The 135,427-nt window shown below is 41.5% G+C and overlaps 4 protein-coding genes across 7 annotated transcripts; 3 read left to right on the plus strand and 1 right to left on the minus strand.

Annotated features, from left to right (window-relative positions):
- The first annotated feature begins 14,576 nt into the window (after window positions 1-14,576).
- Window positions 14,577-44,766, plus strand: LOC124128816 (receptor-type tyrosine-protein phosphatase alpha-like). Of its 3 annotated transcripts, none has more exons than XM_048400483.1 (27): window positions 14,578-14,864; window positions 22,529-22,663; window positions 24,787-24,996; window positions 26,275-26,511; window positions 26,929-27,063; window positions 27,512-27,658; window positions 28,179-28,325; window positions 29,513-29,662; window positions 30,053-30,190; window positions 30,708-30,810; window positions 31,563-31,624; window positions 32,109-32,308; window positions 32,595-32,682; window positions 36,096-36,172; window positions 36,301-36,337; window positions 37,056-37,153; window positions 37,393-37,518; window positions 37,746-37,891; window positions 38,416-38,551; window positions 38,698-38,841; window positions 38,941-38,974; window positions 39,132-39,196; window positions 40,057-40,182; window positions 40,829-40,954; window positions 42,135-42,274; window positions 43,116-43,251; window positions 44,000-44,766. In XM_048400483.1, exons 1-27 carry the CDS (start codon window positions 14,807-14,809, stop codon window positions 44,069-44,071), a joined length of 3,273 nt encoding a protein of 1,090 aa, XP_048256440.1. In that variant the 5' UTR covers window positions 14,578-14,806; the 3' UTR covers window positions 44,072-44,766. The 3 variants fall into 3 exon arrangements, with proteins under 3 accessions (XP_048256441.1, XP_048256440.1, XP_048256439.1); XM_048400482.1 differs by having other exon boundaries at window positions 14,579-14,864; window positions 31,560-31,624; XM_048400484.1 differs by lacking the exon at window positions 38,698-38,841 and having other exon boundaries at window positions 14,577-14,864; window positions 31,560-31,624.
- Window positions 44,767-66,655: 21,889 nt separating this feature from the next.
- On the plus strand, window positions 66,656-103,891 carry LOC124115377 (cystine/glutamate transporter-like). Of its 2 annotated transcripts, none has more exons than XM_048400486.1 (12): window positions 66,656-66,777; window positions 87,096-87,304; window positions 89,040-89,264; window positions 90,022-90,147; window positions 90,395-90,494; window positions 92,714-92,758; window positions 93,276-93,399; window positions 94,670-94,773; window positions 95,258-95,354; window positions 96,200-96,349; window positions 101,783-101,960; window positions 103,664-103,891. In XM_048400486.1, the coding sequence occupies exons 2-12, from the start codon at window positions 87,106-87,108 to the stop codon at window positions 103,732-103,734; spliced, it is 1,419 nt and encodes a 472-aa protein (XP_048256443.1). In that variant the 5' UTR covers window positions 66,656-66,777; window positions 87,096-87,105; the 3' UTR covers window positions 103,735-103,891. The 2 variants fall into 2 exon arrangements, with proteins under 2 accessions (XP_048256443.1, XP_048256442.1); XM_048400485.1 differs by lacking the exon at window positions 66,656-66,777 and adding an exon at window positions 71,974-72,145.
- A 1,612-nt stretch (window positions 103,892-105,503) lies between these two features.
- Window positions 105,504-113,825, minus strand: LOC125381997 (axoneme-associated protein mst101(2)-like). The gene is made up of 2 exons (XM_048399413.1): window positions 113,666-113,825; window positions 105,504-107,902 (listed from the first exon to the last, which is right to left on the minus strand). The coding sequence occupies exons 1-2, from the start codon at window positions 113,823-113,825 to the stop codon at window positions 105,504-105,506; spliced, it is 2,559 nt and encodes an 852-aa protein (XP_048255370.1).
- Window positions 113,826-115,237: 1,412 nt separating this feature from the next.
- Window positions 115,238-117,899, plus strand: LOC124115392. The gene is made up of 2 exons (XM_046476340.2): window positions 115,238-115,504; window positions 117,564-117,899. Exons 1-2 carry the CDS (start codon window positions 115,420-115,422, stop codon window positions 117,854-117,856), a joined length of 378 nt encoding a protein of 125 aa, XP_046332296.2. The 5' UTR covers window positions 115,238-115,419; the 3' UTR covers window positions 117,857-117,899.
- Window positions 117,900-135,427: the final 17,528 nt, after the last annotated feature.

Here is a 135,427-nt window from a genome sequence, read left to right on the forward strand (position 1 = left end):
TGACTAAACTTCTTATTTCATTGTTATTATTGTCTAGAAAATGTTATAGTTAATTTGAATCAGTACTGCCATATTGTAACGCTCAATCTACTGTGTACAAGTTCTAAATGACTGCTCATTATATATTATTTACCGTTTAATACTCAGGCACTTTCCAGTGTTGTTTGAAGTGTAATGCGTCGTGGGCTCCTCCAGTTTATGTGTCATTAATATGCGGCACCAATAGTTCTCTCCTATATTTCGACATCGATGATTATATTCCCCCTCTATGTCTAACATCATCTGTTCAACATGCCAGATGCATATACAGTTTATATTTCCGTGTAGTAGCGTAGCGTACATGTAGCTTAGTCACAAAACGGTTCCTAGTTAACATAACTGTTTCAAGCAAGATTTATTTTATGCGTAGGTCAGTTATTCCATATTGTCCGACAGTCCCCCGATGTATAGAGGTTATCACGCGAGTGTACTTGGGGATGGTAAATATCCGGCATTAGGAATAAACATTATATTGTATTTAGCGAGCCTTGTGTATAAACAGTGAAAGTAGTCCCTACTTGACCTTTCATATTTGCATCTCCATCCGCATATGACCCCAGCGGATGTCGTTTTTATCCGTCGGCTTCATCCTGCCGAGAAACCTACCCATTACATGATAAGAAGGTATATGAGCAGCTTTACCTTCCATGTGCGCTTACAGAATAGGCTATAACAACGCAGTCCATGTTTCTTAGGCTTTATCCTCATTAAGTAAGTATTTGAATATATTGTAAAGAGTCCCGTCCCTCATATAGTGGCATACGCTACAACACAGCCTATAGCACAATTTCATTACCGTAGTTTTTTGAATACTGTTATAGTCATCCTTTATACTTCATAACAACGTACATTCAAACGCGCACCGTTTAAGTATACAATTACCGTATTCACCCCATTAGCTGTTATCGTCTAGCTCCGTATATATTTAGGAAATGCGCGTAGTCAATAGCAACACAGCAGCCATGATTTATCACCGTAGACACTAAAATAATCACTACTAAAACTAATAATTACACTAACTAAAATCGAGCTATATTGTCTACCGCGTACATTCGTATCTTTATTTGGATCAAGTATTTTCTTTCCGTATGTACCGAAATTATTATGTTGTGATAATTATTACTGAACCTACAAATATTAATGTTTATCGTCTTTTCATAAGTAAATGTCATGTTCCTCATCTAAACAGTTTGCGCAGTCTACCGTATATGCTCTACGTAATTATTTTCATTTAATATTAATAGCCATAAAAGGTTTACCGTAGTTACCCAAATAGGCGCTACATACCACACATAGAATTGTCAAGTAGGTTTTACCGTACATGCTCTATTAAAATGCTCCTAATCAACTTAGTTGTTAAGAAATGTTATTTGGCATTACCGTTATTACTCTAGTAAATATTGCATCTGTTGTATAATGTTACCGTACATACTCCAATATTAAATACACTGCCTTTATTATTATGCCTTTATTAGATGGACACTGTGTTAGCATAATATTATCATTATTATCATTGTACAGTAATTGATGTAACTTGAATGATATGACACCCTTGCTTGAATAAACCCTAAGGACCTCACAGCTCTCTTCTCTCTGGTTTCAAGGCTAGCTCCCAATAGCTAATTCCCCAAATCGAGGCCTGGCAGTTATTTGAATCACCCCTCAAGGCTGTCTTAATATGGTCATCTGTGGGAATAGGCTCAGTGTTAATACAAACCTTGGTAGTTAAACATGTAAAGACACCAGCACAGTTGATGAAGTTGTTTGCCTTTGATTTCCCGCATGGAGATATGTGAGTTTTCCCTATTGTTGACAGAGGTACATACTCCAGTCTGTTTTAACCTTAATATTGCAACTAATGTCGCAAGATCATAATTTATCTTGTAATGTTCCACAGGTTTCAGATACCAAACCAGTCATGAAAATAATAAGGGCCTTCTTCGCATAAAAAGTAAAGAATAAAAAATACAATGCATTATTATGTTACATCACATCAACTGACGTAATGTAAGCAATACGGAAATTAAAGAGAAGTAATAAAACAATGATTATATAACTGCCCCGTGATTAACACTGTTGACAGTATTATTATCAGTCTTGACGTCGGAATATTATCAGAATCATGGTACCAGAATATTACTTGCATGTGAACAATTTTGAAAAAACGTCATTTAAAAAATCCAAATTCACATGGACGCACCTCTATATTGAGTCGCCCGGGTAAAGTTCACATCTATCCTTATTGGTCGATGAATTAAATTTTGCAACTACTTAGAAATAATATCACATACACAGTCTGAATTTCGAAATGGTTTCTCAACAACACTCAACACTTTTATCATAATAAATATACTATTGTTGATATAGTTGGCTGATTCCCAAATTGAAACGCGAAGGTTAAACCAGAACTAGATTGCGAAATCAGTAAATAGCAAATCAAGCTCAATGAACTATCAACAAATTCATTGAAATACATAACATAAGATTTACATTCATAAAAAGCCATACAGCGAGTGAAAATATGTGAATCAGATACAATGGGTGAAAAATATGTTGCAGCAGCAAAATAAATATATCAGGCCCTGTGCATGTATGTCTACGGTTTAAGTGTTTCGTCATGTTTGCCATTTTGAGGTGCATCTGCCCGAGTAGAATATGGCTACCTGGCTGTAAAACGAACAATTATGACACGTGTTTGTTATAAACGTTTTCGAATGAATTCCTTACAAATACTATACATATTTCAAAGTTTGGGTATGTAAGAATTCATTGCAACAGGCCACTGCATTATTTTCTTTTTGGTTAAATTAACGAACAGATGAACTTACTAGTTTCATGTTTTCAGCTTGTGATGTTGGAAGTTATGGAACAAACTGCCAGGGCAACAATTCTCTCTGTGACCACGTGTCAGGGCAACAATTTTCTCTGTGACCACGTGCCAGGGCAACAATTCTCTCTGTGACCACGTGTCAGGGCAGTTCATTGAGGACTGTTCGGCTGGGTGGGACGGAACGGACTGTACACATGGTAAAAGAATAGTTCACCCAATTACTACCAACTTTATACGACACGTAATTATGTCTGACCAACATTCTGTTATCATCACGTCCTTATCCCAACTCGTAATGTAAATGGGGGGATTGCGAAAGTTTTGATTTTTCACTTGAGTGAAATAACTATACACATGTATATCTTGTATACACAATACCGTAACACCTGGTTATTTATTATCATAACTTGACAATATTTAAACGCACATGTAACTTTAATCATTATACAATTAGTTTTGCTGTTGTACACATTATGCATGTACATTGTGTTGCCACACTGCAACATTTGTCACACTGAACTGATCATTCTTAACATAATATGGATATGCACCGGTAATTAAATAGTCCAGCAATATATCGACAGGATGCGTATACATGTACATTGAAAGGCAAAAGAAACGTCATGTGGGTGTATCATATAAATATCTTTATTTTTAAATGCTTATATATGTAAGTAAAGACATCGGGGAAAGTCAGTGTCTGACCCACATGAAATTAACAGTCTGGGGAATGTTCTTGCGAATTGTGAATTTGGGGAGGCACCAGAAGACATCACAGCTGGGGGTGGGGGTGGGGGTGGGGGTGGGGGTGGGTGGGGTTGGGGGGGGGGGGGGGGGGGGGTTCAAAATCAGTACCTGATATAGCCACCACGGGCGTTGACTACAGCCACACATCTCCTGTACATGGAGTGGACTAGCCCGTTTATGAAGGCCATTGGGATATGGGCCCATATCCCCAGGAACGCTTCACGCAGTTCTGCTGCAGTTGTCGGCCTTGGGCGTACGTCGTTGAGTCGGCGTTGGATCTCATCCCACAAGTGTTCAGTGGGATTCAAATCCGGACTGAGGGCAGGCCAAGGCATGATTTGGATGTTGTGCTGCTGGAGGAAGTTCCTGGTGACTCTGGCAGTGTGGGGACGAGCGTTGTCTTGCTGAAAGGTGTGGTTTTGATGACGGGCAAAAAAAGGCACGATATGGTGTCTGAGGACTTGGTCAATGTAGTCGAGGAGCTGTGATGCCATTACCCCTGCCTGGACCAATATTCTGAAAGACCACAGGTCCCACTCCCTGGTTCAGTCCGATTCCATCCCAAACCATGATGCTTGGGCCGCCCCACGGGTCTCGTTCCATAACACAAGCATCAGCATAATGTTCGCCCCTCCTTCGCCAGACCCTGACTCTGCCATCACCGTTAAAACACAGTAGCGACTTTCATCAGTGAAGATGATTCTTCTCCATTGCTGTTTATGCCAATTTTGATGCTGCCTGGCCCATTGCAGTCGGGCCTGTCGGTGACGATTTCTCAGGATGGGTACACGAGCAGGACGGTGGCACGAGATGTTGTTGGCCGTTAGCCGACGTCAAGAACTGCAACTGGATATCTTTCATTATATGTTTAAGATACCCTGACGTTACGAAACAATACGAAACAATTCAGTAATTTCAACCCAAGTACATTTATAACACATTTTAAGGCCAGGATTTTAACTGAACAGGAAATCTGCCAAAAACACATGCATCAGTACTTTCACATTTTGGCTTGACTCTACAACCTGAAGACTTGTCCATTCTTCTTTTGTGCTGGATTCCAAAGCTCCATACAAAATCCGTACAAGGAGAGATAGATTGATGGGTCGAGCAAATGTACCACCAAATACCTGTCCCAAAGATTAACCACAATCATAACTGCTATTAAGTTAGGACTTTCTTTGTATTCACAGTAAGCATATGAGACAAGTGAAATTAATACAACAAAATCATCGAGCCATTTGCAAGACATTTTGCAATCAAGCATTTTAATGTATTTATGAAAATTGTGATTTTAGGAAATGTTCACATTATATCAAATTGTGGAATTTGTTTGGTTTTCCGACAATATACGTTTTCAGCTTTTTGTTTTTTAATTCTGTTTCCAATATGTGTTTCTTTATTTGGATTGAGGAGATGTAATTATTTTATTACAATGTTTTCTCAGGCGTGCGAATGCAGATATTGGCCAACAAACCTACTTGTGTCCTTCACTTCAAAATATTTTTGATAATGGCATTTCCTTTCATGTGTGCTCAAAGCAAACTTAAATGGTTTACTCTTTAAGTACCGTATTAATACTTCTATTGCTGAGATTACACTGAACTGTATTGGATATACGTATAGGTTAATTAAGTCATGTGTGTGCCTGATGTATATAGTATGGAAGCAGTCACGTCCCACAATTAGATAAAGTGTCTCCATCAAAGCAAATAACCAATTACATAGTTACAAGTTATTGAAACTTATCAACAAGACAATGCATAACTGGGATAATTTCGCTTCTACAACTGCTAGAATTGTAGGTCATGTTTCAATGAAGAAATGCAGAGTGGCAGCAAATTGCTAGGTATTTTTATTCTAAAGAAGACAAAGTTGACTTCAAAGAAGGTGAGTACACGTTCTGTATGTTATTATTGGCTCGAGATATGTTCCATTGGCTTTGTTTCAGATTGTGAAAGTTGTTGTGTCCTCCATAAGTTCCATGCCAACGAATTGAAACGTAAGAAATAATAATTATAACTGTTCTGTCGAGATTAGAGAGTTCCTGTGCATAATGTAAAACAATATGTTATAGACATAATGGTATGGTAATTTATGGTACGGCGCAATTGCCTAAATAGGCCATTCTTGCCTGGGACAAAGTGAGTAATTGTCCGGGTTGTAATTGACCGGTGGGACTTGTCTGGTTGGCAATCGTCCGGGTGGCATTTGTCCTTGACCCCAGAGAACTATGTTTTTGTTTATTGTTTGACGCCGTATTCAGGGTATTGGTGCTAATGGATAGCGACTTATACATAATTGAGTCTGAATAAGACAATCAAGTGGTTGATTTGGGAAGAACGATCTACGCATTTTTGAGTACGACACACTGTCAGCCAAATCTACAAGTATGGTTTTGTTTGTTTGTTGTTTAACGCCGCACTCAGCAATATTCCAGCTATATGACGGCGGTCTGTAAATAATCAAGTCTGGACCAGACCATCCAGTGATTAATATCATGCTCATCATTCCACGCAATTGGGATCAATGACATGAATCAACCAAGTCAGCGAGCCTGACCACGCGATCCCTTTAGTCGCCTCTTACGACTAGCATAGTCGCCTTTTACGGAAAGCATGGGTGCATATGAAGACCTATTCTACCCCGGATCTTCAAGGGTCCTGAGAACCCGATCAATTTGGTCGCCTGTTATGACCAGCACAGGCTGCTGTGGACCTATTCTTATCCAGAATCACCACTAAAAAACAACGACCACTCAAGATGGGAGCAGCAGTAAGAAACATGCCCTCGCATTAATGTAAGAGGACTGTCTCCGTCCTTGAATCCAGAATAGTGTTGGAAGCTGGCAGGATTTCGGTGTGTCTTAACAGGCATCCAAACAGCACTGGTCAAGTAGATTAGAAACAAGTCAGGTCCAAAAGGCCCTGAAAACATTTTTAGTGAGTGAGTTGGGTGTAACGCCGCTTTTAACAGTATTCCAGTTATATCGCGGCGTGTCAGCTTAATGTGGGAGGAAAGCCATACAGGAATATGCCATACCGCTGACAAAATAGTAACACACAAAAAATATTCGGAGTCAGTGAGTTGGGTCCAAAGCCGCTTTGAACAGTATTCCAGTTACATCATGGCGTGTCAGTTTGCCTGAAGTGATGCAGGTCTCAGACGTTTACCACTTCGGTGAAACCCACGAGCACGGGCATGGTGCTGACAAACCTAGAAACATAATCGGGGCGAACCGGGATTCGAACCCACAATCATAGATGACTGGCTTGCCCAGGGGACGCAACTCTGCATAGCGAATCGCGGCGCCTTAGACGACTGGGCCACCCGTGCCCCCGAAAACATTTTTAAGAATGTGCACAAAAATATGAAGAAACAATAGAAACGGTTTCACTGAGCTAATGTACATATGTTTGACTAGTTATCTTCTTTCTCTTCTGTCATTTAATGTATTAATTGTAAACAGGCTAACTTGTAACTATTTGGGAGACGGCGTTCTTAGTTGTGGGAACGTGCCCCAAACCCAATTTTTGTGAGATTAAATAGGCCTCGTATCCCAACTTGTCGCACTTATGTAAGGCCCTTGAGGTTGACATGCACTGGCATGAGCAGAGAGAAATGTATTAAAGTAATCCATCCACAAGCTGTTTTTTGGGGGTACTAGGCTCGTCATGAAGTAATTCAATACTCCTAGAACAGATTGAGAATACAAGATGATCGATTTAGCTAGTCAGAGCAAGGAACGGACAGTTTGTTCACCCACCAGTTACACGACAGGTGAGACATGTCGCCACGAATACAAGCTACTCGTAACACCTCATCTTCCAACACGCCGCTATGGCTGTCAGTACTTGCACTTGTTGACGTAGGCATTTGTGAAAGCAAATAGGCAAATACTATCTAAAACTCTTGGAAAACTTGATGGTTATCCACCACACGTAGCTGATTATGTTAACATGAGTAACGTCACACAACAATGTGTCCATGGAGGTTCACATATGTCATTGTCAGCAAATATGGTTAGATTTCAGATTCTACTTTCGAACGCTGTCGAGACTAATCCAGCACCTGTTACAATGAAGGATTTGAACACTGTAAAGACTGAACATGAAACTGGCATTCTCACCGAACTGGGAGACTTTAGTCAGTCTTTGTTCATCGACATGAATGCAATCAAAACCCACCTAACTGACCTTAGCAGTAAGTGTACTACTGAAAGTTCTCTCGAAAACATAATATTAGACATGCGAAGTGATCTAGATGGAGTTAGCCATGAGCAGGGTGCCATATACAGTGACATTTACGCATCTAACGATAAAGTTGAAACTAATTTGTCGAGACATGGCTCTGAGATCGACAGGTTAGAAGCCTTTAGTAGACGAGATAATATTTATATTTTATGGTGTACCAGAAGTGCAACATCAATCGTTTGATAGCTGTAAAGACAAAATCATCTCTATCCTTAACGATCACGTTACGACAAAGCTTTGACAAAGCCCTGATATTATACGTGTGCATCGGATCGGTAGCAAACTAAACTGTATTGCTGTGCAATCATATTCACGCTTATTTCATATAAACCTGTACTTTTTACCACATGTGAGACTTTAACACATGCCTGTCAGTAAGTGTGACTACTGTTGTTTGTCACGGGAATTGTTGTAAAGGTACGGTAAACCCAGGGAAAGTCGTGGTGATTTATCCACCCCTTGTAAAACCGTACACATGATACACCCAATTTCCTTTGTCTGTCGCCACGTCCTTCGCTGCTGGATATCGCTCATTTTCCTGCAAAGATCTTAACATAGCCTGGCACTTTGAGGAGAGGAATAGTTGGAGGATACGTCCTCCACAAGAGGAAGCGATACAGGATCCATGAAGTGTAACTTACTCGACATTAAACTAACAATGCCATACACAGCGAGTGCGCAGGACAGGATCCTTGGTATAAAGCGCCTTCCACCAAAGTGAAGAAGCATATAGTTGAAAGATAACCGATTTCGCTGCAGCTTGTGAGGGAGGCCTCTTCTTGTACTGCTGAGCCCAAACTGCTTCTCCGGGGAGGTGACCTGGGACACTGTGTAGGACTTGACTGCCTCTAGCACCAGGGATGTCGCACTGAACACAGCAGTTAACCATAGGACGTTGTTGAAACACCGACCTCTTCCTGATTCAGCTATGGCGTCGACACTCGCTCTGTTCTCCCCCATCTTGAATATATTCTTCCTGTTAGACGGGTTAAATGAGATATATGTGTGTTATTTAATAATTGCAAAATACTTTTTATTCTGAACAGAATGAAAAAAATGTCAACGTTTAGCTTCATTGGATGTGATTAGTAACGTTCTTTGTGTATTCATATGATATCAATTAGCTAGTACTTAATTTTCCCTTCTTCAGATATGTTAAATCGATCAGGTAAATGTAACTGTTGAGGTACATTGATTTCTCCATTAGCTGTAGCATGAGTGTTCCTGATCATGATACTGATCTTCAGTAACACAATAGTTGTCCGCATTAAGTGGGGTTGTTCAAGTATGCTGCTCTTTTAGTGACACATTATTCATCTGTATGAAGTGGGATTGTTCAAATATACTGATCTATCAGTTACATATCATTGATCTTCACCAAGTGGGATTGTTCAAGTGTGTTGCTCTTTTAGTGACACATTATTCATCTGTATGAAGTGGTATTGTTCAAATATACTGATCTATCAGTTACATATCATTGATCTTCACCAAGTGACATTGTTCAAGTGTGCTGATCTTTCAGTAAGACATTATATGTCTATGACCCGTCACAAACACTTGCAAACTCAAGTCAATTGTCAACCTGAAAAACAATTCACTGTGGTGCTGTAATGTAGAAACAAAATGACTAACCCTACAACATTTACCTACATATTCCTATCTTACCTTTCACCTGCTCATTGATCACACACGACTTCCACTGTTGACGTTCTTGTGACATCTTTGCTGTACCTACACAGCCAATACCTGACTGTGTGTTTAAATATTACGTTTCCTTTAAGTGACATTCATGGCTGCTTTCATAATATGTTATTATTTATGAGGACTCAGGCGACAAAAGAGTAAACAAACAGTTGCCGTCCAGCGAGGTCTTAACCTAGAACTGTTATGTGGCCGAGAAAGACGCACAATACATTATGAACCATGCTATTGAATATTATAGCTAAAATGGATAGAATTATCATAAAAACGCCCGCATGTTATCAGAAATGAGCGGGCGACTGTAACTTGATAATGCCCTCATATTACTTGACGACGGGCCATTATCACGCCCGTTGTTAGGTGACGTCATAGGATAGGGATAGGTGACGTAACGTTCAATAGTGACGTCATCTGGTTTGTTCTATGACGTTTCCATATTTGTAAAAGTGGGTCAGTGACATTCGTGTTGATTGCAGTAAATGTTTCAAAATCGACATTGTTTCTATTTATTTGATAACAAATTCCATCCATTTTAGCTATAATAACGGTAACGCTATTTTTCAGGGCATTATCATTTGCTGAAGACCTCGGGCTTCTGCAAATGATAATGCCCTGAAAAATAGCGTTACCCTTATAGTGGCGTATTATTATACCACACGGATCCCACCCATCACAAACAAACTGGAGATACGTTGTAGACCCACCAGACCCGTCACCATAGACTAGGAATGTATGCCAAAGACTTGCGATGTGCTCGTACAAACACAATACAGACTCCACCCTCAACATGGATATTGATGTATACTCGGACCCCATGCATGGTACCGCGGCATTCATCGTATCGCGGCATTTGTGATTTCCGATAGTTCACGCGGGACACGCCTCTCAGCGGCTGTCTATTAATGCTAGTCAGTAACCAGGAAGTGCTCACTTCGTAAACAATTTCAATTTCCTCGGAATGTTCCGTCTGCTGTAAGTAAAGAGTTATTAATGCGTTGATACATATTTCTGGCATCTGTTGTAATATTGCCTTACCCCCATCTATCAATGGCCAACGATATAACCCGCAGTTCCCGAAGTAAACTTTCTCTATCGACCTGAACTAGATCATCTGCATATTCATGGCGACTAATGAGGTAACGGAAGTTACGTAGTCCGCACATTTTTTCCCGCTCTGTGCCCAGAATCTATTGGAAGATCATAAGGGCCATAATTCCAAACTTAGAAATACGTTCTTCACTAGTAACCAAAAGATAAATACATACTTAGGGCATACTAGGAGTGCTTTTTATATATTTATTGTTGACTTTTAACGTTTTTCCATTTTGTGACAAATTTTAATGACATCCAAATTTTTTTAAACAATCTTAAAATATCATTTCTGATATTTTGCATATGCTTTGAATACCTATTGCTGATAACACATTTCGAATTTTACTTGTGCTGTCTTTGCACATGTCTGGACAAATCACTGATATCTGGCATGATCATACTAAGTGGTTGGTAGAATTATGTCCTCTTTTTGTCCAATTCGGACCTCCATACACAACTTTTCTCTGTCCCGCGATACGATGGAGTTCTCTCCCTTGTCAAACCGAGCACGAGGCCCGGCTTTTACTCGGAGCTACTAATGTAAATAATGAACTTTTATCAGTAAAATATGCATTGTTTGATAAAATGAATGATATCTGATGTAGAGAACACGAATAATCATAACGGTTAGTGAGTGCATTTTGTTCCGCTCAGCGTACATGACAAGTACCGCGATACCCCGAGGTTGCAGGCTACTACTATAAAGTATAGACATCACCACCACCACACACATAATCACCATGGACTAGGGATGTACACCATGGACTAGGAATGTACGCCATAGCCTTGGGTTGTACATCATGGACTAGGGATGTACACCATGGACTAGGGATGTACACCATGGACTAGGGATGTACACCATGGACTAGGGATGTTCACCATGGACTAGGGATGTACACCATGGACTAGGGATGTCCATAATGGACTAGTGATGTACACCATGGACTAGTGATATACACCATGGACTAGGGATGTACACCATGGACTAGTGATATACGCCATGGACTAGGGATGTACACCATGGACTAGTGATATACGCCATGGACTAGGGATGTACACCATGGACTAGTGATGTACACCATGGACTAGGGATGTACACCATGGACTAGTGATATACGCCATGGACTAGGGTTGTACACCATGGACTAGTGATATACGCCATGGACTAGGGATGTACACCATGGACTAGTGATATACACCATGGACTAGAGATGTACACCATGGACTAGTGATGTACGCCATGGACTAGTGATATACACCCTTGACTAGTGATGTACGCCATGGACTAGTGATATACACCATGGACTATGGATGTACACTATGGACTAGTGATGTACACCATGGACTAGTGATATACACCATGGACTAGGGACGTACACCATGGACTAGTGATATACACCATGGACTAGGGATGTACACCATGGATTTGTGATATACACCATGGACTAGGGGTGTACACCATGGACTAGTGATATACACCATGGACTAGGGATGTACACCATGGACTAGTGATATACACCATGGACTAGAGATGTACACCATGGACTAGTGATATACACCATGGACTAGCGACGTACACCATGGACTAGTGATATACACCATGGACTAGGGATGTACACCATGGACTTGTGATATACACCATGGACTAGGGGTGTACACCATGGACTAGTGATATACACCATGGAATAGGGATGTACACCATGGACTAGTGATATACACCATGGACTAGGGATGTACACCATGGACTAGTGATGTACGCCATGGACTAGTGATATACACCATTGACTAGTGATATACACCATGGACTAGGGATGTACACCATGGACGAGTGATGTACACCATAGACTAGTGATAAAACACCATGGACTAGGGATGTACACCATGGACTAGTGATAAAACACCATGGACTAGGGATGTACGCCATGGACTAGGGATGTACACCATGGACTAGTGATATACACCATGGACTAGGGACGTACACCATGGACTTTAGATTCATAAACACATTATTTTGATGTAGTCGAAATCGTTCAGTGGAATCTGTTTTTGGCAGAGATGATTATGTGGTTGGTTGGTTGGTTGATTAGTTGGTTGGTTGGTTGGATAACGCCACACTCAGCAATATTTCAGCTATATGACGGTGGTCTGTAAATAATCGAGTCTGGACCAGACCATCCAGTGATCCTGAGCATCGATCCAAGCAATTGGGATCGATGACATTCATCAACCAAGTCAGCGAGCCTGACCGTTAGTCGCCTCTTAAGACAAGCAGAGTCGCCTTTTACGGCAAGTATATGGGTTGGCGAAGACCTATTCTACCCCGGATCTTCACGGGTCTACTAATATGGAAAGAGCTTTGTCGATGCATTTGTTTGTAACCGTCTGACATGTTTTGGGTCACCGCTTCAAGGAAGGAAGAGACAAACAGTTTTATCAGGACAGCCAGCTTGGCCAGCGAACAATATATTTCGGGGATTAACCCTGGCGTAACGGACTGACAATTTGATATTCTGGGGGGTGCCTGGGACTTTGCATCGATTTTGTATTTTTTTCTCACCCGCAAAACTATATATTTGTTATTTTACAACTATGACATTGATTTTATATTTTAAGAAAAACGTCTTGAAACGAGGTAATTTTTGTGGCAGGCAATATATTTTTTTCCTTTTCAACAATATGAGGCATAAATATTTTTTTCAAGTAAATTCTGCGACAATTCATTTTTTAGTGAATATCCCAGGCTGCCCGATATCTACCGTCACATATGTCTGCGACTGTGACCATGACAAAACATATATATAGATACATACATACATGTGAAAATGGCCCGTTAACAAAGATGTAACATGCTATGTTTAGATTACCAGATAACAGCTTTCATAAAATGCAATAAAAACATTTTTCATGACCACTTCTCATTTTCATTTATGTTTGCGGGTTGTATACCAGCATGTTGCCATATGCTACACGATCCTTCAGTTTGAATACAATATTTATCGGCAAAACATCAAGCGATGTATTTTAGAATTAGTCATGACCTGTCCACATTAGTGCACCTTAAGCACGGCACGCTCTCTTGATGAAGAATGGGCTGCACACTATATAGAGGATATGTCATGTGTCTCGTGAAATATCATGTTTTTCTCATCGAGTGACAGGGGCAAAGGGGATATTTCTCGTGTGTGTAGTTGTCTACCGGAAATTTAAATCATTTCATTTCAATTGTTAACCTTGAAATGTAAATTCCCCCTCCCCCTTCCTAGCACAGGGAAGGTTCACCACCCCTTTTCTTGCGACTTATAAAGTAGTTTTGTGTTTGCAAAATCTTAAAAAACATAAACAAAAGTATCATAAAATATTTAGGGTCACGAAAATTGTTTATCATACATTTAGAAAATACAAAAATTTACAAAAAATCAAGAATATTCTTGAAAACTACGAGATCGCTGTTGGAAGCGAAAAAATACACGCGGGTCAAGTAACAAACGTGACGCTTTGCGAAACGAACAGTCTCGATTGAGGAGTTAAGTGAGAATACTACAGTTTATAAGGAAACATTTTCGAGAGAATAACAAGCGATATTAACTCCCTGAATCACAATATGCCATTACTTTGCCTTGTCAATAAACTAGGAACTAACGTAAATAGGACGTCAACAGTTTGTATGCGGGCTTGACACTTTCGATTGCAGGAGACAGTTTGAGGGGAAGTAACTCTTGCATGACAATCGTTCCGTCAAAGTGTAATGTTCACTGCAGTGAAATATCAAGTATTACGTTCACTGCAATGAAAATATCACTTTTCTCAACTACAGAAAACTGAGTCTTCCACACTGAAGTAAATAATAAATTCGGAAATGCTGGCAGTTAGGCAAGTGACAGCTTGAAGTGTGATATACAACCTAAGGTCAAGCGGTTTATGGTGCTATCTTAAGATCACTCGTAGGTCCACAATGTCTTTCCGTACATGTATCCTTGTCTGAATATGTATCCTTGTCTGAAAGGTGCGCAAGGGTCAACGCAGCTGTGATTCCGGAACTTTGTCGTGGTGGTGTAATTATTCATTCAGAGACGTTCAGCTGTTTACATGTGATATCTAGTCAGGCGAAGACCGAAACAGCTTCCTGGTGTACAGACTCGCCGCTATGGAGGCGGTCAGACTCGCCGTCCTACTCTGTGTCTGTCTCCTAAACCTGACATCAGGTAGGTGACCATATTATAACTAAATAAGAGGAAATATTTTGTATATATTGTGTAATAACGACGGAGTGATCATGTGATCAGTAAGGCGGTTTTATCATTGCGTCTTCTCCTGTAGAAAATCTAACGGATGTCCCTTGGTGTATGCGAATTCACTCAAACAAGGGAATCGGGGTATATTTGAAATAGTTGGAATTGGAAGTTATATTTCTTTTCGTAAATACCACGAAACTATATATTTTGAAAAAAAACATCCAATGCTACGTCGCCAAATCAGGACAAACAATAGCTTATGTTGAACCTGGTTGATGTTATGGATATTTATCGTTTAATGTAGTGTAAATATGCTATGGTAGCCTAAAGTGTGTATACATGCAGTGATAACAGGGCCCCGGTAGCTCAGTCGTCTAAGACGGTAAATCAAAGTTGTAAACGTATGGACACCCACATCACCTCGGGCTTTTCCCCCACATTAAGCTGACACGCCGTAATATATCTGGAATACTGTTAAAAGTGGCGTTAAACCAAACTCACTCAAGCTCACAAATGATAACACAGTGTCTATTTGTTGTGACAGACAACAGTGTCTATTTGTTGTGACAGACCACAGTGTCTATTTGTTGTGACAGACCACAGTGTCTATATGTTGTGACAGACCACAGTGTCTATATGTTGTGACAGTCCACAGTGTCTATATGTTGTTACAGACCACAGTGTCTATTTGTTATGACAGTCCACAGTGTCTATGTTGTGACAGACAACAGTGTCTATTTGTTGTGACAGTGCACAGTGTCTATATGTTGTCACAGACCACAATGTCTATTTGTTGTTACAGACCACAATGTCTATTTGTTGTTACAGACCACAGTGTCTTTTTGTTGTGACAGTCCACAGTGTCTATGTTGTGACAGACAACAGTGTCTATTTGTTGTGACAGTCCACAGTGTCCGTTTGTTGTGACAGACCACAGTGTCTATTGGTTGTGACAGACAACAGATTCTATTTGTTGTGACAGACAACAGTGTCTATTTGTTGTGACAGACCACAGTGTCTATTTGTTGTGACAGACAACAGGGTCTATTTGTTGTAACAGTACACAGTGTCTATTTGTTGTGACAGACAGCAGATTCTATTTGTTGTGACAGACCACAGTGTCTATTTGTTGTGACAGACCACAGTGTCTATTTGTTGTGACAGACCACAGTGTGACATACTGTTTGATGTATTTAAATTCTAATTGTAACGATAACACATCTTTTGTAATCAGTGCAATATCTAGAATATGCTGTGTGTTATTCATCAATGGCGACTTTGCCACCATGCATGTGTGCCTGATGTGATTAGAGAAAGTGCGTGAGTTGGATAACCCCCTTTATTACGGAATTACATATTTTCCTCCTCTTTAACCCCACTTTGAAGGTGCATACATACAACACAAATCACCTACGGAATCACACGTCGCAAATGAATGATTCTGCAAGCCCATGTATTCATACAGTTTGACCCTCACTCTGTAGGGTTTCATACTCAAATGAATTCACACAAAGTGAAAATCAATTCTCAAAATTATGCGTTGTGCCGCCATTGTCCACATTGCGAATGTAATACATATAAACTACGTCCTTGGTGTCTATTGAGCGGGAATGTGACGACAATGATAATCGGTTGTGAGATAGAGGAAGCGATAAGGATGAAAGAGCAGTTCCGGTTCAAGGGTCATTAGTACACTGTATACTAACCAGACAGGAGGCGGATAACACTCAACCTCATGTAAACTACCGCGGCAAAGGAAAGTGTACATAAAAATTGGATTTAAACATTAAAATTGAAAAAAAAACGTTATCAAAACGTTACTAGGCTGTAAACAGATGCCGAAACACTGCAAACTTAAGGTCACAAAACACAACTATGATAACCCCATCAAATACATTACCATTTAATAACCATTTCTGGGTATTTCATTTTTAGCCACTTTCAAACATGGCTGTGTATATATTTTCTTTTGCACGGCAGTTTTTATTTACTTAGCACAACTATTGAAGTGCTTCGTTATTGTATATAATGTAATGTAAATGGGATATTGCTTTCCAAGTATAGCTGGTGATCATTACCTGACATGATGATCACAGTCTGTGTTAGTTACGATGTTATTGCTATACTCCTGCTCCACTTGCTCGCTGATACAGTACTTCCGTTACAGGCACCTGTTCACAGTCACTGTCTTTCTCTGATGTAATACTTTTGTTACAGGCAGCTGCCCGGATGGTACATACAGCTACCAGTGTCACTGTCTATCTCTGATATACTACTTCTGTTACAGACATCTGTCCTAACGGTACATACGGCTACCAGGGTCACTGTCTATCTCTGTTATAATACTTCTGTTACAGGCAGCTTCCTTGGTGATACATACGTCTACCAGTGTCACTGTCTATCTCTGATATAATACTTCTGTTACAGACAGCTGTCCTAACGGTACATACGGCTACCAGTGTCACTGTCTGTCTCTGATATAATACTTCTGTTACAGGCAGCTTCCTTCGTGATACATACGTCTACCAGTGTCACTGTCTATCTCTTATATAATATTTCTGTTACAGGTAACTGTCCTGATGGTACATACGGCTACCAGTGTCACTGTCTATCTCTGATGTAATACTTCTGTTACAGGCAGCTTCCTTGGTGATACATACGTCTACCAGTGTCACTGTCTATCTTTGATACAATACTTCTGTTACAGACAGCTGTCCTAACGGTACATACGGCTACCAGTGTCACTATCTATCTCTGATATAATACGTTTGTTAAAGCAGCTGTCTTGATGGTACATACAGCTACCAGGGTCACTGTCTATCTCTGATACAATACTTATGTTACAGGCAGCTGTCCCAACGGTACATACGGCTACCAGTGTCAATGTCTATCTCTGATATAATACTTCTGTTACAGACAGCTGTCCTAACGGTACATACGGCTACCAGTATTCACTGTCTATCTCTGATATAATACTTCTGTTACAGGCAGCTGTCCTAACGGTACATACGGCTACCAGTGTCAATGTCTATCTCTGATATAATACTTCTGTTACAGGCAGCTTCCTTGGTGATACATACGTCTACCAGTGTCACTGTCTATCTCTTATATAATATTTCTGTTACAGGTAACTGTCCTGATGGTACATACGGCTACCAGTTTTCACTGTCTATCTCTGATGTAATACTTCTGTTACAGACAGCTGTCCTAACGGTACGTACGGCTACCAGTGTCACTGTCTATCTCTGATACAATACTTCTGTTACAGACAGCTGTCCTAACGGTACATACGGCTACCAGTGTTCACTGTCTATCTGTGATATAATACTTCTGTTACAGGCAGCTGTCCTAACGGTACATACGGCTACCAGTGTCAATGTCTATCTCTGATATAATACTTCTGTTACAGGCAGCTTCCTTGGTGATACATACGTCTACCAGTGTCACTGTCTATCTCTCATACAATACTTCTGTTACAGACAGCTGTCCTAACGGTACATACAGCTACCAGGGTCACTGTCTATCTCTGATATAATACTTCTGTTACAGGCAGCTGTCCTAACGGTACATACGGCTACCAGTGTCCCTGTCTATCTCTGTTATGATACTTCTGCTACAGGCAGCTTCCTTGGTGATACATACGTCTACCAGTGTCACTGTCTATCTCTGATATAATACGTTTGTTAAAGCAGCTGTCTTGATGGTACATACAGCTACCAGGGTCACTGTCTATCTCTGATACAATACTTATGTTACAGGCAGCTGTCCCAACGGTACATACGGCTACCAGGGTCACTGTCTATCTCTGATATAATACTTCTGTTACAGGCAGCTTCCTTGGTGATACATACGTCTACCAGTGTCACTGTCTATCTCTCATACAATACTTCTGTTACAGACAGCTGTCCTAACGGTACATACGGCTACCAGGGTCAATGTCTATCTCTGATATAATACTTCTGTTACAGGCAGCTTCCTTGGTGATACATACGTCTACCAGTGTCACTGTCTATCTCTGATACAATACTTCTGTTACAGACAGCTGTCCTAACGGTACATACGGCTACCAGGGTCAATGTCTATCTCTGATATAATACTTCTGTTACAGGCAGCTTCCTTGGTGATACATACGTCTACCAGTGTCACTGTCTATCTCTCATACAATACTTCTGTTACAGACAGCTGTCCTAACGGTACATACGGCTACCAGGGTCACTGTCTATCTCTGATACAATACTTCTGTTACAGACAGCTGTCCTAACGGTACATACGGCTACCAGGGTCACTGTCTATCTCTGATATAATACTTCTGTTACAGGCAGCTTCCTTGGTGATACAAACGTCTACCAGTGTCCCTGTCTATCTCTGATATGATACTTCTGCTACAGGCAGCTTACTTCGTGATACATACGTCTACCAGTGTCACTGTCTATCTCTGATACAATACTTCTGTTACAGACAGCTGTCCTAACGGTACATGCGGCTACCAGTGTCACTGTCTATCTCTGATATAATACTTCTGTTACAGGCAGCTTCCTTGGTGATACATACGGCTACCAGGGTCACTGTCTATCTCTGATACAATACTTCTGTTACAGGCAGCTGTCCTAACGGTACACACGGCTACCAGTGTCCCTGTCTATCTCTGATATGATACTTCTGCTACAGGCAGCTTCCTTGGTGATACATACGTCTACCAGTGTCACTGTCTATCTCTTATATAATACGTTTGTTAAAGCAGCTGTCTTGATGGTACATACAGCTACCAGGGTCACTGTCTATCTCTGATACAATACTTATGTTACAGGCAGCTGTCCTAACGGTACATACGGCTACCATTGTTCACTGTCTATCTCTGATATAATACTTCTGTTACAGGCAGCTGTCCTAACGGTACATACGGCTACCAGTGTTCACTGTCTATGTCTAATATAATACTTCTGTTACAGGCAGCTGTCCTAACGGTACATACGGCTACCAGGTTCACTGTCTATCTCTGATATAATACTTCTGTTACAGGCAGCTTCCTTGGTGATACATACGTCTACCAGTGTCACTGTCTATCTCTCATACAATACTTCTGTTACAGACAGCTGTCCTAACGGTACATACGGCTACCAGTGTCAATGTCTATCTCTGATACAATACTTCTGTTACAGGCAGCTGTCCTAACGGTACACACGGCTACCAGTGTCAATGTCTATCTCTGATATGATACTTCTGCTACAGGCAGCTTCCTTGGTGATACATACGTCTACCAGTGTCACTGTCTATCTCTGATATAATACTTCTGTTACAGGCAGCTGTCCTAACGGTACATACGGCTACCAGTGTTCACTGTCTATCTCTGATATAATACTTCTGTTACAGGCAGCTGTCCTTATGGTACATACCGCTACCAGTGTTCACTGTCTATCTCTGATATGATACTTCTGTTACAGACAGCTGTCCTAACGGTACATACGGCTACCAGTGTCACTGTCTATCTCTGATATAATACTTCTGTTACAGGCAGCTTCCTTGGTGATACATACGTCTACCAGTGTCACTGTTTAGCTCTGATATAATACGTTTGTTAAAGCAGCTGTCTTGATGGTACATACAGCTACCAGGGTCACTGTCTATCTCTGATACAATACTTATGTTACAGGCAGCTGTCCTAACGGTACATACGGCTACCATTGTTCACTGTCTATCTCTGATATAATACTTCTGTTACAGGCAGCTGTCCTAACGGTACATACGGCTACCAGTGTTCACTGTCTATCTCTGATATAATACTTCTGTTACAGGCAGCTGTCCTTATGGTACATACGGCTACCAGTGTTCACTGTCTATCTCTGATATGATACTTCTGTTACAGGCAGCTTCCTTGGTGATACATACGTCTACCAGTGTCACTGTCTATCTCTGATATAATACGTTTGTTAAAGCAGCTGTCTTGATGGTACATACAGCTACCAGTGTCACTGTCTATCTCTGATACAATACTTATGTTACAGGCAGCTGTCCTAACGGTACATACGGCTACCAGTGTTCACTGTCTATCTCTGATATAATACTTCTGTTACAGGCAGCTGTCCTAACGGTACATACGGCTACCAGTGTTCACTGTCTATCTCTGATATAATACGTTTGTTACAGGCAGCTGTGCTAAGGGTACATACGGCTACCAGTGTTCACTGTCTATCTCTAGGCATAATACTTCTGTTACAAACAGATGACCTGATGGAACATACGGCTACCAGGGTCACTGTCTATCTCTGATATCATACTTCTGTAACAGGCAACTTCCTTGGTGATACACGTCTACCAGTGTCACTGTCTATCTCTGATATAATACGTTTGTTAAAGGCAGCTGTCCTGATGGTACATACGGCACCAGTGTCACTGTCTATCTCTGATGTAATACTTCTGTTACAGGCAGCTTCCTTGGTGATACATACGTCTACCAGTGTTCACTGTCTATCTCTGATATAATACTTCTGTTACAGGCAGCTGTCCTTACGGTACATACGGCTACCAGTGTTCACTGTCTATCTCTGATATAATACTTCTGTTACAGGCAGCTGTCCTAACGGTACATACGGCTACCAGTGTTCACTGTCTATCTCTAGGCATAATACTTCCGTTACAAACAGATGACCTGATGGAACATACGGCTACCAGGGTCACTGTCTATCTCTGATATCATACTTCTGTTACAGGCAACTTCCTTGGTGATACACGTCTACCAGTGTAACTGTCTATCTCTGATATAATACGTTTGTTAAAGGCAGCTGTCCTGATGGTACATACGGCACCAGTGTCACTGTCTATCTCTAGGCATAATACTTCCGTTACAAACAGATGACCTGATGGAACATACGGCTACCAGGGTCACTGTCTATCTCTGATGTAATACTTCTGTTACAGGCAGCTTCCTTGGTGATACATACGGCTACCTGTGTCACTGTCTATCTCTGATATAATACTTCTGTTACAGGCAGCTGTCCTAACGGTACATACGGCTACCAGTGTTCACTGTCTATCTCTGATATAATACGTTTGTTAAAGGCAGCTGTCCTGATGGTACATACGGCACCAGTGTCAATGTCTATCTCTGATGTAATACTTCTGTTACAGACAGCTTCCTTGGTGATACATACGTCTACCAGTGTCACTGTCTATCTCTGATATAATACTTATGTTACAGGCAGCTGTTCTGATGGTACATACAGCTACTAGTGTCACTGTCTATCTCTGATATAAAACGTTTGTTTAAGCAGCTGTCTTGATGGTACATACAGCTACCAGGGTCACTGTCTATCTCTGATACAATACTTCTGTTACAGACAGCTGTCCTAACGGTACATACGGCTACCAGTGTCAATGTCTATCTCTTATATAATATTTCTGTTACAGGCAGCTGCCTTGATGACACATACGGCTACTTGTGTCACTACCTTGTACAAGACGTTTTTCTTACATGTAGCTTCCAATTGCTATGTCTGTGTTTGAGACAAAACGTATGTTACAGGAAGATATCTTGATGGTAAATACGACCACCTGTGTTACTGAGATATTACGTCTGCAACAGGCAGTTCATTGTGTTACGAGTGTCATAGATCTCATATAGCATACTCCTGTTACAGCCGGCTGCCCGCCAGGGACATACGGCAACTTGTGTGCTTACACCTGTAACTGCCTGCAGACAGCGTGTAATCCTACAGATGGATGCAGAGCAACGACCTGCAACAGAGGGTGGTCAGGACCGACATGTCAGAAACGTAATGACTAACTATATTTTGTTCATCAAATATTTCCTAATGTACATGTTTTAGTGACTTTCATGTATATCAACAAAAGGAAGACCTGTCATAAACTTTAGTTCAACAGACCATGTACTTTGGCAATTAGCTTTTCTGTACACGGAATATCGACCTGCTTTACAACTTTGTGTGAAAGTCTCATCACGCAGTAAACATTCGAATGAGTGCATGCTCTGTAATAGGCATGCTTCGACTATGACAGCCACATTATTTTACATTGTGAAGCGCTTATATCAGAAAGAAATGCGTTTTTCTCTTCTCCCATTGACTTACTTGATCTGGTTCAACACACCTGGGAATCTATTATACCACAATTCGCCTCGTATCTGTACAAACAAAAGCATCTTTTGATATATATCTTTTAGTGAATATCTGTCTTCGTTTAGGTATCTGAATTTGATAAACTGTGCGTAATTGTAAATATGTTATGCCTTTTTTTATTGTGTTAACCGCGTGTAATTGAATATATTTTCATTGTAATCTTCGGAATGACATCTGGAGGAAATAAGGAATATCTCTCTCTCTCTCTCTCTCTCTCTCTCTCTCTCTCTCTCTCTCTCTCTCTCCTCCCTCTCTCTCTCTCTCTCTTTCTCTCTTTATCTCTCTCTTTCTCTCTCTCTCTAAATACAATTAGCGTAATTGGATGGGATGGCTGTCTATGGTATATCTAATTCAGGTTATATTATTGATTTGATGCATTCCTCGTTATCTGGCTATTTATGGGAATGACAGTTAAGAGTTAAGTTATACAAAAACCATTACGAGCGTGAAGTATACAATATAAAAGCACATTAAAATATTGAATACAGAATTTAATGAAGCTTTCAAGAAGTTTTATGGTAGACACGTGGATTTCCAAAGTTGACGCATCAGGATCAGTGACAAAACGATGGCCGATGCTACTCCCTATTTTGACGTGTACCAAATGTTCCCGTGTTTTTCTACGTGAAGAATTGACTTGCATGTGCATGTGTTTGTAACGGGTGCCGCCGATGGGGCAGGATACGCCCACCTTTCCGAGAACACCTGGTATCATCATTATTTCGAGTGATTCGAAAAAATTTGCAAATGATATAGTCGGAATCGTACAAAGGACTCTGCCCATGGCAAATATTTCTTGTGAATAAGGAAAGGGTATTGTCGCTTTTATTTAAAGTAAAAACAATACAATAAGTGTAAGTGGATAAGTTGGCTGTTCATTTATTCATTCATTTAAGAATAAAAGAGAAATCATTATTTGTCAAGTGATGTTATTGTTGGTATAAAAATGTTCGTTTAGCAACCATAAAGTAGTGGCAACTTGTTCATTTAGCAACTTTTAATATAAGTAGTGTTTACATAGTTGACCTACATTAATGAATACTTTTAGTATACCTCCCACTCGACATTTTACCTTCGATATAAAATTGGACAGGTAATGTGCATCACAACTTGATTGATTGTAGATGAATTTGAGGCCCGGAAATCTTTTTCTTGATAAGTGCCAACGCAAATTCGAAAAACGTGTTATCGGTATGGCGAAACATATATCACACAATGATTATTGCATTTGGTTATTAAAATATTTATAGCTGATTTTTATCTGCATTCTGCTAGCTATGCGGATTCAGTTTATCTTAGGCAGGTGACGTCATCCAAGGCACAGTGACGTCACAGCATATATAATGACGACACGTATGTCTCACAGCTGTATTAGCACACTACAAAGAGTACTGCTGAAAATTACTAGCAATTTATGCATAGACGTAACCGAGTTGTGTTGTCCCTTTTCGGTTGTTGTATTCGGCGCGATTACACCGTCAGTTTCAATGGAATATCCAGGACGAAAATACCCAATTTCACTATAAATATCACGAGACGGGTCATGTTGATTTCTTAATCAGGTAATCAATGACTTTCAGTGTAATGGTTTATTTTCTAATGAGTCTTGATGGTAGATCTCAATTTTGGACCTCAGGAGATACGAACCCAATATTCCAAAGAGTAGATCCTAATATTAGAAAGATGACGATAAAAAACAGTTTAGTACACATTCTAAAACGATGTTATCCGTGAACTAATTCGGGTGTATGTTTTGACAGATAATATAGCACTCGACAAACAAACATCAGCCAGTAGCAGCTATTACCCACCTGGCAATGCTGTAAATGGGATAAAAACTGGTGTTAGCGGCAGTCTAACATGCATGCATACAGACTACACTGATGCTGGGATAAAAGCTGCATGGTGGAGATTGGATCTGGGACAGACAACGCTGATACATGACGTCATCATTTACTTCAGGAAACAGTGTGAGTAGAACACACTACTTCCTGTTTATGTTTGTAACGGGAGTAAAGTCTAGTTACAGCCATTGAAGTTTATTACAATGTTAAATAAAGCTGTGAATAATGGCAGAAAAATAATTATAGTGTTGACCAATCATAGTTCATTTCACGAAATGAACTGTCGCAGTACAATATTTACCCAGTTTATAATACATTTGTCTGTCTTTAAATATTGGACTTGAAATAATAAAACCCACAAATGGATTCAGATCATTACTTCTGATATTGCAGTTAAAATCGATGCTGGCTTCTGAACAACGAAACATACATGTATGTTATTAGCAACTAAGTCTAGATAGATATGTTTCTAATTATTGTGATGATATGAATGAACATGTGCGTGAGCACCTTTTTCTTCCGGCTCCCTCTACATCACTCTGACACACACGCGACGAGGTTGATTATGTTGAGTGAGTGAGTGAGTGTGTGAGTTGAGTTTAACGCCGCTGTTAACAATATTCCAGTTATATCACGGCGTGTCAGCTTAATGTGGGAGGAAAGCCCGAAGTAATGCAGGTCTCAGACATTTACCACTTCGGTGAAACCCACGAGCACGGGTTTGGTGCTGACAAACCTAGAAACATAATCGGAGTGAACCGGGATTCGAAACTATAATCATAGGTTTCTGGCGTGCACAGGGGACGCAACTCTGCATAGCGAATCGCGGAGCCTTTGACGACTGGGCCACCCGTGCCCCCTTGATATGTTCAGACGTTTTATGTTTTTATACGTCACTTATTAAGGTACCATTTAGAATGATTTGTGACCACACTTACAACATTTCATGAGACGTGTTCAGAGGGTCTGCTTCACTTATTTCGTGAACACAGACGGATACAACTTCTGTAGCCATTTGACAATAGTTGATAGAGTGTGGCGGAACTATTCGCAGAAGTGAGTATTGTTGCGGGAATTAATGGTGGATCAGTGAACGGACATCGAGGGTAGATACCATACAATCCTTAGTCTTAATAAATGGGTCTTACATTGACACAGATATTTGTTGGTCATCCCACTAATTGGATTTCATTTCTATCAAAATTGATGTGTAATTGGTTGATGAATTAATAGCAACAAAGCTCCACGCAGGCAGGGGAGAGGGATCATGTCAGACAGCGTTAGGTTTTAATTCAGGCCGATTGACCTTAATTAATATAATTCCGATATATTACAATTCGATATATAAATTTTGACATTTCTATGGCATGCAAATACGAAACATGCTTATTGATTTGCAAACAGATATAGTTCGTCGGAATGGTATCCAGATTTACATAGCTGAAACTACCACCACCCAACCTGCCGGAGTCAGCTGCTACAACGTAACAGGGAACAGAAACGGAACAGACATACCTGATGTTTTGAACGCCACGTGTTCTGGTGAAGGACGCTATCTTGTCCTGTACACCACCACTGTAAACAACGAAATCAACAACGTCAGCGTACCTGTCATGGATTTCTGTGAAGTGGAGGTTGATGGTGGGAGTAATGTGTTACAATACATTTTAAAATTCACTGATTTATAATACATAAATTGTAGCTAAACAAAACATATTAACCAAAATTACCAAAAGTTTCACTGAAACATATCATTGTCAAATAATTAACATCAAATCCCTCATTGTACGTTTTAGGGGCAGTCGGGTAACCTAGTTGTTAAAGCTTTCGCTCGTCACGCCGAAGACCCGGGTTCGAATCCCGACATGGGTACAATGTGTGAAGCCAATTTCTGGTGCCCCCGCCGTGATATTGCTGTAATATTTCTAAAAGCGGCGTAAAACCATACTCACTCACTCACTTATTGTACCTTTTAAGCACCAGTACCAAATGTGCGTGAATGCTTTTACAATAGGACCTTTGAATTCAAATATGCAATTCATGTACTGCCTTCAACAGTATGTGGTAATGGTACTTTCGGTGCTGACTGTGACAACTACTGCCACTGTGACGGTGCGGTGTGCGACTACGTGAGCGGCGTCTGCCCGAGTGGAGTCTGTCTACCAGGCTGGCAACCAAACAAGTGTGACACAGGTTTGTAGTTGAGTCCGTTACCATTTCTTACATCTTTCAAAGTAAATATACGTTCAACGTCGTTAAAGTGTCTGTGTTTTGAATACAACCTGCTTCACAGCAATCCAAGAAAGGAGGTTGTCAGAAATGAATATATAACTCTTTCAGTTAAGGGGGCACGGGTGACCCAGTCGTCTAAGGCGCCACGATTCGCTGTGCATAGTTGCGTCCCTTGGGCACGCCAGAAACCTGTGATTTTGGGTTCGAATCCCGGTTCGCAACGATTATGTTTCTTGGTTTGTCAGCACCATACCAGTGAACGTGGGTTTCACCGAACTGGTAAACCTCTGAGACCTGCATCATTTCGGGCTTTCCTCCCTCGCTGACACGCCGCGATCTAACTGGAATAATGTTAAACCCAACTCACTCACTCACTTTCAGTTGACTTGAAAAAACTTCATGTTTTCAGCGTGTACCTTGGGAAATTATGGAAGAAACTGTTATCAGACGTGCTCTGATAGAAACTGCAAGGGCGACAACTCTAGCTGTGACAGTGCCACGGGGCAGTGCGTTGGTGGCTGCAGGACAGGATGGAACGGAACAGACTGTACACAGAGTAAGATCCGATCTCAATTAGCCTCTCTACAAATAACTAACCCTGGTCAATCATGTTGGAATTACCGCCAGGTATCTCAACCAAGTCGATCCACATAACCACAGAGGAGACCGCCTCCGTGGTCAAGTGGTAGAGCGTCCGCCTGGGGTTCGATCCCCAGCCGCGTCATACCAAAAGACGTTAAAAGATGGTACTTTTTGTAACCCTGTCTGGCGCTCGGCATTAATGGGCTAAAACAAGGACTGGTCGGCTCGGTGTCAGTATACTGTGTCTGAGTGGGGTATTCATGTTAAACTGCGACATGGTATCTCAGTGAGCTAGCACTATAAATCGGCATCAGTCCGGTCTAGTACAAGCAGTAACACAAAACACACACACACATACATGCACGTCGCTATATAAGTGCAATAATCTTGGACGCGACGTTAAACCCCATTTCACCTCACCACCGCAGAGATAGTTCATCTGATCAATGTCCCTAAGTTTCTCTTGTGCTAGTGCATTTATCAAATCGTTTCAGAATGCATGTCTACCTACGGAGACGACTGTGCCAACATGTGCTCTGCCAGAAACTGCAGCGGAGCCTCGTCATCCGTGTGTGATCATGTAACCGGGATGTGTGACAAGGGCTGCAGCCCGGGGTGGAAGGACACTGACTGCACGAAAGGTCAGATATACGATCTTTGGTTTTTAAATACCCCTTTCTAGTGAACCCTTGCCATACTGTTTACGTCAATGGGAGCATGAGAGTAATTTCCGGTTGGTGAATAAGAATATAAATGGCCGAGAACTTGTGACGAGGTGATTACAAAATGGACACACAAAGGTTATCTGAGAACCAGCCCCATCCCGAAACCTCAACAACAGGGGCAGACAACTCCAAATTCGTCTCAAGTCTCAAATGCCACCATTGACCCAAAATACTTTTATGGAAAACATTTGAAATCTACTCCAGAACTCTCTGCCCCTAGTATACGGTTCTTGTGTGTACTATGTAAGCCCCACTTGCGTGATGCACGTGTAATCTGCTGCTGATACATGTATGTTCAGCTCTGTTGCGAGTTTCTCTTTACAATACATGGTGTGGGTGAGGGGAAATGTGGATTAACGTCGCGTCAGAGATTATTGCACTTATATAGCGACGTGCAGGCACGTGTGTGTGTGCGCGCGCTTGTGTGTGTGTCTGCTTGTTCTAGCCCCTTTATGCCCAGCGCCAGACATTGTAATAAGAAGTACCATCTTTGAACGCCTTCCGCTCTCCGGGCGGACGCTCTACCACCAGAGTGAGTCAGTTGCGTTGAACGCCGCTTTCAACAGTATTCCAGTTATATCACGGCGTGTCAGCTTAATGTGGACGGAAAGCCCGAAGTGATGCAGGTCTCAGACGTTTACCACTTCGGTGAAACCCACGAGCACCGGTACGGTGCTGACAAACCAAGAAACATTTCTGGCGTGCCATAGGGACGCAACTCTGCACAGCTAATCGCGGCGCCTTAGACGACTGGGCCACCCGTGCCCCTGCTCTACCACCAGACCACGGAGGCGGTCTCAATGATATAAGGTTCTTTACAATTCCATCATTCACATGAGTGTCAAAACCAAAGATACATCGGTGACTTCCAAATGTACAGTAAATGCAATATGAAGGCATGAAATGGTAACGACTAGCTTTCCATTCGTGTACTAGGTATAAAGGATCGTTTCACCAATAGTGACGTCACAAGGTGTTTTAAGTAGTCTAAAACATAGACGACATAGTGTTTATGCAATTGTTAATAGAGGGTCGCGAAGACGCAAGCCAAGTTAATCCCATATACTGTCAAGGATGGCTAAAGGTAATTTCTTTGCAAGCAGAATGCGTCCAGGGTTTAGAGTACGGATCTGGCTGTGTGGGTAACTGCAGTGCACGGAAGTGCACGGGGGGCTCGGGAACCTGTCCCAAAGATGCAGGACGATGTGATTCTGGCTGTCAGTTGGGGTGGCAGGGAGAAGACTGTGCACGTGGTAAGTGACAAGAACTGATTTTGTCAAACCTCCTGTGAATGAAACGTTGTGAATGAAAACATCTGGCCTGTCACTTAAGGAATCAAGCACGTGCATTACATCTATACAAAGAGACATGTGGATGCTATAGTATAATTGTTTAGCGAGCCTGACCATCCGATCCCGTTAGTCGCCTCTTACAACAAGCATTGGCTGCTGAAGACCATTCTACCCCGGATCTTGACGGGTCCGACCCGTAAATTTTGATAGCTGTATGATGTACATTGTTATCTATAATTAATTGCAAGTGATGCTCATTACATATGTCTAACGACACCTACATCCTTAGTAGTGTCATTGGGAATTCGAAGTTACATGTCATATGAAGATCTCAATTTACTAATATTTCAGTATGTAGTCTTGGTACATTCGGTGTCAACTGTACTGGAAAATGTGGCCAGTGTCTTGACATCAGCAAATGTCACCATGAAAACGGAAGCTGCCTTACAGGATGCAGTGAAGGGTGGACTAACCACACATGTACACAAAGTAGGTTCTTCAACGTTATTGTGCAGTCGTCTTTGTAACATTTTATCACCTGGACAATTATTCCATCATGTAAGGTATTTTGGGGTGTTCTTTGTTTGCATTCAGCAATATTCCAGCTATATGACGGCGGTCTGTAAATAATCGAGTCTGGACCAGACAATCCAGGGATTGACATCATGAGCATATGTTTATCATATTCATGACACATTTGATCAGATTGATAATCATAAAATGTGTCTTAACATTCAGTTGTCTTTGAAGTACAAATATGCATTCTCGAATAGACATTGCAACCAAGAGGATGTTACTTAAAAAGATCGACATCTAGTTATTAATCATGTTTATATGTGTATGTTACATCACCTGAAATAATAAGCTCCTGTGTATTTTTCAAGTGACACACTTTTAGACAATTTTCATGATACAGTAAACAATAACCATTCACATGACAGCTGTAATCACGCGATGGATAATGCTGAAGATGTTATTATATCACCAGTTGACCCTTCTGTTCCAGAGCAGGTTGACGCATCAACGTCAGATGTAGGAGTCATAGCAGGCTCTGTAGCTGCCGTCATCATTGTAGCATCCATTGCTGTTGTCGTCATTGTCTTACTCAGGTACGAAGAAAATCTTGATACACCTAGTGAACTGTACGAAACAGTACCATGGTTTTACTTAACCATCAATACCAGTGAGGCAGTGTGGATAGTACCTAGTGATTGGACATATGACAGTCTTGAGTCTTCTGCAAAAGTTTACACACAGCAAAGGGAAAGGTGCTCTTGTTTCCATTGACACAACCTTCATAATCACATAATAAGTTCATTCGAATGACAAGTGTTTAGAGGCTCTTAAACAAGTACATTGATATATCAATATTATGCATAATTATATCAGTAAATGAGTGAGTGCTTATTGCTTAACGCCATTTCTTACAGAAATTCGTGGCGAATATCAATCACTGTATCTCATATCAAACATCACACCAAAATCACACTGTGGTGGATAGGAGGACCTGTATGTATTCTGATGCTTGTTTGTTTGTTTGTTTAACGCCGCGCTAAGCAATACTCCAGCTGTATGACGGCGGTCTGTAAATAATCGAGTCTAGACCAGACAATCCAGTGATTGATATCATGACCATCGACCCACGCAATTGGGATCAATGACATGCATCAACCAAGTCAGCGAGCCTGACCACCCGATCCCGTTAGTCCCCCCTACAGCCAGTATGGGTTGCTGAGGTATGTATTCTGATTCGACAGTTAGACCAATACCTTGATTTGAACTCTTTTCATTGAGCAATAACTGTTCTGGACCTTCATGCACAATACATTGTACTAACGCAAACCACTCTTATTTGAAGAAGACGGAGAAGTCAAAATTCAAAGGAAACAGATAAGCACGCAGATGTGTTCCAAGAGCAGGCAGGTTTGTATAAGGAAATACAGCACACAATAATCACCTGCCTTGGTGCAGAGTAAAGTGACCTGTATCCACCCTATGCAATGTAATGATTGTGTTAATGATTCAACTTCCCTTAAGCCAAGTAATAGATAATATATTTGCATAACTGAGTCCTCTGACTTCCGTTCAATGCGTCCATCACTTAGCTTCTTCTCATTTCAGCAAATTGGGGCACGGGTAACCCAGTCGTCTAAGGCGCCGCGATTCGCTGTGCAGAGTCGCGTCCCTTGGGCACGCCAGAAACCTATGATTGTGGGTTCGAATCCCGGTTCGCCCCGATTATGTTTCTAGGTTTGTCACCATACCCGTGCTCGTGGGTTTCACCGAAGTGGTAAACGTCTGAGACCTGCATCACTTCGGCTTTCCTCCCACATTAAGCTGACACGCCGTGATATAACTGGAATACTGTTAAAAGCGGCGTTAAACCCAACTCACTCACTCATTTCAGCAACTGAGGACATGGAGATGGTCAACCCTTTGTATGCCAGTGCTTTTGAGGCGGACGAGGACGACGTAGAGGAGGACCACAATGACACGTACTATAACATAGCCAGTGCTCCTGCAATAACCTTGGTGTCTGTCGAGCAGCTTGGAGAGCGGATCAAACAGCTGCAGGTGCCGGTCGGGGGATTCCAGGCAGAATATCAGGTATGAACGTTAATAGAAGAGAAATTCCTCAGATGAAACCATGCATTGTGTTATCCTTACAGGTTGTTTAGAAATAAATGTTTCAGTGAGTTTGAAGTATGTAGCTTATATTGGAGCTACGATAATGTATTAACTAGTGGTCTGAGCTCCCATACAACACCTTGGTAGTTTCATTCAAACTTTATATAATTTCATTTTACGGTACTTACCAACTTTATACACCATGATAATTAATATTTTCTTTATGAATAAATCCTGTTCCCCGATATGCATTGATGTATTTCAGAAACTATCTACTACCTTCACCCGTTCTTACAAAGACTCTCAGCTGGAGGAAAACAATGGGAAAAACAGATTTCTTAATTATTACCCATGTAAGTCTTACTCTGTATTCTCAGACAGTGACATAATAGCCAATAGCCTAATAGTGTTACAGATATTAATATGTCTAAATACTCGTAATGACAATAGATATGGTATATAACATTGTTTTAATGGCATTTCAGCCTATAACGGTAGACATTATGACAAGTCCATATGTTGTCGAGTCAAGCAGAGATATCGATGAGTCCATGTGTTGTCGAGTCAAGCAGAGATATCGATGAGTCCATATGTTGTCGAGTCAAGCAGAGATATCGATGAGTCCATATGTTGTCGAGTCAAGCAGAGATATCAATAAGTCCATATTTTGTCGAGTCAAGCAGAGATATCGATGAGTCCATATTTTGTCGAGTCAAGCAGAGATATCGATGAGTCAATATGTTGTCGAGTCAAGCAGAGATATTGATGAGTCCATGTGTTGTCGAGTCAAGCAGAGATATTGATGAGTCCATATGTTGTCGAGTCAAGCAGAGATATTGATGAGTCCATATGTTGTCGAGTCAAGCAGAGATATCAATAAGTCCATATTTTGTCGAGTCAAGCAGAGATATCGATGAGTCCATATGTTGTCGTGTCAAGCAGAGATATCGATGAGTCCATATGTTGTCGAGTCAAGCAGAGATATCGATGAGTCCATATGTTGTCGAGTCAAGCAGAGATATCGATGAGTCCATATGTTGTCGAGTCAAGCAGAGATATTGATGAGTCCAAATGTTGTCGAGTCAAGCAGAGATATCGATGAGTCCATATGTTGTCGAGTCAAGCAGAGATATCGATGAGTCCATATGTTGTCGAGTCAAGCAGAGATATTGATGAGTCCATATGTTGTCGAGTCAAGCAGAGATATCGATGAGTCCATATGTTGTCGAGTCAAGCAGAGATATCGATGAGTCCATATGTTGTCGAGTCAAGCAGAGATATCAATAAGTCCATATGTTGTCGAGTCAAGCAGAGATATTGATGAGTCCATATGTTGTCGAGTCAAGCAGAGATATCGATGAGTCCATATGTTGTCGAGTCAAGCAGAGATATCGATGAGTCCATATGTTGTCGAGTCAAGCAGAGATATCGATGAGTCCATATGTTGTCGAGTCAAGCAGAGATATTGATGAGTCCATATGTTGGACTCGGGGAAACATTTAGTGAGTGGGCGAGCTGGTTTGTACTACGCGTTTTGCAGTATACCATACATATCGAGGCGGGACACCAGGAAGGTGCTTCACACTTAGTATGCAAGATGAAGGGAACACTCAAGCAATACCTGCATGCTACGTCAGAGCCGATTTTAAGAGGGGTGTACTTGCGGTTATGTATACATCAATGGCCCGCCTTGTATCATACACGTCTGAAACACAACATATAAACACTCGTTCATCTGTGAAGATCCGGGTTAAAACAGAGGCAAGGAGGTAAGAACTATGTTGGGCCGACCTTGTCTTACTGAGTAAATCCCGAGTTTTATGGCTGTCTAGTTAGACCTGAGATTTTCTATCCTGTTTATGAATATACTCGTCCGAGCAAAGGGGAAAACTCCGTAGGACAATGGCATGATGTCAATTGTTTTTATACAAGGTCATCGGAACCAATCAGCTGAACTTATTTTGCGTACATTTCTTATGCATCGCTTCCCTTTCTGCCAGGACACGTGGCGGTATCAAAAGTGTTGAGCCAAGCATACATAGTGCTGTAATATTGTCGTGAGCGTTAACTATTTTTTCGCCCGAGTGCCCTTGCAGTTCAATACACTGTCATATGTTTTCTCCCGACCAGTTATCCCAATTCGTGTTCTTTATTTAATCCTGAGCACTTTTGATAATCACTAGGGGCCAGATATTTAAAATACGGTGTTTGGAGTAGAGCACCCATTGAACATGACACTGAACCTTTTAGTGTTGTTCCCCGTAATAAATAATCCAGTGGTGTTATGTATTTGCTGTCCCAAATACATGACCATAACTTTCTTAGTGGATCTGCTTGCTTTACACGTCTTGATTTTGAAACACAAAACCTGTCCAATCCATGGATTCTTGTTTGCTTCTAATAATCTGTCACAGGCCTAAAATGAAAATGTGGGTAAACGGGGTAAAGGGCATTAGAGGTGGTGACCACGTAGCTGTTTTTCATCAGATAGCAATCTAGGAGCCCTTCGTGCAGACACATTTGACATATGTAGATGTTCATGAAGGAATACTTACGCTTTCCCCGAACACCTGGTGCCATCACAGCTTTTCACCATTATTTTGCCTTTTGCGCCCACAGGGCTCAGTCTCGGCGGAGAATGGAGGTCACACTCTAGCCTTGACCAGGCTATATTTATTGTAACAAATTAGAAGCATGTGGCTCCTCAAACTCAGGTAATGAGGCTTTTGTTCAGCACCAGGTTGTTGACGGCGTTTTCCTGTTTGGGTTGCTGGCGGTGGATCGAGCAAATCTTGGGACGTCTTCCACCCCCCCACGTGCACCCCCACCCCCCCCCCCCCCCCACCCCCCCCCCCCCCACCCCCCACCCCCCCCCCCACCCCCACGCTAGCCCACTCCCCCAAGCTGAAAAGTTGGGTTTTATGATGGGGCAGCATATACAACCTGCATCAATTCGTCAATGCTCTTTTTTTTACCCTCCAGTTTGTTAACTGCTCTGTTGCATTTCAAAGTCGCTTATTTGAGAAAGCATAATAAAACACCCTAGAGATATCATAACGTTTTTAGCCTGGTATCACCTCCATTATAGAAACACTAAAGAACATTTCGAAAACACGCACGACACGATTCTTGAGATACACTCTTCAATTTATTTTCTCATGAGCCCAAAGGCCGAATCAGATCTTCCATCAAAGTGCGTTAATAAAATAAACACCTGAGCCTGAACACATACTATTATTGAAGATGTAACTTTCAGTACAGACAAACGCGCTGCTGACTTAAGTAGTTACACTGAGTGTTTAGTTGCATTTATCTTCTGTTCAATATTGATCCTGCCATATCGTGTTCAACTTTGTGAATACATAATAAGGGCTTGCAAAAGTTATGATAAGAACATGCAAATCAACATGTTAAATACATTCCGCTCAACCGATGTTAGATTCTCGCCCCCTGAAGATCCGGGGTAGAATAGGTCTTCAAAATGGGGACTATGCTTGTCGTAAGAGGCGACTAACGGGATCGGGTGGTCTGGCTCGTTGGCTGACTTGTTTGATGCATGTCATCGTATTCCGATTGCGTGGATCGATGTGCATGTCATCAATCGCTGAATTGTCTGGTCCAGACTCGAGTATTTACAGACCGCCGTCATATAGCTGGATTAAACATATAGTGCGGGGTTAAACAACAAACAAACATTCTCGCTGTTCTGCTCTCTCCTTCAGAACAGAAGAAGTCTCTGTTCATGGCCATGCCTCCTGTATTGCAGATGATGACACCCGGGTCGTGTTGCAGGAGCTACCGGACGAGCCTGGGTCTGATTACATAAATGCCAGCTACATCAATGTTTGTATAACTAGGATTTACTTTCGAACTATTATTATCTTTCACTTTTAATGCTATTGGTCGTCGGTAAGTGCTATACAACGTAGTGTTGGTATTTTATGTGTGAAACTTTTATAACATTGTTTCAGGGCTACTCTCAACTTAAAGCCTACATAGCATCGCAAGGTATGTTCCCCTGTTTATTTCGGATGGACAGTTGTCTTGTTTGTGGATTTGTTTGTTCGTGGTGCCACAAGTGGGACAGTACACGATCACCGTATCGCGAACCCCTGGTGTCATCAGTATTTGATAGCACATACTCATGACATTCGAAATCGTTCAATCAATTCTGCTTTTAGCAGAGATTCATTGTGGCTATGGAAAGGCTTTGTCGCCTTTATTCTTATCTAATCACTTGACTGTTTCCATATATCATACAATGGCATCTATGGTAGCCGACCTCAGATAACGTCAGCTGCTATTAAATTAGCTACGTACCTAATACCATTTCCATCTAAACGGTATCGCAGTATCAACTCCTCATCGTTGTATTCAACAAGACTTTGTCTTCTTTGATGAAACGAACGACGACCTAGCGGTACGGCAGCCATTTTGTTTACTGACTTAAGTCAAACAATTGTAGTTAAGCCTACCCCTACCCAGTCTTAGGATTTAAGTCAGAAATTGGTAAAACTTAAGAATAAGTCGCTACATGAATATGACTTAAGTCAAATCTTAAAACTTAAGTCAGAATAGGTAAAAAACTTAGTTTTTTTCAAGACTTAAGGTTTTTTTCAGACTTAAGTTCTTCTATGAATACCGCCCCTGATATATTTAGTTGCCCTTAAGCTATACTGGTAATATCTAAGAGTCAAATAAATCGTCTTCTATATTCACCCTTTAGCTCCAAACAAGAAGACCCTCACTGATTTCTGGAGGCTGATCTGGGAACAGAACTGTACAAGGATCGTCATGTTGACTAATCTCAAGGAGTTGGGGAAGGTCAGTATAACACAATTTCCTTGACGAGCTCAGAGTAAACAGATCCTTCGTGCCAATAGTAAGTTTAGGTTTGATCATAACTACAGTAAACAGTGTTCAATAATTATGATGGTTAACGGATGCAAGGGTGAACTAATTTCATAAATTAATTTTGAGTGTTCGGACATAATTTAGGTTCATCTGAATTTGTGCAACGAGCAATTATTAAGAACACCACAACATTTCAAAATTAATGTCAGGTGAAGTGTGAAGCATACTGGTCGGACACAAAGGATCTGACGGTTGGGGACTTCAACATTGTTGTCACCAGCTCAAGGGAGCGAGCACATTGGGTCGTGAGAGAATTACAAGTTACAGAGAAAAAGGTAAATATATACCCACCTTTCTTCATGTATATGATTGCTGAATAATAGGAATATGGTTATGTCGCTACAGGCTACACGACCGAAATAGTGTATTCAGGATTATGTACAGCACTAGCAGTGAGCATTAATGGCTAGTATTACATCCCAGTTTTGTTGAAAATGTGTTATGTGTCTGTCTCTATCTACATAACATGATCTTGAAATGAAACTATTTTATATGCTCTAAGACAAGCACTTGTCGATGCTTCCATCAATTCCACTTTACAACATGGCCGGATCATGGAACACCCGAGGAGACGTCCTTGACTGAGTTTCTGTGGCTGATCAGGACAACACCTAACACTCAGGATGACCCTCTGCTAGTGCACTGCAGGTAGGCAACTTGAAAACAGGTTCACTGGTTTGACTCCGAGTCACAATTTCAGGGCGGTACCATCTTAGCCAACCCACATGCTAGATGTAACGGCATATACACAAATATTATCTCCTTATTCTTTTTATTGGTAATATTTACCATATTTGTTATTGTAATCAAACGTAGTTTTCATGAACAGTGAGGGGCGCGGGTGGCCCAGTCGTCTAAGGCGCCGCGATTCGCTGTGCAGAGTTGCGTCCCTTGGCACGCCAGAAACCTATGATTGTGGGTTCGAATCCCGGTTCGCCCAGATTATGTTCCTAGGTTTGTCAGCACCATACCCGTGGTTAAACGTCTGAGACCTGCATCACTTCGGGCTTCCCTCCCACATTAAGCTGACACGCCGTGATATAACTGGAATACTGTTAAAAGCGGCGTTAAAACTCAACTCACTCACTTACTCACTCACTCATGAACAGTGTATAATTAAAATGGTGCAGACACATGGATTGCATTAACAATTAGTGAAATTATTACATCAGTGCTGGGATCGGCCGGACAGGAACCTACATTGCTGTGGACTACCTGCTGGACCAGGCTCTTGCTGATCAGAAGGTGGATGTGTTTGGTTGTGTCTCAGTAATGAGAGACCAAAGGAAGGGCATGATACAGACCAAGGTGAGACGTTTCATCTCAAAGAGCTTGGTTTTCTTTGGCACTGATGTTCTATAAAACAAACCGGCCTTGTAGAAAAACATGTTATTTCTAAGCCTCCCCATTCTTCAAACTCATGAATGTCAACGGTTGTTTCATGAATACCTCAGGATCAATACACGTGTGTTTACACGACTTTGCACGAGGCTCTGGAGTTTGGAAACACAGCCATGGATGTGCACGAGTTCAATCAGAATCGAAATTGGAAAAGGTCGTTCAAGATGGGACGCATGGAACTCACACAGTTAATACAGGTAGAAAAAAAACACTAAATGTTGGTAACACCCTGCAGTACTATATTTATATGTGTCCATGTACTGGTAAGGACTCATGCCTTTCTCAACATGTTTTAGATCCTGAATATTAACAGAGAGATTTCAAGAAAAGGTAAGTAAATTCAGCATTGCAGATACATACTACATTGTTTACAACAGTCAGCTCTTATATTAGATACCATCGATGCATTAACTCTTGACACACTGATATGTTGCTAACTAAAACTTACTCCAGTTTCTCTTCGTCCATTGATCAACTGTTGTTGCAGAAGCCAAGGTGAAGGGTCGGGTGAACGTAAATGGACGTTCAGACATCCAAGCTGTACTCTCACAGGTAAGCGTTTCAGCTGTGTATGGCCCTGAAGTAGGACATTTGACATGTTCGGTATGTAATTCATCGACATCTTTGTAAATTTGTTTCTTCCATTTATGTCCGCCACGATACAAGCACACTGTTTCTGTGCCAGTTCATTCTGAATGAGATATATCTGACACACACAGGGATGCTTTGCAGTTATACCAAGTATGTGGTGGTATCTTTACAATCTCTTACAAAGACAACCATGGCCCCTGACTGCAGTGCAGTTAATTTAACAAAATAGATGTAAATCGTGATTCATACTAGGTAGGATAATTGCCAGTGGCATTGCTATGTGATGTAGACTTCACAAGACTTTAGAACTTTGTGAGCTGTCGCGAACACCTGGTATCATCGGTACTACAGAGCGATTCCTAAACACATATTAATAATATAATTGGAATCGTATAACAGACTTGTGAATGTGGAAAGCGCCTGGTCACTTATATTTTAATGCATGGTGACCTTTGTATAGAGCAATAGATCAAACAATACTATAATCCCTCTTTTACCAGGCGAATTGCATATAATTGTCTGTTTGTTGTTTCAAGCCGCACGCGGCAACATTTCAGCTGTATAAGAGCGGTCTGTAATTATTCGTGTCAGGGCCAGGCAATCCCGTGATTTACAGATTCAGTATTGATCCACGCAATTTGGATACAAAAACGTGTCCAAGTCTGATCACCCTATCCCTTTAGTCGCCTACGAAAATATTAGGTTGCTCGGACCAATATTCTAACAAATAATCGCCACGGGAAGATTTGTGCATGATCATCTGGAGAGGAATCTTCAAAATGTTATATTACAATAGTCTATTGAAAGTGTTCCTCCTTCAGTCCCGACTGTCAATGAAAGGCTATCTGTTGACCGTTGCTCCCTCCGTCACCCCGGCGTCTCTTTTCTGGAAACTTACAGACCAGCAGGAGTCTTCCATTGTCATTGTCCTGCCGGGCTCGCACCAGGTGAGTGGTTGTCTCTCACCTGGAACTATGTATTGGAGAAAACACGCTCATGAGGTTTTGGTAGACAGAGCATGCCCTGGGGAGAGGGAAAACCCGAGGGAAAGTGTTTTTCCATGCTTATAAACCGAAGAAAGAAACTTAAAACAACATTTATCAACATTTTAATGTTTCGAACATACTTTCCATGAACCTTAGAAAACGCGTGTAAAATATCTGTTGCTGGCGTACGGATCTTGAAAAGGACATTCTAAAAACCAGTTAGGCTTATCAACAACTCTGTAGCCTCGTGGTACACTCACTGGGATACAGAAGGTTGCGAGTTCGATCCTCGGGAATATAAAGAAAACATTTGTCATTTGATTTTACATTTCATTACATGTTACAATCTGAACGGAAGTTATATTAATAAAATACCCAGGACATTATATAAAATCCCTGGGATATTATATAAAATCCCAGGGACATTACAACGTCCCTGTTTATGAGATTTAACCCGACTGGAAAGTAAAACCTCACAATAGGTTTTAATGCCTACAGAAAGAAGTCTCTTACTTAATAGCGATCCCAATGAATAGGTTTATAAGTTTCTTGAACTAATTGACAATATTGAGCAAGGTTTCAAATCAACCAATGACGTTTCTTTCAGAGTTTGACAAGTTTTGTGCCATCCCCAGGAGACAGCCTGGACCTGAGTCCAGGTAGCGTGAGATGTTCAACAGATAACACCATCAACCCTGACATAGTCCTGAGGAACATCCACAGGCAGATTGACGTAGGCCTTTATTATAATTATGTCTTTTCCGTACCCTGTCCCCAACGGAAGGGGAGACATATTGGTTTGGCTCGGTTCCAGCTGGCGTTGGTGTCGGCTTCCCCATGCTATTCCGAGCCATAACCTGAAAACCGTCCAATGTTTTTCAACGAAACTGGGCATATTTATTGCTCATCAGTTTAACTGGTGCTTTCTGCTAATTTTAATTTTTTTCTTCTAAATTTATTTTCTAATGTTTTATGGGCACAATTCCAACTTAGTCTCAAGCAACTCCAAAAGCCTTGCCTTTCAAACTGATGAATATTTTTGCTTCAAACTATACATGTGCCATGACCACATGCTCAACTTTGGCCTTTTCATACTTTTCAGTGTTAATGTTTCTGGTAATTTCTCGTGTTACCATAAAAACGATTTGGACTTAGTCTCAAACAACTAGAGTTTGTTTCCCGCCAAAACCATACAGCTATTGAATATTTCTGCATAAAAAAAACATTATCTTTTCAGGCTATAATTTGCTACTATTGTTTTTCGGATTTGATTTTTTGTTTGTTTGTTGTTTAACGCCGCACTCAGCAATATTCCAGCTATATGACGGCGGTCTGTAAATAATCGAGTCTGGACCAGACAATCCAGAGATTGATATCATGAGCATCGATCCACGCAATTGGGATCGATGAAATGCATCAACCAAGGCAGCGAGCCTGACCACCCGATCCCGTTAGTCGCCTTTTGCGACAAGCAGAGTCACCTTTAACGGCAAGCATGGGTTGCTGAAGACCTATTGTATCCCGGAATCTTCACGGGTCTTTTCGGATTTGATTTTGAACTAAAGTATCAAAAAAGGAGGGCGGAGACATCTGTTTTTATGAGTCAGGAAAAACACATTCTAGTTCATTAAAGGCTTTAATGGGGTAGCCTAGTGGTTAAAGCGTTCGCTCGTCACGACGAAGGCCCGGGTTCGATTCCACACATGGGTACAATTTCTGGTGTCACCCGCCGTGGTATTTCTCGAATATTGCTGAAAGCGGCGTAAGACCATACTCCCGCATTCTAGTTTATAGCTGTAATGTGTAGATGTTCTATTAATATCGTGGCTTGTTTGATAATTATGTAACATTACCGGTATTGTATACGAGATGAATATAACGATACGTCATTCTCATAATTAACTGTTGACCAGAACCTTCCCCCAGCTTTAGTACGTGTGTACATCGTGAACCAGTGTCCAGTAGACTCCCACTCCACACTGCTAGAACTCCTGGAACAAGTGGATCTTCACACGAGTGGGGGTGGCTCCCAACCGGTTACTATCATCTACAGGTACACGTACGATCTGTTTGTACTGTTGCAATTTCAGCTACTTTCGTTTATGCTTTAAACTCCTATTTAACATTTTTTTGTCACCGTATGATGATTCGCCACAGTGAGTTTCCTTAGTTTCCTTACATTTGGTGTTCCATAGGATGAAAGTGATCCCTCGTAATTGTTCCATGTTATCATTTGACGGTAAGGGTAGCTAGGGGGTGGTGAGATCCCGTCATACAAAGTTGTACAGAGGGGCTTTCCTTGTAAGGTGGTGAAGTGAAATGGGGTTTAACGTCGCGTCTAAGATTATTGCACTTATATAGCACTTATATAGCGACGTGAATGTACTTGTGTGTTTTTTATTGTGGCTGCTTGTACTAGTCCGGACTGATGCCGATTTATAGTGCTAGCTCACTGAGATACCATGACGCAGTTTAACATGAATACCCCACTCAGACACAGTATACTGACTCCGAGCCGACCAGTCCTTGTTTTAGCCCCTTAATGCCGAGCGCCAGACAGGGTAACAACAAGCACCATCTTTTAACGTCTTTTGGTATGACGCGGCTGGGGATCGAACCCCGGACCTTCCGCTCTCCGGGCGGACGCTCTACCACTAAGGACCACGGAGGCGGTCGCCATAGGATGAAAGTGATCCCTCGCAATTGTTACATATCATTTGGCGGTAAGGGTAGCTAGGGGGTGGTGAGATCCCGTACAAAGTTGTACACAGGGGCTTTCCTCACAAGGAAGACTTGTGAAAAGCCTGGGATGTAATGAAGCCGACTTATTCTGAAACTGCTTATTCTTTGTATATATTTGCAACAGTTAATTTACACATAATGTTCTGTTAAAGTGATTCTGGTACAAAGAGAGGTGTCATGCACTGCATCCTGAGCAATATTGTTCAAGGCCTGAAGCATGACAGAAGAGTTGAGATCTACAACAACATGAGAGCTATGGCCCACTTCCTTGATTCGGATATCACACAGGTATATTCACTGGGCTATGTCAGTGTCAGTATTTGAAATAACGTCCTAAGAAGTTAACTCAATTCAAAAAATTACACTCGTGAACTCTGAAGAACTTGCGTCAGAAGTGCAGGGTTGTATTCATATTCAAAATCAAGAAAAAACAACTGTGTGTCCAATACAGGGATATCAAAAGTCGACTCGAAACCTGACTGCATAGTAAAATTGCGTATGACATTGGCAATGAGCGTCAAATGTGTGCAAGATGACTGGGGTGAATGTGTCTGTCATGTGTGGAACAATTCTAGTGTTTAGCACACAATTGACGTTTTGGTCACAAGTAGGGATTTGGACACTTACAATTGGCGCTCAAATGCGCAGTCGGAAATTTGTTATTGCATACCCTATATGTTTGTCTTCACATAGGTCAATCGGGGTACGGCATATACGCCAGTTCTGATTATACGCCGACTGGGTTCTAATACGCCAATAAGTGGTTATTCTCGAACTGTTTATAGTGGACCTGTGCGTTTGAACTCCCATGATCCTTTTAATTGCTACATATGCCATGTGATCAATGCTTATTCCCAATCTGAAGTTGTATCAGTTTACAGGGTATAACTGTAAAGTTAGCAAAACAATAATTGTAAACAACCATGAGTCAGAATTATTTGTTTTTAAATTAAAAAATTATTTAAAATTATAAATTATAAAAAATATCATTACTCAATTGAAATACGTATGTATCGAAAAACCTTCTTTTCTATAGGAGGACGTGGCTCTTTGTTATGACGTAGCTTCGGCGTACGTGGAGTCCCAGAGCGTTTATGCAAACGTCTAACAAGCGCATTTGCGGTTGTCTCAACCGACAAACTCCAGACTCCACCTTACAGATCTGAAATGAAAGCAACAATAATTGCATTTTTGTTATAAATATATGAATAACTTGTTATCGTTATATGTATTGTTTCCCTTATTTACCATTTAAATTACTTGTGATTATAACTGTAAAACTATATATATTTCCATTACTTGTAAGTTAACGTTTTATGAAATCATTAATCCCCGATTCCTGATCGATAATAGAGAAGAGTGTTAAATGTATGTGTAGATTCTGTTCGGTACTTGTATTATTTACGAGTAGATGCGTTTTGTTTTTTCGTTCATAAGAGTGTTATACTGATTACATAGATACTGAAGGTCCAGCGTTTATTATACCTGGAGACATAACCTCGTAAAACGCATTGTATTATGTGGACGATAAATCCAGGAAGCACCCTTAAAATATGTACGAATTGTCAAATGTGTGTTTTTTGTCAATGCAAAATGTTAAATCCGATAAAAACCAAAGTGTCAAAATAATATAGAAGTTTTGGGTGTTCATACAGTATTTTTCTTGTCAATGTAGCTCTCACTGTTACTACTTAATTTCTTTCAGTTGTTCAATAATCATATTTGACATATATTTGTTTTTATTGATTTATGTATTCTGTTTGTTTTTATATTTGCCATAAAAATAAAAAGATATGTTTTCATTGATCATAGTTGCCTGTTGTTATCAACCCACAACGACATATACCGTGTTTGACACGTTGAATTTAAAAAAAATAAAAATAGTTTCTAACATCCATTACAGATTTATTGAACTGTTCAAGTTTGATGGTGCATACATTTCCAGTAGTACTGACAAATTTGAATTATTTTTTCAGAAAATACATTCTTTTTGGTTATTGCTAAAACCATCACTGATTTCGTAAAAAATAATAGCAAGTGAGTCCGTGGCATTTCGCGAGTAATATAGGCAATGCCTCGAGCTCCTAACCAAGAATACTTTCCTGATTGGCTGACAATAGAGGGGGTCGGTGAGTGTGCACACTTTGCATAAACCCGCTATATTTCCATAAACTCAAAAACTATGACTATGCGTGTCGTTAAAGACGACTAACGGGATCGGGTGGTCAGGCTCGATGCTCATGATATCAATCACTGGATTGTCTGGTCCAGACTCGATTATTTACAGACCGCTGCATATAGCTGGAATATGGCTGTGTGCGGCGTTAAACAACAAACGAACCAACTTTTCAAAACTGACGGTCAGCAAAATAGACCGTCTCGGACAGTCGGGTATTTTAAACCTGTTTATGCCTGATTTATCGTTGGATTGGGTTCACATCTTCCATCAATCCTGTGATTGTGGCACCTATCCTCAGGATAAAACACAGGTATAACCATCGCGTTTCGTCAACATAGGTATTAGAAAATGGACCTCTTCAAGGCTACTAATAATTGACTTAATTAAACAGGAAGGTTTTTTTTAATTCTATCAAACTGGCATTAGAGGTGCAGGGTGATAATCATTCAAAGAGAAGTTAAACAAGTGTGTGTCAAATTCAGCGGCATCTACCATTGACTCAAAACCTAAAAGGTCCAGTTCATTTGAATGGCAGATTTCAGTTATAAGTGTACAGCGGAAGTTGTGAATGACCTGAAGCTGTTTCAAAGAGATTAAAATAAAAAGTGAGTGAGTGAGTGAGTATGGTTTTACGCCGCTTTTAGCAATATTCCAGCAATATCACGCCGGGGGACGCCAGAAATAGACTTTACACATTGTACCCATGTCGGGAATCGAACCCGGGTCTTTGGCGTGACGAGCGAACGCTTTAACCACTAGGCTACCCGACCGCCCCTCTTATTTTATGACAGTTCACTAGCTTTTTACAAAATGTTATTTGTAACATGCATAAATTTATTTGAACCACAAAATGACGACTAAGAATATTAAAATAGTCATTTTGCTGGTTTTATGCCAAGTGCATCCCCCCTTTTCTAGTAATAGTTCTCTCACTATAATGAGGAAATCCTTGTTTTGGGTGAAATGTGGCATGTAATCTAACATCCTCAAATGTAGTTATTGCTACAACGAGAACTACCCTGAAAACTAATTTTCCGCTAAAGGTTGAGATATATACTTGCTTTATGAAAGGTGACAGTCACTTCTTTGTGTAATGTATCGTCACTTAGTCATCCCATTGTGGCTCACTAAGGCACCAGTGTGGTATCCTGCCGTTGACAGTAGGAGTACATAGTTGTTATTAAAATTGTTGATGCTGTTCACATCTCACTTAAAAACCTGGGATCGTTCTTTGTCGCATGTACCTACCTAATCAACGCTTATTTCCGTTATCTTAGAAGTGGAGTCAGCTCTCCAGTGATTAATGTATTGAAGAAAAACATTACGAAACTTCATCGCAAACCTTCTTGGCGCAAACCTGATTTATTCAAATTAACAAATGCTAAATTAAAATTGAATTTACTATTTATCTACAATTATTTTCATGAGATTGACGTTGCCTTTTTGCTACGATGTAGCTTCGGCGTATGCAGAGCTCCAATGCCTTACCTTCCAAACACCCCAAGCCTTCCCGTTGCAGTCTGTCCTGATACAACCAATAACTGCATTGTAATAACTATATTTGTTATCTGCAAGTACTCAATGATCAATAATGTTTCTTGTTTGTAATTGTAAACTATTTTGTATCTTAAAATACAGTCATTTGTTTCATGAAATCCTTAATCAGTTTTTGATATGGGGTGAAATTGTAATAAGACAGTTTTAATCATATGTGTGTAACTTCAGTGGATTATATACACCTAGAGCTACGATGTATATTGTAACGTGGAGGTGACATCCAGGAGAACAGTATGGTTGTGACAATAATAATATTGTAATAACAGACTTCCAACAAACACTTAGTTCATATATCAAAACATCCATAGGAGAGGCACCCCAAAAATATCTGAAAAATGTCATGCTGCTAATGAGAATTTTGATTACAATGGGCCTAATGCCATGTCACCAATGTCTTCTCATTGCAACCAAGCATCTGTTGGTCAATACTGAACAACAAAAGTTCCTGTGACATTGAATAAGATTTAATGCAAAGTTATGCTTTTTACCAAATCTGAAACAATTTTGGTTTTCAACAGATAACAGACTCCTGTAAGTGTTCAAATGGTTTAATTTGCAATACTGACTTCAGAAAATGCGTGATTTCATAAAATAGCATGATTATGCCAAAATGTCAATTTACAAATCAATAGCGTGTGTGTCCACCTCTGGTTGCGATGCAAGCTACACATCTTCGTCACATGGAATGGACCAGGCATCGCACAAAGTCCTGTGGGATATCTGTCCATATCTGCTGGAGCATGTTTCGAAGTTCCTGGAGTATCTGTGGAACACGTGGTTGACGTCGAAGGCGCCGATCCATCTCATCCCACATGTGCTCGATTGGTGAGAGATCAGGGGAGCGAGCCGGCCAGGTGATGACATTCACGTTGTCTTGTTGAAGAGAATCCTGAACAAGTCGAGCAATATGAGGCCGGGCGCTGTCATGTTGAAAGGTAATGCCTGGGCCATGACGACGAAAAAACAGGGCCGATGATCTCATCGCGTTAGCGCTGTCCATTGAGATTTCCCTCTACCACTATCAAACGGGTCCTCTGTCTTGCTGCAATCCAACCCCAAACCATAACGCTGCCGCCCCCGTACCGATCTTCTTCCATGACACAATGATTGGCGTAACGTTCACCTCGTCGTCGGTACACTCGAATCCGTCCATCGCTGTGGCTGAGGTGAAAACGAGACTCGTCAGTGAATAGAACTTGTCCCCACTGCATGGCCGTCCAGCGAAAACGCTGTCTGCACCACTGTAGACGTGCTTGACGGTGGTTTCCTGTCGAAATGGGACGTCTGGAAGGTTTTCTGGCGACAATCCCTGCACATCTGAGGCGGCGACCTACGGTTTGTGAAGATATTCGTCGAAGGCCAGGGATGTTTCTTGCAGTCACTATTGCTGGCTGGAATTGATTTCGTCGGTGTGTTGTTCGAATCCAGTTGTCTTGTCGATTATTGGTTGCGCGTGGCCTGCCACTCCGAGGATGGTCTCTGACCGCATTCGCCTGTTGCCAACGTTGCCATAAACACCAACTGGTGATTCTGTGAACGTTAAATTGTCTTGCAACATCACGTTGACTCGATCCTGCTTCAAGTATACCAATGGCTCGCAGGCGCTCATTTTCGGACAGGCATGGCATTTCGTAATGTTGAATAATTGCGTAATTCTGTTGTTTTTCTGAGTGGTTGTTGTCAGCACGATGCTAAACAATGCATATGGAATCCCGTTAACGCACAGTGAAATGCATAGGGCTTGCATAAAAGTCAACTTTTGCATGGAATGCATGCTTTTCTGTAGCAGTTGCGTTTTTGTGACTTGATTCCATACATGTACTAAAATATTGAAAACCAAACTTTACTTGTTTGAAAATAAACTAAAATATTGGTGTCACAGGAACATTTGTTGTTGAGTATATTTACATCTCTGACCCATGAAGATTCGGGTTAAAAAATGTCTCAAGCAAACCATTCTTGTCGTAAGAGGCGACTAACAGGATCGGATGGTCAGGCTTGCTGACAAAATTTTGCGATGTACAAAATACTAATTTAAGCATTGGTAAAATACATTAGCCAGCAACGCTATTTATTTGATGACCAATATATGCGAATTCGTCTTCAGTTAATACAACTTATAATTAGAGCATTAATCTGGCAATTTGTCCCTTTACGCAGAAACTGTTTTTGCTTTCGACCTTCTGGGAATATAAAATTATCAGTTATAACAATATCTTAATAAATGTCATCCTTCAGCAAATGATCTGTTAAGTAAAAGTCTATATAACATTGCTGTGCACCAACTCGACCATTGAAATAATTCAAATGTACAACAGTTGCGACAGGATGGTCCTCCGTTAAACCATTAAGTCTACTTCTTAGGACACTTAGTTCTTAGGACACACCCGTGAAGATTCCGGGGTAGAATAGGTCTTCAGCAACCCATGCTTGCCGTAAAAGGTGACTATGCTTGTCGTAAAAGGCGACTAACGGGATCGGGTGGTCAGGCTCGCTGACTTGGTCGATGCGTGTCATCGATTCCCAATAGCGTGGATCGATGCTCATGATATTAATCACTGGATTGTCTGGTCCAGACTCGATTATTTACAGACCGCCGTCAAATAGCTCGAATATTGCTGAGTGCGGCGTTAAACAACAAACCAACCAAATCCAGTAGTAGGTCCAAGATTTGCGGATGTGTGTCAGTCACATAAACAAGCCCGAATGTCGTTTTCCTTTGTTGCTTAACGCCGCACTCAGCAATAGTCGCACTCAGCTGTTGACGGTGGTTTGTGATAAATCGAATCGGGACCAGACTATCCAGGGATTGATATGAGCATCGATCCAAGCAATTGAGATTCATGACATGCATCAACCAAGTCAGCGAGCCTGACCGCCCCATCCCGTAAGCCGCCATGTTCGACAAGCATAGGTTGCTGAAGATCTATTCTAACCCGGATCTTCACGGGTGCAATTGTCGTGGGTTTCTGGATATGGTGCAAGGTAATATTCCTTATGAACATGATACAACCCGACCAATCCTTGTTGATACGGTTGAAACCTGCAGATGTATCTGCTTACATAATGTGTACGCTTTCTTACACATTGGAAGCAGCCACAGACTGAGAACAGTGTGATGAAGGCAGCTGTATTTCTTGCCCATGTCTCTATGAAAGCAATAACATTAAATGAATTGCACACCTCTGTAATAGTATGACTTTGACCTATCTTAGGATAAATACCATTTACATTCCGTGGTAAGAATGAAGATGTATTATTACCATCAAATCATGTTGTTGCTTTTTCGCTATTAACACGGTTATTCGTCTTGCTTTCATTTAAACTGAAACTGCTTTGACAACTTAGTTTGGTTTCTTTTTCCTGCATCCCTGAGCATCGTCTCTGGATTCCCTTTGTTTGCTATTTTCACAGTCACGTGGCTCCGGCAAATATGTGAATGAATTGTGCCTTTGATGATGCAAGCACGAGCTATTGCAGATGGTCAGAACATGCTGTAAAGAATTTAGGGTTATTGCTGATGTTTCCAACACGTATGGCAACAATACCGGCCTTTTTCCACTATAGCCGCCAGTGGTTGTTATTGCATCTCAAGTCCTCGACGACCTAGAATATTGATTCATGTGGTTGTTCATACATTTACAATGATGAGAAATGCGGTGGTACTATTCCCAACAGGCTAGTAACCACATAAATCATATATCTAGCATTCAAGTAAATAAACTGTAGTAAAACCATTCGGGAAACGATGGCAACAAGCCAGTCCGTCAGATTTGTCCTATGGCAACAATTTTCTAAAATGTCCGCCAGCGGTTCTTATTATACCAGTAGCTCAGGTTCTAGACCACTTAGGATATTTATTCCGGGGCCTAATCCTACATTTGCAAGGAATCGAAACGCCTTCAACTACATAACAACACATATCTAGCATTTTAGTAACTAAATATTGGTAAAACCATCAAATATTAGTTTAATTGTACACATTTTCCTGAATTAGGGCCCATGAATGGTGCGCATACCTCCGATATTTATCAGTGTGCATATATTCAGTTGAACATACACCACACTGAACATCAGAATGATATCAAAATGATAATCTATGTTAGTAGTACAGCTTATATGACAAAAACAACACATGATCTGCATGTTGATGCGCAGCTAACCTGGACTGGCCTGATGCAGTTGGCTGTGCTCTCCCATAACACCGCGTTAGGGTCAGATAAAGCAGGGCATCACTTGGACACAATGATACAATGCTTTTGAAGCATTGTCAACTTCCACAGGTTTATCTGGTAAATACGTGGACAGGTTTGAGTTACATAGTTTGAGGTACAATCCGCATGTTTCAGTCAGATAACGGCCTACATTGTTTGTATATTCCATACAGCAAACATACTGAAATTCCTTGTTCATTTTGGAATGCATTTTTAATCAATCTTCCGAGCGATGACTTGGTAAGTTTTAGCATTTGTCACTGCCAACTGGTTTTAAGACGGTAACTTATTTATAAACAGTATGTTATGAAATTAACATATTGTTGTTGACATTATGAAGTATTTATAGTTAACTTGTTCTTCAAAGTAATAATTTTGGCTCTGTACGCTCGATTGCTACCTGTTTAAAGTCTGTGTCATGGCGTTGAAACAGACTAAACGGAGATGTAGAAAATTATTTGATATTCTCACAAATAATGAAATACACTTTATTCTTATGACTCTTGCTCAGAAGTTGTTTGATCAAGGTACAACATTCAAGGCCCCAGTAAAGCTTTCAAACAGTTTTATTGTAGACATGTGGAGGACATTTCCAAATTTGACGCATCAGTGACAAACATGATGTCCGATGGAATATCCTATTTTAGCTTGTTACGTATGCTTCCGTGTTTTTCGTGTGAAAAATTGACTTGACTTTGGATGTGTTTGTGATCGGTGTAACTGATATCATTACTATTTGCTAGTGATTCATAAACAGATACTCATGAAAAAGTCGGAATCGTACAATCGACTCAGCTTTATGCAGAGATTTCTATTGGATATGGAAAGGGTTTTGTCGCTTTATTTCCAGGTAGTATCGTAGGCTTTCTCGAGATCAAAGAATATTGATACTACGTGTTGTTTAATTACTATAGTATTTGTGACAAAGGATTCTAATCGTACTAATTAATAGTACTTCTATTTTTGCTGAAACCACATTGATTATTTTTTAAAAGATTGATTGTTTTCAAATACCAAATGAGACTAATCTATTATTTACCATTCGTCCCATGGTTTTACCGACAAATCGGGTTAAAGATAAAGAACGGTAGTTAGAGGGATCTGTATGATGACTTTTAAGAAATTTCCTTTTTGTCTTCTCCTGTTGTTTCTGTCTGTTTTATCAGGTATAACTGATCACCGTCCTTAGGTTGGTGAACAGAATATTTTGAACCTACGCCTTTTTTCGAATAATGTTCCACCCCTTGGACGTAGGTGACGGGAATATATTTTGGAGACAAAGTTCTTCCAGGATTTACGCTAATTCTGATTAAAGGCACGTCTTGCCTTAGCATGTGTAAATTTATCTTTATCTAAAATATACACTGTAGGAGGTCTGCGAAACTATTTTTCTGCTTCTTCCTACACTTTCTGGCCTGTTTGCATTCCTTGTTAAACCATGGTTTACGAATATGAGGAATACCATTCACTAAGTCCGAAAATAACTGTATCGGATCAGGAATATTCTTGAAAAGGTAATGTTTTAGTATTCAACATTTAGCCTTGTTAAACGTAGGGGTAATATTTAAAGCATAGTGGGAAAGTGATCACTCCCACAGAGGTCATCATTGACCAACCATTCAAGTTCATCATACAAGTTTGAATCTGTGACAGAGCGAGGGCTCTGTTCAGTGGTTCAGTGGCTGAGATCCAGAGCTAGACTGGCTGATTGAGGTGATAGGCTGGCTGATAGAATCAGTAGCCACAGGTTGTTCGGACTTGTCCCATGTCAGATCAGTCTGACACATAATATAGGGGGGTGGGAAAAGAACGAGAGACTGCAGCGCAGCAGGTGATAGTTCATGGAGTGAGAGTCTGACTTAATAACAGTTTTTTGGCATCAAAGTATGATATGATTTTTTTTCAAATTTTGATTTCATTATCTGGATTCTCTTTGCCACACAGGCCTCGACTTAGATGAAGCAGCAGGCTTCACAGTTAGCACGGTGTTGAAATAGACTGCTACAATGGACTGTGGAGAGATGCACTCCTTCACTCCTGGTCCCCGCCCACACCGACTGTCAACAAGGACAGTGTGATACAGGGATGGTATACTCCAGCTATATTTGTTTACCACATTTAATGCCAGACTGGTTCGGCCAAAGGCTGTAGACAAATTAGTACATACGTAAATGGTGACTGAGAACAAGTTATTCATGCTCAAGTGGCTATTGATTTGTATAAATGCATTATTTCATCACAGTGGAAAAGAAAAGGGACACAGCGTAATATGAACATATGCATACACGAGTTTTTTTAATCATCATCAGAATATAGGTAGACATGTATAATTTAGTTTTAAAAGTGATTACTGTTTTAAACAAATGGGAGAAGCAATTTTTCTCACAAAAAATCTTGATACGACAGCTGCCTTGAAGTTTACTTTGTTGTGAGAGGAACTACATCATACACATCACCAACACAGGTCGGTAGGATTTCTCAATTTATTTCTGCATGTTGATTAAATTGTGCATGAATGTTGTAACACCTGTGATGACTGATAACCTAACCTAAAAGACAAATCATCAAACCACTGTGACATCTTTGCTTATGTACCTCATCGTCCGATTTCAGCGGCTATGATGAGTGAGACATGTTCAGACACATTATATTAATGTAATGATAAGACGAGATAACTAGTGACACGTTTCTATGACATAACACGACTGATGGTGTCGAGGAAATCTGAAATTTGCTTTCCCGTACATGTTCAATGTCAAATGAAACAATATGACACCTAAATGTTTACATTTCATATGACAAGATCAAAGTCCAAATCGAAGGAGGTATTATGAATGCTCTTGGTGTACTTCTACAGTAAAAGTAAAATGACTTTCTTGACAAATAAATGTAGGTTGACATTATACTCAACCACAAAAGTTCACACCAATATTTTAGTGTATTTTTCAAACAAGTAAAGTTTGGTTTTCAATATTGTAGTACATGTATGGAATCAAGTCACAAAAACGCAACTGCTACAGAAAAGCATGTATTCCATGCAAAAGTTGACTTTTATGCCAGCCCTATGCATTTCACTACCCAAGAATGGGAATAAAACATGTGCGTTAACGGGATTCCATATGCATTGTTTAGCATCGTGCTGACAACAACCACTCAGAAAAACAACAGAATTACGCAATTATTCAACATTACGAAATGCCATGCCTGTCCGAAAATGAGCGCCTGCGAGCCATTGGTATACTTGAAGCAGGATCGAGTCAACGTGATGTTGCAAGACAATTTAACGTTCACAGAAACACCATTTGGTGTTTATGGCAACGTTGGCAACAGGCGAATGCAGTCAGAGACCATCTTCGGAGTGGCAGGCCACGCGCAACCAATAATCGACAAGACAACTGGATTCGAACAACACACCGACGAAATCGATTCCAGCCAGCAACAGTGACTGCAAGAAACATACCTGGCCTTCGACGGATATCTTCACAAACCGTAGGTCGTCGCCTCAGATGTGCAGGGATTGTCGCCAGAAAACCCTCCAGACGTCCCATTTCGACAGGAAACCACCGTCAAGCACGTCTACAGTGAGTGAGTGAGTGAGTTTGGTTTTACGCCGCTTTTAGCAATATTCCAGCAATATCACGGTGGGTGACACCAGAAATGGGTTTCACACATTGTACCCATGTCGGGAATCGAACCCGGGTCTTCGGCGTGACGAGCTAACGCTTTAACCACTAGGCTACCCGACCGCCCCTCCATTCCATGAGACGAAAATGTGTAGCTTGCATCGCAACCAGAGGTGGACATACATAAATTGACATTTTGGCATGTTCATGCTTTTTTTATGAAATAACGCATTTTCTGAAGTCAGTATGGCAAATTAAACCATTTGAATTGAACACTTACAGGAGTCTGTTATTTGTTGCAAACCGAAATTGTTTATTAAACCTGAGACACATTTTACGTCAACAAAGTTAGTACAGCTACGCCATAAACATTCGACTAGCAAGATTTTCTAGCTCTCCTGATATTGAAAATGCAGCCTGTCTATTTTGTAAAGACCCTAAAGAAGATGTATATCTGTTTTTTATTGATATATATGTACTAGTCTAAGAATACATTGCCCAATTCACTGTCAATGGACCTTCTCGTGAAACGTTTAATGTTCTTCTTCAAACATGTTGTGGATATGCTCTTCAAGCTCTTTGTGGTGTTAGTAGATATGCAACTGTGATGGAACACTTTAATGTAAACTTGTTCTCAAATTGTCAATGTTCAATGTTAAGATTCACTACTATTGTTTACATGATGTAATATTGGCCTTTTGGCCACAAATACCAATACACTGTTCATATGTTCGTTTGTTATTCACCTATTAAGAGAACAACTTGCAAGATAAAGAGACGCCCATCTACATTGAAAGAACACATATTTTCCTCGGTTACGTGCTATGGTTTGCACAGACTGGTATGTTTGGCTGGATGTGTTTGTAGCTCTGCCATGCGTTATACAATATCTTGCCTCACTTAACGTGAATTTGTCACGCATTTAAAATTAAAATTAATATACAAATATACAAATATACAAATACACTCTCTTATATGTTTGTTATTCACCTATTAAGAGAACAACTGGCAAGAAAAAGAGACGTCCATCTACATTGAAACATCCTCGGGTACATGTGAGCCATACTTAACCACATTTACACTTCAAACATATGCATGTTTAGTGTTATGGTTTGCGCAGACTGGTATGGTTGGCTGGATGTGTTTGTAGCTCTGCCATGCGTTATACGTTATCTTGCCTCATTTAACGTGCCTTTGTGATATAATTTTTAAATTCAAATACGATCCGCTATTGACTTCAGCTGTCACAGACACACGCATGAGCACACGGTCACACGCATGAGCAGTTACAACGGGGAGGCAATCGCAAACGCTTCTTGTTAATGTATCTGTATCGTTCCTCAATACTATATACTTACTAAAGGTGAACGATGTGATGTGAATACTAGTACTAATAAATCGACAAAATTTAAACCCTGTCCATAATGATAAATAAAATCTCTGCTAAGAAGCAAAGCCTATTTACGATTTTTACTACATGTTTATCATGAGCATGATTTATGAATCACTATGAGAAAGTGATGATACCAGGTGTTCGCGAAAAGGTGAGCGTATCCTGTCCCACCGACAGGAACCGTCACAAACACAGGCAGAAGCAAGTCAACTGTTCACCCGGAACATATGATACAAGTAAAAATAGTAAATTGCATCGGACATCATTTTTGTCATTGAGGGGTCAAATTGTGAAATGCCCTCCATATGACTATTTGAAAGCTTTACGGTGGTATTGTATATTGTAAACTTAATCAGACAAGTTCTGTGCAGTATGAGTATGCCGCTCTTTGAAATCGTAGAAAGAGCATGATCAATCGCATCAATAGCAAGTAGAGATGGTACCACGTGTTCGCGGAAAGGTGATCAATCCTGCCCTCCGATGGCACCCGTCAGAAACACATGCAAAGGCAAGTCAATTATTCACATGAAACACACGGAAACAGGGCACAAGTCAAAATAGGGAACATCATGTTTGTCACTGGTGCGTGATATCAGGCACAGTGAGTGAGAGAGTGAGTTGGTTTTAACGCCGCTTTTCACATTATTCCAGTCATATCACGGCGTGTCAGGCACAGAGGTGATCGGACTGAATACCCTGACTAAATCGATGATGTGCACAAATCAATTTTACATCAGCAGTGATAACAGCTGTGCCAAAAACAAATGTTGAAAGCGAAGCTGTACACTCTAATAGCAGATTTGATATTGTTGAACTGACAGGAGAGAAATTTGGTTCCGAGACATCCTGAACTATCCGTTCAAAGTGACGGTAAGTCCGTAATATTAATATGAGGGTGAAGCCAGTGATATAAACAAACGGATTATGACTGATTGGGGCCTTTGATGAGTTGATGGTGCGCCGGGGGTATGTAGTAGCCTTGGTCACGGTTGATTGATGGTTGAAGTCTTTTGATGTTGATGGCTTCTAGTAGTTTTCGGAATTTGAAGTCTTTGAGGTTGGTGGTCAGGGCTTTGACTTTGTCCCCTTGGATACTGTGGCTTGGGTTGTTACGGATATGGTCTGATAGAGCTGATTTAGAGTCATCTGTGGGGGCTGAGCTTTGATGTTCTTTAATTCGGGTTTTGAGGGGCCTGGATGTTTCGCCAATATAAGCTTGTCCACAATTGCACGGATTGTGGTACACTGCTCCTGATGGTTCTAGCTTGTGGCTGGATGGTGGTTTCCCTGTGGCTTTTATTGTGTTCTGAATGGTATGACTTCTCTTGAAAACTACATCAGTGTTGGCCTGTGCCTTTAAGAGTCTCTGGATTTTGTGGCTAACTGTTCCAAAGTAGGGGAGGCTGATCATAAAGGGTGCAGATTGTTGACGGGGAGATTTCTGAGATTTTTTAGTGATGTTCTGTATTGTCTGTTGTACTAGCTGCTCAGGGTAATAGTTGTATTGTGTAAGAACTCGTTTGAGGTGGCTTATTTCAGTGGTAAGATGTTGCTTTGTAGAACAGATGTTGTGAGCTCGTATCTCTAGGTTTGAAATACTTAAATCACTTGGAGCCAATATTGAAAACTATATACAATTAACTCACCATTACTCGTGCAATGTATTGACTGCATGTCGAGCATTTTGTAAAAAGACATTAATTAATTTCAGAAACATTGGAAAAGTATTAACAGAACCTCTTTGGTTACTTTAAAGGGAATAAATACAATTAAAGATATCTGTAATGAAAATGGAATGAATTAAAATTCTGGATGACGATCTATGCTCATTCCGTGAAACTAATTCTAAATCCTTATGTCGTGTGTAGTCGGTGAGTGAATTGGGTTTAGCGCCGCTTAGAACAGTATGCCAGTTGTATCACGGCGCCTCAGCTTGATGTGTGAGGCAAGCTTGAAGTGATGCCGGTCTCAGACCTTTACCACTTAAGTGAAACCAACGCACACGGGTATGGTGCTGATAAAACCAAGAAACATAATCGGGGCTAACCGGGATTCGAACCCAAGGCCACACCCTCCCCCGACGTATACATTGGGACAAGCATGATGAAGGGTATGGGGCGAAAGTAGAATCTTTCCTGAATGCAAAAATTACAAAATGTTCGATTCTACTTGAGTTCAACTCTAACGTCCTTTTAAATCACATTATATCGGTATGCAAAAATTATATACAATTTTGAAAACTTCGGATAGAGCAATCAGAACTTGGAAGAGTGTGGTTGGGGATGGTAAATATCCTGTTTTGGTAATAACATTGTACTTAGCGAGCCTTGTCGATAATCTCTTTATCATAGAATGTCATTCTTAATGTCCATCGTCGAAATAGGTATTCTCATCTCAAAAACAATACCTAAACATTGCAAGTTTTACTAGAATGTGCGCATTGACATATTACGTCCCAATGTCACTGATTAGACAGTCAGACAACAGTCAATATATACCGAACCAAATTAAAAACTTCACAATCCTAAAATTTTAACATTTTGACCAGTTATCATTGTGGGTCCTTATTGTGTATTTAAACAGTAATGGCCACGTATTGTCTTCAGTAAACACCGGTTTTTGTGCAGCTGAATCGATCAAAATCATGTGCACAGCACTATAGTGGCAAAAGTGGTTTTTCACGTGCAACTGGTCACGTGGCCATAATGCCGCACCTGTTTTCAGCCATACTTGTTAGCAGTCATTAACAAAATAAGAAAAACACAAGAAAACAAAAGTCTTTACGGCCATTTGTCATGCCACGCCTTTCAAATGTGCAACGTGAACGTCGCAAGGACGATGGGTTGTAGTCGACGGACTGTTTATGATTTACAGACGCGTCTACAGCAAACGGGTACCACCACTGATCGCCCTCGGCCAGGTAGACCACGTGTCACATGCAGAGGATCGTCTGATTGTCTTACGTCACCTCCGTAACCGATTTTTGACGGCTACATCAACCAGAAATGAACTGTTTAGGGGTAGACTGAGTGCGCAAACTGTTCGAAACCGTTTTAGAACTGCTCACCTTCAAGCACGACGGCCATACTGCTGGCAGATTCTGACTCAATTACACAGACGTCAACGTCAATTGTGGGCACAGCGACACTTACGATGGACTCAGAGGAATTGGAATCAAGTCGTCTTCAGTGGTGAATCCCGATTTAAACTTCGATTTGCTGATGGTAGGGCGAGGGTGTGGAGGCGCCGTCATGAACGTTTCGCCCGGTGTTGTGTACAGGATGTTGACAGATTTCGAGGCGGAAGTGTCATGGTGTGGGGTGCTTTCTGAGGATTTGCACGTTCCAGGCTTCTTGTCATCCGTGGCAACCTCAACGCTGCTGCTTACCGCGACCAGGTACTGGCACCAGAACTTCTGCCTTTTATGGCAGCACATGGACCCGGTTTGATCTTCTAACACGACAATGCCAGACCCCACACAGCAATTTTGACAAGGAATTTCCTTCAGAATGCGGGAGTCAACGTCATGGACTGGCCGTCAAGGTCTCCCGACCTCAATCCCATCGAACACGTCTGGGATGCTCTTGGCAGAAGTCTGCGCACTCTCCAGAACCAACCACAGAATTTGCAAGATCTTGGCACCATTTTGCAGCAACAATGGCGTCGTCTTCCCCAGCATGTGTTCACAAGCATCACAAGGTCCATGCGGAGGCGTTGTGTGGCAGTTGTCAACGCACATGGTGGCCATACACGCTACTGAACTTGTGTGCCATCAGATTCTCGTGCTTGGGACTTATGATTTAAACTGTTGATGTTATTACCGAATACCGTAGGTGCTTGGAACAAATTATGGTAATCACCGTTAATTAAAATCCTTCTTTGGACAATAATGATTAAAAATTACCTTCTCTGATACATTTGCCCGTTGTATATCATATATGGGATTACTTTTAAAAATGTGAAGTTTTTAATTTGACTCAGTACAGTTCACACTGAAACTTCCCGCTGGCATCTTCACTAACATTGCGTCCCGATGGCATCCTCGCTAAAATGGCTTCCCGTTGGCATCTTCACTAACATTGCTTCCCGATGGCATCTTCCCTAACATTGCTTCTCCCTGGCATCTTCACTAACGTTGCTTCCTGCTGGCATCCTCGCTAACATTGGTTCCTGCGGGCATCTTCACTAACATTGCTTCCCGCTGGCATCTTCACTAACATTGCTTCTCGCTGGTGTCTTCGCTAACATTGCTTCGCGCTGGCATCCTAACTAACCTTGCTTGCTGATGGCATCTCCACTAACATTGCTTCTCCCTGTCATCTTCGCTAACATTGCTTCCCGCTGGCATCTTCACTAACATTGCTTCCCGCTGGCATCTTCACTATCATTGCTTCCCGCTGGCATCTTCACTAACATTGCTTGCTGATGGCATCTTCACTAACATTGCTTCTCGCTGGCTCCTTCACTAACATTGCTTCTCGCTGGCATCCTCCCTAACATTGCCTCCTGCTGGCATCTTCACTAACATTGCTTCTCCCTGACATCTTCACTAACATTGCTTCTCGCTGGCATCCTAACTAACATTGCTTCCTGCTGGCATCCTCCCTAACATTGCCTCCTGCTGGCTTCTTCACTAACATTGTTTCTAGCTGGCTTCTTCACTAACATTGCTTCTCGCTGGCATCCTCCCTAACATTGCCTCCTGCTGGCATCCTCCCTAACATTGCCTCCTGCTGGCATCTTCACTAACATTGCATCCTGCTGGCATCCTCACTAACATTGCCTCCTGCTGGCATCTTCACTAACATTGCTTCCTGCTGGCTTCTTCAGTAACATTGCCTCCTGCTGGCATCTTTACTAACATTGCTTCCTGCTGGCTTCTTCAGTAACATTGCTTCTCGCTGGCATCTTCACTAACATTCCATCCTGCTGGCATCCTCCCTAACATTGCCTTCTGCTGGCTTCTTCACTGACATTGCTTCCTGCTGGCTTCTTCAGTAACATTGCCTCCTGCTGGCATCTTCACTAACATTGCTTCCTTCTGGCATCTTCAGTAACATTGCCTCCTGCTGGCATCTTCACTAACATTGCTTCCTGCTGGCTTCTTCACTAACATTGCCTCCTGCTGGCATCTTTACTAGCATTGCTTCCTGCTGGCTTCTTCAGTAACATTGCTTCCTGCTGGCATCTTCACTAACATTGCATCCTGCTGGCATCCTCCCTAACATTGCCTCCTGCTGGCTTCTTCACTAACGTTGCCTCCTGCTGGCATCCTAACTAACATTGCTTCTCGCTGGCTTCTTCTCTAACATTGCTTCTCGCTGGCATCCTCCCTAACATTGCCTCCCGCTGGCATCTTCACTAACATTGCTTCCTGCTGGCTTCTTCAGTAACATTGCCTCCTGCTGGCATCTTCACTAACATTGCTTCCTGCTGGCTTCTTCAGTAACATTGCCTCCTGCTGGCATCTTCACTAAAATTGCCTCCTGCTGGCTTCTTCACTAACATTGCATCCTGCTGGCATCCTCCCTAACATTGCATCCTGCTGGCATCCTCCCTAACATTGCCTCCTGCTGGCTTCTTCACTAACATTGTTTCTAGCTGGCTTCTTCACTAACATTGCTTCTCGCTGGCATCCTCCCTAACATTGCCTCCTGCTGGCTTCTTCACTAACATTGCCTCCTGCTGGCTTCTTCACTTACATTGCCTCCTGCTGGCATCCTCCCTCACATTGCCTCCTGCTGGCTTCTTCACTAACATTGCCTCCTGCTGGCATCCTCCCTAACATTGCCTCCTGCTGGCTTCTTCACTAACATTGCCTCCTGCTGGCTTCTTCACTAACATTGCCTCCTGCTGGCTTCTTCACTAACATTCTTTCTAGCTGGCTTCTTCACTAACATTGCCTCCTGCTGGCATCCTCCCTAACATTGCCTCCTGCTGGCTTCTTCACTAACATTGCCTCCTGCTGGCATCCTCCCTAACATTGCCTCCTGCTGGCTTCTTCACTAACATTGCCTCCTGCTCGCTTCTTCACTAACATTGCCTCCTGCTGGCTTCTTCACTAACATTCTTTCTAGCTGGCTTCTTCACTAACATTGCCTCCTGCTGGCTTCTTCACTTACATTGTTTCTAGCTGGCTTCTTCACTAACATTTCTTCTCGCTGGCTTCTTCACTAACATTGCCTCCTGCTGGCATCCTCCCTAACATTGCCTCCTGCTGGCTTCTTCACTAACATTGCCTCCTGCTGGCTTCTTCACTAACATTGCCTCCTGCTGGCTTCTTCACTAACATTCTTTCTAGCTGGCTTCTTCACTAACATTGCCTCCTGCTGGCATCCTCCCTAACATTGCCTCCTGCTGGCTTCTTCACTAACATTGCCTCCTGCTGGCATCCTCCCTAACATTGCCTCCTGCTGGCTTCTTCACTAATATTGCCTCCTGCTCGCTTCTTCACTAACATTGCCTCCTGCTGGCTTCTTCACTAACATTCTTTCTAGCTGGCTTCTTCACTAACATTGCCTCCTGCTGGCTTCTTCACTTACATTGTTTCTAGCTGGCTTCTTCACTAACATTTCTTCTCGCTGGCTTCTTCACTAACATTGCCTCCTGCTGGCATCCTCCCTAACATTGCCTCCTGCTGGCATCCTCCCTAACATTGCCTCCTGCTGGCTTCTTCACTAACATTGCCTCCTGCTGGCTTCTTCACTTACATTGCCTCCTGCTGGCATCCTCCCTAACATTGCCTCCTGCTGGCTTCTTCACTAACATTGCCTCCTGCTGGCTTCTTCACTAACATTGCTTCTCGCTGGCATCCTCCCTAACATTGCCTCTCGCTGGCTTCTTCACTAACATTGCCTCCTGCTGGCTTCTTCACTAACATTGCCTCCTGCTGGCATCCTCCCTAACATTGCCTCCTGCTGGCTTCTTCACTAACATTGCCTCCTGCTGGCTTCTCCACTAACATTGCATCCTGCTCGCATTCTCCCTAACATTGCCTCCTGCTGGCTTCTTCACTAACATTGTTTCTAGCTGGCTTCTTCACTAACATTGCTTCTCGCTGGCATCCTCCCTAACATTGCCTCCTGCTGGCTTCTTCACTAACATTGCCTCCTGCTGGCATCCTCCCTAACATTGCCTCCTGCTGGCATCCTCCCTAACATTGCCTCCTGCTGGCTTCTTCACTAACATTGCCTCCTGCTGGCATCCTCCCTAACATTGGCTCCTGCTGGCTTCCTCAGTAACATTGCCTCCTGCTGGCTTCTTCACTAACATTGCCTCCTGCTGGCTTCTTCACTAACATTCTTTCTAGCTGGCTTCTTCACTAACATTGCCTCCTGCTGGCTTCTTCACTTTCATTGCTTCTCGCTGGCATCTTCACTAACATTGCTTCTCGCTGGCTTCTTCACTAACATTGCCTCCTGCTGGCTTCTTCACTAACATTGCCTCCTGCTGGCTTCTTCACTTACATTGTTTCTAGCTGGCTTCTTCACTAACATTTCTTCTCGCTGGCTTCTTCACTAACATTGCCTCCTGCTGGCATCCTCCCTAACATTGCCTCCTGCTGGCATCCTCCCTAACATTGCCTCCTGCTGGCTTCTTCACTAACATTGCCTCCTGCTGGCTTCTTCACTTACATTGCCTCCTGCTGGCATCCTCCCTAACATTGCCTCCTGCTGGCTTCTTCACTAACATTGCCTCCTGCTGGCTTCTTCACTAACATTGCTTCTCGCTGGCATCCTCCCTAACATTGCCTCCTGCTGGCTTCTTCACTAACATTGCCTCCTGCTGGCTTCTTCACTAACATTGCCTCCTGCTGGCATCCTCCCTAACATTGCCTCCTGCTGGCTTCTTCACTAACATTGCCTCCTGCTGGCTTCTTCACTAACATTGCCTCCTGCTGGCTTCTTCACTAACATTGCCTCCTGCTGGCATCCTCCCTAACATTGCCTCCTGCTGGCTTCTTCACTAACATTGCCTCCTGCTGGCTTCTTCACTAACATTGCCTCCTGCTGGCTTCTTCACTAACATTGTTTCTAGCTGGCTTCTTCACTAACATTGCCTCCTGCTGGCTTCTTCACTTTCATTGCTTCTCGCTGGCATCTTCACTAACATTGCTTCCTGCTGGCTTCTTCACTAACATTGCTTCCTGCTGGCTTCTTCACTAACATTGCCTCCTGCTGGCTTCTATACTTACATTGTTTCAAGCTGGCTTCTTCACTAACATTGCTTCTCGCTGGCTTCTTCACTAACATTGCCTCCTGTTGGCATCCTCCCTAACATTGCCTCCTGCTGGCATCCTCCCTAACATTGCCTCCTGCTGGCCTCTTCACTAACATTGCCTCCTGCTGGCTTCTTCACTAACATTGCCTCCTGCTGGCATCCTCCCTAACATTGCCTCCTGCTGGCTTCTTCACTAACATTGCCTCCTGCTGGCTTCTTCACTAACATTGCATCCTGCTGGCTTCTTCACTAACATTGCCTCCTGCTGGCATCCTCCCTAACATTGCCTCCTGCTGGCATCCTCCCTAACATTGCCTCCTGCTGGCTTCTTCACTAACATTGCCTCCTGCTGGCTTCTTCACTCACATTGTTTCTAGCTGGCTTCTTCAGTAACATTGCCTCCTGCTGGCTTCTTAACTAACATTGCCTCCTGCTGGCATCTTCACTAACATTGCTTCTCGCTGGCTTCTTCACTTTCATTGCTTCTCGCTGGATTCTTCCCTAACATTGCTTCTCGCTGGCTTCTTCACTAACATTGCCTCCTGCTGGCTTCTTCACAAACCTTGCCTCCTGCTGGCATCTTCACTAACATTGCTTCTCGCTGGCTTCTTCACTAACATTGCTTCCTGCTGGCATCCTCCCTAACATTGCCTCCTGCTGGCTTCTTCACTAACATTGCCTCCTGCTGGCTTCTTCACTAACTTTGCTTCTCGCTGGCTTCTTCACTAATATTGCTTCTCGCTGGCTTCTTCACTAACATTGCTTCCTGCTGGCATCTTCACTAACATTGCTTCCCGCTGGCATCCTCCCTAACATTGCCTCCTGCTGGCATCTTCACTAATATTGCTTCTCGCTGGCCTCTTCACTAACATTGCTTCCTGCTGGCATCTTCACTAACATTGCTTCCTGCTGGCATCCTCGCTAACATCGGTTCTCGCTGGCATCCTCGCTAACATTGCTTCTTGCTGGCATCCTCGCTAACATTGCTTGCCGTTTGCATCTTCGCTAACATTGCTTCTCGCTGGCATCCTCCCTAACATTGCTTCTCGCTGGCTTCTTCACTAACATTGCTTGCTGATGGCATCCTCCCTAACATTGCTTCCCGCTGGCATCCTCGCTGACTTTGCTTTGCAATTTATGTCTCCAAAGTGTCCTACACTTTGCCTCAATTACGCCCTTGTTAGACACTGCTTTTCGATATCTTTGACTATTATTTTCACAAGATTATTTTTCTAACTCGTCGCATGATACATATTTGTTATCAACCACGCAGGTACATGTAGCAGTCTAAGTGTGTTTATTAAATATGTTGTCATCAAATCGACTCAAGTGTTTTTACAGTTTGGTGCCGAGATATGCCTGACTATAAATCTTAATTTGGTGTGTTTGTGTCTGTGTCTGTGTCTGTGTGTCTGTGTGTCTGTGTGTGTGGGTGTGTTAACGCTGTTTCAGGTCTTATTTTCTAGACACCTAGCTTACACATCTTACGAGTGGCACGTACTTTATACTTTCGAATATGTTTGTTTCTATGTATGTCGCATTGGTTACTAGATGTTTATCGTAAGGGGCGACTAACGGGATCGGGTAGTCAGGCTCGCTGACAAGGTTGATGCATGTCATCGTATCCCAATCACGAGTCTGATCCAGCTTCTTGACAGACCGCCGTCACACAGCTGGAATATTGCTGAGTGCGGCGTTAAACAACAAACAAACAAACATGCTGCTTTTAACCATTAAGAGCTGATTTGGTTTCCTAGATGAACATTTGACTCTGCCACACATAGGCAATTACATTTAGGCTGTCATATTGACACACACGCTTCAATGTTCCGGTTGCGGCTGTTCACGCTTGGTCAGCACTCGTGATGGCTCCAGGTATCATTGGGAGGCAGAGGCTGCAGTTTCAAGCAACAGCTTGCATACTTAAATCATCGCCCCCTTGAGTGTAGTTACAGATCATAAAAAAACCCATTCCATCCATACTTTTTGCACCACACCAATTCTACTTTCCTTGATATGAAAACAACAGAAGAGGAAATGTTCTTTTGAAGGATAGGTAGTGGTAATCACAACCCTGAATGCTGTTCTCTTTTCCCCTGCCAATTTGTTTGCCCGGCGGAACTGAAGAAATATTGCATGTCCTGTTCTCATTTGGTTGCTACTTCTACGTCAATCCGCGCTCTTGACAAGTAGCTTCATTATGAAGAATGAGTTTATCACTGACATACTATATCTACATTTGACATAATCAGCTCGTCGAAGTATGACGTGATTTCCTTGAGGAAGCGGACTCGCCAAGACTACCATCGGGCTACAGAGTGTTTATTTTCACAGCACCTCCCCCTCTGGCTATGAATAGTCGCTGACACATCGCATCAGTAACTTAACCTCATCACTCTCTGCGAGCTCAGACCCCAGGGTCTCCATCATCGTGGTGCAACTTTATCTTCACGGTCATGATCCGTGGGTGATGCGCTTCAGCTACTGTTAACTCGAAACATATGTACGGGTTCAAAGCGTTTTCAGTTAGTGTCGTGAACGTTTTTTTGTCTCGCTCAAGCACATGAACAGTGTAAGCGATCGGAATAACTGGATTGACGCATGATTGTTCCTATATGCCTGCACCAGGTAAGCATAGCATAGGGACATTGCTAGTGCCTTTACCAAGCAAGTGATCAAACACTTGGTAGGACATGATCAAATAGTGCCATCCCGTGTCATCAATTATTACTCTTTTTGTTGTTTTGTGTATATCTTATTATATTAGTTATAAAACCATGTCCACCCTGTCGTTGATCGCTAGCGTCATTACGGCACCAGCACCTGCATCGGAAAACACGTTTACTTGAGCTCATTGTCATCCGGATGGAAACATTTCAACTTTGATACTCTATTCGTATATACGCACTCTTTTATACGTTAATCCTGTCTTGAAGTTTACTGAATATGGAATATAGGCTTTGAAAATAAATAATTTACAAGGTAGTGAATACTATTATAGCATGCTTAGATGATATCACTTTACATACCAACATGGTTAAACTTGTCTTCACAACGCCGTTATGATTAAACTTGCATACACCCTGCGTGACATGACAACACCGTTATGATTAAACTCGCACACACCCTGCGTGACATGATGTTATGATTAAACTTGCATACACCCTGCGTGACATGACAATGCCGTTATGATTAAACTTGCATACACCCTGCGTGGCATGACAATACCGTTATGATTAAACTCGTATACACCCTGTATGACATGACAATACCGTTATGATAAAACTCGCATACATCCTGCGTGACATGACAATACTGTTATGACTAAACACGCATACACCCTGCGTGACATGACAATACCATTATGATTAAACTCGCATACACCCTGCGTGACATGACAATATCGTTATTGTCGGTTTCAAAGTCAATAAACATCAGATTCTGCATTTTCTCATACTGCTTTATTCTGTGATGTATCCAAACACTCAATGTTCAACGTATACCTTACGAAGCAGGTTCAGGCTGAAACCATACAAAACAACAAACTTACATGCATGTCCTCATGTCCGAAACACAGCCAGCTTCTTACAATACAAACTCACTCCGTAATAATTCAGAAACACGGTAAATACTGTAATAACATGCTCATATCACAACACGGTGGTAACTCTCAAATAATTCTGGCTTTTAACGAACAATATATTATATTACAGCCCTTTCATAAATAAATATATCATGCATGCATATGCAATGTATTACTTACAAATTTCGTGGCAGAATCATAGCGTTGACAACAGCCAGGTTATCACTCACTGCGATGCACACTTTCAAATTTCACGCCACCCTGCATGCTTTGTCTCTCTTACCATCCACCCGCAGTTACCACCCCTGTCCAAGCCAAACCATTCAACCGCATACCGCTAAATAAAGAAAAGTGACTTTCTCTCATATACAGTTATGATTAAACTTGCAAACACCCTGTATGACATGACAATACCGTTATAATTAAACTTGCACACACCCTGCATGACATGACAATACCGTTATGATTAAACTTGCACACACCCTGTATGACATGACAATACCGTTATGATTAAACTTGTATACATGCTGCATGACATGACAATACCGTTATAATTAAACTCGCATACACCTTGTGTGACATGACAATACCGTTATGATTAAACTTGTATACATGCTGCATGACATGACAATACCGTTATGATAAAACTCGTATACACCCTGTATGACATGACAATACCGTTATGATAAAACTCGCATACATCCTGCGTGACATGACAATACTGTTATGACTAAACACGCATACACCCTGCGTGACATGACAATACCATTATGATTAAACTCGCATACACCCTGCGTGACATGACAATATCGTTATTGTCGGTTTCAAAGTCAATAAACATCAGATTCTGCATTTTCTCATACTGCTTTATTCTGTGATGTATCCAAACACTCAATGTTCAACGTATACCTTACGAAGCAGGTTCAGGCTGAAACCATACAAAACAACAAACTTACATGCATGTCCTCATGTCCGAAACACAGCCAGCTTCTTACAATACAAACTCACTCCGTAATAATTCAGAAACACGGTAAATACTGTAATAACATGCTCATATCACAACACGGTGGTAACTCTCAAATAATTCTGGCTTTTAACGAACAATATATTATATTACAGCCCTTTCATAAATAAATATATCATGCATGCATATGCAATGTATTACTTACAAATTTCGTGGCAGAATCATAGCGTTGACAACAGCCAGGTTATCACTCACTGCGATGCACACTTTCAAATTTCACGCCACCCTGCATGCTTTGTCTCTCTTACCATCCACCCGCAGTTACCACCCCTGTCCAAGCCAAACCATTCAACCGCATACCGCTAAATAAAGAAAAGTGACTTTCTCTCATATACAGTTATGATTAAACTTGCAAACACCCTGTATGACATGACAATACCGTTATAATTAAACTTGCACACACCCTGCATGACATGACAATACCGTTATGATTAAACTTGCACACACCCTGTATGACATGACAATACCGTTATGATTAAACTTGTATACATGCTGCATGACATGACAATACCGTTATAATTAAACTCGCATACACCTTGTGTGACATGACAATACCGTTATGATTAAACTTGTATACATGCTGCATGACATGACAATACCGTTATGATAAAACTCGCATACACCCTGTATGACATGACAATACCGTTATAATTAAACTTGCACACACCCTGCATGACATGACAATACCGTTATGATTAAACTTGTATACATGCTGCATGACATGACAATACCGTTATGATAAAACTCGCATACACCCTGTGTGACATGACAATACCGTTATGATAAAACTCGCATACACCCTGTGTGACATGACAATACCGTTATGATTAAACTCGAACACACCCTGTATGACATGACAATACCGTTGTGATTAAACTCGCATACACCCTGCGTGACATGACAATACCGTTATGATTAAACTAGCACACACCCTGTATGACATCACAATACCGCTATGATAAAACTCGCATACATGCTGCATGCTGCATGAAATGAAAATACCGTTATTATTTAACTCGCATACACCCTGTATGACATGACAATACTGTTATTATTAAACTCGCATAAATGCACATCCTGCATGACATGACAATACCGTTATGATTAAACTCGGATACACCCTGTATCACATGAAAATACCTATATGGTTAAACTTGCCTAGATGCTGCATGACATGACAATACCGTTATGATTAAACTCGCATACACCCTATGTGACATGACAATACCGTTATGATTAAACTTGCATACACCCTGTATGACATGACAATACTGTTATGATTTAACTCGTATACACCCTGTATGACATGACAATACCGTTATGATTAAACTCGCATACACTCTGTGTGACATGACAATACCGTTATGATTAAACTTGCATACACCCTGTGTGACATGACAATACCGTTATGATAAAACTCGCATACACCCTGTGTGACATGACAATACCGTTATGATTAAACTCGCATACACTCTGTGTGACATGACAATACCGTTATGATTAAACTTGTATACACCCTGTGTGACATGACAATACCGTTATGATAAAACTCGCATACACCCTGTGTGACATGACAATACCGTTATGATTAAACTTGTATACACCCTGTGTGACATGACAATACCGTTATGATAAAACTCGCATACACCCTGCATGACATGACAATACCGTTATGATTAAACTTGTATACACCCTGTGTGACATGACAATACCGTTATGATAAAACTCGCATACACTCTGTGTGACATGACAATACCGTTATGATTAAACTTGCATACACCCTGCATGACATGAAAATACCGTTATGATTAAACTTGTATACATGCTGCATGACATGACAATACCGTTATGATTAAACTCGCATACACCCTGTGTGACACGACAATATCGTTATGATTAAACTCGCATACATCCTGTATGACATGACAATACCGATATGATTAAACTCGCATACACCCTGTATGACATGACAATAACGTTATGATTAAACTCGCATACACCTTGTGTGACATGACAATACCGTTATGATAAAACTCGCATACACTCTGTGTGACATGACAATAACGTTATGATTAGACTCGCATACACTCTGTGTGACATGACAATACCGTTATGATTAAACTCGCATACATGTACATGCTGCATGATATGATAATACCGTTAAGATTTAACTCGCATACACCCTGTATGACATGACAATAACGTTATGATTAAACTCGCATAAACTCTGTGTGACATGACAATACCGTTATGATTAAACTCACATACATGTACATGCTGCATGACATGACAATACCGTTATGATTAAACTCGCATACACCCTGTGTGACATGACAATATCGTTATGATTAAACTCGCATACATCCTGTATGACATGACAATACCGATATGATTAAACTCGCATACATGTGCATTCTGCATGACAATACCGATATGATTAAACTCGCATACATGTGCATTCTGCATGACAATACCGATATGATTAATCTCGCATACATGTGCATTCTGCATGACATGAAATACAGTTCTGGTTAAACTTGATACACGTGGTATCGATATATAACAATACATAAATGGTTAAACTATTCTTAACGCAGCACGCTTAATAACAATACCTATATGGTTAAACATGTCTAGATGCTGCATGCCATGACACTACTTTGTGGTCAAACCTGCTACTAAACAACAGATATCCCTGACAGGGCCTCACTTGGGAACACCTGCTGTCATCACTGTTTTCAGCAATATCATTTTCGCAGCTGTTTTGTCTTTTACGACCAATGGAATCTGTTTCGGCGGATAATTGAGATAATTGGTTATTCACTGGTGTTTATCTTCTCTGTTTAAACATGAAACAACATGGCTATTAAATCCGTACTGAGTGCCGCCAGTATTTTCTCACGCCAGACCTGTGTAACAACAAATACATGGTGTGGTATGCAATTCCACACGAGACATCATACGTTTGTGTCAAAATAGTGAAATGAAAATCGCAGAATGTTTAGCAAATGGCTTTTGAAATAACCGCTAACATTACCGAGGCCTGCCCGTCAAGATGCTTACATTTTGTAAATAATTCCCAGACAATGTTTATTTCATTTTTGTTTACCAAGTTGCACAATTCTTTTTTCATGCCTGCTCCAGCATGAAGAGAAAATATCTTGTAACAAATGTTATGTTTGGGATAACACTTTCTTAGTGCCAAATTTCACTTGTCAGAGGGGTACGTACACAAGGTACGTGATCTAGACTACCAGTTGCCGGACTTTCACTTTTGTGAAAGCCCCGGTGGTCAATGGGTTAGATCGCTGACTTTGATGCTGGCGATGAGGTGCCTCACTATGGCAAGTGTGGGTTCGAAAACCGGACGGGACTCAACACCCAAAAAAGTAAGAGAATCTGTACTTTACTAAGAAAGTGTTATCCCAAATATAACATTTGGTTTTTTTACCACTTTCTAAATGGCATTGTGAATGAAAATGTCATGTTTTATATCATTGAGTGCGCACCGCTCAACGCGACAAAAGTCGGTAAAATTAAACCCACTTGAGGTCATCACCTTTCAAACAAACATGGTGTCTTTATCCAGAAAAGCAAACAAACTGGATTTCAGGGAGATTAGGGGGATTAGGGGTGGGGAAGTGTAGTCTGTTATAAGTGTTTCATCTTGAGCCTCTGTTCAATTTGGAGTATATTTTGTCAGTCGTGTGACGAGGGGTACACGAGCCGGAGGCGAGGGATTTATGAGGAATTCATTCTCGGCTGAGAAATATATTTCCTGCCACAGCGGGATACATAGTATTTTATCAAGATCACGTGAACCAAACAGATCTCATCGTTCTGACATGTAGTTATGGTTAAATGATTTAATGACTGCTGTGTTCACTTTCATCTAACTATACACTGGTATGGACACAAACTTGACCATGAACTCGAGACATACCAGGCAGAAGTGTTTGTAGGGGATAGAGGGCTCATTTCTTGTCTTGTGTAGACACAGAATGGAGAAGCAGTATCTCATGTGGAGTAATTTATGTGATACAATATGCGAGAGATATGTGATAAGTAATGTAATTTGTTTCAGTATCTGCGATTATGGAAATATATTTCATATATATGAAGTGCCGATCGTTTTGTTTTAAAAAATATAAATAAGTGAATAGTAGACCGGTTTTGTGGTTATCTTTCAAAAACATATAGTTGTACTTGGCTATATGTTAGCAGCCACAATCTATTGTATGGGCTACAGATTAAAAGGCATTGGAAATGCTAATTAACACCGTTGTTACACACGACGACGTTGCGGCTCAGTGCAATTTTGAGACTGGATGAGAATTTACCCAAACATGCAAACCAAAAAGCCAGTTAATCGAGAATTCGGGAGTTTAGTAATCCTTTAAGATAATTATACTTTACTACTGTGATGGTCTACTGGTCGAGCGTCGCCACAGGTGATTGTTCACATTGAAATAAACAGGCCTCAACCCGAGTATTTATTCTTTGTCCAAAGGCGTATAACATACACCAAACTGGAGTTATATCCCTTCCCAAACGAATATTATGTAGCAGGGTACCTTTATCGTATTCTTCCTAGTTATATCATTATTCATACATCATCATCATAATCATCTATATGTTCAATGTTTGTCTTGTCTACATTTGAATATCAGTATATAACTCTTTAAACAACTCAACACCCTTATTTTTCAGTCTCTGGGAATCTCTCACCAGATCTTCCCCTTCAACCTTCTGTCTATCTTTAGACATTTTTCACACCTGTAGGGTTTCCCTCAGTCTATTTATATCTTGCATTAAGCACTTCCTTTAATGCTTAATGCAATGTGTCTTCTAATTGGCCACCCTGGTCCTCTACAGGTAGCTTCCTCTCATACCTGACTTCCTCCTCACTTCATGTGCTGCTGTTGAGGAGGAAGGACATTTTTTTTTTCTTCAGGTATGGAATGGCCACATTTCAATCTGTTTTCATCTGCTTCTGTCAGAAATAAATATCTATATTAGGGTGCTGAATTAAATTGAATAATATATATAATAGCATTTAAAGTAATATTAAATTAATAAATGGAATATTGATATTATAAAACTTGCTTGTAAAATAATTAACCACCTGGTCCAGTTTGGCCCATGTGCTTTTCAAGTGTCCTATAGTGAACTTATAACAGTAATTTAACATTAAATAGTTTTATCATAGTTATAAAATGGCTTTTGTACTTATATTTATATATATTTAGGATAAATAATACCTGTGAACTTGCAAATATATGACTTCATGTGCTGCTGTTGAGGAGGAAGGACATTTTCTTTTCTTCAGATAGTTCTTCAACAGCAGCCACCCCCTTGTAATAAACCCATTATCACCATCTGCCTGTGTCTGTGTTTCCCAACGGCCCGAGCCGGATCATTACCACTACCCCGGCTACAAATATGGCGCCCAACGTGGGGCCGTTGGCTGTCACTCTGGACACAGGCTTCATCAACTTCATCGTGTTCTTGGGGTAATCCTTCATCATTGTTGAAGGATTCATCGTTGAAGGACTCAGGATGTTTCTTCCATGCAACTTGTGGAAGCTATGTGTGTAGCGTTGAGCTATAATTGTGACTATAATTAAATCTTGATCTGCAATCGTCAGTGACACACACTTTGTTACGACGTTGAACTTTTCGTCTGCATCAATGTTTATATTGAGGTGCTTCCTCCAATTCCTAGAAGTGTGCCTTTATTTTAACTGATATACATGTATTTGTCGTTTTGTTCACAAATGAACTTTTGATCAGTGAACCGTGACCATGAACTTTCTGAACCGTCTACATTCTGAACCAAATTTCATCAGAATGCTATTAGTTGACTGATGTTTCATTGTATATACATGTATGCTTGATATGTTCATCACCATTACTTGAACATTTTGAAACTTCACATCTTGTCACACTTGTGATCATCATATTTTCCACTTAGGAAGCATTTTTGACAACTGTAAAGTTGTACAGCTGTGTGACCCACTTGTTGCCATTCTGAGTTACGATTGCGGAATTCTCATTTAATTAAATTCTTATTTAAAATCAACCTATATCTCTACAGAATTTTGATAAATTCTATTTATACTCAGCTTTAACTGTGATCAGCTAATTGTGATATATTATCATTTTCATCCTCAATTAATGAATTTTATTAAATAAATTTGCAGTTTACTGGTATAAGATAAGCCATTTAATTTGTAAAGTCACTTGGATACCTTTTGGCAAAGTAAGTACCCTAAAATAGTTATTTCCAATTTCTTACTTTAAATTTCTCACTCTTCTTTCCTGTCCGAGATATTTTTTTAACTGCTGGGAAATTCCTTATCTGCTCCACTAACATTTGCCATATCATGTCTTGTCCTTGTGCCGTTCTATTCATTCATACCATTTCATCATCTTAGTTCATCATTCAATCAAAACAAATTCATTACACCTGTGATGTTGATTACTTTTAGTTCGCAGCTTAGTACATTGCTTCATACTTAGTTCTTCCTATATATATTCCTGCTCGCAACATTTTGGTAAGATTGTTGTGATCGTTGCCGTAATTGACTTAGTTTGCGGTAGCTTAGTCACGTAATATTTCTTATTACAACAAGTGGTCAGTTGTGCTTACACCTATATTGCCACTTACCTTTTTCGTATTACTTACCTTAGCAAACTAGAGTTGTATTTTTCCCTTTTTGATCTGGAAACTTTGTCAGATACTTAGTATTTTGGTATTCGGTTTCTGCTTTTCCAGTTTAGCTTAGTGAGGACTTTTCCTTACTTCTATTTTGGCTAGCTGCAGTTCATTGTTCTTGTACCTTGTGGTGCGCTAGAGGCTGAACTTCAGATGCATCCATTTTGTATCCTTTGGTGAGGATGTTTGTTGGATCTTAACTTGTGAGATTCTTGTCGCCTTTTAGGTGGTACTTCGGTTTTGATAGTTATCATATAGTTCATATTCCTCTCATTTCAAACATACTTGCACTTTAGTTTGTATTACCATGGCTTAATCTAATGTAAGTGAGGACCCGGAGGTAGATGTGGTACTTAGCTGCCTTCAGCATCTGCATCCTTCGGTCCGCACTGGTGTGCTAAATAGACTAGCAGATGATATTGCAAATCAGCTGCAGCATCCCAATACGACATATCGTGTTACTGGCACTGGTGCACCAGGTCTTTGGTTGTCCAATACTTATACTATTCCACCTACAATATATACCAGTCCTAGGGTGGCATTACCTGCTCACTCCCCTAGGCCGGTACCTCATCTGCTTAGTCATACGCCACCATCAAGGTCACCTATGCCAACAGGTTCTGAGAATCTGTTTCAGATTTCTCCGACGACAGTGAACCTTAGTCCTATGATGGACCTACCAGCTTCACTGCCTAGGCCTCATGGTTCAATTTACAACTTTGCTCAGCCTAGGGCAACTTCTACACCTTACCTGAATAGTTACCTATCACAACCTTCACACACACCGCATGAGTCTTGGCCTAGTCGCACTATTCCAACACCATATCCAGGCTATAATCCATCTACCTTTTATAGCCATAGTGTAGGTGCTCCTCCTAGACTTGTCACACCCTTTCAGTCTACTTATATGCCCATCATCAATTCTCCCAGTCCACGGTTGTCATCAGTTTCTGGGGATGGGACCAAGGGTGAGGTCAAGTATAAGCAATGGCATTAGGAGATTGTTGGGTGTCGTAGGGAGAATGCATTCTCGGACACTTCAATTCTAAATGCCATGCGGGGGTCCGCCAAGGGTTCAGCTGCTGACCTACCTAGTGGGCTTTCAGAAACTGTTACCCTTGACACTGCTATTGAGCAGTTGGACTCAGTGTTTGGCAATGTGATGCCTGGCGAGACGCTTATGGAGCGTTTTTACACTGCCCGCCAGGAAAAGTATGAGTCTGTCGCTGCGTGGAGTTGCCGCCTCCAGGATTTGATCTCCAAGATAGAGGCATCTGGCACTTTACCACACAATGCTGCGCCTAGCTTACTTCAAAGCCGGTTTTGGATGGGTCTCACGCGTGATGACCTGAAGCAAGCGATGCGCCATCACTTTGATTCAGGTATGGACTATAAAAAACTGCTGCTTGCTATCCGTAGGGTTGAGGAGGAGTTAGCCACCCCTGGGGATGCACAATCATGCAAACTGAGGTACACTGTTTTGTGGGAAGATAGGGGTTAGGCGGCGTCTCCCACAGTGCCCCGCTTTAAACTCCTAGGAGTCAATGTTATGGGGCGAACATTGGACTCCGACATTAGCTCCAATTCTGGGTTGCCATCAAATTTGATTGGTCCCGCAAATGTCACATCTGTTAGTGTAGAAGGCCACTTGTATAATGTTCCTGAGAAGATTGAGGAACCTTGCCAGTTCCACAGAATGTGGATGACGTTCGTCGTTTCCTTGGCTTCTCTGGATATTATCGTCGCTTTGTGCCAAATTATGCCAAAGTCGCAAAGCCCTTGACAAATTTACTTGTTGGTCATTCCGGCAAGAAAAGGAAGAACAGCAAACCCGACTCGAACTGGATATGGGGGGAGGAGCAGCAGTCGGCTTTCAGTGAGCTTGTTGGTAAACTTATCAGCGCTCCCATTTTGGCTTTCGCAGACTTCACTCAACCATTCGAACTGCACATTGATGCAAGTGGTGATGGCTTGTGTGCGGTACCAAACCCAAAATAGCCAGAAACGAGTGATAGCATATGCGAGCCGAGGGCTTTCCAAATCAGAGCGCAACTACCCAGCTCACAAATTAGAGTTTCTAGCTCTGAAATGGGTTGTCACCAGGAAGTTCCATGACTACCTGTATGGCAACCCATTCACCGTTAAGACCGACAACAACCCCCTCACTAACGTTTTAACATCAGCGAAATTGGATGCAACTGGACATCGTTGGCTCGCTGACCTTGCTGCTTACGACTTTTCTATAGAGTACGTACCAGGGGCAAGGAACAAGGATGCTGATGCATTGTCCAGGTTGCCACGTGAGGTTATGGATATCCAGTCTGTGTCTGCAGTTTGCAACATTCACCAGTCGTCTAGTGTTGTAGAGATGCTCTCACTTTGTCATGAGGTATTGAACTGTGTTTTAGCGGTTGATGATTTCGAGTCTACCAATGTTGGGACTGATCAGCAGATGCTTTCTTGCCAGCAGGCGGACCCCTCAATCTGCACGATTGTGGACCTGCTCCGTAAAGATCAGCGCCCTTCAAAGGAGTCTCTTAGGTCATTTGATCATGACACAGCTTCAATCATCAGGCAGTGGGATGCTCTCTCCATCACTAACAATCTCCTTTATAGGAAACAGAAGACTACAGAAGGTGATTATCCCTACTTTCAACTCATTGTCCCACAGCAGCAACGAGAATCCGTCATTACTAATCTTCATGACGGGATGGGGCATCTGGGTAGGGACAGGACTGTGGCTGTCCTACGGACAAGGTTTTATTGGCCAGGAATGATGGGGGATGTCGAGAACCACATTCGTAGCTGCCAGAGGTGCATTCTTCAGAAAGCTCCTAATCAGAATGAGCGTGCACCATTGGTTAACATTCAGACCACTCAACCCATGGAAATGGTGTGTGTTGACTATCTCAGTCTTGAACCTTCATCTGGTGGTTACGAAAATGTTCTGGTCATTACTGACCACTTCACCAAGTATGCTGTTGCGATTCCAACTCGTAACCAAACAGCGCGAACAACAGCGAATGCCTTGTTTAAGCACTTTATCGTACACTGTGGTCTCCCTGAAAGGTTACATTCAGATCAGGGACGGAATTTTGAAAGTGACGTTATCAAACAAATGTGCAGCATACTTGGGATACAGAAAACAAGGACAACTCCCCATCACCCCATGGGGAACGGGTTATGTGAACAGTTTAACCGGACACTTCTTGGGATGCTGGGGACTCTGCAGGATCAGGAAAAGGCATGTTGGAAGGACCATATTGCTCATGTGGTCCATGCCTATAAGTGTACCTTGCATGAGTCTTCTGGGTTCACGCCCTATTTTCTCATGTTCGGCAGACATCCTAGACTGCCTGATGATCTTGCCTTTGGCACGTCTCTCGCCAACACTTCATCGCCATCTTATACGCAGTTTGCTGCTGATTTGAAGCGCAAGTTGACAACTGCGTATGAGCTCGCTTCTCAAAACATGGACAAGGCCTGGGCCAAACAGAGGAAGACCCGTGGTGCTACTGTTAAGGTAGGTGACGTCGTGTTGGTCCGCAATGTCAACATTCGTGGGAAACAGAAGCTTGCCGACCGATGGGAGGAAGATTTCTATGTGGTGGAATCACAGCCGAATTCTAATGTTCCCGTGTTTAAAATCCAGGGAGCATCGTTTACTTCACTGCAATTTACTCCTTCCCATTGGTTTGGATGGCCGTCCCATTCCTAAACCTCGGAGCCCTCCGCCTTCTCTAGAAGAATCCGCTGTACCTGGTGATACCTCTAACACCACTTTGGAGATTTCTACAACCGACCTGGATGTGGAAATTCCTTTATCCCAGTGCCTGGGGGTTCTCCATTGGGTCAGCCGGTTGAAACTCCTTCGTTTCCAAAGTCACCACCAGCTCAATTACCTCGTGTTCCCTCGACAACGCCATCTCTGATGTTGCCGTCATTTGAGTTGCCTGGAGGAATTTCGACTTCCCCAGTGCCTTCCAGCCCTTCCACTTCTGTTGGTCCAGATTTATTTTCGGTCACCCCACAAGTGGTTACAAGACCTGGCAGGTCACGCCAGAAACCAAAGTGGATGACTGACGGTCAATGGGTGATGAAACAGAACATGGTTTGGGTATAGTTCTCTATTTAGTCCATTGTATATATGTTTGAGCACATTTTATTGCTTTCTCAGGTTCAATTTTCTGCAACCTTTCATTATCCTGCTCCTTGGCTGGTCGTCTGTTTTCAGCTGTGTATGGTGAGGGCACCATTTCCCAAAAGGGGGTGTGCATGCTAGCAGGGTACCTTTATCATATTCTTCCTAGTTATATCATTATTCATACATCATCATCATAATCATCTATATGTTCAATGTTTGTCTTGTCTACAGTTGAATATCAGTATATAACTCTTTAAACAACTCAACACCCTTATTTTTCAGTCTCTGGGAATCTCTCACCAGATCTTGACCTTTAACCTTCTGTCTATCTTTTCACACCTGTAGGGTTTCCCTCAGACTATTTATATCTTGCATTAAGCATCATAGGAAGTGAGTCGGGTCAGTCGTATATATTCTGTTAAAATGATCATGCCGCAAATCGGAGTGGAAGGGGCAATCTACAAGAAAATGAACCTCATCCTCGACTGCGCGATTGTTACATAATTTGCAAATACGGTTCGCAAGGGGCGTAACAGGACACGAGTACCGTCCGGTCTCTACTTCTAAAGGTAAGGTTCCACATCGTAATTTACTTAACACAGAACGCTGTGATCTATTCAAAATTTTAGTAACGTATGTTTCCGTGCTGAGTAGATGTTTGAATAGGCGGTACGTCCTCAGTTTGTTGCCGTTTATGTTATTTCTATCGTCCCACAATCCAGCTAACCAATCACGATGATCTAAGGCAATGAGCCAATCTTTTACGCACAAAAAGTCAAAATCACTAATATTACTTACATCGGTAAAATGAAAATGAAATCCTGTGAGCATACCGAGAATTCTATTACTTAAAGATTTGCGGAAGTTACGTGACCATCTGCGAATGGCAGTAACTAATCTGTTGTCGACTATAGATTGAAGCTTACGCCAAAACCTAATAGTTTCGATTTTATGTTTGGTGGATGGTGAAGTCCAACCCATTTCACCCCAGGAGGCTGGATTTGGTGTTTTCCGGCCGACGGCGAGAAAGAAACTACAAGCTGTATTTTGCACTGCGTTAACACAAGAAAACTCACTACTTCCCCATATTGCTGCACCGTAAGTGAGGATTGGTTGAACTAAGTTGTTGTAAAGGGTGTTAAAAACGTCATATGCCATTCCACCGGCGGCCTTAAATTTGCAGATTAAAATACTGAGCGCTCTATTAGCGGACTTGGCTATTTCTCTCGCTGTAAAGTTAAGATCAAGATTTTCATGCAGCCATATCCCAAGATACTTGTAAGCATTACAATAGTCGATAACGTCACCATTAATGGCGAAGGCGAAATCTGATCTAATGGCTGATACTGGACGGTTATGGACAATTTTAGTTTTTTTCGTATTCACGAGGAGTCGCCACCTTGAGCACCAGTTTGTGACACAGACTAACATTCGTTGTAGGGCGTTAGTATCAGAGGCAATACGTGCAATGTCATCCGCGTAGAGGAGCATACTCAACATCTGCCCATCAATATGAATACCTGCGTTTAGACTATTGATTTTGCTCGCAAAGCCATTGATATAAACGGAAAAAAGTGTCGGTGATAAACCACAGCCCTGCCTCACGCCAGCCGAAACAGGAAACGGGTCCGTTAGGTAGCCATTGATACGAACACGTGACCAAGTCCCATCATACATTGCCTTGACTACCTCAAGGAACTTTCCCTGGATCCCCAATTGCAAAGTTTACACCAGAGACAATCCCGATTGACTTTGTCAAATGCCTTTTTCATGTCAATGAAACACACATATGTCGAGTGTTTGGAAAGCTTCCTGTTATTGATAATCAAGTAAAGACTAAATATGTGCTCCTGAGTTCTGCGTTTTGTACGAAAACCGTTTTGCTCATCAGCTAATACATCATTCTATCAGCTAATCACGTAATGTTCGAGATTCCATGAGATTGCAATGCGCATGCTCGAGTCAGTGCAAACCGCGCTTTTAGCGAGTGCAGACGCTTTTTAGAGTTGGGACAATTTTCAACTCATTTGCTATCAAATAGTGTATAATTACACTGTGTGGTCATAGTATCTGACAGAGTAAAGTTATTATTAACTTGCTACTAGATCTAAGTAGATCTAAGCGTTAAATTACGCTCGAAACTTTCAACAAGTCAAAACAATGGCTGAGGCCGTGTTGAAAAGTCCCCGTCCTGTCGACGCGGGTGTGTCTGAATCCTCTAAAGGGAAACAAAAAGCCACTAAATCCCCTTAACCGTAAACATCGACGGCTTCTGCCACTTCTCAAGCAGATCATATTTCCCCTCATCCTCATGTGCCCAATGTTTCTGGGACTTTGCTTGACGAATTTCGCAAGATGAACGAACGCATGGAAAAGAGAATGTCTGATTTTGAAGGCAGAATTGACACCCTCACACAAGATTACGCTTACGATGATGAGCAGAATTTTATTTATGAGGATGATGATGATGATTATATTCCGCCAAGTCAGGCACATACTGTGAAAATCTACGAAACGCAGTCTGTTGACATACATGTACCAACAGAACTACTTAGTAGTGAGGACGTCGTGCATGCGCATAACGAAATCAGTGCCGATCCTTCCGGTTTAGAAGTTGTAAACCTCATCAGAGAAACTCTGCCCATAACAACGACTGATGGGGACCCAATTGACACCAAACTGGCTGAATTGGTTCATCAGGTATTCACTACCAAGTTTGATGATGCGGTCTGAAAAAGCCAGCTAACTGTTCAGATTTGAACACGCCCGAAATTAACAAGCTAATATGGGATTCCCTGCAATCTGACACACTTTCGATGGACGTAAAAATGCAGCGTGTCCAGAGTGGTATGATAAAGTCGACCATAGCGGTGACAAATACACTGAACAGTTTAATTGCTCACAAGCAAGAGGTGCCAGCCACTTTGTTAAGAGATATTGTTTCCAAGTTGAGTGACTCACTTACGATGTCGGCGTATGTCCATAGAGAATTAAACCTCAGAAGGAAGGAACTGATAAAACCACAGTTGAATGATCATTATCGTGCACTGTGTACCCCATGTGCTCCGACAAGTTCAGATTACCTATTCGGGGAGGATGTGGCCAAACACTTGAAAGACATTGCTATGTCAACTCAACTTGGTCACAAGGCTACTAGCTATGAACATGGAAGAGGCCGTGGTTGGCATAGATATCAACCCTATCCATATGGTGGTAACAGATGGGCGAGAGTCCGTGGCAGAGGCAGATATTTCCATGGTACGCCTTTTTTAGGGAACGGCAGAGGCATTGACTCAGAGAAAATGACACTGGCTTTACCAGATGACAAAGCTCAGGCTATCCAAACTAAATGTAATTTAGTTTTGACTCAGCAACAATGTTCTGTAAGGACAGTGGCTCAGTTGCTAGGTCTAATTGTAAGCACATTCCATGCTGTCATTTTCGGACCACTGCACTACAAACAACTAGATAGGGAAAAAACAGAGGCACTTCAAGATAATTATGGTGACTTTGATGCAATGATGGTATTATCAGAGGATGCTAAGCAGGAAATAAAATGGTGGAAGGACAATGCCATGGGTGCTGAGAAACACATTACAACTTCCTCCGAGCCAGATATAAAAATTAGTACTGATGCTAATCTATTGGGATGGGGGGCTTGTAATAACAAGAAGTCTATAGGAGGGCGTTGGTCACTCCAGGAGAAGCAGCTCCATATCAATGCCTTAGAAATGAAAGCTGTCTATCTAGCCATTCAAGCTTTCTCCCTGACTGAGTCATTTCAAGGAAAACATGTCCACATTTTATGTGATAATACTACAGCAGTGGCTTACTTAAAAGCTATGGGAGGTTCAAAATCTAAAGTTTGTAATGATCTTGCAAGGGAAATTTGGTTCTGGTGTATAGAACATAGTGTGTGGTTGACAGTGGCTCATGTGCCGGTACTGACAAATGTTGAAGCTGACAGAGCGTCAAGAAATTTTTCTGAGCGAACTGAGTGGTCTTTGGACAAAACTGTGTTTCAGAAAATCCTTGAACACTTTGATGTGAATCCAGCCATAGATATGTTTGCTTCACGTTTAAACACGAAGCTTCCACGTTTTGTCAGTTGGCGGCCGGAGCTTGAAGCCGAAGCTGTAGATGCTTTCAGTTTGTCATGGTCAAAAGAGCTAATTTATTGCTTCCCACCTTTTTGTCTCTTGTCTAAGTGCTTGCAGAAAATAAAGTCAGATAAAGCAGATGCTCTTGTTATTGCTCCACTATGGTCAACCCAGTCATGGTCAACCCACTATGGTCAACCCAGTTGCCCAAAGGGAAGACTGTGGTTACGTCACTGGACGGGATATAGGATGATATTTTGTTTACATTTCATATTGACAAATTAGTCAAGCAGTGTAGACCAGGTAGATTACCTAAACCAGTTGAAGTCAGGGCCTATTCTCATGACGAGTCACTTTGCCCACTGAACACTTTGAAGTGTTACCTCAGCAGAACTGAGAGCATCAGAGGATCGGTTACACAACTATTTATAACTTACATTAGGCCTCACAATGCAGTGTCAAGAGACACACTGGCAAGATGGACAAAACTCGGACTCTATAAGTCTGGTGTGGACATTCAGGTATTTAAAGCCCATAGTATTCGTGCTGCCTCCACCTCTGCAGCGAGGTGTGCATCTGTACCCATTTCAAACATTTTAGAAAAGGCTGATTGGTCATCAGAGAGAACATTTGCCACATTCTATCACAAGCCTATTGTAAGGGACATAGGTCTGTTTGAATCAGCAGTGTTGGGCAGTGTGATTGAGTAAATATTGCTGGGTTGGAAAAGCTGGCAGGAATTGTCAGTCAATTCAATGTACTTTTAAGTCAGTGTACACAATGCTTATGTGCGACTTATGATGGTTATATTGTCAAGGGTAGCTACCTTCACTACCATTGTATTTGAGAACAATACATTTAACAATTAAACTCTTTTGAACATTGCCATTCTTATTTCATATTTGGAATAAAGGTTTCCACTTATGGTGTATTCCCAGCTCATACCAGTGTATATCAGTGTTTAAAATCTCATGGAATCTCGAACATTACGTGATTAGCTGATAGAATCTAAAAGTTAAACGAGACTTACCTGTAAGTTGAAGGTTGACTGTGGTTCTATCAGCTAATCTTAAGTAATGGAGGGATTACATGCCCTCCCGTGGATTCCCACCCTTTTTTCTGGGTATAAGTAATATTTCTGATACACACTCGTACTTTAAAGTCTGACTCGCGCATGCGCATTGTAATCTAATGTAATCCCTCCATTACTTAAGATTAGCTGATAGAACCACAGTCAACCTTCAACTTACAGGTAAGTCTCGTTTCATTTTTAGATTTTCTTCTAACCAATGACTAAGTCGACAGTTCAGAATATCGGCGTATATCTTACACGGTACTGATAGCAATGAGATTCCCCTATATCCAAGTGGGTCATATTTGGTTTCTTAATCGGATTTATAACGCTTGACCGCCAAATAGTTGGACAGACGTTGTTATTAAAACAATAAGAAATCAATTTAAAAAGAATGTAAATACAGTGTTTATTCTTAAGAAGTTCAGTGGGTATCGAGTCGGGACCGACCGACTTGCCACGTTTAGCACATGCGACTGCGGCTTCAATCTCTTGACACGTTATCGGTGAATCTAGGTCAGTAGTGTCATACACGGGATTGTCTCTCGCGTTACGGTTGTTTACATCGTCGATGACATTTTCAAAGTGGTGCTGGTCAAATTGTGGCAAGTCCTCCTCTAAAAAAAAACTGTAATCGGATTGCCATTTGTCAAGAACAACATTTTTGTCAGTACACAACTGAAGAGCTTAGAGCTAAAAGGGGCCAAAAAGCACTTTGGACCTTTTTGCATATTATTGCATAAATAACATCTATGAGTTCTTGTCTACCTGTAGAAAAAATATTGTATGTTTTCATTGATGCGTTTTTGAAATATAGCTACTTAAAATTCTATAAAAGGGCAAAAGTCAAGTTTCAAAAGGGACAAAGTCACTTTGTCAGATTTTGTCCCTTTTAGCTCTCATTTCCGTGTGTGGTTGAGACTGGTTGTCTGAGAGAGATTTTGAAAGTTTGGAACTTTTTTTATCATATTTCAACTATTTCAACAAAGTTGGCATTAGTTTAAATCATTTAAAAGTACTTCAATAGCATGTGTTTGTACTTTTAGTAGTAGTTTATCAATCTCACATGGTAAATCTCATGCAAATGCCCGAGGGTCAAAAAGGGCCAAAATACAGACACTGGCCCTTTCCACCCTCACACAAATTAAAAACATAAGTTTATTTCCTTTTTTGAATGATTTTTTATACCAACATTTATATCTCTGCTGTCAGAATGCATTCATGTCTAGGAATTTATCGGTGAAAAAAAAGTTCATTAACATGCATAATATTATGTGTTTTCATCACTTTTCTCAAAACAGACTCCACATAACATTGGCCCTTATGGCTCTAAGCTCTTCAACTTGTCATCTTTTAACACCTCACAGGGGACGCTGGAATGCCTATCGTTACTCTTACCTATAGCCTTCCAAAATGATGGAGAATCCTCGCCTTTAAATCTATCGAGCAGCCGCTGCTGTTCAAGAAGTTGGTGGATGCGTTTATGTTTTCTCAAAAGTCTATTAAAGAATTTCCGTTTCGTCACGTAAATCTCTTTAAGTTTCCTACCGTTAACCGTGGACATATCCCGCAGCCAAATACGCTCTGCCGTGCACAGATCGTCCCATTTCTCCTGAAGCTCATCACACCAGTAAGGTTTGTATTTAGATTTAGCATTGGGCGTTCTCCCTACTGACTGTCGTGTTAAACACACGCTATCTAACTCATGATGCCTAAAACTAACAAACTCGTCATACGCAGCGTCAACGTTATTTGAAACAGTCAATTCTCTCACAATTTTATGAATGACGGCTGTTACTTTACCAATTAGGAAAAGCAACGAAGCAGTTGATCTCATCCATGCCGATATAGCAGGTGAGTAAACTGTAAGGATATCAACCAGAGAAACCAGCATGCTGCCTTTAAACGGCATCTTCGAGTTATATGTCCAACGCATTGGGTTGGAATCAAGTATTACGCGGGGCAAAAATGTGTAAATAAAAGCGACATAACCCTTTCCATATTCCTAAATAAAAGCAGAGTTGATTGTACGATTCCGACAATATCATGAGCATGTGTTTATGTATCACTATCAAATAGTGATGACACCAGGCGAAGGAGAGCGTATACTACCCCACTGGTGGACCCCGTCAAAAACACACGCAAAGGCAATGCTACTATTCACCTGAAATAAAACCCGAATATATGGTGCAAGTCAAATATTACTGGAAACCTTTGTCCCAGTAGGCCTTTGTCCGCCCCGACTTAAGTACTAATACAAATCACGTCAAACTCACCCACTCTCACTGATCGTTTACTTTTGCAGCATCAGCAACATGACAGTAGGACTCAAGCGGCAGCTCGGCATCATCAGCGCCATTAGCTACGTCACCGGCGGCATCATTGGAGGCGGCATCTTCGTCAGCCCAAGTTCGGTGCTGTCTGGTGCTGGGGCGTCTGTTGGGCTCTCCCTCTGTGTGTGGGTGTTCTGTGGCTTCATCAGCTACTGTGGAGCGTTGTCCTACGCCGAATTAGGTAGGTGGTAGTTTAGTGCCGAATTAGGTAGGCGGTAGTTTAGTGCCGAATTAGGTAGGTGGTAGTCTAGTGCCGAATTAGGTAGGTGGTAGTTTAGTGCCGAATTAGGTAGATCGGAGTTTAGTGCCGAATTAGGTAGATGGTAGTTTAGTGCCGAATTAGGTAGATCGGAGTTTAGTGCCGAATTAGGTAAGTGGTAGTCTAGTGCCGAATTAGGTAGGTGGAAGTTTAGTGCCGAATTAGGTAGGTGGTAGTCTAGTGCCGAATTAGGTAGATCGGAGTTTAGTGCCGAATTAGGGAGGTGGTAGTTTAGTGCCGAATTAGGTAGGTGGTAGTTTAGTGCCGAATTAGGTAGGTGGGAGTTTAGTGTCTAGCGAGGTAAGGAAAATAGTTTGGTGACGAACTGTGATAGTTAAGTGACGAAATAGATAGGTGGTAGTTTAGTGCCGAATTAGGTAGGTGGGAGTTTAGTGTCTAGCGAGGTAAGGAAAATAGTTTGGTGACGAACTGTGATAGTTAAGTGACGAAATAGATAGGCGATAGTTAACGAAAGAGCTGGATAGGCGATAGTTCAATGCCGAACTCTTCATGAGATAGGTAAGTGCCCTAAAAGATCACATCCCATGACATCGTGATTATGGCGTCCCATCTGTAGGACATAGTGAGTGAGTGAGTGAGTGAGTATGGTTTTACGCAATATTCCAGCAATATAACAGAAATGGGCTTCACACATTGTTCTCATGTGGGGAATCGAACCCGGGTCTTCGACGTGACGAGCGAACACTTGAACCACTAAGCTACTGCGCCGCCCCTATAGAACATATCTGCCTACATGAATTTTTTTTGTCTCATTGAAGTGGTTCAATTATCATGGTGAAAATTAGCATTTGGGTACATAAAGGGGACATAAATGCAGATTAAAACGGATCTTCACAGATTCCTGCATTCAAGCTTTCATCCTACAGAAAATAAGGATCAACAAATGCCACATCACTAATCACGTTAACTATAACAACAGAGTTTGTTTTGCCATTGTTTTATGGCTGAATGGAATAACCTAGTATGCTTTCAGTATAGAAATTTCGAACTTCGATTCAATACCTATTTTTCAAAATCAAAACCTTAGATTACGAAATTTACAAGTGTCGAATCTAAGTTTGAAACCTCTTTATTGAAAACAGACTTGATCTATCTCCAGAGTGAGTTGGGTTTAACGCTGCTTTCAACAGTATTCTAGTAATATCACGTCGTGTCAGTTTGATTTTGGAGGAATGCCCGAAGAGCTCGGGTGTGGTGCTGAAGGTCCTAGAAACATAATCGGGGCGTATCGGGATTCGAACCCATAATCAGATAGGCTTCTGGCTTGTCAAATGGACGCAACTCTGCACAGCAAATTGCAGCGCCTCACACGACTGGGCCACCCGTGACCCTACCTCGAAGTACTGAACACGGCAGGTGGTGGGGGATAGGGCATTTGTCGCTGAATCCAGGACATGTCGTCCATGGACGTCTTTTGTTGCATGGAACACAACATTGACTTATTGTAATTTCATGCTCTCCAGTTTGGAAAGGTAGTTATTGTGGGGATTTTTTTAGTGGCTCTAGTAATGTATATTACTCAAAAGAAGTTAAAGAACACCCGACTGTTTCGTATGACTATAGTTAGTCTGTCTGGGGTGGTGAATATTGCAACACACATCCTTCCAATTGTGTGTTTTTGTGTCTGCTGTTTCAGGTACCCGTATTAAGAAATCTGGCGGAAGTTACACTTACGTAAGAGCAGCTTTTGGAGATATGGCCGGATTTACGGTGTTGTGGGCACAGCTGTTTGTCGTGCGCCCCCTAGCGGCCGTATTGGGAAGCCTGGTCACTGCCGAATACATCATGAGGCCTTTCTACCTGGAGTGTCCCGACTTGGCTCCAAAATCAGCCAAAGTTCTGCTGGCCACGGCTATACTAGGTCAGTGTTACATGTCAGACTAACATGCAACTTTAAAGACTAAGAGTGCTTAATTTGTTTCCCTAAATTTGACCACCGCCACCAATTTTCGTTATAAATTTTGATAACACCCTTACGCCATACCAGTTCAGAAAATGAGGTGTGGAATGTAGAAGTCTGTTAAAATAAAATTGTATGTCTTCTTAAAACTTTAAATGTTTTTAATGCTCAAGGAAATCTAGACCATTTCGTCAAAGACGTCATGTTACAGCACTCTAGTTCACCCACAAATAAGCACGAACTACCCATTTGATAAATATGTATTAAACGTCATATGAATCGTTTCAACTATTGATAGCTGTAAAATTCTTGATGGTGCAGTCTCAGAGGGTGAATCATCACAAACAATAAATCAAGAGAGTTGTATCCCTTTGTTGTGCCAGAATCCGATGACCGAAGATTGGAATCCGAGATCGAAGCAAAGGGTTTCATATGTTCTTGGTATAAGATGGCTGACGATGGCAACTCGAGTATTATGTAAATATGTCCGCGGTATATTGTCGAGAACTAATGGGGCAGCTCGAGGAATAAGGTAAAATATTTCCTTGGTATTGTCTGGCGAAAAATACATCAGACAGCACGAGGAATAGGTAAATTTAAAAAAACATATCGGGCATTACATCGGGCAGATCGCGGCATACGTAAAGTATAATGTTAAATAAGATGTCTGTTGAGTTATACCTATGTCATAAACTTTCTACTCCATTTGGTTTCACAGCGTTCATCGTTGCCTGTAACTGTTATAGCGTCCGCGTTGGTGCCGGAATACAGACAGTGTCTGCTGTCTGTAAGGTCAGCGCCCTTGTCGTCATTATTGCAGCTGGTGTGTATCACCTGATACAAGGTAGGTCCACTGTTTGCAAGGTCACCTCCCTTGTCGTCATTATAGCAGGTGGCCTAGCATCCTCAAATCTGACAATGATAAGTGGGCGGTGCAACTTAATAATTTGAGGGGGAAATATGAAAGAGCAACATTATAAATCTCCTTAACATTTCAATGGCTGTAAATTTGTCATTAAGTGATATCAAATTCTTTTAAACTTCTCTTATTTCATATTTTTGAAAATTTACATTTAAAATCAATTTTATAGGTCACAATGAAAACTTTAGAGACCCGTTCGTCATCAGCAACCTCAACCCTGGTTACTTTACCATGGCCTTGTATGCAGGGTTGTATGCCTATGTAGGATGGTAAGTTTGATTCCGCCTTGTATGCCGATATGTCTGTCATCATGCAGGGATCACATTGTGTGGTCTCACTGTTTGTGCGTCATTCTGCAGGAGTATTGTATATGCTAACTGTGTGTCATTCTGCAGGAGTAATGTATATGCTAACTGTGTGTCATTCTGCAGGTATAATGTATATGCTAACTGTGTGTTATTCTGCAGGTGTAATGTGTATGCTAACTGTGTGTAATTCTGCAGGTGTAATGTATATGCTAACTGTGTGTCATTCTGCAGGTGTAATGTATATGCTAACTGTGTGTTATTCTGCAGGTGTAATGTATATGCTGTGTGTCATTCTGCAGGTGTAATGTATATGTTGTGTGTCATTCTGCAGGAGTATTGTATATGCTAACTGTGTGTAATTCTGCAGGTGTAATGTATATGCTAACTGTGTGTTATTCTGCAGGTGTAATGTATATGCTGTGTGTCATTCTGCAGGTGTAATGTATAGGGTAACTGTGTGTCATTCTGCAGGTGTAATGTATGTTCTAACTGTCTGTGTCATTCTGCAGGTGTAATGTGTATGCTAACTGTCTGTGGTGTAATGTATGTGCTAACTGTGTGTTTTTCTGCGGGTGTAATGTATATGCTGTGTGTCATTCTGCAGGTGTAATGTATATGCTAACTGTGTGTCATTCTGCAGGTGTAATGTTTATGCTAACTGTGTGTCATTCTGCAGGTGTAATGTATATGCTAACTGTGTGTCATTCTGCAGGTGTAATGTATGTGCTGTGTGTCATTCTGCAGGTGTAATGTATATGGTAACTGTGTGTCATTCTGCAGGTGTAATGTATGTTCTAACTGTCTGTGTCATTCTGCAGGTGTAATGTGTATGCTAACTGTCTGTGGTGTAATGTATGTGCTAACTGTGTGTTATTCTGCGGGTGTAATGTATATGCTGTGTGTCATTCTGCAGGTGTAATGTATATGCTAACTGTGTGTCATTCTGCAGGTGTAATGTATATGCTAACTGTGTGTCATTCTGCAGGTGTAATGTATATGCTAACTGTGTGTCATTCTGCAGGTGTAATGTATGTGCTGTGTGTCATTCTGCAGGTGTAATGTATATGCTAACTGTGTGTCATTCTGCAGGTGTAATGTATATGCTAACTGTGTGTCATTCTGCAGGTGTAATGTATATGCTAACTGTGTGTCATTCTGTAGGTGTAATGTATATGCTGATTGTGTGTCATTCTGCAGGTGTAATGTATGTGCTAACTGTCTGTGTCATCCTGCAGGGGTAATGTATATGCTAACTGCCTGTGTCATCCGGCAGGGATCACATTGAATGTTCTCACTGTCTGTGTGTCATCCTGCAAGGGTTACATTGTATCGGCTAACTGTCTGTTTTTATCGTCATGCATAGGTTATGTATGTGCTAACTGTGTGTATGGCATCCTGCAGGGGTCATGCATGCGCTACCTGTCTGTGTGTCGCCATGCAGGCGTCATGTATGTGCTTCATGTGTGTTTGTCATCCTGCAAGGGCCATTTATGTGCCAACTATCTGTGTGCCATCATGCAGGAGTTATGTATGGGCTGTGTTATTCTGCAGAGGTCAAGTTTGTGCTAACTTTGACATCCTGCATTGACCATGTATGTGCTAACTGTCTATGTGTCGTCATGCAGGAGTTATGTATGCGCTGTGTCATTTTGCAGGGGTCAAGTTTGTGCTAACTGTGACATCCTGCACTGGTCATGTCAATTGGTAATCGGATCGCATTGTATGTTCTCATTATATGTGTGTCAGTCTGCAGGTCTCACTTTGTATGTTCTCATTATATGTGTGTCAGTCTGCAGGTCTCACTTTGTATGTTCTCATTATATGTGTGTCAGTCTGCAGGTCTCACTTTGTATGTCTCATTATATGTGTGTCAGTCTGCAGGTCTCACTTTGTATGTTCTCATTATATGTGTGTCAGTCTGCAGGTCTCACTTTGTATGTTCTCATTATATGTGTGTCAGTCTGCAGGTCTCACTTTGTATGTTCTCATTATATGTGTGTCAGTCTGCAGGTCTCACTTTGTATGTTCTCATTATATGTGTGTCACACTGCGGGTCTCACTTTGTATGTTCTCATTATATGTGTGTCAGTCGGCAGGTCTCACTTTGTATGTTCTCATTATATGTGTGTCAGTCTGCAGGACTCACTTTGTATGCTCCAACTGTCTGTTTCATGCTGCAGGGATCACATCAACAACGCAGTGGAGGAAATCATCCAACCACAAAGGTACGTACAGAGACTTCAACTGATCTCAAACATTATCTGAGGTCCCATCACTTCAACTGGGCGCGGGGACAAGATTGGTCAAGGGATCTGGAAAGCCCTCTAGTCATGTCCGGATCCGTTGGTCGTGCGTTTGAAACCGAAAGTTCCCATGATTTTGATCCATAATAATGTTTATGGGATTCTCCAAAATGTATTAAACGTCTATGAGCTGTGTCACTAAAGGCTTTACTTCTACACAAAGCAAGCCTGCAATTATATACTGAACTATATGAAATGAATGAATTACTACTAAGAGCTGCTTGGACCGCCTTATGTTGCCTTAACGTTCATGTAGGTTTTATTCCTTTTGATGAAACAAGCAGTATGGAGTTCTTCACCTCATGAAGTCAATGTGCGGGGAAATAATTGAAAAACTTATCTTGAAAGTTTCAAGTATTTTGAAAACAAAAATAGAACAAAATCTAACAAAAATGTTTAAATTTAGCCTCAAACAGGGTTGACTTTCTGTGTGTTTAAGGACGATGCCAATAGCTATTCTTGGAGGCCTCGCCATCCCCACCGTCTGCTACATCATGGCCAACATCGCCTACCACGCAGTCATGACTAATCAGGAGATTCTCTCAGGAGTTGCAGTTGCAGTTGTAAAATGTCTTTCTTCATGTTGTTTACATACAAGGTGGATAGGGAAACGCATTTACATCAGTCACATTGCTAGAGATTGTCATAGGAGATAAACCTCATGTATAGTGGACTTCTTAATGTTTTAAAGATGAACAGATTCAAAAGATGTTTTTTTTATCTAAAATAGTGATTTATTATTGGGCGAGGTAAAATGGGGTTTGACGTTGCGTACAAGATTTCTGCACGTATGAAGCGACGTGCATGCACGTGTGAGTGTGTGTAGCTGTTTTTACTAGTCCGGACCTACGCCAGTGTGTTAATGCTAGTCTTCTGAGATACCATGCCGCTGTTGGATACCCCATTCAGACGCATTATATTGACTCTGGACCGATCAGTAACACTTTGTTTGAAAAAGGTTGGTAAAGACGTTCTGCCCACTAGATGCGGTCTGATATATAAAACTATTGTCGATCGGGTGTGCAAAAGTATATATTAATGGAAAGGAAATGTGGTGAACGGGTTGCCTGCATTTCCATTTTAACAACTAATCATGAATTGAGGAAATAGACTTGGGGGCAAAAAGAAAAGAATGTTCAAAATTTTAATTGTAACCCACACTTGTAAAGTTTCGGATTCTCGGATCTGTCAACACAATCATCAAAAACGCGTTTGATGTTGCATACCTATATTCTTCAGAATTTACGTTGATGAGAGATTTTACGTCGGAAGAAATTACAATTTTACATTTTGTAAAATGTTCTTCAACTTTTGTGAAATAGGTTACCTAACTATCAGGTCTTGGCATTTTGAAATCATACACATAATGAAGAGATCCGTCATCAGGTGAATAAATGCTACGAAGCACAGACCATATACATATACCTGTAAGAACAACAAAAGTAATAAGATAACAAAGGTAACATCTGAACAAGGGAAGCCAACGGTTAACTGGAGCTGATAGGTGATTAGCAATGGACAACAACGTTTCGGTGAATATACTTCATAGCTAATCGCCTATAAGCGTCAATTAACTGTTGACATCCTTTGTTATCATATTACTCTAAATAAAGTAACTTCCTGACGACTGCTTACATTAAATGATTTTTTCCTATGAGATGATAAAACAACAAACACCGACCGCTGCAATTCCTAAAGATTCATCATTGAGATTGATAATGCTTCCTTAACCAAACTCGCGTCGTCAGACGTCTTATATAACTTCTAGAAAAAGCAATTGCCTCATTGTGAGGACATTTTACAATCGTAACCAACGTCAATTAATGCAATTAGGTGTTTGGTGAGCGAATGCTGGGCCCTCTCAAGTGGGCGATGGTGCCCTGCATCGGGATGTCTGCTGCTGGCATCGCCAACGTCATCATTTTCACCTCCAGCAGGTGCGTGATAGTCGTCGACCACATCAGCAATGCCTCCTATGCATATGTTTACATATTAATTACCAGCTTTATTTGACAATATCCATTCCGTTTCACATACGACTGTCAACTCTGGTAATATCAACGAATATACCTTCAGGAATGTTTCTTTAAATCAACACTCTTCTTTCATCATATGATTATTAACGCTGGCTTGTTAACAGGTTTACAAAGGTTTACAATGATAATATTGTCATTCAAGATAGTATATCAACGTTTGCACTTCATCTTACTCCATGGGTAAACATTATTATTAAAACGACCATGTTAGTGGTTTCCTGCACCAAATACATAGTTGCCTTAAGTTGGCACAGTGGAAGGTAATGTGGTGATTGTTTAGCAGAATGTGTCGAACCAGGTGATAGATAGCAGAACAAAACTGTTTACACTTTTGGGTGCGGCTGCATTTGCGCGTTTGAAAAGATTTAACGTTCTTTGTTATAAGGTTAAACTTCGTAGGCGGCAGAGACAATGTCTTCCCTCGATTTCTGGGAATGGTGAATGCTGAAAGCAGGACGCCGATGCCAACAGTGCTACTCGTGGTAAGGAAGCAACTAACCCCAACTCACCTCACCCAACCCAACCCCAACCCAACTCACCCCAACACACCTCACCCAACCCAACCCCAACTCACCTCACTCCAACCCACCTCACCCCAAAACCAAATAAAGTTCTAAATATGTGTCAAGCCCCTGAGTCTAGTTCTTGGTTCTTTCCATTGTAAGACCAAACAAACTCATACAGTAACTGTTGCATGATGGGTTCATCGTGTTACAGGCGATGTTGTCATCGTTGTTGTTACAGGCGAAGGTGTCACAGTTGCTGTTACAGACGATAGTGTCACCGTTTCTGTTACAGGCGATGTTGTCACTGTTTCTGTTACAGGCGATGTTGTTACCGTTGCTGTTACAGACGATAGTGTCACCGTTTCTGTTTCAGGCGATGATGTCACAGTTTCTGTTACAGGCAGTGACAGCACTGTAGACTGCTTTATGATCCATATTCAATCTCGCAGATCTGTGTGATCTTGAGTAACGTTTTTAGACAAAGTTTCCAAATGTTTTAGGGGTCACGGGTGGCCCAGTCGTCTAAGTCGCCGCGATTCGCTGTGCAGAGTTGCGTCCCTTGGGCACGCCAGAAACCTATGATTGTGGGTCCGAATCCCGGTTCGCCCCGATTATGTTTCTAGGTTTGTCAGCACCATACAAGTGCTCGTTGGTTTCACCGAAGTGGTAAACGTCTGAGACCTGCATCACTTCGGGCTTTCCTCCCACATTAAGCTGACACGCCGCGATATAACTGGAATACTGTTAAAAGCGGCGTTAAACCCAACTCACTCACTCACTCCAAATGTTTTAACGTTCACCTTACTTTTTATCCTTTTAAGTTCGCCTTTTCGCTGGTCGTTGTATCTCTGGGGGATGTGAAGAGCATCATCGGGACCTACTCCTTCGTGCGGGCTCTGCCGGAAGCTGTGGCTATAATTGGCATATTGCGTCTGAGGAGAAAGTTCCCAGACACTCATGAAGTGTACAAGGTTTGTTATTTGTATGTGGGAAACGGTAATGCAAATTAAATATTCAATTATTCTTGTAACCGTTTTCAACAAATTAAGAGTTAATTTTAGAATGGTGATGACGTCCATGTAGGTAATGTGATAGATGAGTGATGGCGCACAGGTTTATATGTTGTTAGAGACGTGATGTTGTACAGGTTAATAAGGCTTTAGAGAAATGATTGCTCAGAGGTGTTTGAAGTGTTAGAGGAGTGATAACGCACAGGTATATGAAGTGATGGAGAAGTGATGACGCACAGGTATATGAAGTGTGAAAGGAGTAATGGCGCACAGGTGTGTAAAGTGATAGAGGAGTGATGACGCACAGGTGTATAAAGTGATAGAGGAGTTATGACGCACAGGTGTGTAAAGTGATAGAGGAGTGATGACGCACAGGTGTATAAAGTGATAGAGAAGTGATGACGCACAGGTGTATAAAGTGATAGAGGAGTGATGACGTACAGGTGTATGAAGTGTTAGAGAAGTGATGACGTACAGGTGTATAAAGTGATAGAGGAGTGATGACGCACAGGTGTATAAAGTGATAGAGAAGTGATGACGTACAGGTGTATGAAGTGATAGAGGAGTGATGACGCACAGGTGTATAAAGTGATAGAGGAGTGATGACGTACAGGTGTATGAAGTGTTAGAGAAGTGATGACGTACAGGTGTATAAAGTGATAGAGGAGTGATGACGCACAGGTGTATAAAGTGATAGAGAAGTGATGACGTACAGGTGTATGAAGTGATAGAGGAGTGATGACGTACAGGTGTATAAAGTGATAGAGAAGTGATGACGCACAGGTGTATAAAGTGATAGAGGAGTGATGACGTACAGGTGTATGAAGTGTTAGAGAAGTGAGGAAACACAGGTGTATGAAGTGCTAGAGGAGTGATGACGCACAGGTGTATGAAGTGACAGAGGAGTGATGACGCACAGGTGTATAAAGTGATAGCAGAGTAAAGGCGCACAGGTGTATGAAGTGTTAGAGAAGTTAGGACACACAGGTGTATAAAGTGATAGAGAAGTGATAACGCACAGGTGTATAAAGTGATGGAGAAGTGATGACGCACAGGTGTATAAAGTGATAGAGAAGTGATGACGCACAGGTGTATAAAGTGATGGAGAAGTGATGACGCACAGGTGTATAAAGTGATAGAGGAGTGATGACGTACAGGTGTATGAAGTGTTAGAGAAGTGAGGAAACACAGGTGTATGAAGTGCTAGAGGAGTGATGACGCACAGGTGTATGAAGTGACAGAGGAGTGATGACGCACAGGTGTATAAAGTGATAGCAGAGTAAAGGCGCACAGGTGTATGAAGTGTTAGAGAAGTTAGGACACACATGTGTATAAAGTGATAGAGAAGTGATAACGCACAGGTGTATAAAGTGATGGAGAAGTGATGACGCACAGGTGTATAAAGTGATAGAGAAGTGATGACGCACAGGTGTATAAAGTGATGGAGAAGTGATGACGCACAGGTGTATAAAGTGATGGAGAAGTGATGACGCACAGGTGTATAAAGTGATAGAGAAGTGATGACGCAAAGGTGTATAAAGTGATGGAGAAGTGATGACGCACAGGTGTATAAAGTGATAGAGAAGTGATGACGCACAGGTGTTTAAAGTGATAGAGAAGTGTAACGCATAGGTGTATAAAGTGATGGAGAAGTGATGACGCACAGGTGTATAAAGTGATGGAGAAGTGATGACGCACAGGTGTATAAAGTGATGGAGAAGTGATGACGCACAGGTGTTTAAAGTGATAGAGAAGTGTAACGCATAGGTGTATAAAGTGATGGAGAAGTGATGACGCACAGGTGTATAAAGTGATGGAGAAGTGATGACGCACAGGTGTATAAAGTGATGGAGAAGTGATGACGCACAGGTGTATAAAGTGATGGAGAAGTGATGACGCACAGGTGTATAAAGTGATGGAGAAGTGATGACGCACAGGTGTATAAAGTGATAGAGAAGTGATGACGCACAGGTGTATAAAGTGATGGAGAAGTGATGACGCACAGGTGTATAAAGTGATGGAGAAGTGATGACGCACAGGTGTATAAAGTGATAGAGAAGTGATGACGCACAGGTGTATAAAGTGATGGAGAAGTTATGACGCACAGGTGTATAAAGTGATAGAGAAGTGATGACGCACAGGTGTATAAAGTGATAGAGAAGTGATGACGTACAGGTGTATAAAGTGATGGAGAAGTGATGACGCACAGGTGTATAAAGTGATAGACAAATGATGACGCAAAGGTGTATAAAGTGATAGAGACGTTATGACGCACAGGTGTATAAAGTGATAGACAAATGATGACGCACAGGTGTATGAAGTGATAGAGGAGTGATGACGTACAGGTGTATAAAGTGATAGACAAATGATAACGCAAAGGTGTATGAAGGGATAGAGACGTTATGACGCACAGGTGTATAAAGTGATAGCAGAGTAAAGACGCACAGGTGTATGAAGTGTTAGAGAAGTTAGGACACACAGGTGTATAAAGTGATAGAGAACTTATGACGCACAGGTGTATAAAGTGATAGAGGAGTGATGACGTACAGGTGTATAAAGTGATAGAGTGATGACGCACAGGTGTATAAAGTGATGGAGAAGTGATGACGCACAGGTGTATAAAGTGATAGAGGAGTGATGACGCACAGGTGTATAAAGTGATGGAGAAGTGATGACGCACAGGTGTATAAAGTGTCAGAGGAGTGATAACGCACAGGTGTATGAAGTGTAAGAGAAATTATGAGGCACATATTTATGCAGTGGTGGAGGAACGATAGGGTCCATGTAACTCTAATCGGACATATACCTTCCAATGAATCTCGATACCAGTCAACCCACATATCATCTTAACATTTGAAGGTAAAGGGGGGTCAATAGTGCCAGTCAGATTGTTGTCGGTTGTTGCATATAACACACAAATCATATGCTTCTGTCTAAACCACACACCCGGAATCCGCTGAAACTTCTCTGTAAACTTGCCTCGTCCACTGCATCCACTGAATCCACCGCACCCACTGAATCCACTGCACCCACTGCATCCACTGCATCCACCGCACCCACTGCACCCACTGCATCCACTGCATCCACTGAATTCACTGCATCCACTGCACCCACTGAATCCACTGCATCCACCGCACCCACTGCATCCACTGCACCCACTGCATCCACTGCATCCACTGAATTCACTGCATCCACTGCATCCACTGCATCCACTGAATCCACTGCATCCACTGAATTCACTGAATCCACTGAATCCACTGCATCCACTGAATTCACTGAATCCACTGCATCCACTGAATCCACCGCACCCACTGCATCCACTGCACCCACTGCATCCACTGAATCCACTCCACCCACTGCATCCACTGAATCCACTGAATCCACTCCACCCACTGCACCCACTGCATCCACTGCATCCACTGCACCCACTGCATCCACTGCATCCACTCCACCCACTGCATCCACTGCACCCACTGCATCCACTCCACCCACTGCATCCACTGAATCCACTGCATCCACTCCACCCACTGCATCCACTGCATCAACTGCACCCACTGCATCCACTGCACCCACTGCATCCACTCCACCCACTGCATCCACTGCATCCACTCCACCCACTGCATCCACTGCATCCACTCCACCCACTGCATCCACTCCACCCACTGCATCCACTGCACCCACTGAATCCACTGCACCCACTGCATCCACTCCACCCACTGCATCCACTGCACCCACTGAATCCACTGCATCCACTCCACCCACTGCACCCACTGCATCCACTGCACCCACTGCATCCACTGCACCCACTGAATCCTCTGCATCCACTGCACCCACTGAATCCACTCCACCCGCTGCACCCACTGCATCCACTGCACCCACTGCATCCACTGAATCCACTGCATCCACTCCACCCACTGCATCCACTGAATCCACTGCATCCACTCCACCCACTGCATCCACTGCATCAACTGCACCCACTGCATCCACTGCACCCACTGCATCCACTCCACCCACTGCATCCACTCCACCCACTGCATCCACTGCATCCACTCCACCCACTGCATCCACTCCACCCACTGCATCCACTGCACCCACTGAATCCACTGCACCCACTGCATCCACTCCACCCACTGCATCCACTGCACCCACTGAATCCACTGCATCCACTCCACCCACTGCACCCACTGCATCCACTGCACCCACTGCATCCACTGCACCCACTGAATCCTCTGCATCCACTGCACCCACTGAATCCACTCCACCCGCTGCACCCACTGCATCCACTGCACCCACTGCATCCACTCCACCCACTGAATCCACTGCATCCACTGCACCCACTGCATCCACTGCACCCACTGAATCCACTGCATCCACTGCACCCACTGCATCCACTGCACCCACTGAATCCACTGCATCCACTCCACCCACTGCACCCACTGCATCCACTGCACCCACTGCATCCACTGCACCCACTGCATCCACTGCACCCACTGCATCCACTGAATCCACGGCATCCACTGCACCCACTGCATCCACTGCACCCACTGAATCCACTGCATCCACTCCACCCACTGCACTCACTGAATCCACTGCATCCACTGCACCCACTGCATCCACTGAATCCACTGCACCCACTGCATCCACTGAATCCACTGCACCCACTGCATGCACTGCACCCACTGCATCCACTGCACCCACTGCACCCACTGCATCCACTGCATCCACTGCACTAATCCTGCACCATGACCGTGGAATATATTTATTTTATGAAAAAAAACATAATCTAGAAATGCATACAAAAGCAAGTCTAGCCAATTCAAGCTAGCTCTATTCCACATCAGCTTAGGGAATTTTATTTTTATTTTTAGAGTCAAGAAGGATATTGTGTAATATAAGATTTCAGAGGCTAAATGTTAGTCTACCACTGCACCCACTGCATCCACTCCACCCACTGCATCCACTGCATCCACTGCATCCACTCCACCCACTGATTCCACTCCACCCACTGCATCCACTCCACCCACTGCATCCACTGCACCCACTGCATCCCCTCCACCCACTGCATCCACTGCATCCACTCCACCCACTGCATCCACTCCACCCACTGCATCCACTCCACCCACTGCATCCACTGATTCCACTGCATCCACTCCACCCACTGCATCCACTGCATCCACTCCACCCACTGAATCCACTGCACCCACTGCATCCACTCCACCCACTGCACCCACTGATTCCACTGCACCCACTGCATCCACTCCACCCACTGCATCCACTCCACCCACTGCATCCACTGCACCCACTGATTCCACTGCATCCACCCACTGCATCCACTGCATCCACTGCACCCACTGCATCCACTGATTCCACTGCATCACACATGGACTGTTTCAGGTTCCCCTGGTGTTCCCAATCATCTTCGTCGTGTTCTTCATGGCGTTGTCAGTGACCGCCATAGCCTACCAGCCGGTCAAGTTCCTCGTGCCCCTGGCTGTGGTGTTCCTGGCGGTCCCTGCGTATCTCATCTCTGTCGCAGACTGGTGGCGGAAAGGCCCCTCCATCTCATTCAACGGTGAGCTCATCATGGTCACATAGCCAAAGATACGTATACATCAGCTTCACATCACAGCTAATGATATGTGGCTTCTGATACAGCTGGCTACAGATACAGGCTACACATTTTCATAATTTATTAACAAATAAGTTTCTCATTATCATATAATCTGTGAAATATAAAAATATACGCCAATATCCCAATTGATATACTCTAATATACAAGATTCCTCTTTAATAACAATTATTTGTGGAACTTCCTTCGTGGTTATATGCAAATATTCAATATACTACCATGAATATGAAACTTACTCGATTCTGATTGGTCAATCAGAGATATCAAATCACAATAAAACCTCGGACTGACCAATCCAATTTGATCATTTTTAAATAATATTACCGTATTCGGTGTAATAAGGGCCCCGCTCTTATAAACGCCCACGGCTATATTTGCTAATATATTGGCTAGTGAACAATCCCAATTAGCACGCCTTCCGATTGATCAATGTACACAAGAGTTATCTATTCGTGTTTAATACGTACTCGTGTGTAATATGCACCAGCAATTATGGGCAATTACATTCTGGAAAATGGGGCGGTCGGGTAGCCTAGTGGTTAAAGCGTTAGCTCGTCACGCCGAAGACCCGGGTTCGATTCCCGACATGGGTACAATGTGTGAAGCCCATTTCTGGTGTCCCCCGCCGTGATATTGTTGGAATATTGCTAAAAGCGGCGTAAAACCATACTCACTCACTCACTAAATTCTGGAAAAATATATCTGTCGCATATAAACATTTTAGGCTGTCAGCATAAACCACGAAATTAACGATCTTTCAACTCTGTTGTTTTTTTACCACAATAATATTCTAATAAGAGCCCCCTATTTCTAATTTTGAGAGCGCCCTGGGCGCTTATTACGTTTAATACGGTGATAGGTCATTATATGCAGGGTTGCGGTTACCACAATATTCAAAGTATGCAAATATTTGAGCATTAAACATGATAGAAAACTACTTTGACAGTAAAAATCCGAGCTTTGGGAACAATGGAAAGCTTGAAATTTTGTGTTTTTCTATATTAGCTCTGACGTCATATTTTATGCATCCCAATGAGCGGCGTGACGTTATAATAGTGACGTGCGATGTAGAACGAAGCCTTGCTATGTGAGCTTCCTTATCTTTAGGGGGCGCACTTCACGTTGACTTGCAAAGTAGCTGATTTTGTGCTGTATTATTTCAATAGTTTTTTAATATGCTTAGCGTTCAATTCCAAACTCAGTTTAGCACGGGTAATTTATCTCTACAAGAAAACACAGTCCGCTTATCTCCTAATTAACATGGAGATTACGTCAGTGCTACTGGCCCATAAGAAGGTAAATATTTTACAGATTAAATATTAAAGTTTGATTGTTGTGTATATTTTGCTTTGAATATTTCATGTGTTTACATAGGAAAAATATATAGATTTTAAAATTGGTCCCAAAAGTCCCCTTGGCACGACATAGAGATAGGAAATGGATGGATAATTGGTAGCTAGAGTTTATAGTGTGTTTGTTTTGATCAGTGGTTCAAATACTTCAGATGTAATTTGAACATCAAGTTTGGCGCTATGTTAAACTTCAAATGGACAAAATAATGATGGCATACGTTTCGTCAGGGTAATTCTCTACATTCACTTGTGTGTTTAATATTGTTCAATCAATAATCGGTAATTTATTTTCAGCAAAGATGGTTACCATCTGTCGCCGTCTACTTCTGTGTCAGCTGGCGGAAGCCCCACAAAACTTGATGTAGATGCTGCCACGATATCGTCCCCAATCACCTGATCTTATGATGTAGTTACTGCTTCGACATCGGCCCTACTCACCTGATCTTAGGATGTAGATATTGTCACGACATCGGCCCTACTCACCTGATCTTAGGATGTAGATACTGTCACGACATTGGCTCCTCTCACCTGATCTTATGATGTAGATACTTCTTCGACATCGGCTCCTCTCACCTGATCTTAGGATGTAGTTACTGCTTCGACATTGGCTCCTCTCACCTGATCTTAGGATGTAGTTACTGCTTCGACATCGGCTCCTCTCACCTGATCTTAGGACATAGATACTGCTTCGACATCGGCTCCTCTCACCTGATCTTAGGATGTAGTTACTGCTTCGACATCGGCTCCTCTCACCTGATCTTAGGATGTAGATACTGCTTCGACATCGGCTCCTCTCACCTGATCTTAGGATGTAGTTACTGCTTCGACATCGGCTCCTCTCACCTGATCTTAGGACGTAGTTACTGCTTCAACATCGGCTCCTCTCACCTGATCTTAGGACGTAGTTACTGCTTCAACATCGGCTCCTCTCACCTGATCTTAGGACGTAGATACTGTCACGACATTGGCTCCTCTCACCTGATCTTATGATGTAGATACTGTCACGACATCGGCTCCTCTCACCTGATCTTAGGATGTAGTTACTGCTTCGACATCGGCTCCTCTCACCTGATCTTAGGACGTAGATACTGCTTCGACATCGGCTCCTCTCACCTGATCTTAGGACGTAGTTACTGCTTCAACATCGGCTCCTCTCACCTGATCTTAGGACGTAGATACTGTCACGACATCGGCTCCTCTCACCTGATCTTAGGATGTAGATACTGCTTCGACATCGGCTCCTCTCACCTGATCTTAGGATGTAGTTACTGCTTCGACATCGGCTCCTCTCACCTGATCTTAGGACGTAGTTACTGCTTCAACATCGGCTCCTCTCACCTGATCTTAGGACGTAGTTACTGCTTCAACATCGGCTCCTCTCACCTGATCTTAGGACGTAGATACTGTCACGACATTGGCTCCTCTCACCTGATCTTATGATGTAGATACTGTCACGACATCGGCTCCTCTCACCTGATTTTAGGATGTAGTTACTGCTTCGACATCGGCTCCTCTCACCTGATCTTAGGACGTAGATACTGCTTCGACATCGGCTCCTCTCACCTGATCTTAGGACGTAGTTACTGCTTCAACATCGGCTCCTCTCACCTGATCTTAGGACGTAGATACTGTCACGACATCTGCTCCTCTCACCTGATCTTAGGATGTAGATACTGTCACGACATCGGCTCCTCTCACCTGATCTTAGGATGTAGATACTGCTTCGACATCGGCTCCTCTCACCTGATCTTAGGATGTAGTTACTGCTTCGACATCGGCTCCTCTCACCTGATCTTAGGACGTAGTTACTGCTTCAACATCGGCTCCACTCACCTGATCTTAGGACGTAGTTACTGCTTCAACATCGGCTCCTCTCACCTGATCTTAGGACGTAGATACTGTCACGACATTGGCTCCTCTCACCTGATCTTATGATGTAGATACTGTCACGACATCGGCTCCTCTCACCTGATCTTAGGATGTAGTTACTGCTTCGACATCGGCTCCTCTCACCTGATCTTAGGACGTAGATACTGCTTCGACATCGGCTCCTCTCACCTGATCTTAGGACGTAGTTACTGCTTCAACATCGGCTCCTCTCACCTGATCTTAGGACGTAGATACTGTCACGACATCAGCTCCTCTCACCTGATCTTAGGATGTAGATACTGCTTCGACATCGGCTCCTCTCACCTGATCTTAGGACGTAGATACTGCTTCGACATCGGCTCCTCTCACCTGATCTTAGGACGTAGATACTGCTTCGACATCGGCTCCTCTCACCTGATCTTAGGACGTAGATACTGTCACGACATCGGCTCCTCTCACCTGATCTTATGATGTAGATACTGCTTCGACATCGGCTCCTCTCACCTGATCTTAGGATGTAGTTACTGCTTCGACATCGGCTCCTCTCACCTGATCTTATGATGTAGATACTGTCACGACATCGGCTCCTCTCACCTGATCTTAGGACGTAGATACTGTCACGACATCGGCTCCTCTCACCTGATCTTATGATGTAGATACTGTCACGACATCGGCTCCTCTCACCTGATCTTATGATGTAGATACTGTCACGACATCGGCTCCTCTCACCTGATCTTAGGATGTAGATACTGTCACGACATCGGCTCCTCTCACCTGATCTTATGATGTAGATACTGTCACGACATCGGCTCCTCTCACCTGATCTTAGGATGTAGTTACTGCTTCGACATCGGCTCCTCTCACCTGATCTTATGATGTAGATACTGCTTCGACATCGGCTCCTCTCACCTGATCTTAGGATGTAGTTACTGCTTCGACATCGGCTCCTCTCACCTGATCTTAGGACGTAGTTACTGCTTCGACATCGGCTCCTCTCACCTGATCTTAGGATGTAGATATTGTCACGACATCGGCTCCTCTCACCTGATCTTATGATGTAGATACTGTCACGACATCGGCTCCTCTCACCTGATCTTAGGATGTAGTTACTGCTTCGACATCGGCTCCTCTCACCTGATCTTATGATGTAGATACTGCTTCGACATCGGCTCCTCTCACCTGATCTTAGGATGTAGTTACTGCTTCGACATCGGCTCCTCTCACCTGATCTTAGGACGTAGTTACTGCTTCGACATCGGCTCCTCTCACCTGATCTTAGGATGTAGATATTGTCACGACATCGGCTCCTCTCACCTGATCTTAGGATGTAGTTACTGCTTCGACATCGGCTCCTCTCACCTGATCTTAGGATGTAGATACTGCTTCGACATCGGCTCCTCTCACCTGATCTTAGGATGTAGTTACTGCTTCGACATCGGCTCCTCTCACCTGATCTTAGGACATAGATACTGCTTCGACATCGCCTCCTCTCACCTGATCTTAGGACGTAGATACTGCTTCGACATCGGCTCCTCTCACCTGATCTTAGGACGTAGATACTGTCACGACATTGGCTCCTCTCACCTGATCTTAGGATGTAGTTACTGCTTCGACATCGGCTCCTCTCACCTGATCTTAGGACGTAGATACTGCTTCGACATCGCCTCCTCTCACCTGATCTTAGGATGTAGTTACTGCTTCGACATCGGCTCCTCTCACCTGATCTTAGGATGTAGATACTGCTTCGACATCGGCTCCTCTCACCTGATCTTAGGATGTAGTTACTGCTTCGACATCGGCTCCTCTCACCTGATCTTATGATGTAGATACTGCTTCGACATCGGCTCCTCTCACCTGATCTTAGGATGTAGTTACTGCTTCGACATCGGCTCCTCTCACCTGATCTTAGGACGTAGTTACTGCTTCGACATCGGCTCCTCTCACCTGATCTTAGGATGTAGATATTGTCACGACATCGGCTCCTCTCACCTGATCTTAGGATGTAGTTACTGCTTCGACATCGGCTCCTCTCACCTGATCTTAGGATGTAGATACTGCTTCGACATCGGCTCCTCTCACCTGATCTTAGGATGTAGTTACTGCTTCGACATCGGCTCCTCTCACCTGATCTTAGGACATAGATACTGCTTCGACATCGCCTCCTCTCACCTGATCTTAGGACGTAGATACTGCTTCGACATCGGCTCCTCTCACCTGATCTTAGGACGTAGATACTGTCACGACATTGGCTCCTCTCACCTGATCTTAGGATGTAGTTACTGCTTCGATATCGGCTCCTCTCACCTGATCTTAGGACGTAGATACTGCTTCGACATCGCCTCCTCTCACCTGATCTTAGGACGTAGATACTGCTTCGACATCGCCTCCTCTCACCTGATCTTAGGACGTAGATACTGCTTTGACATCGCCTCCTCTCACCTGATCTTAGGACGTAGATACTGCTTCGACATCGGCTCCTCTCACCTGATCTTAGGATGTAGATACTGTCACGACATCGGCTCCTCTCACCTGATCTTAGGACGTAGATACTGCTTCGACATCGGCTCCTCTCACCTGATCTTAGGATGTAGATACTGTCACGACATCTGCTCCTCTCACCTGATCTTAGGACGTAGATACTGCTTCGACATCGGCTCCTCTCACCTGATCATAGGACGTAGATACTGCTTCGACATCGGCTCCTCTCACCTGATCTTAGGACGTAGATACTGCTTCGAGATTGGCTCCTCTCACCTGGTCTTATGATGTAGTTACTGCTTCCACATCGGCTCCTCTCACCTGATCTTATGATGTAGTTACTGCCACGACATCGGCCCTACTCACCTGGTCTTAGGATGTAGATACTGTCACGACATCGGCTCCTCTCACCTGATCTTAGGATGTAGATACTGCCACGACATCGGCTCCTCTCACCTGATCTTAGGATGTAGATACTGCCACGACATCGGCCCTACTCACCTGGTCTTAGGATGTAGATACTGTCACGACATCGGCTCCTCTCACCTGATCTTAGGATGTAGATACTGCCACAACATCGGCCCTACTCACCTGGTCTTAGGATGTAGATACTGTCACGACATCGGCCCTACTCACCTGATCTTAGGACGTAGATACTGCCACGACATCGGCCCTACTCACCTGATCTTAGGATGTAGATATGTCACGACATCGGCTATGCAAGACTGCTCAAGTGACCTCATGACGTCCTCCTCGGATGGCCTGATGTCATGTTGTAAGCTATGCAAGACTGCTCAAGTGACCTGAACTCCACGTTGCGGTATATGTTCATCTCTATTAAATGAACCTATCTTTCTTACATTTTAGGAGACGCAGCACCATATATAGCACAAAATTATATGCATCATTCTTGAATGTGTTTACACATTGTATTCAAAGTTACTATGCACGTGCCATGTACATAAAATACTTCTACAACTCGGAATTGGAACTTGTTTTTTTCTCATTCGAATCTCATACTTACAACGACTGAACGTGGCCGTGACGTCTCATTGACTATGGTTAGAGTAGCTTCCCTTTGACAACGGGCAGTTACTCTAGCGGACAGACCGATGGATTGCCACGAAAAGCAAGTAAAAACAATTGTTTTGCGTATATGTTGCTTCGTCACTGTATAAGAAACAGATTTCAGTTGGAACTATACTGGCTACTGTTACTGTCCGACTGACACATCACTTACCCTGTGACGTAATACATATTAATGCGCGCATTCCAGGAAAACTCGCAATGTTTCGGTAATGTTTGTGAGAGATGGAAAGCGATTTTCAAGCACAGAATTAAAGAATGACATTATATGATAAAGAGGTTATCACGCTTGTGTTTGGGGATGGTAACTGTCGTCAAGACTTGCTAAATACAATGTTTATTCCTTATGCAGGATATTAACCATCTCCAAACACACTCGCGTGATAACCCCACTACAAACTTCACATGTACAAAATTTCATTGCACTTTGTACAAAACCTGTCAGGAATGGCCATGGAGAGAATTTTTCAATATGGCTGACGGGGGAATCGCACATCTTGAACAGATTGGGTTGTCCAATGGAGTGTCTGTATCTGTATTGGATGTTCTCGGGCGGCGAGGGTACGTCAGACGCCCAGCACCCGCCAACGCGGCCCAGGTTTGGGTTGCTCTTCAGGCGGAATGGCGGGCAACGCCAAGGGCAACCGTACGGAAGTTAATAAACCGTACACCTTCAACACCGAACATGTATCGCCCAACATATCCGACTATATCATGAACATTTGTTTATGAATCACTATCAAATAGTAATGATACCAGGTGTTCGCGAGAAGGTGAGCGTATCTTGCCCCACCGTTGGTACCCGTTATAAACACATGCTAAGGCAAGTCAATTGTTCTCCAGAAACAACACGGGAAGATATGGTACATGTCAAAATAGGGAACTGCATTGGACACCATTTTTGTCACATATGCGTTATAGTTGGAAATAGTCCTCCACACGTCTACCCTATGCATAGATCTAAATAGGAAACGATCTCACTGGTCTCCTTTATGTCTTTGTTTTGCCAATCCGAGCCGACATTCCGATTCATATTCATAAAGAAACAGATCCGCAAGAACGGGAGCACAGTTAGGGCCCATGGGGATTCCTACTCCTTGCCTAAATGTCTTACCCCAAAATTTTACGTAGATGAGGAAGTCCAACATTTCACATATTATTTTCTCAGTAAACTTCAGATGGCATTTGCTTTCATTTTTCAAAAATTATCCTGAACCTCTGAATATAGATACGTAACTGTATCTGTGTTCACCACGTTTTAACAAAAGCTCCATGGATCAAGGAATAAGTTGTTTCTTAAGTTTAAATTATTCCCAACTATAAAGCTTTTACTTTTTCCTTGAGAATCCAGATCACGTTTCAAAATCTGGCAATATTGTTCAAACTAATCCAAACAATGCTTAAAGCCTCAGTCTACAGGAAACACTCAGAAGTAAAATATATCATGTGTCAGCTGGAATAAAATATACAGCGCTGACCTTTAACTATCTGTTACCACTGGACTGCCTCATAAGTGAGTGAGAGAGTATCAGCTCATTATATTGTCGGCGAACTAAGTGCAGGCGAACTGAGTGTAGGCGAACTGAGTGCAGGCGAACTAAGAAGTTGGAAACATGTTCTTTTTTTCAAGAACGGAATGATATATAATCTGAGGTGGCTGAGAAACATGTTCATTTTTAATCTGCACGGTAATTAACGCACAGACAGACGTGAGATGGGAACCACACAGAATAACACGCGAACTCGATTGGTATCCGCCCCGATACCGAGAACTTTTTAATTTGTAAAAACCCGATACCGCGAAAGGAAAAATGGTTAAGAGCGAGGTTAGGTCCGATCGCGCGAAAGTAATCATTGGACTATGAATTGTAAAGAGAGACCAAAAAAAAAAGAGATAGCATTCGCTGTTTTTTACAGTGAGGTAAGTAAAGAGATAATCCCTTTTTAGAGTGAATATTGGTTCATTAGCTGTGTTTCTTTAAAAGTCTGACGATGGATCAAACGTTTGTACATGTCAATTGTTTTTTGCGCGTTTAAGGTTACAATTTATATGTGATACCTCATAACAAGCAATAACTCATTCAGTACAGTAAAACTTAACAAGACAGGATGAAGGCGTCAAGAGATCATATGATTTATGCATCCTGTTATTGAACTTTCTTGTTTGCTGTTACAATAGTAAAACAAAAATAGGAGCTGAAAACAGATTCCATCAAAAGCCTGTCTTGTTTTATCTGATTTCCAAACACATGAATCGACCCCATTGAACATAATCTCACCAGGAGACAAATGCTTGAGAGACGTAGCTGTCAATATGCCATCCTTCCCAGAGTGGGCTGTTTTCCTTCTGTTCCTTCAACTAGTTCCAAAGAAAGCTGAAGTGACCAATTGTGATTTCCATAGGTCTAGATACAGCATTGGTGATGCAAGCAATGAGACACTCTGGGTGATGAGCCTTGAGAGAAGGGTAGTGAAATGCATCTCACGGTGTTTCAACGATGGAAGCTGTACATCCGTCCTGGTGAACAGAGACGCAGGACAATGCAAGGGACTGAAGCTCACCTCCCCGACTCCACCGGGACTGACTGACACGGATGAAGCTATGTATACATCTTCGTGTAAACGTACGTTATCGTTGTTTTCTCGTCCGAATCACTGCATGGGTAATGGATAATGGGAATATTAGTGTCCAACAGTGTATTTTGTTCTTCAAAATAATATATATTTTGTTACGTTATTTCTGACCCCGACGTTGTTCATGACAGCCACGTAGATGAAGAAGTGAAATGAAAATTGGAAAACAGAATTATGTTTCCTAACTGTATCTATAAAAAAACCTCGACGTTGTTTTGGTACCGTCATAATTTGTTATTCCAAGTCTATTGCTTATGTGGGGCGGTCGGGTAGCCTAGTGGTTAAAGCGTTAGCTCGTCACGCCGAAGACCCGGGTTCGATTCCCGACATGGGTACAATGTGTGAAGCCAATTTCTGGTGTCCCCCGCCGTGATATTGCTGGAATATTGCTAAAAGCGGCGTAAAACCATATTCACTCACTCACTATTGCTTATGTAGCTTATTCAGTTTTGAGTAAATCAAGTCAGAGTTCAATTGTCAACCGTGTCTCGAACCCTGGTATCTAACCGCGTGAACATACCATTTACAGGTAGTTTACATGTACATAAGATTAACATATTATTAACTTATTTTGCCAGACTGACATGTCATCATCTTTGTGTAAATTTTAACTGTGTACGTTATGGTGTTTCATTTATTCGACAGCGTGTTAGCATAATGTTAATATAGAATAACCCACGAGGTACGAATGATTACGGAAAATATGTCACGAGTGAAATTAATGTTTTAAATTTTGAGCTTTAGCATTAATTTCACGAGTGACATATTTTCCGTAATCACATGTACCGAGTGGGTTATTCTATTTATTACCCATAATCATATTAAAGACGTTGTCGCCGATCAAGAATCAGCTGTTTTGTATCAATCCATGTGTGAAAAAAAAACTGTCCACTCACTCCAATCGCATTACTCACTTAACGCGTAGTTACGCGTGAAAAATGTAGTTCTCTTAAAAAACTAAAAGATCACATTATTGCAGTTATATTTCTGACTCATTTACACAGCGTACACTATCTAGCATTGATAAAGGAGACAAGTTTCCAAAAACGTTCATCAGGTTGTTTTTTTAAATCAAGGCTTGTTTTGACACGATCTCGTCACTGACAGACAGTCGTCGTCGTGCATCGGCAGAGACATGCATTTCACATTGAGAAGAGGAAACACGGAACACCTGTCAATTTTTGTTATGTGTCATTTGAAAAAAATGCCAAAAACTATAACAAAGAAGAAATAAGGTACAGAAGTCCTGTTTGTCAGAGAAAAGTTACGAAAAGTAGGTAAACTTTAAAAAAGTACGATTGCTGTCACAGTGTCGGAATGAATGACCCGACTTGACCCAGATATGAGACAGCCGAAACCAGGAATGACAACAGAACCGGCGTTACAGTTTAAGCCCGACAACAGGTTTAATGAACATCGTGTGCGATTTGAGACAAGTGTGACTGATTGGAAACACGTGCACGTGGTATTTTAGGAGGACTTGTCAAACACGCTTGTGGAGTGGACACAGCCTAGTGGATAACGGGATGATATTTGGATGTGATTCACAGGCTAATGGTCGAATAGCTGTTGATAGACTTACACGGTTTCTGGAGACTTGGTGACAAGATGTCCGCATTCACGGAGTTTATTTAGTCCAATATCGGACACAGTATCAGCTCGCTTGGGTAAGTTTTCTTTTCCTTGTGTTGTTAATTATTTTTGTTAATTTCTAAACCTCTCCGAGTTCAGCAAAGTGGATCATCGATTTCGCGAGTAGATGTTGGTAATCATGTCGCTGAGGAAACAATCTATGCTACCATTGATCGCCTTCATTTCGAATTCTGATGCGTAAGCCGAAATGATAAATTTGCAAAGACTAATGTTTAGTTCCACCTTTCCTGTGTCATTTACCCTCATGGTGCCTGGACGTCAGTCAGTCTGCGTGGCGCTCAGTGCCGTACTGTGCTGACGCCGAGGTTACAAAAACGTATACATTGTATAAAAAAGTGTCACGTTCTTATTTTTTCACACAACGTTACAAATTTCTACGAAATAATGGATCTTATCTTGCCTTTCGGACAGTCTAAAAGTTGTTGCAAAATGAGTTTCTTTTTATTCCAATGGCATTGCCGAAAGTGTGAGTTATGTTGTAAACAAACATGGCTGACCATTTGACACCTGTCAAAGTAAATGACCTCGTAAAAGTGGACGGAGATCTGACAGGAAGAGTTATTCGCATAATTCAACCTCTGAACACATTTAATGTATTTGTTGTCAAAACTGCATATGGCCAGATGGAAGTTCCAAGATTCAGATTTGCCAGAGCCTGTTTCTTGTGCGCAAAAGTCAACACCACCAAGTCCGGGATTGCCAGTTCTGTGCTAGAGGACTTGCTGTTTGACGACATTTTCAACCCCCCGAATCCAAACACCTGACTGAATGCAGACAGGTTTGCCTTTGTGAACGATGATGACATCGAAACGTTCTTAACTGCCAATGAAAACGAAAACACCATGAAAAAGACTAAACTTGATATGAATTTAGTGCACAAATTTATACAGGAAAGTTTAAATGACACTGGAAAGGAGGAAGAAATTAGCCCCAGTGAACTTAACATTATTCTTTGTAATTTTTTCATTTCGGCACGCAAATAAGATGGTTCGGAATACGAACCGTCTACTCTGAAGGGGATCAAGGCTAGCATTGAGCGTTACCTCAAGCGACACGATTAGAAACATCTGCTGGCGGAATCTATGCAGTTTGCTAAACTGAGGGAGGTTTTGAAATCAAAAATCATTAAAGAAACAAGGAAAAGGAAACATACGCCAGCGAGCTGATCCTGTGTCCGAAATGGAACTGAATAAACTCTGTGAATGCGGACAGCTTGGCACTAAATCTCCAGATGCTGTGTTAATTAAAGACATTGTGGTGGAACAATACAGTCTACTTTGGACTGAGGTCGGCCACGCCCCACAGACGCATGCAGTGGGGCGACGTCACACTCAAAACCGATTCCGATAATAAGGAATATTTACAGTATTTGGAACGTCAGTCAAAAACACAGCATGGTGATTAATCCCGTGACTTGGCACCCAAAGCGTGGGCTCAACCTGGGGACGAACGTTGTCCGGTGGCGGTTTACAGGTTGTATCGGGATGTTCGCCCGCGAGACTTTAGCAATGATGAGAGTCCATTTCATCTTGCACCCAACACACAGTTCGGCGTAATATCTGAAAACACCTGGTTTAAACGCCAACCTTTTGGTAGAAACAAGTTAGGCTCTCTCATGAAGACCATGGCATCCAGGGCTGGACTGTCCTCAGACAAAAGGTTGACGAACCACAGCGCTCGAACGGCTGTTGTCTTAACAATGAGAGGTCTTTTCAAAACAAGCCTTGAATAAAAACCTTGTTGACCCTTTTTTGAAAATTGTCTTCTTTTATCAACGCTAAATAGTGTACGCTGTGTAACTCAGACAGAAAAATAACTGCAATAATGTGATCTTCAAAGTTTTGTTAACAGAACTATATTTTTTTACGCGTAGCAAGACGTGGATTGAGTAATGCGGTTTGAATGTGTGGACAGGTTTTTTTCACACGCAGATTGATAAAAAAAACTGCTGATTCTTGATCGGCGACAGTTGATTGTTTGTTTTTTCTTGAAACATGTCGCTAAAGTTCGGAACTTAAAACATTAATTTCACTCGTGACATATTTTCCGTAATCACTCGTACCTCGTGGGTTATTCTATTATTCTAAACCCTTCCAATAAGATGCAGCGACTTGTATCAGATTCAGAATCACTGGATTGTCTGGTCAAGACTCGATTATTTACAGACCGCCGTCATATAGCTGGAATATTCCTGAGTGCGGTGTTAAACAACAAACAAACAAACAAATTTGTACCATTTGGAAACCCTGTAAAATTATTTCGCCATTTCAGCAAAGAAACATCACATCATAGGTAAGGCTTGTTCCAGCGACCGTGACTGTAACACCCACATGGAGGGGACAGGATGCTACAGTGGGACATGCTACTGTCGTCCACGCCTGCTGTACTCACCATCGACCGGGGCATGTACGCTATGTGAGTGATTTTTATACGGGTATATCAGAGCGAGTGAGTGAACAGGTGGGTGAATGTGTGAGTGAGTGTTGTTTGATGCCAGCTTTTAAAACCAACAACCGAACCATTTTATTTTGGGATCTTTTCTCAAGGATGCATTGCATATTCTGTTTTATGATCATATGTGTATTTCAGTTGCAGAGAATGAGTGTAGTTTTAAAAAATCTACCAGCTTTACAAACCAATAACCAATAACTTTCCCTTGATCAAATTTCAAGTATGCATTGATACCCTTGTCATTAGTTAAAACAGTTATTGCAGGCGTGTCTTTAGCGTCTCGGCTTGTCACCGGAAGAACAACTGATCAGCTGTCGGGCCACAGCTCATCAGCCATCTTCCCGAGGCAAGGGAGTTAGCTGACTTTAAAAGCCCAGTTTCCACCCTTGTCGAACTAGGCTGGAATTCCTGGGCTCGACTGTAGCGCCACCAGTGGTTATTACGAGTTATGTCCCTTCTAAACCTCTCATATGGACCAATCAGATTCCACCTCTCGTATCACTTGCATTTGTTTCAAACAAAATGGCGGCGCACAGTCAAAACGATCTGATCGATAATCAAGATCTATAGTGTGATAAAACTGGTCTTACATAGCGAAGTGCATCAAATCACGTGAGCACCTTGGTTAAACACATGAAAAGACTTGGAAAATATCTGCTGACAAAGAGTTGGCGGTGTACATGTTTTGCACATCCTCCAATCGACAGAAATCTGCACGACATTTTACGAACCGGATTTCGATTTCGGTGCGCGATTTTGATTGGACTATGCATAGACTCGTTAGTCCAGCCAAAATATAACTGAGTCTCCATAATACCAGCCTAGTTCGGCAAGGGTGGAAACTGGACTTTTATGGTCAGTTAACTCTCTTGCCCCGGGAAGATGCTAATCAGCTGGCTGTTCTGAACGTCGAGAACACCACAAATAACTAATTGATAATACTGCAAATAATCGAGTATTGGACAGGCGAAACTGTGATTGATATAGTGAACAACAATCCACGTTGTCGGAGTACGGTGACACGCTATCAACAAAGTTGCCAAGCTTGACCACCCGATCCCCTGTAGACGACTAGAGCAACCAACGGAGATACTGGGGACCTTTACTGAAAAAAGTAACTGTGATCGTATAAAGTGATTGATACCTGAAATGATGTCACGATCAAACAGCCTCATATCTTTGCTGGTTGTGTGTTGTTTCACGTCGGTTGTTTGTTGTTTAAGGCGGTCTATAAATAATCGAGTCTGGACCAGACTGCGATCTAAGCTACTTTGATACGATGACATGCATCAGCACAATTCAGCGAGCCTCACCACCCGACCCCGTATTATCCACCCATCGAGTTACATACATACTTGTGTCTACTATTTTCTTTCTTTAAGGGGCACGGATGGCCCAGTCGTCTGAGGCGCCGCGATTCGCTGTGCAGAGTTGCGTCCCTTGTGGACGTCAGAAACCTATGATTGTTGGTCCGAATCCTGGTTCGCCCCGATTATGTTTCTAGGTTTGTCAGCACCATACCCGTGCTCGTGGGTTTCACCGAAGTGGTAAACGTCTGAGAACTGCATTACTTCGGGCTTTCCTCCCACATTAAGCTACCACGCCGCGATATAACTGGAATACTGTTAAAAGCGTCGCTAAACCCAACTCACTCACTCACCCAATTCTTTCTCCAATATCCGTATTTTCAATAGTTCATTTTGCATTTACATTGTACATTTTGAGTATATCGTATTTAGTCGGAATGTTACACCCTTTGCGGTTTTCTCATTTATCATGGGTTACAGGTCCGTGCAGATATTGGGATGTCAGGATCCGCTTGTTGCGAGTTCGAGTTCGATCTGATTATGAACCTTGGTTTGTCAGTACAATACCCGTATTCGTGTGATCTAAGAACGTGTTTAACCACTGCGACCTGAGGTGCTGTGGTTTCCTCTCACAGAAGGCCAAAACATAACTGAAATACTTTTCAAATCTGAATTGAACCCATGCTATTCACCTATTTAATTATTTGTCTTTCCAGGTACAACCTTTGGCACAACCTTCAGTGTGTATCCAAATCATGGTGTCAAGTCCAATAATGACGAGAGATTCTACAACGTTGACAGTGTTGAAGAGTGCCAGAAGATATGCCTTGAGGTGAAGGGGAACACTTGCAGGTCTGCTGAATACACGAAACAAAAGACGGTAACGTACATGTTTCTAAAGCGGCAAAAGCCATGTTATATTTCGTTTGCATCTATGGAGGATATGAGAAAGGGCGACCTTATCGGCGCCGACAACGGGTGGACTCTGAGTCTGCGGGACTGTGAGTGACTGCGGATGGACCAATAGCCTGTGGGACTGTCGGTGACTGCGGATGGACCCTTAGCCTGCAGGACTGTCAGTGACTGCGGATGGACCCATAGCCTGCGGGTCTGTCAGTGACTGATGATGGATCCACTGCCTTGCGGGAATGTCAGTGACTGCGGATGGATCCATGGCATGTTGGACTGTCATTGACTGATGATGGACCCAAAGCCTGCGGGACTGTCGGTGACTGCGGATGGACCCATGGCATGCGGGACTGTTAGTGACTGATGATGGACCCATTGCCTTGCGGGACTGTCAGTGACTGATGATGGACCCAATGCCTTGCGGGACTGTCAGTGACTACGGATGGACCAATAGCCTGCGGGACTGTGAGTGACTGCGAATGGACCAATGGCCTGCGGGACTGTGAGTGACTGCGGATGGACCAATAGCCTGCGGGAATGTCAATGACTGATGATGGATCCACTGCCTTGCGGGACTGTCAGTGACTACGGATGGACCAATAGCCTGCGGGACTGTGAGTGACTGCGAATGGACCAATGGCCTGCGGGACTGTCAGTGACTGCGGATGGACCAATAGCCTGCGGGAATGTCAATGACTGATGATGGATCCACTGCCTTGCGGGACTGTGAGTGACTGCGGATGGACCAATAGCCTGCGGGAATGTCAATGACTGATGATGGATCCACTGCCTTGCGGGCCTTGAGGTGATACACTACTCAGCGCTTGATGGTGCTTACTCGTGTCTAAATACTAAATACTAAGTATGTCAGTAAAAACACCTTCTTATCACTGTCTCTCTGTATATCATGGCTTGAGGTCATTTAACAGTTGAGATACTTACATTTTCAGTAAGCTTAAAAGGTTAATGTCGTCGGTCTTGTGACACAAGATAAGATAAGACTATCAATTCTTCGAATCTCAGCACATAGGAAGGCATATATTGTTGTTTGTTTTGGTTTTTTAAACCTCGACAATATTTAAGAATTGACCTCCACTTCGTATGAGTTCATTGGCATATGAACCTTCATGTGAAATGTGGAAGTTGTACGTCAGTATTTAGGGAATTTCAAGAATAATGTCCCTCGAAAAACGTATGAATGAGTGACTATGGTTTTACGCTGCTTTTAGCAATATTCCAGCAAAATAACGGCGGGGGACACATCGATTATTTTACAGACCGCCGTCATATAACTGGAATATTGCTGAGTGCGGCGTTAAACAACAAACAAACAAAACAAACAATAATAGTTTTCTCATATCCCTATTTTGTACCTCGAAGGAGGTATACACATTTTGTACGTGTGACTTATGTTTACACTTACAACCATACAACAACCAGCTGCATCGCGGGGTAATAGTGACGGTACCCTGGCGGTACTCTATCAATCACGTTTATTTCGAAGTTATGGCAACATGGCCCATGGTACAGTTGTAATATCAGTAATATTTTAGGTCACTTGTCCAGAGTGTTACATCTCTGTCGATCTCATTTTAAATAAGTTAAATAAATATAAAGCTATCAAGCGAATACATTAATATCACATGATTTAAATAAATTTGCAAACGTAATATTACCTGACGTATTTTATTTCTGTAATGAGGTAACAAAAAATATTTCTCAAGTAAGTATATTTCTTACATACTAAATGAAGGTCACGTTCTTTACATATAGATTCTGTATGAGGTATATTTATCAATAACCGTTTACGAATAATGTTTACCCGAGAGTGGTGAAGAGATATTCGAAATTTACTCTAACTATTCGTTTGTCTCCGAGTACTGTTATGTATAATTCGGGTGCAGAAGAGATTTTATATCAGCAAAATGCACTAAAAAGTAGGTGACTCTAAACTGTGATTGGAAATATGTGTATCTCTAAATGCATATAAAAACATGTTCTTATCACCAACACTTTGGAATATTCTCACATACGATGCCCAAGTGAATTTTCCATTTTCATCTAATACTTGCATTCATTCGCAAAAGTTTAATCCATTACTTAATTAACCTTACATGCGTATTTATAAACATACAAAGACGTCCAGCTTTACCCAGAAAAGCTTTAGTTTGCTGCAAATATACCCACACCAAGAAAACGTTTAAAATAGCATATTTGTATCTTTTCAATTATATCATAATATTGAATACCCCACATTTCCGAACCATACATCAATATTGGAGTGATGTTACTGTCAAATATATTACAAGCAGTCGAGAAATCTATAAATCTGTTATTACTAAACAAATGAAAAACTGGCCCTATTGCCTCCCGTGCTTGCAAGGCAGGGGTTCCACATGCTTTAGACCATATTAACCGTGAGGAGAACATAATTCCAAGATATTTATATTATGTTACCGTCTTTATCTTCACATTATCCAGTGCCCATGCTTCATACTAGGTTATTATCCCCCAATTTCTAAATACAATAACATCTGATTAACAAGATTTACATACAATCCCCATTTCAAACAACATGTATTTAAGACATCTAGCTGTCTCTGCAAGCCCCGAACAGTACGAGAAAAGTATAATGTCATCGGAGAATAAGAGTAACATCAGATCTTCAATATTTTGGGTAACAAATATATCATGATCACAAGCAGCATACATTTCTAGCACAAGCTCATTAATAAAGAATATAAATAAGACAGGGCTCAAAACGCAGCCTTGTCTTACCCTACAAGAGGTGTTTATAAAAGATGTTTTAAAGCAACCAATCCTTACACCTTCTTTTACAGATGCATATATATTTTTTCACAAATTGTACATTTTACCATGGCATCCTTTGTAACTGAAAATAAAGCATTTTTTCCTGTCAATGAATGCACAATAAAATCTGCCGTTTGGCCCTCAGAGATATTTGGAACATAATGCATGAAGATGTGATCAATGGTAGAATATTGAGAACGGACACCTGCTTGGAATTCTGAAATAAGCTCACCTCTATCCAGATTCTAATAAATTAGTTCCTCAAAAGGAGACATGACATGGGCATGTGCATGCTTATGCTTAATTTTCTGCAGTAACATCTTGTGAAGTTTTGTTACAACAAATGAAGTCAAATAATCACCATCAGATGAAAGGCCTGTTAAGAACTGCCTTAGTAATGGAAGAAACAGTGAAAGTGACGGGAGAGATTTTAGAAGTTGTCAATGAACCTGTGGCGCCAAAAAGTGTTAGTCATCAGTGATCAGTTGGCCTATCATTGCGAAATCATGTCCTGCAAAACCCTGCACGTTTGCACATATGTACACTTACGACATATGTAAACCTTATGTATACATAGTTCCATATTGGACAAAGATAACCGTAAGATCCGGGGTAGAATAGGTCTTCAGCAACCCATGCTTGCCATAAAAGGCGACTATGCTTGGCGTAAGAGGCGACTAACGGGATCGGTCGGTAAGACTCGCTGACTATACTGATGCATGTCATCGTATCCCAATTGCGTGGATAGATGCGCATGATGTCAATCACTGGATTGTCTGGTCCAGACAATCTGGTCCAGATTATTTACAGACCGACGTCATATAGCCTGAATATTGCTAAGTGCAGCATTAAACAACAAACAAACAAACAAACATAGAAATATAACCATTTCTGGCTGACGTACATAATACCTACAGAAGAGACAATTGAATTTGCCAGAATCAACTGTAATACTATCTGTAACCGTCGCTTAATGAAGTCTTGGCCTGATTACTTATTAAAATTATATGCTTTCACTGTAAGTAGTTTGAGTGGAAGTCTGACATGCGATATTTGAGTTTCATTTCAAAAATAGGCAGCATGACGTTTTCTTCGGTTCACGTTGTTTCTATGTCTGTCAAAGGAATTATTTTGCACTGAATGTGCGACTGTGCATTATTCAACACCATATCAAACAAGAAAACTGTGTTGCTATTATACCCGCCATGGGGCACATTAGAATTGTGTTTGTTCATATAGTAGTGAATAGCATGAAAGTTAATGTTAACAAGAAAAACAATTGAATTTCTTTGCCATGAGAAAATCTGATTTTTGAAATCAGTCCTAATAAGTTTCTTTTAGATAAGCTTGCAATGTTTCACTCACGTAACTTCAGTAGTTTCTGATGATACTTTTCCCATTGCACACTCATATGCACTAAAAAACATGACATGGATCAAAGGCCGTAGATGTGTATGCACAAAATCTAAACAACATGTAGCAAGGGGTCGACCTCTGGAAAAAAAACTTTATTTATGGCAACAGTTTTGTAATCTTTCTTGACAAGTATCTCTTGCATAACTTTCATTCACGTAACTTCGGCAGTTTCTGAGAAAACTTGTTCCCATTGCAGACACTATGAGGGGGATGAAATCATGTAGCAAGGGAAGTAACTCTGGAAAATATATTTTGGCACCAATTTTGACTGATTTCTTGTCAATCTTGGCATGTGGTAGTAATTCAATAACGATTGAATGTTATCCGATCTGGATGGACTTTTATAGGTCAAGAATGGGTGAACGCATGTGCATTTCAATTTGCACGGAACTAACGTGCATCGGGTTACCATGGCCGTTGCCGTGATGCGTTTGGGCGATCGGTTTTGTTGTCATCTGCTTTGTTTTGTTATCATCAAATTTCATTTTTCCGGACAAGGTAATGTTAAATTTTAGAAACTTTGACAACAATCACCCGGATATTTAAATGACAACTTTTCATGCAATGTTTCTTCGGGTGACGTTTCTTTTGCGGTACAGTATATGTCTCAAAGTATGTATACAGTGTTTGGACAAATAAGGTTTTCTCATATATCTACTTTGCGGTTCAGTATATATATATAGATATATAGATATATATAGATATATATATATATATAACTGATTTTATCTCGTGTAAAGGGCAAAATAGCTTTGAAAATTATATGAATGGACCACTGAATATCAGTGATAACGACAGGTGTTCGTGAAAAGGGTAAGCATGCCCTGCCCTACCGGTAGCCCCCGCCATTCACACAAATTGCATAAAAAAGTAAGTATATATTATTGCCGCAGCACAACAGTAGCCCTGCCATGCGACGGCGGCCTTTAAAACAAACCATCAAGTGATCGATGAACCAGAAGATCCAGTGACACGATAGCGCATTTACTGATTTTGTTGAAACTAATAAAAACGGTATTTTAGTTTTGGATTACGTCGCCTGTGTTCAAGTGAAGAGATTCTGCTGCTTGTCGGTAAAAAAATAGTGGGGACAGTTGTTTTTTTGTAGTTGACTCAGCATAGATAAATACCACTGAGCTTATCATGAAACTTGGTGTCTTCAGTACACCAGCAGAAACATCGACCCTGCATATATATTTCAAGTAAATATTCATTGACAATGCAAAAGAGAATAACCAATCTTGATTATCAGCATAGATAACTGCTTCTGAGCTACACACAGACTATAAATAATTACACATAGCAGATCCATACGTTTCCTGTATAATTTATTTATAGCAGTCGAGCCATTCAAAAAAATACAAGTCTCTTTGTGCTCATGCATCCCTGTCTCCCGTAACCATAGTAACAGTTGCGTTCTGAAAACAAGCTGCACAGTTCATGGATACCATCATCTTTCTTTGCTCAGATTAATATATTTCTAAAAACGTTTTCTGAACAGCCAGGAACAAGAATTGTCTAAGTAATTTGTAATGCTTACATTGATTACTTTGTTATCAGAATTAGTGCATTTCATTAGCTCCCTCTCTCCAACCCTCTCCCCCTTTCCTGCTGAAATGGTATTGCCCTGAAACATGACCCACAAAGGTCGATACTCTGTGCAGGACAACAAATCATGTATACGTGTACTGGAACATCCATGAATCCACATGTATGTATTACTATTTCCTCCAATGACAACTGTAGCCGGAGCATGTGTTCCTGAGTCCTGGAATCTGCCAAGGTAGAAGTTGGCATCATTGCACGTTTTCACTTGGAAGATGATGCTGGAGTTGATGTAGATAAGCTCCAGTTCCTCATGTGTCAGCTGGACATATGTTCTATAGCGGGTGGAAGGAATGTCTTTTCGGATCCAGGGACCTGGTTTATTATAGAAATAAATTTGATGAGTTATAACTGGTAATTATTATGATGTTCATGCTAGATTGGCTTGTCTATAAGGTCGCCTCCGATGTCTGGTTGAAGAGCGTCTGCCCGAAGAGCGGAAGGTCCGCGGTTCGATCCCCGGCCGCGTCATACCAAAAGACGTTAAAAGATGGTACTTGTTGTTACCCTGTCTGGCGCTCGGCATTAAGGGGCTTAAACAAGGACTGGTCGGCTCGGAGTCAGTATACTGTGTCTGAGTGGGGTATTCATGTTAAACTGCGGCACGGTATCTCGGTGGGCTAGCACAAACATCAGCATCAGACCGGACTTGTACAAGCAGCCACACACACGTGCATGCACGTCACTATATGTGCAGCAATCCTTTACGCGACGTTAAATCCCATATCACCCCACCTCACCTTCTCCATTCAAGCAAACAAATCTTAACACTGACGAGGCTGTGGTATCTGGCTCAATCATATCAACCTTGCCTCTAAAGAGGCTATGACATCTAGACTCAATCATACCAGCGTTAACCCTAAAGAGGCCGTGGTATCCCGACTGAATCATTCCAACCCTTAACACCCTGACTTCTACATTCAAACCGACTGAATAACACTCACACTTAAAGTAAAAAGAGGCATTGCTCCTAGACTGGATCTCGTGCACCATGCGAGTCGATAGCGATGTTATCCATAACTCAAATGACCTCACCTGAACAGTTAAGAGAGGCGTGGCTTCCAAGTCAGATTTCCAAGGCAAATGGTGTTGGCGGCCACCACGTCAGTGGAAGTGTCCAGGAAACCATGGTGACACGTGTATTTCCGGACGCTTCTAACAAGTTGCAGGCCGTCACTGACGTTGGCGTTCCTGACAGACGGAGGTGGACGGGGACAACTTGGCGTTGCTGCAGCTGGAAGATTAATATATGTCTAGGTCATACCTTGTTGACAACAATGTGTAACCATCAAATTGTTATTTCTGAAATGCTGTCATGTACTTAGTTTGTGTCCTTACCTGCTGTCACTGAGCGAAGATTGGCAGCAACCATTGTACAGACGGGCACCATTGTTCTGAATACAATGCACTCTTCATCCAAACCGCACGTCACTGCTGAACAGGGGCCGACGACAGACTAAATTAGAGGGAAATTAATGTAATAATAAGAAGAAGGAGAAGGCGTAAGAAGGAGGAAGAAAGAGAAGGAGATGAGAAGAAGTAAGGAGAAGGAGGCTAAGAAGAAAGAAGGAGAAGAAAAGGAAGGAGAATGACAAAAAGGAGAAAGGAGGAGAAGAAGAAGAAGAAAAATAGGCCATTTATATTGCGCATATTTCCACACTACACAGGGGCATGCTCAAAGCGCTATTATTTCCCCGGTCACCGGATCAGTATGCACTCAACAATCATTCTCAGCTCCCTGGTATTTGTGACCTGTGTGGTGTGCGCAGGGCCACGTGCCACCACTAACCTTAATGTCACACACAAAAAATATGCCTTTGAAATGAAAGTCAAATAATAACTTGACGAAGAAACGTGATCAAACAGCCTAAAGTAAAATAGACGTGTAATCAGTAACATTGATTTTTTAAAAATCAAATCGCAGGGCCGTTCCCAGGGAGAGCATTCCATATCATGGCAAGGGTTCATCTTGAAGAAAGACAATAAAAGAATGAATGCTTCATGGATGGAATCGCAACACATATCTATAATACTCTCCAAATATAGTTGGCTTTGAATCAGCTTTGAAAAATGACAGCCAGAGACAGAACGATTTCGAACCCAAAAACACCTAATGCCGCAGCACACCCAAAACATTGAGCGTGGACCATCCAATTCCTCCATGCACGTGGGTAGTGGGCCACTCTTTTATTTGACACTGCAGTGAAAGATCGTCAAATCTGTGAACCTTAAGCATCGTTGATTTTCATTATCAACAGTATCAGTGAGTGAGTATGTATGGTTTTACGCCGCTTTTAGCAATATTCCAGCAATATCACGTCGGGGGACACCAGAAATAGGCCTCACACATTGTACCCATGTCGGGAATCGAACCCGGGTCTTCGGCGTGACGAGCGAACGCTTTAACCACTAGGCTACCCCACCGCCCATCAACAGTATCAACTACTCTTGGCCATAGTGCAAAGAAGAATATCATTGTTCTCAATGAAATACATAAAGAAAACGGCTTTAGGTTTTCCAAAGTTAAAACCTGTTGTGTTAATCTTTGCAACAAACAGAAAATAGATAAAGACCCAGAATTGACTTTGTATAACATTCAAATTAAAGTGCTCAATGATACCAAGTTAGGTATATTATCTTTCATCAAAAGTTGTCATATATATCTCATATTAAACATCTTAAAGCTAGGTATTTGAAACCCTTGATATTCGCATGGCGGTATCAAATACTAAGTGGGATGGAGATAGAGAAACACTTCTGCATAACTTAGGAACAATGATCAGGTCAAAACTACACTACGTAAGTTTACACCTGATCAAAGATGCTTTATTGACGGTTCAGTTCGTAAATGGTATATCCAAGAACATTACACCATTCGGCAACCAGAAGTTAGCATGTTAATCATCATTCTTCGAAACAATTCGTCATTCGTCATTCAACTTACAATATTAAAATATTTGAATGGCGATTGACGAATATTTAGTCTTTCAAATGGAGAAAGACAAATGACGAATTATTTCGTCATTAGCCATTCAATATACAACACTAAATTTCAATTGAATGGCGAATTTTTTTCCTTTTTTTTCCATTCATTTTACATCTCTTATATCCACTCAAATGTGAATGACGAAACACGACAGAACTCGTCTTTCATCATTCAACTTATAACTTTCAAATACACTCGATTGGTTAATAATGAAAGACGAATATTTCCGTCATTCGTCATTCAGGTTATACCTTATGAATGGTGACAAAAATTGGATAGGCTGATCTTTAATATTTGAGCCTGGACGAGGGCAGGGCTGTGTCCTTAGTCCGCTGCTATTCACTCAATGCGATATAGTGCGTAAACACTAGTTTATATTCAAATAACGTTGTGTAAATTGAGTAAATCTCGGACATGTAGTTCAACCCTTTCAGGATGGATCAGAACTATGAGGTGGTCAAAGGTTGACGTGTAAGAATGAAATCATACATGTGTAAATGATTTCATAAGTTCCGAAACATGAAACTGTAATAGCACTTGGGCATTGTGCTATTATTCACTTTAAAATCGTTGATACATATTGCAAATGCTTGGCTTCCAAGGAAAACCAATAACACACTGCAAGGAAACACTGTTACAAAACGTGGTGAACACAGATACAGTTACGTATCTCTAATTCAGAGGTTCGGGAGAATTTGTGAAAAATGAAAGCAAATGCCATCTGAAGTTTACTGAGGAAACAATATGTGAAATCCTAGTCTTCTTCATTGATAAATCTACGGACAATGTTGGGGTAAGACATTTTGGCAAGAAGTAGGCATCCCCATGGGCACCAATTGTGCTCCCCTTCTTACGGATCTATTTCTTTATGCATACGAATCAGAATATCTGTTCGGATTGGCAAAGTCAAAATAAGGTAATTTGGCCAAGAAGTTTAACTGAAGCTTTAGGTATATCGATGACCTGTAAACGTTCAATAACAATCAAATAGCCAATTCCCTTCCACTGATTTGCCCAACCTGACCTAGAAATAAAGGAGACCAGTAAGACCGCCTCATCTGTTTCATATTTAGATCTATGCATAAAGATTCAGAGTGACAAAACACTTTCCACAAGACTGCATGACAAGAGGGGGGACTTCAATTTTCCAAAAGTCAACTTTCTCGTCATGTCGAGGAATATTCCAGCAGTTCCTGCCTTTGATGTTTATATTTCGAAACTTTTAATATACAATCAAACATTCTCTTTCTACCAAGATTTCAGAGAGCGTCATACGACTCTTGCTCAGAAGTTGTTCCAACATCCAAGGTCTCAGTAAAGCTTTCGAAACGTTTTATGGTAGACATGTGGAGGACACATATGTACATTAATAAAGATGAAATTTCAGCCCCCCTGGTATCCGTCGGGGAACAAATTAATCACCCCTGGTCTTTTCAATAGTTCTGAATGATTTGGAATCTTATCTGGTATCAATAGTGTAACAATCGAAACTACTGACGAAGTCACTGCAACGTTATGCCTTCAATATCGAGTAGATATGAAAAGTACCTTTTGCTACCTAACTCAGTATCATACTCTCTACAAAAACCACTAAAATTTAGTACATCAAATAATAATGTTGCCATGGAGACTGGAAGATGGAGCAACACTCTCAGAGAAAATAAACCATGTACATAACGTAACTCACCAGGCACTGCAGATGAATTTCACAATATTTCGTTGTGAAGTTTTCAGAAAACAAAGAATAACATATATGGATAGTAAATACCCAAACATCTCGAATCTAAAACGCCTCTCATGTACTCCTAAATGTAAAGACATAAAGCAACTTGGTAGGTTCATAACAACGGATAATACAGAATTATACTAGAAAAGATAGTTACAAACTTTTAGCACGTTGAAGTCGTGACATGTGCAATGACGATATATAGATCTGTGTCACACATGCCCATGGGTAAGCTCGACTAGTTGGAAGGAGATCTTATATGAATTCGGTTGGCTTTGTAGGGAAACCTAAATTGGACCACAAAACATTAAATTTTAGTTTCATATCATGTGGCTTTATCCTATATTCAGCATTGTTCTGATGATAAGTTAACAATATTTGTCCAGAGAGGAATTTATGTATCTTTGAGATCTTGTATTTAATCCATCTCCTCTATGCCAATATAGAGCCTGATAATTTGTAATGCTTAATTTATCTTGTAGGTTGACAACACAGATATAATGAAATGTTACATAAAATTGAAATATATGATATGGATCTGTTTCAGATCACCATAAAGGCGACCAGTATTGGATATACCAAAGATTTGCACTTTTGGGCAATAATTTAAATTGTCCCTTGGTCTACTATGGAACACCAGTATTTATGCTTTTATATTTCTGTGTTCATATCTTCTTCTTTTTCCTAAAGAAAAATGTTCCCTGGAGTTTATGGAAATCAAATACCCGTTGTAGCTCATTATAGTACATTGTAACTTGCAATAGTAGAGTATGGCTAATATTAAAAAAAATTAAATGATTTCGGCTAATTGTAGAGGCTTAACAGATAAAAATAAGAGGAAGGAAGAACGGAATATCTGGAGAAAAAGTAAGGTCTCTATTGTTTGTTTACAAGACATTCACATTTCAAAAATGAGGAATGAATGGGGTCTAAAAAGCATATTTGCACCACATAAATCCAATGGTAGAGGTGTTTGCTATAATGTCTAATAATAATGTAGACATTACAATTCGTCGCACTAAAATAGATGGAAATAGCACTAATATAATAGCTGATATAACTCTAGAAGGTACAAGACTAACATGAACTAAGCTCTGGGGACCTAATAGTGATGAAAAACTAATCTAATTGATAATATCGATAACTTCGAAAACGATTCATTAGTTATTGTAGGTGACTGGAACCTTATTCTTAATCCTGCAATTGATTTAGACAATTATACAAATATAAATAACGATAACATTAACGGATAGTAATAAAAAAATAGAATCCTTAAATATGATAGATATATGGAGAGAATTTAGTAAAGACTTAAAGAAATTTACATGGTGGAAGAAAATTCCAAGACAACAAGCTAGGCTGGACTTCATTTTAGTGTCTGAAGATATAAGAAATATGACATTGGAAACAAATATTTTACCCGAATATGAACGCGATCACTCAATCATAACGTTATCTTTCTCCAATACAATTAATCAAGAAAGAGGATGCGGATATTGGAAATTAAATACTTTACTCCTATTAAATAAAGATTATTCAGATTTAGTTAAAACAGTTATAGAAGAAACTAAAAGAATATTCTGAGAATAGTGATAGTGAACAAAGTGAGTTAGACATCAAACTTAAAAATAGATGACAGTTAATTTCATAATGAAAGTTAGAGGGAAAACAATTTCATTTTCTTCATTCATTAAAAGAACCCAAAACAATCAAACAAAAGAGTTCGAAAGTAAGATAAGCGATTTAGAAGATTATATTTTCAACAAATAGACGAAAAGCATCAATCCGAGCTTTCAAAAACTTCAAAAGGAGACAAACCAACAAGTTATTTGTGCCACTTAGAAAATAGAAATTATGTCAGTTAATTTAGAAAATAGAAATTATGTCAGTAAATTAATGAATAAAGGTATAACTGAAGATGATACGATAATAACTGACGCCAATTGCATTTTGGATGAATTTAGAAACTTATATAAAAGATTATATACATCTGAAAGCAATGACAGAAATGACAAATTTAGAGACTCCAACATTAGAGAACCATATGAAAAACTTATTAGAAAGAGAAATTGAGCTTAAACATGAAAAACAATAAAAGTCCCGGTATTGATGCCTTTCCTATTGATTTTTTAAAATAAATTCTGGAAAGTACTAAAATTCTGGATGTACAGATTTGTTAAAAGTACTTCTGCTCATAACAAAATGAGTATGACAATGAAAAGAGGAGTTATAAGTTGTATACCAAAATCAAACAAAGACAGAACATTGATAAAAAACTGTAGACCAACAACTTTATTGAATGCACTCTATAAAATAATTAGTACTTGTATTGCAAACCGTATAAAATCAACATTGGTATTGTTTTTTCATAATAATCAAACAGGATTTATTCCAGGAAGATCTATTTTAAAAAAAACATAAGGTTGACATATGATATTATCTTTGAATCAAAAGGACAAGATAAACCGGGATTACTTCTGCTGATCGATTTTGAAAAGGCATTTGATACGGTAACTATCAAAACAATTCATAAATAAAGTTTTACAAAAATATGGATTTGGACCAGAAATGATAAGGTGGATAAACATACTTACTTACGATACTACATGAAGCGTAATACAAAATGGGTATATATCAGAATTTTGTACAAATGAAAGAGGCTGTCGACAAGGAGACCCATTGTCGCCATGTTATTTCCTCCTAGTAGCTGAAATCCTAGGATGTATGATTAGAAATAATAATATAATTGAAGGGATTACAGCCAATGACAAAGAATACAAACTTGGGCTGTATGCTGATGATACTGAATTATTTCTAAATGGCAAAGATGAAAGCTTATATGCAGCTATAGAAACACTAAATAAATTCTACAAAATGTCTAGCTTAAAAATTAATGTAGACAAGACAAAACAATATGGTTAGGCCCAAAAGCGGGAAGCAATGATCATTTATGTCAAGACTTAGAAATAGAATCGCACAATAAGGTATTGGAAGTATTAGGAATTATGTTCAATAGGATACGATTCTCATCTCATCATGCAAGCTATCTCAAAGACCGACGGCGGCTTAACGTGTATTCCTAATAATATGGAAAAATATATATCATTCTCGTTGACTAAAACTATACATTTTACAGACAAGGATTGGAAAGCCAGAATAAAGCAAAGTAATGGGCTTAGATTCATAGACTCCGTACAGTTTCTGTTATCTTCTCTGGACAATTTAGCTAATGCGAACAATCCCGATGACTTTGCAATAACAAATCAATATACCGATAGGTGCCGTCATTTGTTGCTGAGAAAAGGTGTATATCCTTACGAATATATGGATGATTGGTCTAGATTCAACGAAACTAAATTACCACCTCTTGAATCATTCTATAGTAACTTAACAGAATCTAAAATAACAGATGCCGATTATGAACACGCTCTGACGGTGTGAGATAAATTATGTTGTAAGAATTTAGGCGATTATCACGATCTGTACTTAAAAACCGATGTACTGTTACTCGCCAATATATTCGAGATATTTAGAAAGACATGTTTAAAACAATACGGCTTGGACCCGGCATGGTACTATTCCAGTCCCGGACTATCGTGGGATGCATTGTTGAAGAAGACCGGCGTAGAATTAAAATTAATCACCGATTACGATATGCACTTGTTTATTGAGAAAGGATTAAGAGGTGGTGTATCGATGGTAGCGAAAAGGTATTCTAAGGCTAATAATAAATTAGTGGAAGGATATGATCCGAGTAAACCCGACACGCATATACTATATCTTGACGCCAACAATTTGTACGGATGGGCTATGAGTCAACCTTTACCCACGAGTGGTTTTGAGTGGGTCGATGTGAATGATATCAAAGTGGATGATATCCCCTCATATTCCGATAAGGGGTACATACTAGAAGTTGACTTGGAATATCCAAATTCATTACATAAAGATCATAACAGTTATCCGCTAGCTCCCGGAAGATTAATGGTTAATAAAGATTGGATGTCGGAATATCAACACTCCTTGATGGGTAATACAAGGTTAGCTAACGTAGAAAAACTCGTACCAAATTTGATGGATAAGACAAAATATATAGTTCACTACAGACATCTCCAGTTATATCTATCGTTAGGTATGAAACTAAAGAAAATACACAGAGTTCTAAAGTTTGATCAAAGCCCTTGGATGGAGCCCTATATAAGGCTGAACACAGATTTAAGAAAGATAGCTACCAGCGATTTCGAAAAGAATCTATATAAGCTCATGAATAACTCAGTATTTGGTAAAACTATGGAGAATCTAAGGAAGCGTGTTGATGTTAAATTAGTCAAATCTAATGAGGAAGAAAGACTCAGGAAACTTATAGCCAGTCCGGCTTTTAACAGAAGCAAGATATTTTATAATGCATATGCAGAAGAGTAATATAAAATTCAACAGACCGGTGTACGTTGGTATGAGTATTCTTGACTTGTCAAAACACTTAATGTATGACTTTTATTACAACGAACTTAAGAAGCAGTACAGCGATAGATGCGAGGTGTTATATACTGACACAGATTCTTTGTTGATGGAAATACAAACTGAGGATGTGTATAAAGATATGGCAGAAAAAATAGATATGTATGACACGAGCGATTACCCAAAAGATAATCCACCGCACAGCGTAGTAAATAAAAAGGTGTTAGGTAAGATGAAGGATGAATGTGCTGGGACCCCTATAGCGGAGTATGTCGGATTAAGACCTAAGATGTATTCTATAAAGAAGTCCGATAATGGGGAGATAAGAAAAGCTAAGGCTGTTAAGAAGTATGTGGTAAATGCATATCAAACACGAACACTATAAAGAAGCATTATTCAACGGTAGAACATTCAAACATGAGATGAACTCTTTAAGAAGTTACAATCACAGGATATATGGATTAATAATGAACAAGACATCATTATCCCCCTTAGATACAAAGATATTGATTGATAAGGATGATGTAACTACCTACGCTTATGGTTACTTAGGGCGGTAATACTGTATCGTTGGGAACTATGAGCAACTCTTCTCGTACAAATGCCCTACCCGGTCCATCTTTAAGATAATAAAGAATAGGCTCTCCTTCTTTCGTAACCAATCGACTAATGTTATATGTCTTAAGGGACCAAATCGGATCGGTTGCGCGACGTAGGCCTCCTTCGAGTTCACCGGGCTGGTATAAATATCTTACGCTTACTCTATCCGGAAGTTTTTGTTCTTTGCCTCTCCTCAGTGCTGAAGATTCGGAAGTCACAGATTTCATTTTAATCGCATTGGATGGTTTCTTCCCGATTAATCTCGTTACTTCATTATTCAGCGCTGATACAACAGCTGATAATCTTGTCACCCATTCGGTTGATCTCAATCGTTCCGATTTCATTTCGATTCCATATTGATAGCCAAACAAACGTTCCGCTAATGTCTGGTTAAATCTTTCGACGATAGCTTGACTACGGTGGGCCTCTTTTTCACCATGCCTGATTTCGCCATCGTGCTTTGTTAACAGTTTAGTTACCGATCCCATAAACTCGCGACCAGGATCTACTTGAAATAGCTTAGGCCATTTTAGTGGTCCGCGTTTATATATACGACTCAGTGCATTAGCAATTTCTGTTGAATCTTTCAAAGTTAATGGCTCAGCCTCTTTGTATCGACTAGCCACATCCACTACGGTTAAAGCGTATTTATACGTTTTGCGTCTTACCTTATCATGGGGAAGAAACAAGAGGTCAGCCTGATGAACTTCATTCGTTGTAAAAATATCAAACTTCTTCCTCGGTATATAACGCGGTGCTGGTAAGTATATTTGCCACATCGATTGTTTCTTTAACCAATCCTTGGCCACATCTTTAGATACCTTAGCCGCGGTGGCTAATTTTTGTATTGCTCCTATACCTTTCCAATATCCTCGTGGGCTATAATATATTTTATTCATTATTAATTAATATTGATGATTCTTTTAATATGATATCATGACGATTGTTAAATTGCATCATCATTTTGACATAAAAAATTCCCTCTGTAGTCGTGGTATAGGTATATGAATCTGGCTCTAGTGGAAGTGAGCCAGAACCCCTATCATCTATACTACTTGTCGTGAAACACTCCACTGTAATCTTCACATTATAAAAATAAAAATTAACTTTTTTGTTTCCTGTTGTTTCTGATAGCTCTGAAACTCAAGGACATAATTTGAAGATGACGAATTTTTTGCAAGAGTTTCGCCAAGTTTATTTGCAATGTCAGATTTATCGGTATTAATTTATCACCGTTCTTAGGATGGTGTACAGACGATTTGGAACCTTTGCCCTTATATCTTTTTAACCATGTTCCATACCTTGGACATGGTTGTGCGTGAATTAATGTTGGCAACATAGTTCCTCCAAGATTGGCGCTTATTTTGTCTATAAACACGTCGTGCCTTGGCACTTGTAATTTTAACATTATTAAGTAATGGACGGTAGGATGTTTGCGGAAATATTTTCCCGCTTTCTTCCAACACTTTCTTTCCCTGCAATTGTTTGGTCACAAATATTATTTACATGACCCGAAAACAACTGGATGGAATCTGGTACATTTCTGAATTGTACGGCTTTTTTTCTCAGCACATAATAGGACCAAGGACCACTTGGCTTTGGTAAATCCTCCCTGATGAAGGTGGGTCATAAATCCGATTTTACAGCTTTTAGGACAGAAGGAAAGTTATGACTTCCACAAAAGTCGTCATGTACAGAACATTCGAATTCATTGTAAACGGTTCGGTGCGGGAAAAATCAAGGGCAGAATAAGTTCAAGTGGCAGGATGCAAATAGGTGCTTGACTCGTCATTAAATACACATGTATTATTATCAGGAACAAGACATTTAATCATATAGCTTCTGAGGAGCAGAGGAAGGTTGACTGTACAGAAGCGCAAAGTAAATGTTATGTGCAAAGTTAGTCGTACAGCAAAGTTGGATTTTTTCCCCATGGTTGTTATTATTGTGGTTCAGCAAACCTGTTCCCTTCCCATCACGGGTTGCCAACAAGGGCGATGCCATTTATAACCGTGAAGATTCCGGGGTAGAATAGGTCTTCAGCAACTCATGCTTGCCGTAAAAGGTGACTG

This window comes from Haliotis rufescens, unplaced genomic scaffold (assembly GCF_023055435.1).
Source record: "Haliotis rufescens isolate VD_foot unplaced genomic scaffold, xgHalRufe1.0.p SCAF_2, whole genome shotgun sequence".
NCBI classification, from domain to species: Eukaryota; Metazoa; Mollusca; class Gastropoda; order Lepetellida; family Haliotidae; genus Haliotis; species Haliotis rufescens.

Excerpts from the sequence above, each read along its gene's own strand:
- LOC124115392 (XM_046476340.2), top strand. The coding sequence starts at position 115,420 with ATGGAGGGGACAGGATGCTACAGTGGGACATGCTACTGTCGTCCACGC. Across the intron at positions 115,505-117,563 it reads GACCGGGGCATGTACGCTAT|GTACAACCTTTGGCACAACC; the intron begins GTGAGTGATTTT and ends TTGTCTTTCCAG.
- LOC124115377 (XM_048400486.1), top strand. The coding sequence starts at position 87,106 with ATGACAGTAGGACTCAAGCGGCAGCTCGGCATCATCAGCGCCATTAGC. Across the intron at positions 95,355-96,199 it reads TGCCAACAGTGCTACTCGTG|TTCGCCTTTTCGCTGGTCGT; the intron begins GTAAGGAAGCAA and ends TATCCTTTTAAG. Across the intron at positions 101,961-103,663 it reads CCCCTCCATCTCATTCAACG|CAAAGATGGTTACCATCTGT; the intron begins GTGAGCTCATCA and ends ATTTATTTTCAG.
- LOC125381997 (XM_048399413.1), bottom strand. The coding sequence starts at position 113,825 with ATGTCGTCAAACAGCAAGTCCTCTAGCACAGAACTGGCAATCCCGGAC. Across the intron at positions 107,903-113,665 it reads TACATTAAATGTGTTCAGAG|GTGAGAGGAGCCGATGTCGA; the intron begins GTTGAATTATGC and ends TCCTATGATCAG.
- LOC124128816 (XM_048400482.1), top strand. The coding sequence starts at position 14,807 with ATGGAGGCGGTCAGACTCGCCGTCCTACTCTGTGTCTGTCTCCTAAAC. Across the intron at positions 36,338-37,055 it reads AGCCTACATAGCATCGCAAG|CTCCAAACAAGAAGACCCTC; the intron begins GTATGTTCCCCT and ends TTCACCCTTTAG. Across the intron at positions 39,197-40,056 it reads TCCAAGCTGTACTCTCACAG|TCCCGACTGTCAATGAAAGG; the intron begins GTAAGCGTTTCA and ends TTCCTCCTTCAG.